The sequence below is a fragment of the Urocitellus parryii genome, chromosome 2 (genome assembly GCF_045843805.1).
Source record: "Urocitellus parryii isolate mUroPar1 chromosome 2, mUroPar1.hap1, whole genome shotgun sequence".
Lineage (NCBI taxonomy): Eukaryota > Metazoa > Chordata > Mammalia > Rodentia > Sciuridae > Urocitellus > Urocitellus parryii.
Window position 1 is genome coordinate 184,174,001 of NC_135532.1, and position 144,179 is coordinate 184,318,179.

The following is a 144,179-nucleotide window of genomic DNA, read 5'->3' on the forward strand; positions in this document are numbered from 1 at the left end:
GATCTTGGTTTCCTCACCTTTGAAGGCATGGTGATAACACTAGCTAGCTCAAAGGATTATACTTGGTAATATACAGAAAATGAATTAGTTTGATGTTTGACATAGAAGGAAGTCAATCCAGACAACAAAAATTTTGCAAGCTGGTCAAAAGTTTGTTTTGTGTCCATTTGCTTTTTGACAATCAAGAAAAGAAGGAAAAAACGGACAAAAATTGGAAGTATGTTTAATAAAGATAGAGATAAATGATAACTTTCCATATCTGAACACAGGCCAACCTGTAAGGCCTTGGTACAGAGGCCGATGGCCCTAGAGCCTCAACATGGGATCTGGGCTGTGTTGTTTAGCAGAACAGAAAGTGATGCTCCATTCAGTTGCTACCTGGGCTCCCAGGTCACAGCCTTATCTCACAGCTCCCTGGCCAGAGAACCTGTCTCCTGGGATCAGCATCAGTGCTAAGCATCTGCCCCTGGCCCTTCGTGGCTGATTCCAGCTGGTGGTGGTGACCATGGGGAGCCTAGAGAAAACCTGGATATTTGTCCCTCAATAATGAAACGTTTGAGAAGTTATTCAAGCCATAGGGCACAATTTGAAGAACTTAAGTTAAAAAAATAATAATAATGGCAAAGTAATGGGAAAGTCATCTTTTAATGATTTACAAAAAACATGAGGCCCTTTTGTATATGGTTTTCTGTCAGTTTTGTTTCAGTGCTCTAAAATTTAATGTTTAAACGTGATTTCAACATGTGGAGTTTTGTGACCTAGAGAGGCAACTGGACCCTAAAATTCTGGGATAGGTTAGAGGAGATATATCCTTGTATAGTTGGCTACTGAAAGCCATGTTCCTAGGAGTATATTCTTTAGAACACTTGTTATATCCTAGACACAAGTATTTATGTATACCACCAATGATATGCAGAAACATGAAAAAGTAGCTTTTAAGGATATTTTATTCAAATATTATCTGATGCTATTAACAGATTCTTATGCTATGTGCCATTTTTATGTAGAGCCAATTGACTTATTTTTGTAAGAGTTGAAAGCAGTTATTGATCTCACTTGCATACACCTTACCTGAGAAAGCATAGCATGACAACTGGAATTTTTGAAGTTTATATTCTACAAAATTGCTTTCTTTCTTTTTTTTGCAGTGCTAGGGATTGAACCCAGGACTTCATGCATGCTAGGCAAACCCTCTATCACAGAGCTATATCCTCAGCCCTCCTACTTATGTTTTGTAAAACAATGTCTTTGAAGATTTGCAGATTGCTTTTTTTCATGAACAGAAGTGCAACTGTATATGATTAAGATGAAAACAACAAAAACTGTCCGTGAGGTTTAGCCCTGAATTGCTAAAACTTTATATTGCGATAGATATTTTCTGGGAGAAGATGATAGTGGCTTCAAAGACCAACATCTGGCTTCTCTTAATCTCTTCATTCTCCCTTTCATGACCAAGATCTGCTTTTCCTTCAAAACCCAACTGAGATCACCACCTCCTTGAAGCCTCCCTTGATTATCCTAAGCTGTTTTGGATCATCTTTGTTGCTTTTGAATTTTTCACTTGCTCCTTAAGGAAGGAGCACTTCCTGCAGTGTTGATAATTATTACTGTTTACCTTTTATATTAGAGTATAAGCCCTTTGAGGGCAAGGTCTGAGACTATTTCATCTTTGTGGTCTAAATCCCAGTTTATCGCCTGGAAAATAATAGGCATTCAGTTAATGTCTACTCAAAGACAAAAGATTTTAACAACTACAAGGTGACACCAAAATAGGTATCAGGTGGGGACACTTTATATTGGGAGAAATAAATTTAATTTAGATTGTTTTCATGCTTTTTTTATGGTTTTGCAAAGCAGTCAAATAATAACCAATATTGAAAATTATGTGGTAAGAAGTGTTCCTATACATTGGTGATGAGGGTGTAAATTGGCATATCCTTTCTGGGAAATTATTTGGAAATGTGTGGCCTCAACTTGGGTACACCCTTTGACCTTGTGCTCGGTGATTTAGAATCTATTCCAAAGAAATAATAAGAAATCACTTCGTTGTTATAAAGCATAATATAAAAGGTGGCAGCAATAACTTTCTGATATTATATGATCTAAACTAAGTAAATAGTTCCTGAGAATTGAGGATGATAATTATAACTTCTTGAGGTCCTTGTTTTATGTTCTCCCACATTGTTCAGCTTGTCTGCACATAGTAGAGACTCAATAAATACTTTTAGTGAATGGGTAAATATGTCCTTAAAGTTGAAACAAAGAGCACTAAATCCATGAATAATGTAACCGTTATACCTAATGCTAGCACCAGATTTAACAACTGTTATTTGACCTACTTATTTCCAATCTTATTTTTTTATATTTTAAAAATTATGGAAATGTGGTATACACATATTTTTCAAGTATAGTAATTTATGATCTGCAAAGTGGTTTTATATTTTGTTCTCTTTTAATCAAATCAGGAAAGATATCATTCCCAGTTTTACAGATGGGTTAACTGAGGCTTGGGACAGATCCAGGACTAGAATGGCCACTTCTGACTTCTGGTCCAGTTTCTTTTCACTATTAGGACTTGTTGGAGAACTCTTAGGAAACAGGAGTACCTAGAATATTTATTAAGGGAGGGCGTGCATCAGTTGCAGAAAGATGTTGACAGATTGGAAGGAATTTAAAGAGGAGCCAGCCCTGCTGGAAGGAAGGACATGGGAGAGATGAAAGGAGCTAAATATGTATAGCTTGGCCAAAGGATGATTAAAGGGGTTATGATAACAGTTCCTAAGAATGTGAAGGATGTAAACATCATGGAAAGAGAAAACGTACTTAGAACCGATCAAAGCAGTATACAACAAGAAATAAAAATTAATGTTAAACATCAAGAAACGCTGTGTTTTTATGGCGAGACTTGTTAGCTTGTAAATTGGAGTTCCAGGAGAAGTATCAGAAGACCTGTATGAGAAACACTCAGGACAGAGCTCTCTGCCTAGGTTTGTGGAGGGCTTTTCCAGTTCTAATTTTGATGGCTGAGGTCATGCCCCTTCCTAGCATGGATTTGCCACCCAGTTCTGATTGCACAGTTTTGCATATCAGGGTCAAAAGAAAGAGTCTGATTACAATCTTGTGGAAGCCACACTCAGGCATGTCCCCGGCATTGTGCAGTCTGATTTTCAGACTAACTGTTAAGCCTAAATTGAAACTCTAAGAATTTAGGTGATTAACTCTGCCCTCAGATTCCTCTTTCCCTAGTGCCCCCTCCGATCTCAGGCTGTGAGCAAGAGGCAAAGGTGCCTCTTTACTGTCTATTCAACAGCCACATTTAGTAAGTGGGTGTGTTCTGAAGGAAGAGAATATTGTTTGCCAGCCCCTGAGTTGCCATTGTGTCAGCAGAGAGTGATCTAGCGCATATATATATATATATATATATATATATATATATATATATATATTGTGTGTGTGAAGCTACGTCCCAGGAGGGGCATTAGAGCCAATGGGACATCAAATAAAATCTTAGGTCAAAGCAGTAAAAAGTGTTCTTTCCCCCGGAAATTTCTCTGCTCCATAAAAGTCAGGCAAGAGAGAATGTGAAGGATGTCCTTCAAACTCAACAAGAATTTAGAAGGCAGTCTTAATGTTTGGAATGGAAGGAATCAGAGGTCTATTGGGACTCTTGGAAAGAGCTGGAGGGTGCGCAGATGCTGTACAAGAGTGGGCCCCCACTTTAGTCCTCATGCTAGATCCAGTGCCGTCTTAAACCTAGAGGTATCAAAGTGGCTTCAACCAGTGCAGGAGCAGCCAGCCTTAGCAGTCTAGTGAGTTTGATCCTACAAATTGAACAGAACTGAAAAAGGTGATCAGGGAGTCCCCAGGGAGCCTGTGACACTACAATTAAGAAAAAATCCTGCTGAGCATGGTGGCACATGCCTGTAATCCCAGCAGTTTGGGAGGCTGAGGCAGGAAGATTGTGAATTCAAAGCCAGCCTCAGCAATGGTGAGGTGTCAAGCAACTCGGTGAGACCCTAGCTCTAAATAAAATTCAAAGTAGGATGTGGCTCAGTGCCCCTGAATTCAATTCCCAGGAACACCCCCCACCCACCGCAAAAAAAAAACAAAAAAAGAAAGAAAAAAGAAAAAATTCTGAGAGGGAGGGTGCTTTCAGATGGACCTTACTGGAGTGGCCCATCATTCCACAGAGCTGAGTTAGAATGTTTGTTAACAAAATGTGTGCATACAGTTTGTAAAGTAAGCTTTCCCCTATTTTTTGTGGTCTTCTTTAATATTTCTATTCCTATTCCCACTTATTCACTCACTTCAGCAGACTTCATGAGCCTCACTTCTGTGGCCAGTTAGGAGTGCATGATGATGAGGATATGATTTAAGACAGTGATGGTGGGAATGGAGATGAAAAGGTGGGTTTTTAGAGAGACTTAGGAGCTATGAAGTGAGGTTGGGGGAAATGCTTGGGTTAGTAACTTCAGCATCTTCAGGTTTCTAGGCAGAGAGCCTTCCCCTCTGCTTCTTAACACTTATTATCGCCTCCTGGAAGAACTCTGTAACTTAGCCTTCTTTCCTGACCCAGGACTTGGCATCAAATACTTTAGGTATGATAAATAATGTTATAAAAGCAAAGATATGAAAACTACATACTCCTTAGCAGTTTATATTTGTGCTCTAAATCCTTTAGGATAGTTTTGGTTTTCTATGCACATAAAAGGATTAAAATATAATGCAGATCTGACATAAAGTACATAAAATTAATGCATTTTCTTTAATAATCCCTGGAATGAATGATTTTGTTTGCTCCTTTGAAGCGAGGACTGCCTTTTGTAGTATGAGCTCGTACCATGTGCTCTTTCATATGATAACTGCTATCCTAACTGTTGCTCCTGTCTCCATCTTGCATGGGGAAGCTGAGGCACATTGGAGCTGAGTAATTGGTTAAGGCCATGTGGTAAGTGGCAAACTTTGGATTTGAATTTAGGCAGTCCAGGTGCAAAGTCCTTGACCACCGAACAAGAAAACCCTTGGAGTTAGTTTTTAGCCTGAATCTCAGGGGATCTCGCCAAAGAAATTTAAGCCTAAAGTTAATTTTTCTGTTGTAAGCAACACTTAATATTATTCTAGTCCATGTTACTGCTACTTTAGAATGCTATAGGCAAATATCACCACGCTTCTTACTTCATTGGAAATCTATAAAAATAATTGCCAGGTGTTAACACACATTTTTTTAAAGAGCAGTTGTAACATTGCAAAGGCAAACCATCTCTGATCTGCCCAGTGTATGAGTCTTTGCTCAGAGACAGTAGAATGGATGGACGGAGGTGCTGCATGATTATGGTAGGGGTTTTGATTATGTTCTCATAGGGTACTGTATATAGGATTTGGGTCTCAGGAGACATTCGTTTGATTTGGGCTCTAACATTCTAATCTTTCTGATCTTCAGCAAGTCACTTCTCTGAGTGTTTCCTTCTTCAGATGGAGTTGATTTCCCCCTGTGCTGGGAATTGACTCCAGGGCCTGGCATATGCTAGGCTAGGCCTCTACCTGATCCACACCCCCCAGCTGTGTTGATACTTTTTGCTCCACTCACCCTCACAGAATATTGTTAAAATTAAATGAATAAAGTGTGTAAAATGGGTTTAACTTACAAAAATACTGTACTGTCATTACACTCCCAGGACAGGAAAAGGTGCCCTAGCAGAGGTGAGCGGCTGTCTGGAGGAACTTAAGTGTTTCCCTTGGTTGCTGTATTAATAAGGAAATGTGCACCCTCTTGTGGCGAAGCCAGGGCGTTAAGGGCATGTTTTGAAAAAATACTTAAATGTTGCCATTTGAGGGTTTTGGGTTTTTTTTTTGGGGGGGGGGGGGAGGGGTGACCAAGCATCATTTCCCAGTAAGTTTAAGAACTTAAATTGTAATGTGAATAAATTCTTTATTTCCCCCCATTTCTTTCTCATTCCAGTGAGAGGCAACCTTGCTAGGCTTTTTATTTTCCTAGACTACTGGATTTATTTGGGCTTTGGGTATGTGCATGGCACATACGTTCTTTGCATTTCCTTCATTTTCAAATCTGTTAATTTTAACATAGTCAGGGCTTTCTTGATCTGCCTGTTTTTTCAAATTTTAGTACTTATTTAATCAGAGGGGGAAAAACATTATAAACCTCTGGCACCCAGTATAAAATAGATATCTCAGTAAGGCATGGGTGTTAGTTTAGTTTTGATACCAACAATGTTTTTAACCATTCTTCAGTTTCTTTCCCCTTTTGACTTTAGGCACCCCCTTTATCTAGGTATCAGTTTTCTTGAACTAAAAGTATAGTCACTTACCGTTTCCTGTTTCTTCTCGAGTAAAATAAGGGTCAAGGTGAGCCTAGGTGATTTCCAAGGCTGTCACTCTGTAGGGATAAGCGAATAAGATCACACGCTGTGGGAGTGCCTAAGAAGGCTATGGAATGTCTTATGCCTATTAGCTTTATTTTCCTAGACTACTGGATTTATTTGGGCTTTGGGTATGTTGAAAAGAGAGAAAGCAGCAGAGTAAGGTACAGTGGAAGGAAGGGAAAAGGCAGGATGAACAACAGGATAAGAAGATATTGTGGTGAGGGAGCATTCCAGAAAGTAGCTGTAACATCCTGAGTGTTTTCCATAACTTACATATGTTGCATTATCTGTGATGTGCACAGGAATTATCTGACTCAACATCCTTTTTTCCCCCCATGTTGCTTACATTGAATTTGGGAAAAAAATGTTTTTCCCTTGTTGAATTATAAAGTTGTAGTACTTCAAGTGATAGTAATGATTTTGTTGTTGGCTTTATAAACTCTTTGTTTTAAGCATTTATTTTTCAAACCAGGCTGCTTAGAAGCATTTGGATAAATGTTGGTGAGGATGAGGGGGAAAGGTACACTCACACATTTGCTGGTGGGACTGCAAATTGGTGCAACCACTATGGAAAGCAGTATGGAGATTTCTCAGAAAACTTGGAATAGAACCACCATTCATCCTAGCTATCCCACTCCTAAGTTTATACCCAAAGGACTTAAAATCGCATACGACAGTGATGCAGCCACATCAATGTTTATACATTTAGTTCACAATAGCTAAGCTATAGAATCAACCTAGGTGCCCTTCAGCAGATGAATGGATAAAGAAAATGTGGTATATTATACCCATAAAGAAGAATGAAATTATGGCACTTGCCAGTAAATGGATGGAACTAGAGACTATCATGATAAGCAAAATAAGTCAATCCCCAAAACCCAAAGGTCGAATGTTCTCTCTGATATATGGATGCTAACACACAATAAGAGCAGGGTCAGGGGGTAGTGGAGAAGTTCATTGGATTAGACAAAGGGGAGGGGATGGGAATAGAAAAGACAGAGAATAAATCAGACATAACTTTCCTATTTTTTTTTTTTTGAAGTGCAGGCTCACTTTCTTCATTTTCAAGAAAATGTCTGTCAAGTAGCCAATCTGAACAGCCATGGCTGTCGGTCAGCAACATTGTTTTCCATAGTGAAAGTAGCCATTTCAGCTCAGTTCAATTATCCAGTTATCTTCTCTGGAAGACATCTACTTCATGTACAACAGAAGTGTTTTATGTTTAGTTTCCATTTGGTCACATGATATTTTAAAAGATCCAGACTCCAGAGTCAAGATATTTAGAAATTAATAATTTTTTAATACTTCATCAAGGACAATTTTAAATGAAAGTGGCTCCCCCCGCCCATTAAAATGCATAACAGGACTTTTAGTACAGTTTAATGCTAGTGCCTTGATTTGGGCACTAAAGGGTCAGCAGTTTGATCCCCCACTTCTTTTGCACCATCTGTGCAAATAGCAGCACTGTGACAAAAGGTGCTTAACATCCTGGTGTAATTAGAAAAACAGTTTGGGCCTCATGGACCCCCCCCCCCCCAAAGGGTCTTTGGGATTCTAAGGGTCTGTGCATCACACTTGAGAATTGCATTGGATTAGTGGCTAAAGGCATGACTCACCATCTGGATTATTTCTGGATTTGAATCCAGCTCCTGCTACTTGACAGTACAACTTTGAGAGGCTATTGAACCTATTTCCTCACTGCAAAATGGATGTGATAATAGAACCTACTTTAACTCTGTCAGTAACCCTACTTGTCAAATTTTGGTGTCGTATTAAAGAAGAATATCCATAATTATCCAAAAAGGCTGATGCTTTTTTTCCAACTGCATATCTGGTTGCGCTCAGCTTTTCTTCAGAATTTTCAACCAAAACAATAATCGTGTTTATATTTCAGATTGAATGCAGAAGCAGACATGCAAATCAATATTGTCTTCTCTTTAAAAGGTATGGGTAGGACTCAATTTCTAGTTTATTGATTGCGTGATTGATTGGTTGATTGGGCAAGTTCCTAAAGGCTGCTTGCCCTGAAGCTCTCTCCACTTTCAGTCTTCTAAGGTGCCTGAGACATCCACTGTTGTAATTACTTCTTATACTCGTGGTAGTAAAGTGCATGTTAACTGAGTTAAAAACCCATGTCTTAGAAAATATTATATATTACCTACCAACTTAGCAATTGGTTTGTCTAGTTAACTTAAAAATTCTTGCTATTTGAGCCAAGGCTGCAAAGGAATTGGGAAAAGGAGAATGCTTTGTGAAAGGATGGGCGAGGTGTTACCTAGGGCAGTGAGGATGTGTTGGTCAGCTGGTGTATTCCACAAGAGTGCTGAGCTAGGGCCCTCTGGAGACAGCAAAGGACACAGTAATTTTGCCCCTCACACAGTGGGGTTGGTTTTGATCACTTGTTCATCTTGTATGCATTGGATATATGGTAGACATGCATAATGGATATGTTCTTCTCTATACATCCTCTAGTTTAGGGGGCAGTCACATCTGGGGTATTATAATAAATTTCCTTAGTTCAAACCTGACTACTGGTGAACTTGTGACTGTTGAGAAGTAGGCAATGCAATGGCCAGAAAGACCATGGGCTCTGGGATCAGGCATGTCAGGATTCAAGTCATGCCTCAAGTCATGCCTCCATCATAGTCTAGCCGTAGGACCACAGATAGAGGAGCCATTCTAAGCCTTTGCCTAGTTTCTGTGGGTTGGGACTGCCAGTATCTCATGAGGGGATTATAAATATGAAGTGAGATGGCCTGTGGCAGGCCCTCATCAAGTGCCTGCTACCTCTCCTGTGCCCACTTCATTCATCTTAAACTCCATCTCTTAAATTTTTTTTTTTTTTTTTTTTTTACTTTTCATTAAGAAATTGAGTTTTTAGGGGGAAAAATGCCAGAAGAATTGATAATGCTATTATTTTTTCCATGGATTTCTAGTAAAATCATAAAGCTGTAACCTCTCCCTTTACTGTTTCTGGAAACCCCTGAGTTGCTCTGATCCATAGTTTTGTTCACAAACTCAGCCTGTGAGTAATCCAGTCACTGCTCTGTCTGTGGAGCCAAGAGTCCAGTACAACCCAGGCATGTCATGCTGGGTCTACCCAAAGTGAAGAGGCAGGAGAGGGCTGAGCCTGGAGCAGCTGGCACCCAGCCACCTCTCCAAGTGCCACCCCCCCCCAAAAAAAAAACCCACGCCTGCGCCTGCTCCCTCCTGGTTACCACTCTTCCCCAGCGCCAGATCCCCCTTGCTGTTTGTAGAATGCCCATTGTTCCTAGGATTTCTTTTATTATTTCTACAATCTGGGTGGCTGTGCTTCCCCTCCCCCATATCCTTTTCAGTGAGTTTCAGAGGACCTTATGGTCATTAATGAATCTATTTTCACAACCTCCCCAGAAACAAGACTCTTCCGTGTTACCGATCAAAGAACTCACTACTGACACAAAAGGAATCCAGCCAACTGGACTTCCCCACAGAAGCCAATCTTGCCTTGGCTTTTGACTTGCTGTGTGGCCTTTGTTTCCTCATCCAATGATAATATCTACCTCCCAGGAATGTTGTGCAGTTCAACAAATGCTAAGAAGTGTTCCCCTTAGAGGCTGAAAGATAGGAATCAGATCTACTGTGATGCCAGAGAATTCAAAGCACTTTATAGGAACCTAATCTGTGCTTTCTCTGTGTGAGATAGATAAGTGGCAGGTGTTCCTATCCCCACTTTACCCCTAGGCCTGTGCTTGTCATCATCTCAGACTCACAGGAAACTCCTGCCTGAAGGGAGACTGAAGACTTGCCCAGGCACAAAACAGTCTTTGTGTCACGTCATTCATTCATTCATTCATTCATTCAGTTTGTCTGATTCCACTGTAGGTCGAGGGTACAGGGGGCTTCCTCTGATCCTGGTCCCTTCCTGGTCTCCTTTTTGGCTTCAATGCCTTTTGTCAGTCTTTTGTCTCTTTACTAATGATGATCACACCCTCTCAGACATTGGTTGTGACATTATGTTCTCAAAATTCTGCCTTTGTAACTGACCAGCCCACCTTCATCTCACCTGTTATTCCTGTTGTTCCCCTAAATATATGCACTCACCAAGCTTAAGACCTTTTCCCAGCCTAGTCATCAGAGGCAGTCACATCCATTTTTAAAGTTTTAACCAAAAGCAGTCTTCAATTTCTAGTCCTGAATTTTAACTTCTTGCTAGACACTTCGTAGCTTATCCATACATCGTGCAGATTCAACATATTTAGAATGGAATTTACTTTCTTTGCTCTACCCTCTCTATCCCCTGTGGTGGATGGGACTCCCTTTCTAGATGAACCTAATTCTCTCAGGGATTCTACTATGAGTTCAGACCTCAAAGTCTGAACTTCTCTTTTTTTCCTCAACCCACACATCTAATCTGTGCCCTGTAAACTTCCACCCCCACGCCACACAAAGAGTGTCCGTGGTCTCCTGTGAGTCTCTCTGCCACCGGTCCTAGCTTACCACACTGAAGCTAACCTGATGGAAACTTCGTCTTTTTCAGCACTCCCAAATCTTTCCTCTGTTGCCTTGAAACAGTTGTATAAATTATCTATTGCTACCTAGAAAACTGAGACTACATGGCATTAAACAAACACCATTTTATTAGATTCATAGTTTCAGTGGGTCAGGAATTTGGAAATGGCACAGTAGGACAGTTTGTTTGTGCTCTATGATATCTGGGGCCTCTGCTGGGAAGATTCGAAGGCTGGGGTGATTTGGCATCTGAAGGCTCACTCACTCACATCTTTGGCAATTTGATGCTGGCTGTCAGCTGGCACCTCAGCTGGGGCTGTTGGCTGGAATGGTGGCCTCTCCATGTGGCTGCTTGTGCTTCCTCCCAGCATGGTGGCTAGGTTCCAAGAGCAAACATTCCTAAGAGAAGCAGGCTGTGATCTCTCTTCAGAAGTTGGAGACTCTTCATTTTTACTGTGGACATAAACCTGACTGGATTTCAGGGATGGGAACATAGAACCCTGTCTCTCAGTGGGAGAGATGTTAAAGTCATAAGAAGAGCTGTGGGGGAGAGATTTAGATGCAGTCATCTTTGGAAAATACAATCCACCACAAAACCCAAATCAACGTGAGAGTTCTATAAAACCTGGCCCAGCTCGACTTTTAAATAGAACACTGGAACACCTACTGCTCACAGAATACTATCTATGTGCTGTGCACCACGGTAGAAGTGTTTTCTCTTGTGTCTAATCTGACAGTTCCAACAGTTTAGATGAGGGAGTTGAATCAGGGGAATTAAAGCAACTCTGCCAAGGGTCACCCAGTTAGTGACCAACTGGATGGCTTTGAACTTGGAACTTTTTTTTTTTTTTAAAGAGAGAGAAAGAGAAGAGAGAGAGAATTTTTTTAATACTTATTCTTCAGTTTTCGGTGGACACAACATCTTTATTTTATTTTTATGTGATGCTGAGGATCGAACCCAGTGCCCGCGCATGCCAGGTGAGCGTGTTACCGCTTGAGCCACATCCCCAGCCCTGAACTTGGAACTTTTGACTCTAGTTTTAACCTCTAGGCTACACTGTCTACACTTGCATTAGGACAGAAAGCCCCAGTGTAGGTAGAGAGGAAAAAAGGGAATCACAGTTATAAAAACTTGTTAGGAATTCGCTTTAGTTCAGGCTTTGACCTGCCCAATGTCCATTTGCAGTCTCAGAAGGCTCACAACTCAAAGGAAACAGACTCTTGAAGACTTTTGTTGGCTGATGGCTCAGGCCAGCTTTATCTTTGGCCACATGTGACCTGGTGGACAAGAAAAGCCCGCTGGCTGGTGTCAGAGACTGTGTGTCTCCCTCTACAATCCTCAGCTTGGCTGTTTCACTCTTGAGCTCGCTGGGAGGCTCTCTTCCTCTTCCGGTTTTCTACTGATATGTTCGTTCCTGTGTTGATCCTGATGCTCACTTAGGACACCTTGACCCTAGCATGTGCTTGCTTTGACCCTGTGCCCATTACAGCCCGACTTAGGGTTACAGTGACTTCTTTGTAGTTTGGCTTCTCCCTGGATTTGCTCCTTTGGTTTTATTGAACCTGCTTACCCTCCTGAGGTTCCCTCCAGGCCTTGCTCATGCTGTTCTCTCTGCTGCATGAATGTCCTTTGCCACCTTTCCGACTGGCATATTGTCTACTCTTCATTCAGATCAGGTTCCTATTCATTGTCCCTCAAGGATGGCAATGGCTGTCCACTGACCTCCCATAGTGTCCTGTACATTTTTCTAGAGTGGTTTTCACCCTCTTCTGTACTTACCTGTGCAGTCCCCTTGGACTTTCACTGGAAGCTCCAACAGGGAAGACACTGCGCGTCACTCATCCTGGAGCCCTTGGTGCCTGTCCAGAGCGCCCATCCTCCTGGAGCTGACATAGTGCCTGGACACTGGTGCTCGTGTGTGTCTGTCAGTGGGTTCACTGGGTGGATACCGCCACAGAGACATCCGGGTGCAAAGGAGAGTTGAAGGTCTTGAGACTAGAAGATGTGGCTTCTCACCCTAAACATTATTGTATGCCTTAGGACAAATCCCTTCTCTGAGGGGCAGTCTCATTATATATGAAATGATGGGTTGCCCTAAGAGCCTTCCCAGTCCTGATGGGAAGGTGGCTTTATCTGATAAGCTTTGAACTATAGGCAGCCATTGAACTAAGCAGTGAATTCTGAGTATTGAAAATATGACCCGGTATACCGATTTTTCAAGGTATAGAAACTTTGTTGTTTGTATAATTTGGATTATGCCCCTGGTGTGAGGCTGTGGCTGACCACATTTGATGAAATCCACAGTTTACTAACTTTTCCCCCTTTCCTACCTAAATTCAATGGATCTTAACTCAGAAGACTTAAAAGCCTCCATGGAATTGTATTGCCCTCTCTCCACTTCAGTCAGTTAAAAACATTTCAACAATTTTCAACACTTATCAACAAGGGCAAGAAAAAATGATGCATCCCTTTGGGAATGAGGCAAAACGATGTTTTTATGGTTGACAGTTTCTCTGTTACACTGAAGTTTGGTCATGAGAACACCCTATTGTAGGGGGTTCTTACAACTCAATAGTTATATAACTATGTATAACTATTTGTGTACATATGTACAGCTGTATTCATATATTTGTACATGTTTGCATAATTACATAGCATCAGGCCAAAGTTCTCCACCCACCAGCCCTGAAGTGAAGAGGCCATTCTTACGTTTTTTGGATGAGCTGTGAGTGGAGTTTATGTATCACTTCCTGGTCTCTGTGTAGCCCTCACCAGTTTAATATTTCTTAGTTTGCTTATCCCAGGTAGGGTCTTAGAAGCCTCTTGCTTTACACTTCCCTGTCTCCACTTTCCTATCATATCACCTTTTTCCAAGCTCACTATACTCCCTCCACAAAGCACAAAATGGTGTAAAACTGAGAAGCCCACTGACATTTGCCCCTCCTTTCATTTCAGAGTTGGCTGGCGGAGGAAGAAAGCATGGCTTTGTCAAGGAGTGATTCAGATCTCTAATCACTTTCTTAGTCTTTGAAAATAACTGCCCAAATTGAGTGACACTAAACTTGGATCTCCTTCCTGTGGCGTGTCCTCATAGAGATTTCCTCTTCTGTCCCTCAGTTTCACTCCCTACAAAATGGGGATAAATAAGCACTTAATGACTGGCAAGTTTCTAAGGGCTGCCGAGGAGGGTGGTATAGGTGAGTGGTTGGTAAACAGAAGACCTGTCTGCCGTGCAGAAGTCAAGGGCCCCACAAGCAGGCCAACAGAGCTACTCTGACTTGCTACAGGGGGCTTCTTTGCAAGTGGAAAGAGCCATGAAGAAAGCCTGAGTGGCTGAGTTTCTCCCAGTGACTTTTGGCCCTGGTGACAGAAGGGATGCTCCAGGTGGGCGTTGATGACTTTTCAGATGAGAACAAGAGGGGCAGGGACAGAAAAGGATGAGGAAGATGGATGCAGGAGAGAATGATCTGAGGTTTAGATTGATAGACAGGATGTTATTAATCTGGAGGAAACCAGAGAGAGAGAGAGAGAGAGTACAGCTTTTAGAAAAAGAATTGATTTCCTATAAAATTCATCATATACTTGCTGAGGGGTGCAGGTAGGAAAATTAAAAGTTTTCACCATGAAAATAAAATTAATGGAGAGAAAAAGAAAAACAGAAGAAGAAGGTATGGGCTTCTCGTCTCACATGTGGTATTAGTTGGCTAAAATTCACAAACCAATTTTTTAATTTCAAATAAGATGCCTGGGGATTCTTTAATCACAGAACACAGGGAACAGCATTTGCGTGTTTCATGACATCTACCTACTCATGAGAGCACACGTTCATACACACTCATGCGTGTGCACACACCCCACAACTTCTAAGCATCACAGGGGTCCTTTCTGTTTCTCCTTCGACCAGGCTTCCCTGGAAGTACATTTACCAGTCCTGTATCAGCTGCACTCCATGTGACTTCACTGCTGGTGGACTGCCTGCTTTCTCTGCAGCTACTGTCTCTTTGGTTTCAGGATTTGTTTCTGATGATGCAAGGTATAATCATCCTAGTTCTTCCAGGTAGCCCAGGGTGAGCAGGTCTACTACGCAGTTCCCCGGTTACCTTATCTGCAAGTGGAGTTCCTAAGTCTGAATCAGTCTCTTCAAAAGCTGTTGAAGGTCAGCTGTAAGATCTGTTACTGAATGGCTGCAGGGTGGGGGTGGTTCAGCAGTGTGACTTCTGAGTGACCTGTCATGTCCTCTCACGTCACAGCAGATCAGCATCCAGTTAAGAACTGTTATGAGCCATAAGCCAGATTCCCAGTGGAGCGCTAGAGGCGGTTTGAGTGGCTCACCAGAGGCGACTGTGTGCATCTCTTCCCCGCTTCCCTTTGGTGATATCACATTAGTAGTTTTAAACAGGCTAGGGAGAGAGTTTGTACCACAGAAACTGGCAAAACTACAAATTGCTCTGAGGCCAGTGCTCTCACCTCCCATGTAGGTACCTCTTTCTTTTAGTCCCCAGCCAACGACAGAGGCTTGTGCCCACAAGCCCCTTCTCGATGCACAGTTACCCAAGGAACAATGTTATTCCAGTTTCCAGGGGGCTTCACTTTAGAAGGGATAGCTAGAAGGCCCACCTACAGGGTAAGGTGTCTGCCCTCACCCCCATCAAAGGATCAGGACTTTTTATTTTTGTTTTAAGCTGGATGTAGTGCAGGGCCATAGTTTGCTGACCATAGTGCATGTAGTGCAGGGGTCATAGTTTCCCTGTCCTCGTCAGATATTTGTCGTTCTCCACTCCTGACACCTGTTCATGTACCTGCCTACCAACCTGAACATGTGCTATGCATTAGTGCAGCCCTTGTAAGAGATCATGTCTAGGACATCCCCCGCTGGAAACCCTGCAGCCTCAGAGGTGAGGGTTCTGAAGAATATTACTTGTCACGTTTGCCCTACTGCAAAGGAGCATGGATTCAAAACTGGGCAGAAGCACTTGTGTTCTGAGGGACAGTATGACAAAGGTAACATTTCCCAAATGTCAGCCACCCGTGTGCTAGTTTCGTGTTTTTTGCTGTATCTCCACCACTATTAACTACTGCCATGTACCACGTAACAGTGTTTCAACCAATCATGCCCTACAGATGTGTTGGTGGTCCATTATATTACTATGATGCTTAGTAACATGGCCTAGTGATGTACACCTGTAATGCTAACTGCTTGAGAGGCTGAGGTAGGAAGATTGCGAGTTTGAGGCCAGCCTGGGTAATTTAGCAAGATCCTGTCTCAAAATAAAAAGATCTAGAGCTGTAGCTAAGTGGCAGAGCACTTGCCTAAAATGTGGGAGAACCTGGGTTTAATCCCAGCATCACGGGAGGTGGGGGTGGGGGATTATATCATCTAGTGACCTTATAGTCATTGTAATTTGTGTGAATACTCTTAATGTTGTTCACAAAATGGCAAAACTGCTGAACAATACATTTCTCAGGGTGTATCCCTGTTATTAAGCAACACATGACTGTACTTAATATTGTCTTTTAAAAATCCCCCTCATTTTTTTTAAAAGCCACATTTACTTTAGTAAGAAATGTTGTATCATTTATGTAAATGGAAAACCAGAGCTCTTTGCCATAAATTGCAAATAACCATAAAAATAAAATATACTGAAAATAAAATGTTATTAAATTCCACCTAGTGTTGCTTGCTGGAAGGTTTTGAGTCTAACACCTTCTCCTTTTTTTCTTTTTCTTTCTTTCCTTTCTTTTTCTTTTTTTTTCGGTGGTGTGTTGGGGGAGATCTAGCCAGGCCCTTGCATTTGATAGATAAGTGCTCTACCATTGAGCCACACCCCCAGCCCTCTTCTTTTTTAAGGAGGGCAGGGGAAGCTTGGTGCTTAGGCAAGTGATAGAGCTCATTTGAGGCCCTTGTTTGAGCCCCAGCACTAAGAAAGGAAGAAGAGATGTAGGAAGGAAAGAGGATTAGTATTAGATACTAAACTGACCAGTCCCAAACCGATACATTTCCTTGATAATAAAAAGAAATATTAGAAAATAAAACACAGTCCTTTTTTTTTTTTTTTTTTTAATTGCTGTGTTTGCACACCTCTTACAGTCATTGCCTGGAACACTGTGTCTCATGTACCACCTAAAACCATTACCAGATTGACAGGACTAGTGACTTTGGTGTCAAACAGACATCTATTCAGATTCTTGAATTCACTTTAGATTCTCCAACTGCAGAGCAGAAACTGTTAACATCCTACTTTTATTCATGGAGCAGCTAGGAAGGAGTCAGGTAGGTATCAACTCAGCCTGGGCCAGGCCCAGTGCCAGTGGGTGGCTCTTTCAGGTACTGCTACTGGTGTTCACAAGGCATTATGTACCACACCTGTCCCTAGCATGGGTACTCATTTGCATATAAGCTGTCTTTGTCCTTGGAATCCCTGCAAATTCCGACTGTCTCTTACTATTCTTACAGTAGTACATGTGAAATGTCTAATAGTAGCCCAGAGATCCTGGGCAAGTTACTTAAATTCTCTCTGGCCTTCGGACCATTGTGAGAATTAAATGAACTTCTGTGCATAAAATGCTTTGTAATGGGTAAAGTACACGGATTTTATCATTGACAGTACCTTGGGTGGTGGTTTTGGTGTCCTAAGTTCCTTGTCCCAAGGATGAGTTCCTAGAAAGGCAGACTGTGCTGATGGGTTTCCATCTGCATCGCTCCTGCGAGCTGGCTTAGCCCAGTGCAGGCTTTCAGTGAAGGAAGATACCATTCCTGTTCATTCTCACTTCCTTCCCCCCTCTACAGCCTAAGAGCATGGTTTGGGGCACAGTGAATCCTAATGAATTTTGGTGGTCCCTACTTCCTGTCCAGTATGGTAGGCTTTCCCCAAGCTGCGTCCTGGGATGAAGATGTGTCTGCTGCCCCCTGTGGACTCTGAGTGCATGTGTGTCACCTCCGTGTTGCATTCTATACCACTTGCCCCTTTGCCAGTTGACTCTGTGTGTTTCAGAGCTCACTTTCCACCGCCTGTGATCCTGCAATGACTCAGTTTTAGTCCCTGGGAACTTTTGGTTGTTATAGATGTTTTTACAAGTCTTCCCCTTTGGGTTCTTTTCTTCTAGCCTTTACAAACTATTTTTCTTGGCTCACAGAATGATGATTTCTAAGACTTCTTAGTCCTTTTCTTAGGATAAACCACCCAGTCACAGAAAGGTGTTTTTGCTTGAAAAACTCAGTTCTTGCACCAGCACTATGAGAGGAAGAGGCATCTGTTCTGTCCTTGGGGGAAGACAGCAGGCGGCACTGGAGAACTCTCGACACTGAGTTGGATCTTAGCAAGAAGCCATCTGGCCCCAGAGAAGTGGAATAATGTGCCAGAGTCACATGTCTGGGTGGTGGCCACATGCCCAGTAGTCCTGATGCCTAATCTAATTCTCTGCCCATGGCCTCCCAATAGCCTGGGTGTCCACCCCTCAGGGAATGAGCTCCTTCTCAGAGCTCCATGGCCATCAGAGGTCCCAGGGTTATGTCTGGTCAGGCATAAAGTGAGCCCTTTATGTTCAAGAGACCTGGACTCACCCAGTGTGGGTTGAGCTGACAGGATGAGCTGAGAAGACTTCTGATATCTCTTCATTTGTTTACAGTCACCCATTGAGCATGTAAAGAGCTAGATGGGATGAACAAATCCCAGGGGGCAGGATCTGGCAGGGTAACAGAGATGTACACAGAGGGTTACAGCAGGAGGACGTGATAAATGAGAAACACTGCGTCGATGGAGAGGTATGAGATCTTGCCAGACTGTAGCTCCCCTCAGTTAAGGTGAAGGGTTTTTTTGTTTGTTTGTTTTTTGATACTGAAGATGAACCCAAGGGTGCTTTACCACTGAGCCACATCCTCAGCCCTTTTTGTTTTTTATTTTGAGTCCTGGTCTTGCTAAATTACTGAGGGTGGCTTAAACTTGCAATCCTCCTGCCTCAGACTTCCAAATTGCTGGGATTATAGGTGTACACCACCATGCCCAGCTAAAGGTGGAGTTTAAAAAACTATTTTTTTTAGATATACATAACAGTAGAGTATATTCTAACATATTCCACATACATGAGTGTAACTTCCCATTCTTGTGGTTGTACTTGATGTGGGGTTACACTGGTCATGTATTTATCTTAGGGTGACGTTTTGGGGGGAAGGGGGTATACCAGGGATTGAATTCAGGGTCACTGGACCACTGAGCCACATCCCCAGCCCTATTCTGTATTTTATTTAGAGACACGGTCTCACTGAGTTGATTAGTGCCTCACTTTTGCTGAGGCTGGCTTTGAACTCACCATCTTCCTGCCTCAACCTCCTGAGCTGCTGGGATTACAGGCATGCACCACTGCTAAGATGAGATTTTGATCCTGGTACCTGACATTCAGATGTGGCCTGGAACCAGGGTGCCCTGTGTCCATTCTGATGATGCACCAACACTGACCCTTATTGCCGAGTAAATACTGTCTCCTTAACCAGACCAGGGAGCTCAAGACCACGAAGGGTGGGTGGTGTCTTTCCAGTGCTGCTTCTCCCACCAGGCCCTGAAAGAAAGTAGGAGGCAAATCCTTTGCTGAGAATAGGCAGATGGCATGGATATGGTCACCAGCCCTGCAGTCCTGCATCCAAGGAGGGCTGCAGAATAAGGCAGCCCACTCCTCAGAAAACTGTTCTCTTTGCTGTCAGAGGAAGTCTCTGAGTTTTGCTTTGTTTACACTGTCTATAGGAAGAGGGAAGGAAAGGGAGGGATATTGTCTCAACACAGAGCACACTTGTAAAACCACTATAGACCAAAGGCAAATCAGTGAAATTACTATTTATTGGGTAGATGCTGCAAGAAAAATATCCTTAAAAGAATTCCATAAATGTTAGAAGAATCATTATTTGAATAAGTAGTCTTCTGTAAGGGCATTACTTTGAAGACATTATCCCTGTGCACTTTAAAAATAAAAGGTCTGGTGGGTTCGTTTAAAAACAAAAAAAAACTCAATCGTGTGGGCTGGGGATATAGCTCAGTTGGTAGAGTGCTTGTCTAGCATGCACAAGGCCCTGGGTTCAATCCCCAGCACCACCAAAAAAAAAAAAAAAAAAAAAGTCAGTCATGTTATTTAATCATTCTACTAACCTAGGACACTCCTGATGTATTTAATGGAGTTATCTGTTGCACTCCCAAGAGGTGTGATAAATACCTGTTAACAACAGAAGGTTTTGATAATGTAGTTGGAGGGCTGCTTTTATTTCAAGGAGGCATTAGTTGATCAAGCATACCTAGCAACCGCACGTCAGAGAAACAAGGAATCATCCACAGACTGCTCCGATGGTCGGATGCACCCAGCCACAGAGAAGAGTAGAAGGATAGCTGCATCTGTACTTTCAGGGCTGCAGAGCTCTCTTTGAGGAAGGAAGAAAAATAGCCAGAGAACAGGCAGCTAGCTACACCGTGGGCTGTGTTGACTGTCAGTTTTACCTGGTGCCCACTGATTGTGCGGGATGTGGTGATTCAGGGCTGGGTCTTGAGAAGTACCTGCCGCCTTCATGGCTCACCTCAGAAAACAGGAGACTTCCACGATGTCCAGCCTGCTGTCTTGCCCTTCCCTGGGAGCATTTTCTCCTCCTCTCAGACCAGAGGACTTGAAATTCCTCAACCTCCTGGCGGCCACGCCTTTATCTGCCTCATTCCGTTGACTTGGCCTTTTCCTGACTCCCCTACTCTTGCTTTTCCTTTTGGCCCTCTCTATTTCCTACTCCTCAGGGCTCCTTGAGCTCAGGCTGACTTGGAGCAGTGCCACTTGCTGGCTGCACCGCCTGCTTAGCACCTTCCCCGCCAGACTGTGGCTGGGAATAGCTTGTCCACTTCTTTCTAGTATCTGATGTGCTACATGTTCGGTAAGGATTCGTGGAATAAACGAAGTGAATGGAGGTCACAAAGCCACTTGTCCCATGTCTGACATACTGAAAAAAAGTAGAGAAGTGTTCTGTGACGTCCCCCCTGAAACGATGGGGTAGATTCTTCAACATAGGAAGAATGATCAACCTCATTCTTTTAAAAAAAAAAAAAAAGAGAGAGAGAGAGAATTTTTTAATATTTATTTTTTCGTTTTTCGGCGGACACAACATCTTTGTTGGTATGTGGTGCTGAGGATCGAACCCGGGCCGCACGCATGCCAGGCGAGCGCGCTACCGCTTGAGCCACATCCCCAGCCCCCTCATTCTTGATTGAACTCATTAATTAAAATACAAGTAAAATAGCACGTTTCTCCTATAGATGGGCAGAAATCAAAAAAATTAATAATTGTATTTCCAGATGTGTGGGGAAATGACATTGCATTTGTGTGTTGACATTACATATGCATAGCTGTCTATTCCACTTCTGAAAGCTTATCTTCCAAGATACACTAAGTACATGCAAACTGAGATAGCTAGGTAGATAGGTGAGTATTCATTATAATGTTTATTTTTTGGAAATAGCAAAATATCAGAAATGTCATATCTATCAGGAGACCGTTTAATTATGTCTATTCAGAGAGTTGATTATTATGTAGCTAGCAAAAAAATGATATAGCTTTATGTATGTAGATATGAAACAATCTCCAAGATACACTGTTTAAAATAAACACATCTGTGGGGCTGGGGTTGTGGCTCAGAGCTAGAGCGTTCGCCTAGCATGCATGAGGCACTGAGTTCGATCTTTAGCACCACATAAAAATAAAAAATAAAGATATTGTGTCTACCTATAACTAAAAAAATAAATATTTTTTAAAACACACACATCCAGCAATCCCACTACTGAGTGTATATCCAAAGGAAATTATATCAATATGTTAAAAAGGCATTTGCAGGCAGCCCATGCTCACTGCAGCATGGTCACAATAGAAAAGGCATGGAATCAACCCAAGTGTTTCATCAGTGGGTAAAGAAAATGTTGTGCATATACATAATGGAATACTATTCAGTCATTAAAAAGAACAAAATTGTGTTGTAACAATGTGGATGAACCTAGAGGCATTATGTTAAGTGAAATAAACCAGGCACAAAAAGACAAGTACTGTATGATCACACTCATGTGGAATCTTGATCCTCATAAAAGTTGAGATTCGAATGGTGGTTACTAGAGGCTGGAGTGGTTGATGAGGAGGGTAGGAGAATGGGTTGGGGGGGGAGAAAAAAATTATGTACAGAGCACTAATATTTGTGTTTGGGAGGGAAAAAATACACACTATATGCCATGTATAGGCAACTTTGGAGGGTTTTTTGTTTTTTTGTTTTTTGTTTTTTGAAATGGTCATCAGGGCTCAGTGGTAGAGTGCTTGCTGGTGTTGGGACCTACAGGACTGACAGGTGCAGAAGGGAAAGTTTTTCTATTTAATTCTTTGGTAGCTTTTCAACTTTGTGAAAAGTATGTAATATTTGAAAGATCCTAGTTGAGTGGCAGATATAAGTGTCCAGCTTTGCTGAGATCTGTAGAATCACTGCACACAAATTATGAAGAAGAACTCCGTGTGCTATGAATACTTCTCATCCTAATGTCTCTACCACCCCTCCTCCCTCATCCCGGTGCTGTAGCCTCTCTCACCTGTTACCTGACTGTTGGAGCTGGAAAGGCCCACAGACAGTTATCTAATGGTGTTTCCATTAAATCAAACTGCTCGCTGCTGCTTCCAATAAATGGGCCATGCCTTAAGTTTCTCTTACCTGCTGCTTCAGCATGCTGCTTTAAAACTGTGAGTGTGGGCTTTACAGAGCTGTTGAGATCAAAGTTGCAATAACAAGGAGAGTATAAATACAATACTAATTAACCAACATCTGAATTATGGGCCAGGGTTCTGTTTCTGTGTAGTGGAAATGTAAGCTTTGATCTGGTGGTTTATGACTTCAGTGGAATCCCTTGGCAATTCCAGGCTTCTCATTCACTTGTATATTATCTATGGAAAATGGACAAGTTCTTACCCAGCTGTGAATACTCTTTATTTGTAGTAAATTTCATGAAATAGCACCACACCATCCAAGTCTAGACCATAGAGATCACACAAGCGTACCCCTGGCACTAGAAAGGTAAACTTAAAACTTTCTGGGGGGGGGGGGGGCGGGGATGGGATGTAGGAGTCAAATCAGGTCACAAACCCATTGTGCTTGGATTGTAAGCTATCGACCATAAAATACTGTGGACTTTGTTTAGTTAAAGGATCATTAAAAATCATGCCCCAAACTGTGCAAGATTTGTTGTTGTTGTTTTAAACTCAGTATCTGTAGATTAAGATCCACATGGGACACCTCTTCTTTCTCTTCCTAACCTTCTCTTGGAAACAGTTTTGTTGGAGCTGAGATCTGTAGAATCGCTGTACAAAAATTGTGAGGAAGAGCTCCGTGTGCTATGAATACTTTTCATCCTAGTGTCTCTACCACCCCTCCTCCCTCATCCCTGTGCTGTAGCCTCTCTTACCTGTCAAAATAAGTTTAAGTATTAGATTTGGAATGAATTCTGTCTACATATTGTGCTGTCTTCCTGCCTTACATCTGAGGCATTGGAAAGGTTAACTGACTAACCGAGCACTAACAACTTCTATGATAGTTGGGATTCAAACCTTGATCTGTGGTTTCCAGGTTGGCATGGATCCCACTCTGTTTCTCTGCTGAGTGGAAATAATAATGGTCTTTGGTAATAATAAAATGTTTTATCAGAAGGTGCAGAAGGGAAAATGTTTCTATTTAATTCTTTGGTAGCTTTTGAACTTTGTGAAAAGAATATGTAATATTTGTTTGAAAGATCCTAGTTGAGTGGCAGAAATAAGTGTTCAGCTTTGCTATCACTCGAAGGGGTAGGGAAAATTAGTTTAAAAATCCAGGGAATATTTACAATTATTATTTTTTTCTTAAATCATTTCCCCTGCAAAATCAAGGTCTTTTGCTTTGTTTATAAACATTAGTAAATAAAAATGTTTCATTTCCACAAATATCCAGAATTGAATATTTCAAATTTACATTTCACAGCAAGGAACAAAGTACTCTCTCATGTAATAAGTACAATAATCAAAGTGTTCTTAAATGAAAGAGAAATATAATCCATCAGTTTGATAGAATATACCCTATTGTGTATATTCATTTATGCATTGCCAAGAAACCCCGTGTTTAACTCCAATCCACAGGTCACAGTATAACTTTGGTAGCCTCTTTTTTTTTTTTTTTTTTTTTTTGGTGCTAGGAACTGGGCCTTGGTAAGTTGCCGAGACTGGCTTTGAACTTGCGATGGAGCCAGGAGGCCTACACCACCATGTCTGGCTACTTCAGTAGTTTTCTTTTCCTGGTTCAGTACTGGCTTCAGCCTCCTTACTCATTACCTGATTGGCACTCATTAGGTAAAGTCAGATATATTCACACTGCTAGGAAAACCAGGAAATGTTTTCCCTGACAAGTCAGGTCCAAAGCTGGGAATGAGAGGAGCCTGGGGAGTTTGGAGGTAGTATTGTGCCTCTGTCAAAATAACCCCGATAGGGATGGGATTGTGGCTCAGAGGCAGAGTGCTTGCCTCGAAAGGATTAAGAGGCACTGGGTTTGATCCTCAGCACCCATGTAAAAAGAAATAAATAAATGAAACAAAGGTATTGTGTCCATTTACAACTAAAAACGTAAATGAATAAAAAATCAAATAACCCTAATAGCCACATTTGTAGGACACAGCACAGTCTGTAGAGTGCTTCCACATAATTCCTAGAGGTTTGATGAAAATGAGATGAGAGGGCAGGAACTTATTACAATGCCAAGGAGACAGGGACCCTGTGAACAGTGCAGGGAGAGAGCACCTGCTGCCCTCCCTCAGTCATGCTGCCGAGGACCTGGCTCCGGGCAGGGAAAGGAGCGGAGTCCTGAAAGTAGCGGGGTAGTCCTGGTCTGCATCCAGGCAAGGAAAAAGAGGTAGGAAAAGAAACTCAAAGCTGCAGTAGCAGGGACCTCCCATGGCTGCCCAGGTAGCCAGGTAAGTTGTTCACTATTATTCAAGTCCGGTTTGGACTCCAGTGCTCCAATGTGCATCTTCTGTTGGTGGTTCGTGCTGGAGCCTGCCTAGCTAATGTTGATGGCTTGAGAGGAAGTGATGAAAACTCAGGAACCAACTGAGACAGATGCTATGTTTACTGTCTTTGTAAGACAAGGAACTCAGCAGACAGATAGTGTGAATCAGCAGCTGGAAGGAATTCTGTGTCTAAGTGCCAGAGCTGTTAACCCTGTCATGTATATTCATTCATGCATTAAATTTACTCAGCAACTGCTGTGTACACGTCATCAGCCCAGAAACCGTGAATGTGCAGGGATGGGAATTGGAGGTGCATTGTTCAGGAAGGATACAGGATTTAGGAACCTTGCATTTTTATTATCAGCGTCACTGGAAGAATTTCTCTGTGTACAAGTGTAATCTCCCAAAATTGATTTTAAGTCAAATTCATATGTTAAAAGTTATCTCCCCACTAATTTTCTTCATCTCATTTCAAAGGGATCTTAAGATACATTCTCAATGAGTTGATAAATCCTTTTTAAAACAAGAATAATTGTATGCCCTTTCTCCTTAATTCATCTTTTTTTATTAATGCCTGATAATTATACAGAGAGTGGGTTTTATTGTCACTCATCCATTATGCATATGACACGATTTGATCAGTTTTACTCTCATACTTCACTTTCCCCTTATTCATGTTTTTAAGGCTTTAAAACATGGATTTGGGGCTGGGAATATAGCTTAGTGACAGAGCACTTACCTGTGTGAGGCCCTGAGTTTGATCTGTAGCACTTCAAAAAAAAAATGAGTTTTATTGTATTCAAATCATGTAACATTAGTTCTAAGAGCGAATGATTTTCTTTTCATTAGCATGTTATGTATCAGTTTTTCACTGCTATGATGAAATACCTGAGGCTAGCTAGTTATAACTAACTTTATAATAAGAAAAGGTTTGTTTAGTTTTGGAAGTTCAAGGGCACATGGCACCAGCATCAGTTCAGTTATGGTGAGAGCTATGTCACGTCACCCAGGATAGCTGTGCATGACCAAGAAAGTGATTACATTTTGAACAGGAGCAAACGCGGAGCCAAGCTTACTCCTTTTCTAATAATCTTCTCATGAGACCTGCCAAAGGGGTCACACGGGAAATACCCGAGACCCCTAGTGACCTAAAGGCCTCCCACTAGGCCCCATCTCCCCAAGGTTTGGTGACCTCCCAGCAGTGCCACCCAGACCAAACCTGTCATCACAGAAGACCTGGTAAACACATAAACCTAGCATCTTCTAGGAGACACTAGAGGTGTTCATTGATATGTTTTTCTTTATATCCTGTGAAATGCTTTTTTTTTTTTTAATTTGGTTTTGTGTGAGAAATTATTTTTCTAGCTCCTCTCAAATTTTGATAAATAACTTCCTGTGGTATTTTTAAAAATTCCTTCCCTTTCTCTCTTCTGGAGCAAGTAAACAGAATCATCCTAGGTTTTCTTTCTCTTTTTTTTTTTTTTTTCTTCAGTGTCCCTTTGTGAAGCAGAGGAAACACAGGGACCTAAGTGCCCAAGGACGGATCCTGAGTGAAGGAAAGCGTCCCTGACAAGCCCCTGGGGCAGGGATGATGTCCACTGCTCTCACACCACAGCCCTCCCTGGGCTTTGGCTCCCACAGCCACCGTATCATGCTCTTTACTAGCCGCTATTGTGGGATTAGACTACTGTGCAGAAAGAGCTGTTTAAAGATATTTTTAAAAATCTAAAAATATGAGCTAGAAGAAGGCAGGGAATTGGATGACACAGCCAACTACAAAGTACATCATATGGCTTATTAAGTAGCAAGTTTTGAGGATTGCAGGGGTCAGTATTGTCCTGGTTTGTCTTCCCTAAAACATTCAGCTACTTGAGGGCTTTTTTGCTTTCGTCACTTTTGATCACCATTGAATAGCCTAATACCGATGGCCTATAATAGGTGTTTAGAGAGCATTTGTTAAATGAATTTGGAATAGCTTATGTTTAGCCTTAGAAATTATCCTAGACTTAGAAATCAAATAAAATGTCTATTAACTTCCAGTAAAAAAAATTGGGGTTATGGGTGGTTTTTGATGTTCGTGCCTCTGACCCTAAGCATAGGTGACATGATCATTTCTTGGTGAGATGGTGATACTATTTGATTTACCTGGCAAAAGGAAGGAGCTCCTTTGTGAGGGAGGAGCCCATGGTTTGGCTGATCTGCTCTGCCGTTCCTTGCTTTCCTGGGGTTCAGGGCTGTATTAGAGATGAATTTAACTTTCCTTAATCATCATAATGACTGTAAGGAAGAAGATCAAAGTCTTTTATAATTGGCAGGAATAATTTCTACTTTTCAGAGGTAAAATAGTGTTGGCTACCATTCACTCGTAAAGGAGAATAAAGTAAATTGATGTGTTTGAAGACCAGTCAGTGTCATTAGAGAGCGCAAGTTCCTCTCCTGCTGGGAAGGCAGAGAGTGGGAGGGAGTGGGCCAGGAAAGCAGGGACAGCTGTTGGCAGCATATGCTCCTGGATCGCTGGTTGCTGAGTATGGTGTGTTCTAGCTCCTGCTTGGGCTGAAGGGGAATTAAAATGAAAAAGACACAGGTAGTAGGGAGGGAAGGAAAGGGGAAGATTCAGGAGCTGTTCGGAGAACTACAGAGAAAAAAGTTCTTTGCAAACCAATGGATGAGACGCTGAAAGGTTGGCCCAGTTGTTAGTGATTGGCCATGTTTGTTCACCCTGTCACACAGGACATTTATGTATTTCTAATATGACTTGGGTTGTATTGTGTTTATATATGTTATTTTGTTTTTTCCCCCCTAGGCTTAATTACAGATAATGTGTAGAGGGGCTGTATAAATGTACTTCTCTAGAAGTACATTTTGGGTTAGGTTAACTGGAAACGTCACAGAGTGAAAGCATTAAAGGAAATAGTTTCATTTCTTACTCTTGTTTAGATCTTGAAAAAGTGGAAGCAGTCATTCAGATTTGTGGCTCACAAAGACCCAACCTTGCATCTTGAAAGCTCACCTTCCTGAATCCAAATGCATGTTTGTACTTAGGTACACACACATGTCCTAGCCCTTCTGAGGACCGGGTCTGGCTCTCTCTACCCTTCCCTGTACAGTAATACATATTTTGCGTAGGGTTCTCAAACTTATTCTTGCCCAGTGAGGCTTGGTCTCAGCCAGGGATTCGGGGGGCAGTGATAAACAGAATTGTGAGGTGGGTGATTTCTCACAAACTCACACCTTTGGTGAAGCTTTCAAAATAATGCTTCCTGGAGGATATATTTTTGGTCAGAGCCTGCATTTGAGGTTGAAGCTGAAAGGAATAACTGGACATCCATTCCTAAGATGCATTTTCCTAAGACTTGTCCAAGGGGACCCTATCTTGTCCAAAATTCATTGACAATGAAATACATACTTCAAATATTGATTTTTATTGGTGAATTGACAATTCTAGAGTGACCTTTTTAGAGCATCTATTGAAATATATAAAACACAAATAAAAAACATCACACCCCAGCTGCTAGAGTGAGATAAGGGACTCATCAGCTTCTCTGTTTATTTATCTGAGAAGTGTGGGTGGCAATGTGTCCATCCTAAGAGGTGGTAAGGCTTCAGGGAGAAGCGCAGCATTCATGAAGGCGGGTGTTGGTGAAATCTTCTTGCTAAAAGCACTGTGAAGAATGTTTGGGATGTACTTTTGAAACCTTTTTAGACTTCATTCAATAGAGTAACTTCAGGGATGGGGAACAGACAGTGTTCAGTGAGGACCGTGAGAAGTTCTGGTAAAACTGTTTCTTTATATTGTCACAAAATGAGTTGAGGAGAAGGTAGTGTATGCGAGAGATGATGTTATCTGTGGGGAATTATACACAGACCTACATAAGAGTGTCACAATTTTCCTGTGTCAGGGATTTTCCCCTTCAGTTTCCTAAAGAGGTCTTTAACAAAGAAAAATATTTGTCTTTCCTTAAATAATTATTTAGACTTTTAGTCTTGTTTCGGTTCAAATAGTTGTACTGTTTATCACTGTTCCAGTAAAAGAAGCCTGTTCACTAAAAAATTTTTAAAAGTCAGATATTAACTTTCTTTTTAAAGAGGTAAAATATTGAATCTCTGAGAAACCTGGTGATATATTTCACTAGGACAGTGTATGATGATTCTAGTCTGTAAACAAGCGTACTGGTTCCTTTTGATGGGAAATGGTTTTCACACCCCTTACCAAAAGATTTTAGAATCCTAGAGTTGGAATGAAGCTTGCTGGTTACTTAATGCAGATTGCACTCATCCTACCCAACTCACTAGGAAAATCCAATCTCTTCACTGTTCTGCCCAGGAGTAACCATCTGACCTGTCTTCTTAGCATCCCATTGACATTTCTTCTTTCCCTTTCTATTTCTCCCGACAGCAAACAATTAAGATTCTCTGAAGTTAATAAATAGCATTTATAATTAAATGGGGAAAAAAGGATTTCCAAAGTTTCCCTCAAAATGCAAACATGGTGTTGTTAGTGACCTCTTCAAGAGTCAAGATCTATTTATGAGCTGGTGGGCTCTTTTGGAGAGAATGAGAAAGTAAACAAATTACAAGGTCCTGGACTATTGCTTATTGCTATGAGCTGGAAGTTCGTTCCCCCCACCCTGCCCAATTCATACGTGAGGGCATTCAGAGGTAGCCCCTGTCTATCTCCCTGCCTCCCTCTCTCTCACACTCTTCCCTCCACCATGGGATGCTTCACCATGAAGGCCCTCACCAGATGCTGGGACCTTGATCTTGGCCTTCCCAGCCTCTAACACTATATGAGAAATAAGGTTGTTGTGTGTGTGTGTGTGTGTGTGTGTGTGTGTGTGTGTGTGTATAGATATATATATCACCCACTCTATAGAATTTTATTATAGTAGACCAAGAAGCTTATCATATTTACTGATTTCTGTTCCATTAAACAAGTGGACTTTTGTGAATTCTGGCCCTGATTCTCCGGAAGTTTGAGTTGTTAGGGCTGCTGGGGGTTTATGGTTTTATGGACATGAGTTTACAGAGAAAGGGAAGTTATGGGATTTGTAAGTACAATTTTCCTGGCTCAAACTCTTTGCAAGGGGTCACCATAATATTGGACTTAATTATTTTATGATTTGGCCCAGGACATTGCTGCTATTCGCAGTGTGTGTGTGTGTGTGTGTGTGTGTGTGTGTGTGTGTGAGTGTCAGGAGGGAGAACTTTAATAGACCATCAGGTAGAGGATTGGACTTGGCTATCATCAGCCATTTCTTTGCTTCTCTGAGCTGCCCTCAGTCCTAGTTCCGTTTAGCACAGTAGGCCCCTTATACAAAATGTCCAGAGTCTTAAGGGGAGCTTTTAATAGTAATTAGGACTGGGAAACAGTTAAAATGCTCCACACATCGTGAGTGCATGGTACGCAGTACAATTTGACCATAGCAGATTATGGCTGGGGCTAGGAGACTCTGGTAACCCCTTCTCTGTCACTGTCCGTGGACTCAGTCAGCACACCTGCCTCTCTGTACAGAGCACACTCTCTGAGGTGTTCAGATTTCCCTCCAAGATGAGGACTTTGTGGCATTTGATGGAGCTCAGAGCTGCTATGGAAACAGATGGGGCCTAGCTGGGTTGAATCCCTAACTGAACCCCAGAAGACTCTCACAGGCCCTCCTTGCTTCCTCTATGACCTCTCTTGCCCACAGTTTCCCTGAGGATCCCATGAGCCAGGTCCCCCAATTCATGTTCAGTTTGTTCTCTGCTCAAACACCCAGTGTGGTCAAGGCTTGACTGAAAACACCTACACTTAATAATACACCTGAAGATCAGAGGTTACCCTCACAAGCAGGCGCTTTACTTTCTTTTCCCCCTTGAGAACACAAATGAAAGGGTTCTTTTATTTCACAGAGATTCCTCAATGATTGTGATTTTTATCTCCCCAGCTGATTGTCCATTTATTTTAGCAACAAATCTTACCATGACAAAATAAGTTCTGGCAGGCCCTTGAAATTCATAATCATAGACATTTAGTTTATTTGAAATCCACTCAGTTGGAACCTTCTATTACCTCCTGACACCTACAGTGCAGAGATAGTAACACATTCAGAGAGAACACACGGAGGCACTTATATGTTGAAAAGCCTCGTAAACCATCAGCTGAATTTGTTAGATGAATTGGGATTAAGTATATTCTGTTTTGTAGTTCTTTACAGTTGACAGTCTACACTTGTTTAATCACCAACTAACCAGAACATAGAATCAAAGTAGCCAGCTCCCCAGTGAAGCCAGGGGATTATCAGGCTGCATTTCCCTTTTCCTGGTGCATGGAGGCTGGGCTTCTTGCCTTTGCCTACCCCACTTAGTTCCTTGAATATGAGAGCAGGAAGTTTTGAGTTCCTGAATTCCAAAGTCAAGGGAAAAAGCCTACGTATTTTTTTATATTAAAGAGCACCCTTGGGCTGGGGTTGTAGCTCAGTGGCAGAGCACTTGCCTAGCACGTGTGAGGCACCAGGGTTCCATCCTTAGCACCACATAAAAATAAATAAATTATAAAAAGGTACTGTGTTCATCTACAACTAATATATTATATATATATATATATATATATATATATATATTTTTTTTTTTTAAATCGCACCCTTTACCAGGCACAGTGACGTATGCCTGTAATCGTATCAGCTTGGGAGGCTGAGGCAGGATAGCAAGTTCAAAGCCAGCTTCAGCAACTTAGCAAGACACTAAGCAAATTAGTGAGGCTGAGACTGTGTCTCTAAATAAAGTATTAAAAAGAGCTGGGGATGTGGCTCTGTGGTAAAGTACCTCTGGGTTCAATCCCTGGTACCAAAAAAAAAAAAAAAAAAAAAGGCACCTTTTCATTTGGGTTCTGTGATGCATATCTGTAATTGCAGCTACTCAGAAGGATAAGGGAGGAGGTTTGTGAGTTCAAGACCAGGCTTTGCAATTAGCAAAACCCTGTCTCAAAATAAAAAGGGCTGGGACGTGCATGGCTCAGTGGTAGCATACCACTGAGTTTGATTCCTAGTACTACGGCGGGGGGTGGGGGGGGGAGCAGCCATACCCCTGCTGCCCTCTTTACTCTTGGTTTAAGGTGCACTGCCGGTATGAAAGCCCAGCCCTGGTGCCTGAAATACTACAGGTATACAGGAGTTTTTAAAGAGAGATGGGAAAGGAGACAGCCACAGGGTCAGGAAGGGGAATTTGGATTCAGGGATGGGGAACCATTCAAAGAAGGCAGAACCAGTGTGCCTGTGTTTTAGAAAGTCACTGGCAGCCAGATGAGGAATGGAGGAGAGAAGAGGGAGGCAGGCCCAAGACAGAAACAGAGACCAGCTAAGACCCTGCTGTCCTAATTCTGTGCCAGTGAACATGAGAAATTCCGTTTACATATGTTTAGAGAAGCTTGATTTATTTTTTAAAATATTTTTTTAGTTGTCAATGGACTTTTTAAAAAATTTTTTTCTTAGTTGTTGATAGATAGTTATTTTATTTATTTATACATGGTGCTGAGAATCAAACCCAGTGCCTCACACATGCCAGGCAAGTGTGCTACCGCTGAGCCACAGTCTCAGCCCTATTTATTTATTTATATGCAGTGCTGAGAGTTGAACCCAATGCCTCACACATGCTAGGCAAGTGTTCCACCACTGAGCCACAACCCCAGCCCCTTGATTTCTTTTTTAAGACAAAGGAATTGTGGAAAAAAAATTTTTTTTGTAAGGGACAAAGATTTGTTTTCTTGTACTTTTCTAAGTCATTGTATGAATTTGCCTTTTTAAAAGAAGACACACTTTAATGGATTTCAAAAGGAAAAAGACTCGCATTTCTTATTTAAGACCAAGCCAAATACTGGCTTACTTGTCCAAAGAGGGAAAAGAGCTTGCTCTTCTGTCCTGAGCAGGCTAAACCTTAACATAAACCAAGTATGTTTGTGTCTTCCCACATAACAATAAATTCACAAGCTACACTACCTTCATCAGTTGCTTTTCACCAAGTGCTAGTGGGTCAACTGGTTGTCAGGCTAACAATTACAAATTCAATTATTGCATTCCAATCTTAATTTCTAATATCTGTAATAAGTCACACATCGTATTTCATACAATGATATACATGTTTTACAGAAAGACTAAGGACTAAGGTGGCCACAGTGTTGTTACAGGATGCTGTGCCAAGAACAAAGGCAGAGAGCATATTTGAGGGCAAACAACAACTATAGGGACTCAGCTAAGGGTCCCGCCACCCCCCCTTTTGGTGGTGCTGGGGATTAGAACCCAGGACCTTGTGCATACAAAGCAAGCACTCTATCAACTGAGCTATATCCCCAACCCTCAGATAAGAGGTTTAATGAACCAGTTCTGCAGGTTCCTGATGGAGGGATGGAGTTCCCACATTTGGGTCCCAGCATTTGGGTGCTGGCTTAGAGTGGGCCATGTGTTATTCTTACAGGCAGAAGAAACTGCACTACACTGAAGCCCAGAAACAGAATGGAAGGTTGTTACCTGGGCAAGGTTGTAATGAGTAACCAGGTGACAGGGTCAGGATCCTGCTGTGTCCAATCTGGATGGTGTGGGGGGAATCTCCTTTAATGGATCTTAGATGAGGGGGTCATGTCATGTGGAGTTGATAAGCTCCTCTGTCTGGGTGTTTTTGATGTGATTTGGGATGCCCATGTATCCAGGTGCTCCTGATTTAGTTTGATCTGTTGGCACAAAAAAGGTGTTTATCAACTTGTGCCTTAGGGTTATGCTGGGCAGATGGTTGTGTACTTGTACAAACAAGGCATAGAGTCCTTCTACCTTGGCATTGGTACTCAAAATGGAGTAATCCACAGCAGACTACTTGTTTGTCTACATGATGTGGTAGGAGCCAGCAGATCAGAGACCCTGACCTGAATGACAGTCCCTCTGAAGAGTCACAGGTGACCAGATGGAGCCCCAGCTTATTGTTTATGCTGTGGTGATCTCCACTCCTCCTTTTTTTTTTAGTTCTCAGTTTTCTTTTTTTCTTTCTTTCTTTTCTTTCTCTGAGATTAGAGGTACAACAGACAACTTTTTAAAGATGATTGCTGCTAATGTCCTGCTTCACACTAGAACTTAATCAGTCTGGGTACTGAACTGATGGCCTGATGTGCAGTCTTTATGGGAAGCATAAATTGTTTCAATCTGGTTCAGTGAGGATGCAGGAGTATCTGCCCTGAGCAATTTCCCTACTTTTACACTTTGAACAAAGGTGTTGCCAAATCAATGAATACTCATGAAGTAAGATTGCAAGAATGTCTAATCTAATCATGGAAAAAGGAGGTATGTGTTTGCTGCTGCCATCTCCTCTTCTCCTTCTTCCTCCTTTGACTTAGCAGGCAAACTTAACATCAAAAAGCCAAATAACCCAATTAATAAATGGGCAAAGGAACTGAACAGGTACTTCATAGAAGAAGAAACATAATCAGTATATATATATATATATATATATATTTAAAGCCACTTTAGAAGTTTTAACAGTTTGTTTTTTAAAGCAAGGAAGATAAAACACAAATATATTCCTATTTTTTAAAATGAGAATTAAAAATACCTTTTTACTAATCAGATCTTCTTGTAGGTATTTTTTTTCAGGGCATTTACATATGTACCTATTTAATAGTATAGTTTTGGTTTGTGCTTTAAAAAAAAAAAAGCAGGATCAACTTAATCTGTAATAAACTCTCTTATATCAGCATGTCTTGGAAAGTTTTCTATGATAGTGCACCTATCTCTGTCTACTTCATTCTTAACAGCTATATGATGTTCCTTATTATAGCCATTTAATTATATATTGATTTGCAGTTCATAGACATTTAGCTTCCGATCTTCATTACAAATAATGCTACAGTAGCTCTCTTTGTTCAAATTTCATAGTGCTCATGTGTTTCTTATTATGGAATTTATACCAATAAATTTTGATTAAATTGAAGTCAATGTTTATATTTGGGAATAACAAAATATATTTTTCTTTGGAAGTACTCTGTTTCCTTAAATCCTGATGCCTTTTCTACAAATAGACTTGGTGAAATCTTTCATGGAAAAATTCCATGTAGCCACTGTATGGGATGCTGTTGGCAGTTTTATATGAACCATTGCCCTAAAAAGGCAGGGAAAGATCCAAATGTCCATGGGTAGGTGGTGGGCGAAATATTTGCAAGGACATCTCTGTCATATAAAATAGCCCGAGGAAGTTCTCTAACTACTGAGAGAGATCTCAGTAGTTAGAGAGAGATCTCCAGGATGTTACTGTTATCTGGAAAAAGCAAGATGCAGAGTGTGTGTAGAATATGCAGGTGTTTCTGTAAGAAGAAGATGAAGTAAGTTTGTACTTACACAAAGAAATTGAAGGTAACACAAAGGTGTAGTAAAAGCATTTCTGAATGGGGTGAAGGAAGACTTTCACAGCCTACGTTTTTACAATGTCTTAATTTTTGAACCATAATTATATTGCCAATTCAGAAATAATTGACTTCTGAAAATGAATTTTACTTCTTAAGGAGCCAATTAAATCTGACCTTTTTAATTTTTTTTGGTTTTGTTCAATTTTATCTTTTTTTATTTGTTCTTTTTAGTTATACATGTCTAGAATTTATTTTGACATATTATACATACATGGAATGTAACTTTTCATTCTTCTGGTTGTACATGATATAGAATTACATTAGTCCTGTATTCATATATGCACAAAGGAAAGTACTGTTTGATTCATTCTTCTGTCTCTCCTATTACCATTCTCCCCTCCCTTCCCTTCATTCCCTTTGTCTAATCCAGAGTACTTCTAGTCTTCTCTATTCCCCCAGCCCCATTGTGAGTTAGCATCCACATATCAGAGAGAACATTTGGCTTTTGGTTTTTCAGATTGGCTTGTTTCACTTAGTATGATAGTCTCCAGTTTCATTCATTTACTGGCAAATGCCATAATTTCATTTCTCTTTATAGCTGAGTAGTATTCCACTGTGTATATATACACCACATTTTCTTTATCCATTCATCTGTTGAAGGGCACCTAGGTTGGTTCCATAGTTTAGCTATTGTGAATTGAGCTGCTATAAACATTGATGTGGCCATGTCACTATAGTAAAGTTGATATTAAGTCCTTTGGGTATAAACCAAGGAGTGAGGTAACTGGGTCAAATGATGGTTCCATTCCAAGTTTTCTTAGGAATCTCCACACTGTTTTCCAGAGTAATTGCACCAATTTGCAGTCCCACCAGCAGTGTATGAATGTACCTTTTCCCCCACATCCTCGCCAACATTTATTGTTATTATACGCTTGACAATTGCCATTCTGACTGGAGTGAGATGAAATCTCAATGTAGTTTTAATTTGCATTTCTCTAATTGCTAGTGATATTGAACATTTTTTCATATATTTATTAACTGATCATATTTCTTCTTCTGTGCAGTGCCTGTTCAGTTTCTTTGCCCATTTATTAATTGGATTATTTGTTTTTTGAGTTCTTTATATATCTCGGAGATTAATGCCTATCTGAGGTACAGGTGGCAAAGATTTTCTCCCATTCTGTAGGCTCTCCATATTCCTGTTTCCTTTGCTGTAAAGAAACTTTTTAATTTGATTCCATCCCATTTATTGTAAATCTGACTTTTTTTAAAGCCCGTGATATGTGGAACTTTATGTAGCATGTTCAAACCTACGTAGTATTTGGGAGAGGTCAGTTATAGGACCTTGAATTTTGAAGGAAATTCTAGAAACAGAATCTATATGGCAATTTAAATTCTAACTACTTTGATAGGAAGTTGGAAGGGCAGATCTGTATTTAAATTGTTGTTTCTTTAGTTTGTTAGGATTTCTCAGATTTTTTTTCCCCAAAAGTAATTGAAAACTTTAAAACATGATGCTCATGATTCACAGTAGGAATCTTTTGTGGCTGCCTTGGTAAATACAGTGATAAAGTGAATTCAGTTATGGTCTTGAGCCTGTGTTTGTTATTTGCTGAAGTTGGTGTCCTACAGAAAGTGTTATAGACTGTGATTTTATCTTTACAGGAGCAGGAAAATTCAGATTCGAAACATCCCTCCTCACCTGCAATGGGAGGTAGGTCAATATTTCTTATCAATAAATTACCAAGACACTTTCTCCCTTTTTTAGTTTCCTTTCACATTCAGGAATTAGAGGTCCTGAGACTTCTCTGCAGAGTCTGGGGTCCTGTCTCTTCCTCTCTCAGTGCCCTGGTATGGCCATGGGTCTCGGGGTACATTTGGCCTTTTCACTATGTGGCATGTACTTTGATCTCTCATGCTGTCTTCTGAAGAGCCAGGCCACCAAGCACCAGCAACCAAGCTGTGAAACAAAACGCTTACCTGGTTTGTGGTTTTTAACCTCAAGATTTGGGTAAAAGATTTTATCTTTCCAAATTATGATTAGAAAAAAAAATCAATGGAAAACCAGCAAAAATAGAAAGCTGTTTGTTAGTTTGAGCAGGTTTTTTGTTTGTTTTGAATTAGTTACTATGAGTAACAGTTAAGATATATTTTCAGAGCTATAAAACTTCTTCTAAGATTGCTATCTTAAATTTAAATAAGATAAACTATTGGGAGTAGCTTTATTGCATTATTTAAAAACTGTCCCATGTTGTATTCCTCAACCCAAAGGAAATCAAAATAGCCTTAAAGGAAATAGAATTTTTTTCTAATGTTTTCATTACTTTAAAATAATGCTTTTTATTATGGAAAGTTTTAAACATACACATCCTGCTGCCTTAAAAAATAAGGAGATCCCTGGAGGAAAACTGAAGGAAGAATTGTTAAATCTTACAGGAGGGAGAAGTGAGCCCTGTACTTTATTCTGCTTCTCTTGAAAGAGCAGTGAGTGAATCCAGCCATCATAATGAGTGACTGTCAGCAGCTACCAAGGCTTTAAAATTCTGTGGTGTCACTTGAGTGAACTGATTACTTGGGAGACAATAAGCAAATCAAAGTCCCCGTAATATTTGTTCAGTTCTAACTGTATTTCTGGATGGCCTGAAAGCAATTTAATTAAACATTTATGTATCCATTCTTGTTTTGCTTTCATTTGCTTGCTGGGGGATATCTATATCTATCTATATCTATCTATATCTATCTATCTATCTATCTATCTATCTATATATCTATATATCTATATATATATATATATATATATATTTTTTTTTTTTTTTGGTGATTGTTTCTTCCCATTCTGACACTGCAGCTTCCTTTTACAGGTACTGGATGGACTTTTGGCTCAGTATGGGACGGTGGAGAATGTGGAACAAGGTAATAAGTAAGGAAATTAGCCTGAGTTTTAGAGAGGGATAATACCTGTTATTTCTTATAGGCAACTCCAGAGAAGAATAGTAAATTCATATTTGAAACACGCTTTCTAAGGTGTATGTTAAATAACTGTGTGTGTGAGAGAGATATCTGTATCTTTGTGTATGTCTATATAGTTTTGTTTTTCAACTAAATATGACTCTTAGCCTGTTTTCCTTATGCTGTGCAGTGTGCTCGGGCACTAGAGAAACACTTGTCAGGACCGAGTAAGCTAAATTCACTTAAGAGTAAATGGATTTACCCTGCTGCTATTTGTTTTCATCAGCTAAGAGGAACACATCCCTAATGTCCTGCATTGAATGTTTTCCAAAGAGTAGGGCTCCTGTCCCAAGAATCTCCAGCCGTGCTTATGAAAATGCAGACTCCTAGCTTTCCACTCTAAGGTTTCACTAATAAGATTCTTTGGAGAAAGAGCTCAGAAATCAAGTACCCTGAGTGATTTTTGTGTGCACTCAAGTCTTAATAACTACTGTCTTAAAAACAGTGCTGCAAAGGCCCAGAGAATACTAACTTTACTTCTGCCATCCTCATTTTTATCTTGTAAAGCATGAAATTCTATGATTAAAAAAAAAAAATTAAAAAGTGAGGGAGTAGCTGCTGAAGCTGATGTCTTATGTAACTCATTAGAACTCCCAGAAAAAAATGTTTTATAGCAGCACAGGTCACAATAGGTAAATTATGGAGCCAACCCTGATGCCTATCAGTAGATGAATGTATTAACATAATTTCTTACGTAAAAACATAAGAAATTGTGGTATATATACACAATAGAGTTTTACTTGGCCATAAAGAAAAGTTATGGCATTTGCTGGTAAATGAATAGAAATAGAGAACATCAAGCTAGGTGATATTAGCCAGTCTCAGAAAATCAAAGGTCGAAAGTTTTCTCTCATATATGGAAGCTAGAGCAAAATAAAGGAAAGAAGGAGGGAAGGATTAGATATCATAAAGACATAGGGAAGATCAGTAGAGTAGAAGAAGGAGATCGAGAGGGAGAGAGGAGGGACAGGAAAGGGGAGAAAATGTGGAATGAATTTTAAAAACTCATTCTATGAGCATATATAAATATACCAAAGGGAATTTCACCTTTGTGAGTAAAAAGAACCAATAAAATAAATAAATAATGAGTAAAAGGAAGATCAGTAGAGTAGAGGAAGGAGAATGGAGAGAGGGAGGAGGGAAGGAAAAAGTAGGGAAACATGGATTGAAATAGTTTTCCATGAATTTATGATTTTATCAGGATGCACCCAAATACTGCGTATAATTATAATGCTCTATTAAAAAAAAAAGAGTCCCAAAAAAGTACATGCCAAAAGTTGATTCCTGATATGAATGGTAGTAGCATAATAAAATTTTTTTACCTTGCCAAGAGAGCAGAATGTAATTTCAGTAACTTACTGACCACGAGCCTGGAAAAGTCACTCAACCAGACTCAGTTTCCGCATGTGTAAAATGGAGAGCATCATTTCTCTCCTGCCTTTATATCACTGATGGTTGTGCCACCTAAAGAGATTCTACAGAAAGTCCTTGTGAATAATGGAGTTTTATATAATCTTAAGGGATTATAAAGGTTTACTTAGGAAAAAATCATAGGAGACCCATGAAATCTCTTCTGTCTGCCAGTATAATTAATAGAATAGTTTTATAGCAGATGTTTCCCACTGGGCTGGGGTGGTGGCTCAGCGGTAGAGCACTCCACCTAGCATGTGCAAGGCACTGGGTTCAATCCTCAGCACCACGTAAAAATAAATAAATAAAATAAAGATATTGTGTCCAACTAAAAAATAAATATTTAAAAAAATATGTTCCCCACTCTATGAGTATTAAAAATATCATTATTCACATTTATGCTCCTACCCGTTCATGGCCAAAGGTGAATGGAAAGACCTCAGAAGAAGACATGATTTACAAGGATTTTATTTCTCAGTTCTTATTTCCTTCAGTATGGACAAGAAGACATTCTTATGATTGGATGTGGTTGGCTAGATAGCCTTACAGACATGAACATATAAGTTCCTAGCTAAGACCATGTTATAAATTCCATACAGTGCTACCTAAGGAAGAAATATCCCCTGTAATCCCAGCAGCATGGGAGGCTGAGGCAGGAGGATCACAAGTCCAAAGTCAGCCTCAGCAACTTAGTGAGACCCTAAGCAAATTATCTACACTGTCTCAAAATAAAAAATAATAATAAAAAATCAAAGGACTGGAGATGTGGCTCAGTAGTTATGCATCCCTGATATAAAAAAAAAAAAAAAGAAAAAAGAAAAGAAAGGAAATATCCCAGTTCCCTGGGGCAGCTTATAGCTCCTGATCATTTCCAGTGTCTTCACAACTACAGGACAAAACTGTTGAGCTCTTGATTAATCACTCTCTTTCTTGGGTGATTCCTAATTCAAAGGGAAAACATTTTTAGTTGAGTTTTAGAAAACATAATAGTTTTGAATCCAAAAAAAAATAAGTGATTTGAATGGATCTTCCAGCTCATTCCAGAATCAAAAAACTGCCTGATTTCCTGAAGAGGAACATTTTTGAACAGGGAATATGGCTAAGAAGTGGAAATAGAACCTGAGCATCTGAGTCTTAGTGGACAGCTGTATTCAGGAGGCTTCATGCACAGGGTTTTCTGGGAGGCTGTTTCTGCAGCCTCATCTGCAATCCTAGGAAGCAGCCAGTAGGAAACCCCTGCAGCTTTCTGTTCCATATTGAGAGACACTTTTGGGCACATGTTGAATTGTGAGGACACTTTTGGGCACATGTTGTTGTTCTGTCCTGGATACGTGTGAATTAGCAAGATGAACGTTTCCAGGCAAAGACTAGGGCTGGGCTTTGCATTTATGCCATGGACCTCAGGGACAGTTCTGGTTGATGATTAAACACCCCGACCCCCGTAAAGGCTGAAGCTACTTTCAAGTGATTGGACAAACGATGTTTTTTTTTTTTAACCTAAAAATCTTTAACCCCTTTGAGGTCCCAAATCCCGTTGAGAATCTTATAGAAATCATAAACCAGAAAAATTAGCCTTTCTGCAAACACTGGATCATGTGACAGGTAGAGGAGGTTACAGAATTCCTGAAGCTCAAGTGTGATGGATTTTATTATAGGATTTTATATAGGTTATAGGATTTTATTATTACTTTGTAAAACAGCTTTACAGTGGTTTTCTTAAATTAACTTAATCTGGCTGTTAACTCCTGCAACAGCTTTTTTTTTTCTTACCCCTGCGGTGCCAGGGGTGGAACCCGGGGCCTCGAGCATGTGAGGCAAGCAGCCTGGCACAGAGCTGCACTCCCAGCCCCTCCAGCAGTTTGTTTAAAGAGAGGATTCGATTTAGTCGTCTGTTTTGGAAGAATAAATATTTTTAGCTTAATTTTACTGGTTTACATGGAGAAAATTTTATCTGGAAACTTTTTTTATTTTTGAATCTCCAACTATGGAAAAAGAGATGCTGAGCAATTATAAACCAAGATAAGCCAGACTAGAGTGAGCCCTCCTTGGCCAGTCTCAGAGTTGATGTGTTCTCTCCTTTACTCAAGTTATGTAGAGTTGTCAATATTCTTTATTGTTCACAGTTAATAGATTTAACCCACGCAAGCAGTCAAGGAATATGGTCACAGGGAAACAAAAATAGTAATGGTTCAACTTCATTAATAAGTGAAGAATAAAAGCACTTTCATAAAATAATGGTAAGCAGAGGCTGAGGGTTACTGGGTAGAGGAGATATTGGCCAAAGGATACAAAATTTCATTTAGATGGGAAGAATAAATGCAAGAGAGTACATCATGGTGACTCTAGTTAATAACAATATATTATATGGTTGAAAATCGCTGAGAGTGGGTTTAGTGTTCTCACCACACAAAAACATAGTATGTGAGATAATGCATCTGTTAAGTAGCTTGATTAAGCCATTCCATAATATATGCATTTATCAAAACATCATGTTATATACTGTAAATATATAGTTTTACTTGTCAGTTAAATTTTAACAAAATTAAAACATTTTCTTACATACGTAATTATTTTAAACAATTGAAAATAATAATAATTAAAATGTATATCTTAGTAGTGGTACAGTAAAATTTATCCAGACTCCTAGGAGAGCAGTCTAAATATGTAGTAAAAAGCATCATGTTGAGGCCCAGAATGATGGTACACACCTGTCTGTAATCCCAGTGACTCTAAGGCTAAGGCAGGAGGATCTCAAGTCCAAGGCCAACCTGGGCAACCTAGTGAGACCCTGTCTCAAAAAATCTAAAGGGTTGGGAATTAGCTCAATGATAGAGCATCCCTGGTGCTAAAGAAAAAAAAAAAAAAAGCTTCATATTGGGGCTATGAATATAATAGTAGAGTACTTGCCTAGCATGAGTAAGGCCTATTTGATCCTCAGTACTGTAAAGAAAAACAATATCATGTTCTTTTACCCAATTGTTTTCTTCTTCGATTTATTTTAGCCTACAGAAGTAATTCAGAAGAATACAAAGTCAAATGATGTTTGCAACAAAGGTGATTTTTAGCAACACTATTTATAGTAGTAACTATTGGGAGCAGCAGATTTGCCTTATGGGTTATGGTTAGGCAAATCGTGGCACATTTGCTCACTGCAATTCCATGTCAACATTAACAATGAAAACTATATTTAAAAAGTACATATATTCATGCAAAAGTGTTTATAAAATAAGTGAAAATAAAACTGTTGTGTATACAATCTATTATAAATGTGTTATAAATGTGTTTCATAAGTTGAGGACAAGTTACTGCGAATGTATTGGAATAAATATAACAATGTAAATACCTACAGAGTTCAGTGACATATTTGGTACATTTTCTCTAAAGCTAGTCTGTCTACCTTGAGCCAGAGAGTGACTGACTTTTTAAAAATGATAATACAGTTTTTGTTTCTTCCATAGTCAACACAGACACAGAAACTGCTGTTGTCAACGTTACCTATGCAACAAGAGAAGAAGCAAAAATGTACGTGGACTCAGGTTTATTTCCTTTTGAATTTATTTTGATTTTGTCTTGGAATTCCATTGAGTCCTGTGTTTATAAACCCTTTCTAAGAAGATTGGTGGAGGTCAATCCATGCCCCCTTTGACACATCCCAGGAGCTCATGACACCTGAGCCACAGTTGGCATATTGGTATAGCTCCAACGTATTCCAGCCACTTTCAATATGCAGAGGAGCCCCAGGACATTCATTGACGATGTTTGGTGATTGTGCAGAAACTATCTTAAAAAATGTTGAACATTGGCATTAAAACAAAGGTGGATGCTGTGTCCTGACATGGTTGGGAATAGAGGGCCGTGTCTTTTGGACTCTGTTTTGACAACCACTTGGAGTTCCTTGTACTCAGAGCTTCCTTCGTGGGCCATGGGGAAAATACACAGCCTGTTTCTGTTCACACTCATTCGATGGGTACTGAAACATGACATTTTCCTCTATATATTATTAAAAAAAAGGATCTATCTCAGTGCCAGCAGCAGTGGGTGAATTATCTGGGAGTGGGACATGGCTTAGGTTCTTATCTCTACCCCCATTCTCCTCCTAGTCTCCATTATTACATTGCTTCTGTGATTGATAATTTAAGCTTAATTGTTGACGAACATGGGACTGAGTTCTTTAAAAAAAAAAAAAAAAAAAAAAAGTTCCTTTTTTAAAGGAGGTTCTTGAAGTGCTGGTCAGGTCATCATAGCTAGAACTCTGGCCACATGTGGTCTTACTTTATGCCTGTGGCCTAACTTTGGTTATATATCTGTTCCTGTTGGAGCGTCTAGTCCAAGTCTAGGTCCTAGGCATTCCGAATAAGGAATTGAGCGAAGACACACAGAAGTAGCAGATAGAGCACTGATATATTGAAGGTGAAGATAGCACTCTGTTACGTAGAACAGAGTGGGCTGAGCCAGAGAGAGAGGGTCAAGGCCCCCAGTGTCTGCACAATGTCTATGCAGCATTCTCTTCCCTATACGGACCTGATTGAAGGCCTTACCCCATTTTCTCCTGTTGGTTATCTTATGATACCTAATCAGAATGTTTTCCAATCCGTCCCTGCCATTAGTTACTTTAGAAAACCTAATTAGAATACTGTCCACTTTACTTCCATTGGTCATTTTAAAATTTGGTGAGAGTTGTCATGGTAATGGGATTTATTGTCTTTTCCTCCAGCAGCTTTTGATACCCTGTCTCCGCCATCTTGGTGTCCCTGAACTCCTACCTAATGTATCCATCCAGGATTATAATCTCAACTGCTTTTGCTAGTTTTTAACACACGTAAAGATATTTTAACACATTCTCATACCAACAGTTTTGAGAAAGTTAATTTTGCACTGAAAAAAAAGATTTATTTGCCATTAACTTTAGCACATGTGTCAACTGAAGATACTCTAAGAACCTACCATTCTAGCTTTTTTAAAAAATTTTTATTCTTTTTAGTTATACATGACAGTAGAATGTATTTTGACCTATCCTACATACATGGAGTGTAATTTCCCATTCTTGTGGTTGTACATGAGTTACACTGGTCCTGTATTCATGTAAGAACATAGGAAGGTTTTGCCCAATTCATTCTACTGTCTTTCCTATTCTGAACCCTTCTACCTTTCCTTCATTCCCCTTTGTCTAATCCAGTGAACTTCTATTCTTCCCTCTCCCAACCCTTATTGTGTGTTAGCATCCATATATTTGAGAGAACATTCGGTCTTTGGTTTCTAAGGATTGGCTTATTCCTCTTAGTATGATAGTCTCTAGTTTCATCCATTTGCTGGCAAATGCCCATAATTTCATTCTTCTTTATGGCTCAGTAATATCCATTGTGTATATATACCACATTTTCTTTATCCTTTCATCTATTGAAGGGTACCTAGGTTGTTTCTGTAGCTTAGCTATTGTGAATTGAGCTGCTATAAACATTGATGTGGCCGTGTCACTGTAGTATGCTGATTTTAAGTTCTTTGGGTATATGCCGAAGAGTGGGATAACTGGATCAAATGGTGGTTCCATTCCAGGTTTTCTGAGGGATCACCATATTGATTTCCAGAGTGGTTGCACCAATTTATAGTCCCACCAGCAACCACCATTCTATTTTCTATCCTGCTGCCACTTCGGTGAACACCCATACAGGTTACTCTCTTGCCTTTTTAAATTCAGACAGTGCTTATTTGTGATAAATTCACAAACCCTATTATACATTAACTTAGTAGAATTCGATTAATGCTGCTGCCAAAACCATGGGAAGAGCCCAGCACGGTTGTGCATGCCTATAAGTCCAGCAGCTCGGGAGGCTGAGGCAGGAGGATCATGAGTTTAAAGCCAGCCTCAGCAATTTAGCGAGGCCCTAAACAACTCAGTGAGATCCTGTCTCTATATAAAATACAAAAAAAAAAAAAAAAAAGGTCCAGGGATGTGGCTCTGTGGTTAAGTGCCCCTGAGTTCAATCCCTGGGACCCCCCCCCCCAGCAACAACAAAAAAAAAAAAAAAAGAAGGAATTGTTCTGCCTCATGTATAATTTTTAAAGTACAAAAGTGAGTTATTCTTTACCCCCTATCACAGTGATATCTATAATCCACATAATAGTGCTCTGTACTTTTGAGGATTGGGGACATAAGTACTCTCCTAAACTGCTGTGGGATAGGAAATGTTGAAACCTTTCCAGAGGGCCAGTGGGCAATACTTAAGATGTTAGGAATCTGTGGACTTAGAACCAGGTGTGGTGGTATACATTAGTAATTCCAGCGACCCAGGAGAATGGCAAGTTCAAGGCCAGCTTCAGCAAGTGAGGCCCTATCTTTAAAAATATATAAAAATAAAAAGGGCCAGGCATGGTGGTACACACCTGTAATCCTAGAGGCTCAGGAGGCTGAGGCAGGAGGATCACAGGTTCAAAGACAGCATCAGCAACAGCCAAGTACTAAGCAACTCAGTGACACCTTGTCTTAACATAAAAAGTACAAAATAGGGCTGAGGGTGTAGCTCAGTGGTAAAAGCACTTCTGTTTTCAATACTCAGTACCCCCTTCCACAAAAATGAAATTTAAAAAAAAGAAAAGAAAAAACGAAAGAAAGAAATCTGAGCTGGACATGGTGGTACATGCCTATAAATAGTGGCTGGGGAGACTGAGGCTGGAGGATCTTGATTTCAAAGCCAGCCTCAGCAACTTATCAAGGTTTTAAGCAACTCAGCAAGACCCTGTCTCTAAATAAAATATAAAAAAGGGCTGGAATGTTTGTCAGTGTTTAAGCACCCCTGGGTTCAATCCCTGGTACCAAAAAAGAAAAAGAAATCTGAAAACTTTATTTTAATAGTAGGAATTTGTCCTATGTGTGGAATTGTAGCTGCAAAGATGCTTGTGGTAATTCTATATGTAATTGTGAAAGATGGGACCTAATGTACATATCTACAATAAAGTCAATTTCAAAAACTTGGATAAATGATAGCCTGTTAAACAGCCACTAAAAATAATGTTAAAATATAATGACATGGAAAAATGTTGAGTATTAATATTTTAAAGATTAGAAAATTTTATGTACAATATCAATTCATTTTTATAATACATTTACACTTACTGAAGATAGGAAAAAATAGAATGGAATAGAATTCTTTACTTGTACTTTCGTATTTCTGAATTTTCAATAATAAATGTTATGTTGTGATTAAAAAGAAAAAAATGATGATTTTCTACTGATATCTACAAAGAGTTTTGAGTGAGGGGGATACAACCCAGGGTGGTGAAGAGCAGAAGGCAGGATTGTTCGTCCAGTGGGACGGACCAAGCCTATAGGTGATCACTTGTTTAATTGTGGGGAGCCACTCTGGCCAGGAGCTGTGTACACACCTTTAGGTCCTGAGTAAAGAGGTACTGACCATTGCAATGCAGTTGAACCTTACCTCTGCTTGGATAAGAGAGGTGTGGGTCCAGAAGTGGGCGTCACCGATGGGGTTGGATTACACCCACTTGTTTGTGGTAACCCTACCCCTTGCCTCATTTGAATGGCTTCTCCCCAATAAAGTCCGGGTTCCTGGCGCGCTCTCTCCTTGCCTGCCTTGGCCTCCTGTGGGAGCTGCAGCTGAGGAGCGGTCACTGAACCCAAAGACAAGGTGCTTTCTGGGTCTGGGTCTTTATTTAGTCCCCAAATTCACGTGGAGCGACCCTGACCGGTTTAGTTGTGTGTGGCGACATTTCACCGTTAGCTGTAAGCTCCGGGGGAGCAGAGCTTGCCCTCCACTGTATCCTCAGTGCAGTGCGCGGCACCCACACCCACATAAGCGCCTGGTAGAAGGGAGTGCACCCACCCGTCCCCTGGAGAGTCTTCCTCCATGTCGCTCTCTGACAAGGCTCTCCCCTCCCTGCTGCATTCCAGAGCCATCGAGAAGCTAAGTGGGCATCAGTTTGAGAACTACTCCTTCAAGATTTCCTACATCCCGGATGAAGAGGTGAGCTCCCCTTCGCCCCCTCAGCGAGCCCAGCGTGGGGACCACTCTTCCCGGGAGCAAGGCCACGCCCCCGGGGGCTCTTCTCAGGCCAGACAGATTGATTTCCCGCTGCGGATCCTGGTCCCCACCCAGTTTGTTGGTGCCATCATCGGAAAGGAGGGCTTGACCATAAAGAACATCACTAAGCAGACCCAGTCCCGGTACGTGCCTCCGGGGCTTCCTTTGCTTCCTTCCAAGGGGGTCCCCTGCCACCTTCAGGTCACTCTTGCTTATATCAGCAATGGGGTGGGGTGGGAGGGACATTGTATGGGATAGTAGCTTCTTTAAACAGGACTACTAACAGACTAACTTCGAGCTGGGGGCTATGATGAGCTTTAGTGCTAATTGCATAACAGACACAAGCCAAAGGTGTGTAAAGAGGGCACTGATGAACCTCATAGCCAAGGATTGTTCCCATAAGCTAACTAATGCCCTGAACGCATGTAGTTCTAAAACAGCCCAGGTGTGGGGTTCTGTGGGATTGTCAAGCCCTCTGTCTTAGCTCTACCTTCTGCCCTAAGTCGGAGCCCTGGAGGTAGACATTCTTTTAGAGACCACCTAGGTAGTCCCACGTGGACATGGTGAGTCATTGGTGCATCAAGCAAGAAAGAAAGTACACTGGCCTTATGTTTAGTTTTCTCTCTGTTTAAAGAGACTGAACTGTAAAATGAGTTGGATAAAATGACTTGTGCAGTTCTCGATTTTTTTTTAGGTTTGTAAGACCACAGCACAGGACTTGAAAAACAATGACTCATGTTCAAGTTTTACCACTTAATGACTATATGATCTTGGGGGAAAAAAATTTAACCTGAGTATCAATTGCTTCTTCTGTGAAAAGGAGATTACTGTTTTGCCAGGATTATTGTGAGAATTAGCAAAACCAGGCAGATTTAAAGAAATCACTTCAATTGCAAACATCAAAAGTACGACAAATGCTAGTTACATATATATGCTAGTGCATTTTAACCTGAAATGTTTGAGGTTTGTAAAGAGGCTTTGTAACCTGGAAAAAAAAGAAAAGCTAATTTCCTCAACATCTGAGTTAACCCTAAGTATAGACACTAAGATGGATAAGGCCTAGAGTGCATAATCTTAGGAGGAAAAGTGAAATAGAGAAATTACTATCTCATGTTCCTTTTATTTTAAAAATCAGCCCTTTGGGTTAGCACAATCCCATGCCTTAAGCGTACAGTAAAGTTTGTATATATTTTTTGCAAATAAACAAACAAAAAAAAAACACACAACCCTTTCTTTCCCATCAAGTTTGCCTCACTGAGAATGTGATTTTTATTTGTATCTCCTTTTATTCCAAAGGTTGTTGAAGGTAACTTAAAAAAAAACTGAATTTAATGTTAAAATTGTGTGCCTGTTTTAAAGAAGTAGGCCAAAGATTTGACTCTGGGCTTTATAACAGCCAGAGTATACAGGGATACAATAGATACATGATTTTGAAAGTTAACAAAATGAGTAGGGCCACAACTATCCAAGGAAGTCTGATAAAGTCATCAAGCTTTTGAGCCATTAGTTTTAAGAGCCGGAAGAAGGCAGGCTGCCAATGGAAAGGAAACCAAAAACTTAGAGAGGCAGAGAGAGGGCATGCCTCTGTGTTTTATCCACACTCAAACATATAAAGCTTGATCAAATTTGGTGTTTGGGTTTGGATTAACATATGGGTTTTAAAAGCTGCAATCAGTTCAGAGACGGCATGGTGCCAGTGTGCAGTATTATCCTTCTCACTTTACTCTTTGCTTCTGCAGTCATCTGAAAGTCTACAGAAAATACTTCATCTACCAAACTGGCTTCATTACCAAGCTGGCTTGGTGCCTCTGTCCCACAGCACTCCTATGAGAAACAGTCCCTTTCTGAATGGCAGTGCCAAGGATTAGAGCTTGGCACAGACCCCCTGCACTGCTTGCCACCTTCTTGGAGAATGGCATTGGTTGTGAACGTGCTGATGACGCTTTCCTGTCTGTGCCCTTGGTGTTGGCTGGTGCCAGGCTTTCTTGGGACGAGGGTCCTACCCCAGAGGATGTTGTACTTATTGTGCCTGATTCCTTTCTTACAGGGTAGACATCCATAGAAAAGAGAACTCAGGGGCAGCAGAAAAGCCTGTTACCATCCATGCCACCCCAGAGGGGACATCTGAAGCCTGCCGCATGATTCTTGAAATCATGCAGAAGGAAGCTGATGAGACCAAACTGTAAGTTTACATACATTACCCGGGTACAGGGTAAGAAATGTTAAAAGCTTTAAGTCTGTAACTCAGTAAAGGGAACAGGGGAGGGATTGTGTTTAAGAAATTTGATCCCAAGAAGAACACCATAGCGAACAGACCTTTTACATTTACAATATGTTTTTTTCTTCACTTGTGTTTTGGTGATCCCAATGTTACCATCACCCATTGGTAGTAATATTGGTAAGAACATGAATACTTATGCTGTCTAGTACAACTTGCAATGATGGAACTGTTGTATATCTGCACTGTTCAATAAAATAACCACTAGTCACAGACTGGTGTTGAGTAACTGAAATGTGAATAGTGCAGTGGAAGAGATGAAAACTTGGTTTCAACTAATTCAAATCTGAATAGCCATGGATATGGCTAATGGCTGTCATATTGGATAGCACATGTATAGGATGTTCATTGTCTCCTGAGTCATCCTTTACTATTTTGGAAAAGGTTTTTTCCAGCATGTTTCTATACCATTTGCACTCTTAAAATTGGATTATATTTCCTTGAGTAGTAGAAACTAGTTTCCGAGTGATTACTTTACTCTTCATCCTCCTTTTCTTCCATCTCCTCCTTCCCTCTATGAAATAGTTCTTAGGCTTCCACAGTATAATAGTGTATGTTGGTCAGCTTTGCGTAGCTGTGACAAAAATACCTGATGAACAATTTAGAGAAGATTTATTTTGGCTCACAGTTTTAGAGGTTCAGTTCATGGTGTGCCAACTTCTTGCTCTGGTCCCAAGGTGAGGCAGAACATCATGACGGAGGAAAGCATTTCATGGCATGATGGAGGAGAGCTCACCCTTCATGATAACCAGAAAACAGAGAGAGAAAGGGGAAGAGGCTGCAGGGAAGATGCACCCTTCCAGGGCATGTCCCCAATCATCTACCTCATCCCACCATCACCCACCTGCCTGAGTTCCCACTCAGACCATTCAGACTAGGATGGACTGATGAGGTTACAACTCTCGCAGTCCCATCATTTTACCTCTGAACATTCCTGCATTAACAGGAGCTTTAGGGGGACCCTTCATAGTCAAACCATAACAATGAGCATTGTATCAATTTGAATGGCAAGCACAATTTCTTACTAAATGAGTTGATTTTTGTATTATAAATTGATGAATGGTAATAAAATAGAAAATTTAATTTTTAAAAAGACAATGTCAGTTTGGCAAAATTTGTGGGCCATAGTGGCAGTTTTATAGAGGAGCAATGAAGCATGAATTGAATATAACATTAATTTGGCAAATAATGTCAAACATAACTGTCCCAAAACTGGGAAGATGAAAGTAGTTTTTAAAAGAGGAACATTGCAAGTCTATATTCAGATTTCATAAGAGACTCCAACCTTTCATTTATGAATTATTTGCTCTTTATGGCTCTTTAAATCCCCTAAATGCCACAGCTTAATTTGAGGAAAGCCTTCTTTCATCCTAATTATTTAGAATTTTATGAGTAACTCCCTCCTTGATCCTTTAACCTAGGTGCAACTTACAAAATTCTAAGTAGTCAGCAAGACTCATTTTTTATAAATTTGGTCTTTAAAGTTTTCATGTAGAGCCAAGAGAGAGCATTTGAATGTCTTTGAAATATTTTTTTTCTGAGTACCTGAACCATGCTAAGCACTGTGTGTGCCAAAGCTATAACCATGAGCAAGATCCAGTCCTTGCTTTGTGGAGCTTACCAGTCCAGTGGGAGAGAGACTCATTAAACAGTCACATCAGTAATTATGTGCAGCTATGAGAAGTGGAGAAATGCAAGACCGGGTGATTACATGTAATAGGAAGCCCCAGTCAAGGTTTTAGGGGGACAAGAAGGCCCTTGAGGGTTTCAGAAAAGGCCTCCCTTGTCAGTGACAGCCCTGAGGGGGCTAAGTAGAAGATAAAAGATGTCAGAGAATAAGGATGCTAAACTCTATTCTTTTGCCAACTCTTTATTGAGTACCAACTATGGGCCAGGCACTGTTCTGTGTGCCAGGAACTGAGCAGTGAGCAAAGCGGACAAAAGCCCTACTCTCTGAAAGTTACATTTGGGGGAGGTCTTCAAGTATTCTGTTTGTTTTGAGGCAATAATGCATCTGCTACATGTTTTTGGTCTCAGGTAATAGAAAATACAAGTGGCTTAAGCCAAGTGTGATGGCACATACCTGTACTGTAATCCTAGTGATTCAGGAGGCTGAGGCAGGAGGATTGTGAGTTTAAAGCCAGCCTCAGCAATTTAGTGAGGCACTAAACAACTCAGCAAGACTCTGTCTCTAAATAAAATATAAAAAATGGTTTGGGGTGTAGCTCAGTGATTAAGCATCCTTGGTTTCAATCCCCAGTACAAAAAAAAAGAAATGAAATGAACATAATATTTACCATATTAATAAGGCTTGGTGGCACCCACCTTGGGAAGCAGAGGCAAAGAAGTTTGAGTCCAGGAGTTTGAAACCAACCTAGGCAACATAGCACAAGATCCTATCTTAAATAATAATAATAAAATTTTTAAAATAAAATCTATCATAATTATTTTTAAATGAATAGTTCAATAATGTTAAAAATATTCATATTATTGTGAAATCAATATCTAGAATTTTTCCATCTTGCAAATCTGAAACTCTGAACCCTTTGAAGAATTTTCCCTTTTCCTCTTCCCCACCCCTGGTAACCACAATTCTACTTCATGTTTTATGAATTTGACAGCTTGAAATGACTCATATACGTGAAATCATAGAGTAGTTGGCTTATTTTACTTAGCGTAAATCTCTAAGGTTCGTTCATGTTATGGCATAGAGCAGACCCTGCTTTGATTTTTGGAGGGTATATGCCCAGAGATGGACTTGCTGGTTCATGTGGTAGGTATTTTTTCTTTTTTCTTTGGCAGTATTAGGGAATTGAATCCAGCTCTATTACTGAGCTATATTCCCAGTCTTTTTTTTTTTTTTTTTTTTTTTTTTTTTTTTTTTTGGTGGTACTCACTGCCTTGTGTATGCTAGGCAAGTGCTTTACCACCAAGCTACATCCCGATCCCTGGTAGGTCTGTTTTTAATTCATATCTCATTGGCTAGATCTGCCTTGTAGACCCACTTTTCCCTTCCAACCAGTTACCACAAGAGAGTAAAATGATCATGGTTTAGCTACATTAATTGAAATTCATGAGCCTGAGGTTGGCGAGGGGACCTGGCCTCCCCTAAAGCCCAAGGCCACTTGGTATCCAAACAAAATAGCTTCCATTATATAAGAAAATAGCAGGGTGATGTCTCTTGAGAGGCAGCCATTTTGTCCATCTTAAGTGTTAAATCATCATTTTTCTCTTTTAGAGCTGAAGAGATCCCTCTGAAAATCTTGGCCCACAATGGTTTGGTTGGAAGACTGATTGGCAAAGAAGGCAGAAATTTGAAGAAAATCGAACATGAAACAGGGACCAAGATAACAATCTCATCGTAAGTCACCCGTTCAGATTCATTGCGTCCAGTGATAAATCACTTGAGCATTTTGATATGCCCCACTCATCTGCTTTTCCCTAAAATTGAAATATAATCATGTGTGATATAATTATTTCCATCATCATCAAAAACAAATACATAGTTCCCAGTCTGACATTTTCCAGGGGATAAGATCTAAGTCACTAAGATTTGAGTATGTTGTGAGGGAATCCAGTTTTCTCTACCAAGACACGTTTGTGATTGTTCTGGAATGTTATTTTTGCTATCAGAAAAAGAAATGTCTCTCTTTTTCCCACTGGCCAGTTTGCAGGATTTGAGCATATACAACCCTGAACGAACCATCACTGTGAAGGGCACAGTGGAAGCCTGTGCCAACGCTGAGATAGAGATCATGAAGAAGCTACGTGAGGCCTTTGAAAACGATATGCTGGCCGTTAATGTAAGTGCCTAGCGCTTCCTTCTCCGCTAGTTTTCCTCTGTGCTTTCAGACAGGACCCAGGCCTTTCTAAGAACACTGTCATTCAGCTGATGAGAAAGTGCCTTATCTAGATGAGTATGTGGAGTGTTCCTGACTTCTCTGGGGTAAAGGCATTAAAACAGTCAGGAAACCAATTAGTAAAACGTGATAAACACAAAACTGGACAAAACAATGTGAAGCCATTAAAAAAAATGACCAATAATAAGATTGTAAAATCAGGAAATACTTATGATGTTTATTAAGGAAAGACATGTGAAAGTATTTATAACTAGGGTTCCAATTACATAAAATAATATGGATTGGAATTACTGGAAGGCTCCATACAAAACTAAAAATATATGGTATGTTAGGAAAGTGTTTTTTTTTAACTCCTAATTTCAGAGCTTTCTGTAACATTGTCCTTATTACTTTGGGTGTTTTAAAAATAAAAACTTCGAGCCGGGCCTGGTGGCGCATGCCTGTAATCCCATCAGCTCAGGAGGCTGAGGCAAGATTTCAAGTTCAAAGCTGGAATTAAATTAAATTAAATTCTCAGCAATTTAGCAAGGCCCTAAGCAACTTAGTAAGACACTGTCTCAAAAGCAAAAAGGCTGGGGATGTAGCTCAGTGGTCAAGTGTCTCTGGGTTTAATCCCTGAGACTCCCCCTGCCAAAAAAAAAAAAAATACTATGGCCAGGTTCAATTACGCATAACTGTAATCCCAGGAGCCTGAGGCAGGAGGATCACCAGTTTGAGGCCAGCCTCAGCAACCTAGTGAGACCATGTCTCAAAATAAAAAATAAAATAAAAGGCCTGAGCATGTTGCTCAGTAGTAAAGCATCCCTGGATTCAACCTCCAGTACAGAGGAGAGAAAGCACACTTTATAATTAACTTCCAGTTTTTATCTCGTGCTAGTGATCTGCACTTTTAAATTGCTTAATAATTGCTGACCTCCACCTGAGCTCTCATTAATACTGCTAGGAGACTGGTTTGAGTGTGTCCTTCCTGTTATTGCTACTAGTTCCCACTTGATAATGGGGAAACACAAGTCTGCACTCAGGAAAGTCCTAAAAATATTTGTCTATGAGCAAAGCCCAAGCTCAGCTCAGGGGAGTAACAACTTTTTATTATAATTTTCTAACATATACAGAAGGGTAGAAAGATCTCTGATAAGCCCTCATAGCTGATAATCCAGCTTCACTGGGTTGTGACCTCATGGCTTATTTTGTTTCATCTCAACTCTCATCCACTTCCCATCTGTGTCAGATGACCTTGAAGCAAGTTCAGACCTGATAACATTTCATAGAGGAATGAGTGTTGACCAAGAGTTCTGTGGACTAAACCCCAGCACCCTTGCTGCAGTACTTTCCACACTGGCCTTTACGCAGGTCCACACTCTGCCCCCACATCACCTGGGCCCCACCTGAGCAGGCCACAGCACATGGTGACTGTGAGGCAGGATGGGGAGAGGTGGAGGAAGAGACAGCCATGCAACCTCCTCCCTGTGTGTTTGTCTGTGGAAGGACCATCTGAATGGCTCATTTTCTTCTTGACATCTTTCTGTGAACACTTGGAAATGCTCAAAAGGGTCTGGTTGCTGCAAAGATTTGTCACCTGAGCATGAGAGTCATCATGTCTATTCAAAGCCACGGTCTGAGAGATGACTCACAAAATCACTAGGGTCTTACATATCAAATGAGATGAAGGTGAAGATCCCAGTTCTACTGTTCCAAACATTCTAAAGGAAGTCAAGTTATGGGGTGACTACATTCCTCTGTCTCTAAGAGGTTTAAAATCCACCTCCAGCCCATTTGAACATACTCAGGTTTAAAACATGGAGTAAGTGAGTGAGATGATCGTGAAGCTGGCAACTAAATGATGAAGAGACAGAAGTCACAGACCATCCCAAACTTGGATCATGGAATTTCCATATGTAGTGTCCTAGTGAAGGGTCTGATCTGTCCCTGGATAAAGTGAGAAAAACCTATTGACCCAATTTGTTTTCAGGGAAATCATTCAACAAATATTTATTGAGTACTTAACTATGTACCAGGCACTGTACACAACACTAAGTAAAAGAGTCTCTGTAAGAAATCATGGTCTAAAAGGGGAAAAGTTAATTGCACAGGTCATTCAAACACCATATGATGAGTGCTGTTTTAAGGAAACAGGAATGCCAGGAGAACCCAGATAGGGTGTTAGAGCTCAGACCTCTGGGGTCAGAGAAAGCTTCATGAATGAGGGGGACACTAAGCTGAGTGAGGGGAGACTCAGCCAGGTGAGGAAGGAGAGAAGCACTTTCTTCCAGGGGAGTCAAATGTGCAAGAGCCCAGAGGTGAGAGAGAACATGGGGGTATTGAAAGGAGCAAGATTGAGCAGGATGGAAATAACAGGTTGACAAGGTGGCCCGAGTCCCCAGATAGTCCTCAGTTGCCATGGAAAGATGTGTAGATGTTCCCAAGGGTGGCAGAAAAGCTTTGAAGGCATGCCACAGTCGGGTTGAGGATTGGCATCCACCCCCAATGCAAGGCAAAGAGGTCTTGTGAGCCAGGGCAGAGCTAATGGGAAATGCTGGTGCCTTTCAGACAAGAAATGGAGGTTGACCCAGGCAAGCTGGACCTCTCTGGTCTCCTCCCCTCATATTTTTTCTCCATTTCTGTTCCCAGCAACAAGCCAATCTGATCCCAGGGTTGAACCTCAGCGCACTTGGCATCTTTTCAACAGGACTGTCCGTGCTGCCACCACCAACAGGGCCCCGCGGAGCTCCCCCCGCTGCCCCCTACCACCCCTTCGCTGTAAGTAGCTCAGGATTCAGAGATTTGCTTATGCTCTGGGCACCGCCAGGCAGCAGCATTACTCTGCTATGTTGAGTCAGAGCTAAAGCTTTCATGTGGAGGCCATCCTCATGAGTGATTGGAGGAGGAATCCAGTATTTCTTAGTATTTCTTCCTCAGGGGAAATTGATATTAAACCATCTTCTAAACATGTGCTCTTAAATATCCTCTATTTAATCAATATGCTAGTATTTTGTCTTTCATAGAATACTAGCATATTGATTAAATAGAAGCCTATTTATTGTTAAAAAAAGATTTGTTAGCTCAAATAAGAACATTTGTATTATTTATTACAATGTGAGGATACCTGGGTGATTCATTATAGATAGATAGATAGATAGATAGATAGATAGATAGATAGATAGATAGTAGATAGATAGATAGATTTCCTATGTCTACAATTAAGATGCATTACATTTTAATAGTCAGTTTTTTAAAAAAAGTAGTGTTTGTGTCTAAGCAGAAAAATGCCTGGTATTTAGTATGTTCTCCATAAATATTTATTGTTTGAGTTATAATTTACAACAAAAGAAAAAAAATGTGAAAGGTATATTTCTACTTGTTGTTCTCCTTCACAAGCATTATTCAAGATCAATACACTACCAAATTGGGATTTCAGACACTTGACAGCTCTTCCTTTCATTTCTGATTCTTCTCTATACATATTGCTTATTTTTAAAAGCGAACTTTCTTTCGTCCAATGTTTATGCCGTTTAAGTGAAAAGAATCAGGTAGGTGAGTGAGCATTGCTTTCTTTTGAGAGGTGGCTTCTGGTGTGGGCATTGCCTTGTGTGAGTTCTCAGTGGCTGTTCTGCTCCCCTATGGAGATACAGGAGGAACCCTCCACGTTGCTGTGCCAACAAAATACAGATGTGAGCTTGCACCACATCCTCTCTCACGTACACGTCTCCTGCAGTCTTGTCATAGAAGCTCCTCTGGGGTTTTTCTGAATAAGTCTATATCATCTCTTTAGTTTCATTCATCTTCCCTGACACTAAAGGATGCAGCTCAATCAACACTAAGTTTTGTGTGTAGGTTTGATAAAAGCAGAGCCTATGGAGGGAAGGGCTGTGGCTGCTCACTTGGCAGCTCCAAGCAATGAGATAGCATAAGAGGTATGTGTCCCAGTACCTTTGCTGTCAGATTTGAGAATGACCCAGCTCAGTACAGGGAAAAGGCATGAAGACATATCTCATTTCTTGAGAGGGAGGCTGAACACAGGGCCCCATAAAAGATAACCTCAAGTCAGACCACTCTCACAACCTACCAAGGAGAGGCAGGGGAAGCATAATAAAATAGACCATTCTCAAGTTGGTAATCTAAAATGGGGGTCTCGGGGCTGGGGATGTGGCTCAAGCGGTAGCGCGCTCGATCCTCAGCACCACATACAAACGAAGATGTTGTGTCCACCGAAAACTAAGAAAAAATAAATAAATGTTAAAAATTCTCTCTCTCTCTCTGTCCCCCCCTTCTCTCACTCTCTCTTAAAAAAATTAAATAAATAAAATAAAATAAAATGGGGGTCTCCATTGTATAGCCTGAGGGGTAGATCTGGTCCATCATTTCCTTTTTTTTTAAGAATTCAATCTTTGTTTATTTTTAAAATATATATATTTTGGTTGTAGATGGACACAATTCCTTTGTTTCATTTATTATTTTGATGTGTGCTGAGGATAAAACACAGTGCCTCACACATGCTAGACATTCACTCTACCACTGAGCCACAACCCCACCCCCTATTATTTATTTTTATTGTTTATTTTTTATATGGTGCTGAGGATCGACCCCAGTGCCTCACCTGTGCTAGACAAGCACTCTACCACTAAGCTACAATCCCAGCCCCCATCATTTATATTGTAATCATTTTGTAAATTGCTTTTTATTGTTTGTTGTTTTGTTTTGTTTGGGGGCATGGTACTGGGAGTTGAACCCAGGGCCTCACACATGCTAGGCAAGTATTCCACCCTTGTATTACATCCCCATCCCTTTTAATTTTATCTTTGAGACAGGGTCCTACTAAGTTGCCCATTCTGGCCTTGAACTTGCAATCCTTCTGCCTCAGCCTCCTGAGTACCATCATTTATTTTTATAAATAAAAATTGGGGGGGGGGACACAGCCATGGGCACTTATTTTCATATTGTCTATTTACTATCAGGCAGAAATGAGTACATGCAATAGAGACCATATACTGCAAAGCCTAAAATTTTTATTATTTGGCTCTTAACAGAAAAAGTTTGTGGACCCCTGAACTAAAACAAGACAAGTTTTCATGTGATAGCAAAATGTTTTCTAAAATCGAAACTACATTTTTCCAGCTGAAGAGCTTCCTCCACATCTGAAATTTTTACTAAAATAGTAGAGTAACCATTTTGCTAATATATGCAGTTCCTGTTCTTCATAAGATGGTTTTAAATAAGATTTGCTTATTAAGCCAAAAGTCATGTAGTTCTGACCATGGTTCTGTGGATCAAGAAGATTCTAATGTAGAGTGCACAGTTGCCCCAACTTTGAGATATTCTGGCTTCTACGGACATCACCCTCAGACATCACCCTCGTGCAGCTGCAGATTGCAGAGCTAGGGTGTAAAAGCACCTCTGCAAAACCCCGTACAGGCCCCCAGAGCCACATCTGGAGAGTTCACCCTGCTGGCTTCTGAGCTTTCCTGTGGGCCTAGATCTCCTGAGAAGGACAGGGGAGGGGAGGGTGGTAAGAATACTTTATGTACTTACAATGTTGCTTTCCTGTCACATAGGCATTCAGATTTCAAAGAAAGATTCTTTTTGGTTGCTGTCATACAGCACAAATCCTGCACTTTTGCTCTTAACATCCAAAGGTCGGGAAATTTGTGTGCACCTCCTTATAGCCGAATCATACACACATGCATTTATCTCTAAACTCTGGAGTTTTTCATGAATTTGTGTATGTAATGACAACTATCATTTTTTACTGTTTTTTATAAAAGTGACCCATGCATAGTATTTAATAAGCAATACAGAAATACAGAAAGTACAAGTTTTTCTTAGTCTAAAGATACCCAGTATTTTCCATGTGTAATATGAATATATATATTAGTCATATTTCAAATTTTCTCTATTAGAAAACTTGCATATGCATATGCATCTTGGCTGTTTTCTTGATCTCAGGGATTGAACCCAGGGGTGCTTATCCACTGAGCCACATTCCCAGCCCTTTTTATTTTGAGACAGTGTCTCACTAAGTTGCTGAGGCTGACTTTCATTCTCCTGCATCAACCTCCTGAGTCCCTGGGATTACAGGCATGCATCACTGCAACTGGCATCTTTTTTTATCTTAATGATTTATAACAACTCATTATATATTAAAGCTGTTAAGCCACTGTCATAACTATTTTCCATCACCTTGTCATCTCTTATTATGTCTTGTACATATAATTTTTAAAAATTATATTGTAAACAAACTATTATATGAAGTAAAATAGTTTCCCTTTGGCCTTTTTTTTTTTTTTAAACTAGGGATTGAACCCAGGGGTGCTTTTACCACTCAGCTACATCCCCAGCCCTTTTTACTTTTTGTTTTGAGACAGGATCTTGCTAAGTTGCTGAAACTGGCCTCAAATTTGTGATCCTCCTCCCTTAACCTCTTGAGTTGCTGGGATTACAAGAGTACATCACCATACCCAGTGGCCTTCCTTCTTTTACCCAAATTTCATCTATACCTATTCCCCAGAAGTGTAATACTGTTATGTTTACACATTTTTTAAAAAATTTTTTTCTCAGCATATATATAGTCATATTTTAAAAATGCAAATGAAATCATGCCATACACCATGCACAACAAAGTTTTGTTTTTTACTTTGGGGCATCTTTTCACAGCTTTACCTAATTTTCTTTAGTAGCTGTGTAATATTCCATTGTATGAATTTACTATAACTTTTCTAAATAGTACACTGTTTTTAGATGTTTGAGCTGATTCCAGGTTTTTGCTATTGCTAGCAGTGTCCAAAGTAATATCGTGGGCTGGGCTTGTAGCTCAGTGGTAGCACTTGTCTAACATGTGTAAGGCACTGGGTTTGATACTGAGTACCACATAAAAATAAATAAATTATAAGATATAAAAAACTGACATTTCAAAAAAAGGAATATCTTTATACATGCATAAGTCTTTGCACAAGCGTGTGATTATATTCTGAAAGTAAAGTCTCTTAAGATTTTTCACCAACAGAATTCATGGAGAAATTTTTAAGTTAAGATGGCTAAATCTGTATTGTTTTTCTTTATGGGCTTCTGGCCTTTGATATCATGCAATGGAAGAAATATATCCAAGATTGTAAAAATATTGTGTCCTTATGGTAATTGTTAGTTGGGTTAGGAAGATGGTTGTTTGTATCTGTAATTCATGGGGAATTTATCTGGACTTATACTTTGAGATAGAGATCAAACTAATTTTTTTCCAGTTGGAGAGCTAATTTCCTCAAATCATTTATTGAGTAATCTACCATCTTATTATTCTAACTGAAGAGCCACACTCATGTTCTGGACCATATCCCACTTCATCCAATTCTTGGTCTACACAGCAGTTCCCATAGTTCTATCCCATCTTTGACAATCTTAACAGAGAGCTTGTTTTTTTTTTTTTTCTTTGCCTCAAAGAATGAATTTGAAAGATGGCCAACATTTACTATATGAACAAATGAAAGAATATGCAGGAATTTTCTACTCCTTGAAGGTTTGATAAATCCCATCCGTAAAATGTCTGGGCCTACCAACTTTTGTTTGGAGAAATATAATCTTTTTAGTTTCTTACAAGTGTTGGCTTGATTTTGTGGACTTTTATAAAAATATTCGTTTCGGGGTTCAGGGTGAGCTCAGGGGTAGAAGTGTGAAGCCAATTCTTAACACCACAGATTTGTATTTTTTCTCTTTTTTTCTTAAGATTTACAAGGGATTTTTTTTACTTTTTAAATTTATAAGTAATTAAGTATAACAGTTTCCTTTTTATTATCTTACAATCATTTCCTGTATTCTTTTTTAACGAATCTGCCATGCAATGGGTACCCAGCCTGTGAAAGCAGAACCACTAGATTGTCTGTCTCCAAAGCTGCAGTTCTGGTTCAGATCCCCCCAAACCCAAGCTCTGATACAGGCCTGAGGCCACATGTACAGATAAGAGAAACCAGGCCCACCTGGAGGGGCAGCTAGCCTCTCCCTGGTGGGCACTCAGCAAAGCACACCTTAAAAGGGAAGCATTACAAGAAAGTTGAAGAAAAACAGGACCTTAAGAGGGAACCATTATCAAGGGTAATGACCTTCACTAAAGTGTTACATATGCTTAAGATAAAATATTAAGTAAAAATATTGCCTATAAAAAAAAAAAAAACCTTTAAAAGTAGGCTGAGGTTGTAGCTCAGCAGCAGAGCACTCACCTGGCACTGGCAAGGCGCTGGGTTTGATCCTCAGCATCACGTAAAAATAAACAAATAAAATACAACTAAAAAATATATTTTTAAAAAAATGTAAAACCTTCAGATGTCTGCATTGTGGACCGTGGGGCTTTCCCCTTGGCCTGTAGTGCTTTGAGGGCCACATGCAGAGGGCTGGGTTCACTGCTGTGCCCAAAAGCCCTGCTGCCAGGCTGAGATTAACTGATGGCACAACCCTCTCGTGGGTTCACATGGGCAAGTGGCTGCCTTTGTGCCCCACCCCCTTCACAACCCTGGTCAGTGTTGCCCACAGGAGTAACCAGGGACAAAGACACCCCTTTCTTCTGGGGTCCCTGAACATCATGTAAGAGTGCTTGAGATACATGAGGAAGGCACAGACCAAGGGATCTGTCTGCACTACAGTGTCCCCAGGCTCCTGCTCACCTCCCCTGGACTCTAGGTAAAAGCAGCTCTTCTGGGGTCTGGCCTTCCACCCACCCACTGGGAACACTGGGTATCCTCCATCAGATGAAGGGAGCTGGTCATGGTGCATGAGCGGCTCCTCCCCACTGGCCTGGTCAGAGTAGGGGGATGGAGAGGGTGCTCCTCTCCTGGCTCATAGACTGGTTGGCTGCAGCTGTGCTTGGCCCTTTGGAGGTGCAGCTCCAGGAGGACCTTGTTCAGCTGCTTACCCACCCTCTCCCTGGGCACCCATGGTTGATCAGCCAGTCCATGGGGTACTTATGTGAAGGGTTGGGTCCCCGCAAGAGCTTGGCACTGTTTGGCCTGCTCTGGTGCCAGAGCAATTCCACATTGGTGATGGTCGAGATTTCTATCATGGCCCTTAGCACTGTCATGCCAGCAGTCTAACCAACGAGACCCACAGCTCAGAGGGTGCTGCTGTCAACAGGTTCAGGCGCTGGGTGCAGGGCATGTCCTCTGGTGCTGCTTACTAGGGCACAGGAGGGGAGGGTGGTGAGGGTGGCTTGCAGTAGATCCAATTGAGCATGCCAGCTCGTGCACCGTATGGATACCCTCCTCCATGTTGGTCCAGATACAGAAGAGCAGTTCAGTGGCCTCATAGGTCAGGAAGGATTCCCAGTGCTGGCACCAGGACTTCAGCAGCCAGGAGAGCAGCATCTTGCTGTGGTAGTTAAAGATTGTGTCATGGGTTAGGTCATTCTGCAGCACTAGTCCTCCAGAATTTAAGGACAGAGCAGGGGTCCAGTGGTCATAAACCTGCAGGATCCTGGCGATTATACGCTTGTTGGGGTTTTGCTTAAAGTGCTGAGAAACGACCAGAAGCTCAGTGTACATGTTGTAGCGATTTCCCTGGCCCATCTGGGTGAGCGCCTGCATTCTCTGAGCCATCACCCAAGATAGAGAAGAGCAAGAGGGTCAGGAGGTACCCCTCTGCAAAATAAGGAGGAAAAGTCGGGAAGTAAGGCAGCAGGACACCTGGAGAAACCACCAAGAGGGGTTGATGGTGGGTAGCCCCTCCACTAGAAGATGCACCCGGTCCTCCCGCTCCACAAGGCCTCCTATATTCTTTGGTACTCAAATAATGTAGCATTTTGATTTTTGTGGCCTTGCTCATGTGTAACCAATTTGGGGGGGTGGGGAATGATAGGCCTTTGGAAAGCATGCTCTGAAATGGACTCAAGGCTGTATTAACAGCTTGTAACAAGTGACTCATCTCTCCTATAATTTTTATCTATATGATATTAAACTTTGAGAGTAGTCCACAGTTCTTAAAATTTTAAAGTCAAATTCTTAATTTTTAACAGACTTTTAAATGTGTTTCAGTCATACTATTCTAGAAGCAATCTGTTATTTTAGTCCAGTTTATTAAGCTTGCTTTCTTAATATACACACAGTCTCATAATCCCCAGTTATTTAGAATTAACTAAACTTTTATTCATTTCTTTGGTCATCATGGACAATTTCCTATATCCTATATTCGTCCAGTTTTTGAGTAATTTATTTGAATTTTGTTGTTGTTTGGCTGGCACACTTCATCAAACAACTTTATTTTTAGGGAATAGTATTAAAGTAATAGAATTTCCAAGCCTTCCTATATCTGAAAATACCTTTCTTTTTCCTTCAACATGAATGAAAGTTCGGCTGAGTGTCTAGAAATGCTGGGGTGTTCATTCCTTTAGAACTCTGAAAACATTACTGTAGGCATTAAGTTGTTCAGATAAATGTGCTACAGCCTGATTCTTTTGTAGATAACTTTTTCCCTTGTAAGTTCTAACCTTTTATAGTATTTTGCTTTTCCCTCTGGAATTCAGAAATCCGAATATGAGCATTCTGATCTGAAGATTCAAGTTTTTCTTTGGCTCAGGAAAATCTTTTCCTTCTCTGCAGTAATTAACTTTAGTATCACTTTTTCTCCATCCCTCTGTTTTCTCCTCCTGGAGTTCCCACTTTATGTAAACCTCACTCTTCTTGTCATCCGATCCCCGCTCTCTGTTCTTGTTTTGTGCAGGTTAAGCTTCTGAGGTGTGCATGGGCTTTCAACAACATACACTTTCTATGTGTCTGTCCTCTCTTGAGTTTCTACTTAACCAACCATCACTGTAATTCTCCAACTGGTCTTTTCTCTCATGGCAGGGGGCTCATGATTTTCCAAAGTGCTAGCATCTTGAGTCTCACTAGGATCAAATCAAAAAGCTCTCCCTCTTCCCTGCATTAATTCACTGCTGTCTATATATGTCTAATGAATTAGAATTGTCCCTTCTTAGGTTTAAATAAACTCAACAGAGGGCATATTAATGAATACATAGGGGAGCTCTTTCATAACATGCTCCCCCAGCGCCACCTGATCCAGTGAGTTCAGAATGTTCTAGATGTGCACAGCGTCGGGTGTAATGCCTAAGATCTTGGACCACAGTCAGACTCAGAGATCCGTGTTCAAATCTTGCTTCTACTCTCTGGTTATCCCACCAGTTTCTGAGGTTGTCTTAAGAGAACACACAGTGGTGGATAAAAGCTACCATGAACAGCACTTTGACATTGGGGGATAGAAAGTTCACCCTCCCAATCTTGGAACGTCGTGTTCATGACATCTCCTCTAGCCAAGTCCTTCCCCAGGCCTCGGTCTCTCTTTCCCAGGTGGAACACCTCTCATCTTTGCAGAAGCCCTTGCCCTCTGCACTGTCCCTTCCCCAGCTCTTCACTTTTCCTGCCCCTCATTTCCTTTGCTTCAGAGTATCACCTGTATCATGTATCAGCTGGTCTAACCTGTACCTTAGACCCTGCAGTTCTGCCAGGAAACTAAGCCCAATAGGTGATAACTCCCTTGAATTTCATAAATTTGTTTGATACATACTTTACCCACCACCCCACTCCCCACCCCAACATAGTTAAAGTCAGAGGAAAAGCAGACAGAGCCTGAAATGAGCTTGATAATGACCCCCTGCCACTGTCCCTTGGTTGGCAGGTGTGGGGCACACCGGGGCCAGGCACCTTCTCCAGAACATCACCTTTCCCTGCTCTATACACACTCAAAAATATAGTTTCTCTCACATACAATTACTGAGACAGTCCAGCTGTACCACTGGGTCAGATTCCTGATCTACTGCCAAGTCCACGGAGGCCTTGGGCTAGATGTTGGATGACTGCAACCTGCTTTCTTCAAGTTGTTGACAGGTGACTTTCTGATCATCATAAGGAAGCATGTTTAAAACCCCCCTTTCACTTGAGGCTAGATTCTGCATAGGCTTGGGTAGATGGAAAATAGAAAGTGGGCTCTGAGAAGATGTGCATTTCATTATAGACAAATACACTTGTTAATGCAGCCCATGCATGTCTGGTAATAGATTCTTTCATTCCCATGGCCCCTTTGGAGGCCATGCAACACCCTTTGGGAGCATCCATTGTACTCGGGGTCAAATCCATATCCAGATGAGGTCCACAAGGCCCTGAGTGATCTCATGTTGCCTGCCTCCCCCTCACATCTTACTGAATTCTCCTGTTTTCACCTACTTCTTTCTGGTTTTCAAACAAGCTATTGCTCTCCTGGCTCTAGAACTCTAAGAATCCTGCTCAGTAAGTTCCTGCCCCAGGACTTTTTTATGTGTGTGTTGAGCATCAAATCCAGGACCTCAAGCTACTATGGAAGCAATTATCACTGAGCCACACCCCCAGCTCCCTCTCCAGGACTTTTCATAAGGCTCCATCTCATCTACAAAAAAGTTCCAAGAACTTTATTCACCAGACAGCTAGAGTCACCATTCCACCCTCAGCTCCCCAGCTGCCTGTTCTCATTTTGTTCTCTGTCTGAAGGTATCTTTTATGTCTGCCTCCCCAGTAGAACATAATTCACAGTTAAAATTGTGTTTTAACTGTGTCTCTAGCACCTAGAACTGTGCCTCCTACATTGTAGTTATTCCGTTTTTGAGTAAATGAATAAACAGTTGCATGAACCCCCACAATAATACAGAAATCTAAATATTATTTATTTTTTTGCGGGGGTTGGGGGTTACCAGGGATTGAACTTACTCAGGGGCACATGACCACTGAGCCACATCCCTAGCCCTATATTGTAATTTTTTTTAATTGTTATTTATTTATTTTTAGTCATACATGACAGTAGAATGCATTTTGATATATAATACATACATGGAATGTACATACATTAATCATATTGTCTATTCTATTTTGCTGATAGGGTCTCACTGAGTTGCTTAGTGCCTCACTAAATTCCTGAGGCTGGCTCTGAACCCACAATCCTCCTGCCTCTGCCTCCTGAGCCACTAGGATTACAGGAGTGTGCCACCGCGCCCGGTTCTAAATATTATTTGTAATTGGGCTGAAGATATAGCTCAGTGGTAAAGCACTTACTTAGCATATGCAAGACCCTGGTTCAGTCACCAGAACTAGAAAAAAATAAAATGTAATTGATTTACGGATGAGCTTCAGAAAAGTTTAATAAGTCATCCCAACTTGTAGAACTAGTGATTCAGACTCAGGACTTCTGACTCTAAAAACCATCTTGTGTACACAGGGGCCAATGTCAGCCTCAGCTAGAAATGAGCGCCTGATTGCTGAGCTCAGGATTCTTTCCTTATGACAGTCTTGCAGCTGTGACTCATAAATAAAAGGGAATTTGTCCTTCTTATCCTTTTACAGCTAATTAAAAAAACACCAAAACAAAACAAAAAAACTTTCCTTCCCCCAAGTGGTAGGTCTAAATTTGATAGTGTTTATGTTAGAGAAGCATTTGAACACAGAATAGGAGCTACTCTGTGGCTCATCTATTGGCCTCACACAGGTTTTGGGAGGAAAAAGCAGATTACAATTCAAAATAATTATTTCTGCTATGAAAGCTGAAGAAACAACACTGTAGATGAGAGAAGGACAGAAGCACCCTTTCCCCAGATAGAGCTTTGTTTGGGCAGAAAGCTGAAGGAACTCTTTCCCTGGACAAGAACCTACACAGAGAAGGGTCTGGAACTTGTGTGTTTCCCAGGGAATCCTCAAGAAAGCGGCAAACTTCTTCACCCATCTTCTTTCCGAGCACAAGGTTTCCTGGACTGCTGGTCTTGTAGCACTCTCTTGTGGCCAGGAGGCAGCACTGCAGCCTCTTTCAAGTCAAAGCAAGGCTTGCGTTAAGAGCCGTGATGTCGCAGGTGCCGCTGGCACCTTGGCACCTTGGAAGCAGCACCTCATGATGCCTGCATCTCTGCCTTCTCTCTCTGAGCTCCAAAGGAGGACACCTTTAATCATAGGTGGCACACACCTGTAACTCCAGATACTTGGAAGGCTGAGGCAGGAGGATCAGAAAAAAGTTTCATTTTGTCTTTAAGGAGTCATGAGGTGAAGTTGTAATTGGGAGCTGAGTCCAGATGGAAATTAAGGAGAGTAAGTACATGCACATCACCATGAGATTTGCTCAGGGACCCCCGAATGAAGCTAGGTTCCCTAATCCTAGCTCCCATCCATGTCTGACATTATGGGAACTTTCTTCCTGGGGGGCTGTTGTTCGGGGCAGCTGGGCCATGGTGCCCAGAGGTAGTCACCTCATTTATTGTATGGTAAAACCAGTGTTTACTTGGCCTTATATAGAGGATAGTTGACTAGACTTTGCTGACTTTGGTCAGCCCAAAGAATATGTAAAGTCAGACATGTAATTGTCTTACAGGACTTTTGTGGAGATTGAGGCCTCATAAGTAGATATAAAATATCTATCATGGTACTAGGTATATAGTAGGTTTTCAATTAAAAAGCAACTGTTTTTATTTTTTATTATTTTTTTTTGAATTTTTAATATTTATTTTTTTTATTTTTTTTTTTATTTATTTTTTTATTTTTTTTTTATTGGACGTTCATAACATTACATAGTTCTTAATACATCATATTACACGGTTGATTCACGTGGATTATGAACTCCCGCTTTTACCCCGTATACAAATTGCTGTATCACATCAGTTTCCCTTCCATTGATTGACATATTGCCTTTCTAGTTTCTGATGTATTCTGCTGTCTGTCCAATTCTCTACTATCCCCCCTCCCTTCCCCTCCCCTCCCCTCCCCTCCCCTTTTCTCTCTCTACCCCTTCTACTGTAAATCATTTCTTCCATTTGTATTATCTTGTCTTGCCCCTCCTTTCCTCTTATATGACATTTTGTATAACCCTGAGGATCGCCTTCCATTTCCATGCAATTTCCCTTCTCACTCCCTTTCCCTCCCACCTCTCATCCCTATTTAATGTAAATCTTATTCTCAAGCTCTTCGTCCCTGCCCTGTCCTTGTTTACTCCCCTTATATCAAAGGAGTCATTTGGTATTTGTTTTTTAAAGATTGACTAGCTTCACTTAGCATAATCTGCTCTAATGCCATCCATTTCCCTCCAAATTCTATGATTTTGTCGTTTCTTAATGCAGAGTAATACTCCATAGTATATAAATGCCACATTTTTTTTATCCATTCATCTATTGAAGGGCATCTAGGCTGGTTCCACAGTCTTGCTATCGTGAATTGAGCTGCTATGAACATCGATGTAGCAGTGTCCCTGTAGCATGCTCTTGTTAGGGCTTTAGGGAATAGACCGAGAAGGGGAATAGCTGGGTCAAATGGTGGTTCCATTCCCAGCTTTCCAAGAAATCTCCATACTGCTTTCCAAATTGGCTGCACCAATTTGCAGTCCCACCAGCAATGAACAAGAGTGCCCTTTTCCCCGCATCCTCTCCAGCACTTATTGTTGTTTGACTTCCTAATGGCTGCCAGTCTTACTGGAGTGAGATGGTATCTTAGGGTAGTTTTGATTTGCATTTCTCTGACTGCTAGCGATGGTGAGCATTTTTTCATGTACTTATTGATTGATTGTATGTCCTCCTCTGAGAAGTGTCTGTTCAGGTCCTTTGCCCATTTATTGATTGGGTTATTTGTTATCTTATTGTCTAATTTTTTGAGTTCTTTGTATATTCTGGTTATTAGGGCTCTATCTGAAGTGTGTGGAGTAAAGATTTGTTCCCAGGATGTAGGCTCCCTGTTTATCTCTCTTATTGTTTCTTTTGCTGAGAAAAAACTTTTTAGTTTGAGTAAGTCCCATTTGTTGATTCTATTTGTTAACTCTAGCGCTATGGGTGTCCTATTGAGGAATTTGGAGCCCGATCCCACAGCGTGTAGATCATAACCAACTTTTTCTTCTATCAGATGCCGTGTCTCTGATTTAATATCAAGCTCCTTGATCCATTTTGAGTTAACTTTTGTGCACGGCGAGAGATAGGGATTCAGATTCATTTTGGTGCAAATGGATTTCCAGTTTTCCCAGCACCATTTGTTGAAGATGCTATCCTTCCTCCATTGCATGCTTTTAGCCCCTTTATCAAAAATAAGATAGTTGTAGTTTTGTGGATTGGTTATTGTGTCCTCTATTCTGTACCATTGGTCCACCCGCCTGTTTTGGTACCAGTACCATGCTGTTTTTGTTACTATTGCTCTGTAGTATAGTTTGAAGTCTGGTATCTCTATACCGCCTGATTCACACTTCCTGCTTAGTATTGTTTTTGCTATTCTTATTTTTTAGTTCTCGGCGGACACAACATCTTTGTTGGTATGTGGTGCTGAGGATCGAACCCGGGCCGCACGCATGCCAGGCGAGCGCGCTACCGCTTGAGCCACATCTCCAGCCCAAGCAACTGTTTTTAAAACTTTGATTTTCCTAATAGCTCTATCTTCTTCTGTCCACATCTTCCTTCCTTTTCCCTGCGTCCCTCTTCCCATGTTCATGTACAACATATTTGTTCATTCACTTTCTTCTTCCCCTTTCACAGTCTCTCTGCTCTCAATCTCTCAGTTCCTTCTGAAATTCTCTGATGGGGCTAACTAGTCTGTCTTCCCAGGAACACATTTGCTCTGTTTGAATAACTCTTGGATATTGTCCCAGTACTCTCTGTTCCTTGTAATCCACAACTCATAATTCCCCAGAAAATAGAAGCCACTGGCCCTGTCTGTCTACCCAAAAGGCAGGTTGCATATGTGTGTGTGTGAGAGAGAGAGAGACAGAGACAGAGAGAGAATGGTCCCATGCTAAGTTCCTACCAAACCTAAAGCATGACTTGGCTTAAAAATGACAAACATTTAGGGCCTGGGATTGTGACTCAGTGGTAGAGCACTTGCCTCGCACATATGAGGCAACTGGATTCGATCCTCAGCATCACATAAAAATAAGTAAATAAAATAAAGGTATTGTGTCCATCTACAACTAAAAAAAATATCTAAAAGAAAAATGATAAATATTCAGCCCAGAGGGCCACTCTGACCGGACAATATCTTGCCAAAATATTAAGTGGTCCAAGGAGGGAAATTGGAGGAGAAATCCAAGATACAAATGGACAGGTGTGTGGACATGACCGTGAGGTTGGCTGATAATGTAGAGAGCCTGGGTTGCATGGGAGAAATCTTGCATGCATGAGTAACATGGCTGTCCCTTGGGGACCCTATCACCGAATGATTATTTCCTTCATGCTGCAGACACACTCCGGATACTTCTCCAGCCTGTACCCCCATCACCAGTTCAGCCCGTTCCCGCATCATCACTCTGTAAGTGCCCCTCAGTTCTGCCCAGCTGCCACCCTTTCTGTGCCTAGAGCTGACCCATATGGCCCCTGATTGACTGGCCAAGAGCTGTCTGCTGTGGTGCTGGGCCATCTGGGAGTGCCATGTGTCAGAGCATAAGCATACCAACCTGCCTGGCTCTGCTGGTGCCTCCACATACACCCTGCCACCAGTGAGCAGTCCAGAGGTCAATTAAGAGGCAGTGTTGTGCTAATGAAAGGCTTCAAAGATCTGTGACCAAAGTCTAGCAAATGGGGTTGTCATTCCTTCACATCCCTATATCAGGGACCCCTGGCAACCCTGTCCAAGAGCCTTCTCTCTACCTCAGGGTCCCGGGAGGGATGAGTTCCCTATTTTCCTGGGCAGTCACCAAGAAGCCTGGTCGGGGAAGGTTTAGTTGCCTTGTGAAATTGCTGCTCCTGGCTACATAACGGTCTGGGCAGCTTTCATTGCCCCCTAACAGAGTGCCTCAGGACCTTGTCCTTTAATAACTGTTCTGATTTCTTGGGTGAAGATAAAGAAGAAATACCTATCAGACTCACCCAGGTGAACAGACAGCCGTTCACAAACAACCAGTTCAGATGCTCGGGAGGAGCTTGCACATGGACTTCAGTGTCATCCTGCCTGGGTTCAGTCCTATTCTCAGCTGCAGAGCCACACAAGGATCCTAGTGTGTCCTTTTGGCCTTTTCTTTTGACCGCAGGGCCTTCCCACTTTGGGGCTCACAGAAGGTGCTTGGTAACTATTGAGTGCCTGAGGGAGTGTCCTGTTGGAATGTCTTCTGTCTTCTCTTGCCTTTCCAGTATCCAGAGCAGGAGATTGTGAATCTCTTCATCCCAACCCAGGCTGTGGGTGCTATCATTGGGAAGAAAGGGGCACACATCAAACAGCTGGCTCGATTTGCAGGAGCTTCCATCAAGGTAAGGCTGCTTATCCCCATGTCCCTCCCTCCTTGTGCTAGTTCCATGCAACTCTTACAGAATCCCACAGGATCTGGAAAATTTGCTTCAAAGACTGTTCCCATCTGCTCCCATCTTTCCTCTTAGTGGAATTAGAAAAAAAAAAAAAAGTACATGTCTTAATACAACCCAGCCCGATGCTTTTTGGATTTTCATTCTCCTCTCAAGAAGATCAAGAAAGGTTGAAGGTTGCTCCTAGGCTAAGGGAATAGACTCAAGGCAGCACACATAAGTGCTTAGCATCTATCAGTGCCTTGGTGCTTTTATTAGTCTGTACTTCAAGGACCTTTAAACTATGAGAAAATAATTAGAATGGAAAAAAAAAAAAACTTCTTAAAAAAGCAATGATAAAATCATAGATAAACAAAAGCTGATGACATGACCTGATATGAAGCTGGGACTGAGCAGAGAGCCCCTTAGCTTCTTAGTCCATGGAAACAGTTGTGAGCACAGCCATGGCTGCCGTTATAGACCCACATCCTGCCTGCCCGAGTGATCAGAGAAGCTGAAAGGGAAGGATTATTCGACCCTGGTCCTGCTCCAAGCCCAGCTATCAGCTCTGACTCACGGGCAGAATGCTGAGCGTGTCCCAAGCCTCATGAAAACACTTTGGGAAACAGAGTTTCCGTTGTTACGGAAAATAATTTGCTACCATGAGACAACCCGGAACTCCGAACAAGAAGTCTCATGACTTGGAGAGAAAGAATGCTTACACTTTCTCCCCAAGAAGAGCTGGATTTTCTCCCACAGCAAGTGTGCTGGAGAGAAAACAAAAACAAACGTTCTGGGCAGCGCAGGATAAGGATTGCAGTGAGACCAGGAAGGGATTTTATCTTAGTAAAGTGGTTCCCCTCTCAAGCCTCTTTTTTCTCACCTGTAGTTGTAGACCCATATCCAAACTAAATGAGACCCCTGAGGTGGGGTTCGCAGGAGCCTGTCTCCAGCAACTTGTCATATGAGATCCTGGCCCAGGTGCTGACAGGCAGGGGCTGGTTACCCCGTTGGGTAGGATGGGGAAAATATAGAGGAGCAATGAGTGGCCGGCTGCACCCTGAGGGCTTTTCCCAGTGTTCAGTGCTTGGTCTGAGGTGCCATGCAGAGGTTGGAATGAGAGTCTCAACTAAAGGGACTTGAGGGATCATCTCTTCAACTCCCTCCTTTATTCAGCTGAGAAGAGGGGCCAGTAGAGCAGCTTGTCAAGGCACCTAAGTGGCAGGACTGGAGCTTAGATACAAACCCCACTGACCTCTGGAATACGGAGTGCCCACTGGGGTCAGCCACAGAAGTACCTCTCCACTTACTGTTGTACATGAGGAATGAGGCCCAGAGATTTCTGCTGACTTGTCTAAGGCCACAGAGATGAAGGATGTGATTTGCTCAGGTTATCCTATACCTGGTCCAGTGCTTCCCCCGACAGCAACCTTACTGCTCTTTCAGAATCATTCCCAGCAGGACCTCTAGGATAATGAGAGAGAGTGTGTGTGTGTGTGTGGAGAGAGAGAGAGAGAGAGATATCAGTTCCTTGGACTTTACCTCACAGCATTTTTACAGTCCTATGTCCAAGCAGAGTTGAGTGGTGGTGTGTCACTTTGCTCATGGACTCAGTGCTAAAGACAGAAGGGCTGCACTAGGAAGAGGTCAGGATGGGCAACAGTATTTTTGGTTTAGGATTTTTTTTCGGGGGGGGGGGTGATATTATACTGGGGGTTGAACCCAGGGGTCCTGTACCACTGAGCTACATCTCCATCCCTTTTTATTTGAGACAGGGTCTCACTAAGTTGCTGACTCCCAATCTTTCTGCCTCAGGCTCCCTAGTTGTGGAGATTACAGACGTGCACAATAAACGCCTGGCTACTGGGTGACAGTTTTACATGCTGGGTCAAAACCTTCTCCTTCCCCCAGGCCTGCCTCTTTTCATAGCATAAAAAGAAGGAAAGAAAACCAGGAAAGCCAAGTATTTGTGAAGTTTAAAAATCTGATTTTTGCTAGTTTCCTTTATCTTAGAAGGTCTCTAAACACATCCAGCTCCAGAGTGAGATGAATGGTATCACTAGCTCCACAGATACCCTTCAGAGGCTGCAACAGGGGCCACTTTTGATGCTGCCGGGGCAGGGAGAGACCTCCACTCTCATCCATGAGAGCAGAATGCTGGGAGGGGAGTGGGCTGAGCTGAGATTTGGAGATGCCCTGGCTACAGGCAGGAGTTTAGCTCCTTTCACCCGCCTTACCTGCAGAGCATCCCATCAGCTTCTGAATGCCCCAGAAAATGTTGGTGACAGTGTTAGCCAAGGACACTGATTACTGATCCTCATTCCAACCCCTCAGTCATGTTGCATCTCTAGGTCTGTCTCCTTCAGCCATAAGATAGAGTCCTTCTTCCTGCCCCTCCAGAGGGAGTGAGCCTATGGAATGCCATTCTGACGCTGCTGAAGGACACATGCAGCTTCTAGATATCTGTTCTGGGCTGGTGAATGCTGGGAAGTTGTCAGGAGTTTCAGAACCTGAGCAAAGCAGCCACGAGTCACTAAGAAGCAAACTGCGACCCCATAACAGATGATCAGCATGAATCACTAATCAGCCTTTGGCCCTTCTCAGTTTGGGTGCTGTAGAAGCTGGGACTCACTGTGGCTGTGGTCTGGTCTCTCATTTACCCTTTGAGATAAAACCCCAATTTGATGCCAGCTGTGGATCTCAAAGTAGAGGCAGGGCTTCCTGCCTCGGGTCCCAGGGCCAGCCTGTGTGTGGCCTGCCCCTGGATCTGTCTGGTGTATGTGCCGAGGCCGCTGCCAAGAAAGAAAAGGCTGTCCACAGTTAAAGGCAGTCCCCGAGAAACTCAGTGTCGGTCACCTATGTGTCACATTCATTTTCATACAAAGTAATCAAGGCCAGAGATTCAAATGTGTCCCTCCTCCTAGAGCAGAGTGGGATCAGAGCATATTTGAATGTGGGTCTGTCCACAGGAGGAGCCTGGCTTGGAGTGTTTACTAAGAGAAACAAAATCAACTGTGGGGGTGGAGGCCTTCCTGGGGAGAGGCTGAGACAGATTCGGTGGCCCATGCAGAGCTGGTGCACGCAGAGCACAGCACTGATGGTGAACCCATCCCTTTCCAAACAGAGGCTCATCTTAGAAATTGTACCTCCCCTGAGCCGCTGGTTTTGCTTTACCTTAGGAATACCGAAACCCTGTAATGGACCATGCTTCCTTTCTAATTAATTTTACTATCATTTACTAATTTTTAATTTTTTACTTGGTTTGTTTGGGGTTGGAGACAGCATCTTGCCCCATGGCTCAGGTGGCTCTGAAACACCTGGGCTGGAGCGATCCTCCTACCTCAGCTTCCTGAGTAGCTGGGACCACAGGAGCTGCCCACTGAACCTGGCTGAATTTTTTATTTTTTAAAACTACTTTAAAGCTTTTTGGAAGAAGGCATAATGTGCGAGGGAAAGAATATACGCAATAAGGTCTTCTAACAAAAATGCTTGCTGGGTCCGTTATTCGTGTTATAGAAGAGCTCAGACCCACAAAGAACCTTGGGAGTCTGGAGGAGGTCTGAGCTTATATCCATCTTTCACAGGTGAGGGAGGGGAGGAGTTTGCAGAGCCAGGACTGGAACCCAGGTGTCCTGGTCCCTGATCTGGTGCTGTTGTATTTATGATTGATTTGCCAGAAGGAGACAGTACCAGCCACACCTGTTCTAACTCAATTGTCACAGCTAACTATATATGGAGCTGGGAGTTAGAACCAGGCTGACTATTCCTGCAAACTGGATTCCAATTTAACACCTCAGCAGACTAGCCGTTCCTTCCCTCTAAGCCCTGGGTGGGTTGGCAGGACTGTAAACCTCCCTATCCCTAGAGTTATTGACTTGGTTATTTCCTAGGATGTGGCTTGGTGAAAGGCGGCCAGTCACTGTTGGGGCACAGGGCAGAGACAGGCAGGAACTGTTCACCTGCTTCAGACTCTCCCTTGGTGACCACATACCCAAACTTGATAGTGAGCATTATGGCCTTAACTTCCTAAGACCCAGGGTGAGGCAGCATGGCGTCAAAGTAGCAGGTCCAGAGGCAGAAGCCCTGTCGAGCTACGTAATACTAGCGTGTAGGCCTTCCACCCAGACAGGCAGGAGGGGTTTGACATTAGCATTGTCTTCTTCCCTTGTGACCTGCAGATCGCCCCAGCAGAAGGCCCAGATGTCAGTGAAAGGATGGTCATCATCACCGGACCACCAGAAGCGCAGTTCAAGGTCAGTGTCCTGCAGACTGTGGGCACAGGGAAGCCACCTCAGAGGCATGGTCAGGTTCTTCTTTGGAGGCTCGCCATCTGTTTCACTCCCAGCTGCTACTCATGGGTTTCAGAATCATTCTTTGTCCCTTCCCAGCTGTCCCCTCTGCACATTTCCCTTTGCTAGAAAGCCCTCTTTCCCTTCTCTCCAAGGAAATAGAGGTCACCTGTTGAAGCCCCATCCAGGTGGTAACTCCTCCATCATGTCTGATTCCTCACCCATGGTTTTGAGGATGACTATCTCAGACTCATTTGGTCATCACCATTCTTCAAACTATGATCGTTAACATGGGCACAGGGGGAAAGGCATGGTATATTGAAAGTTCTCTGGTGAGGTGTGTGGTGGTGGTGGTGTGGTTTTGCCTCTTTTTTCTTTTTTTTCTAAAAAAAATGGGTTTTCTAAAAGCCAGAAACACATCTTAATTTATAAAAGTATAACCCTATTATAATTTTAAAATTCTTAAAATTTAACTGAGAGGATAAAGTTAACACATGTGAGAACCATTCAAAACCAATAACCCTTCAACTTGCAAGTAGACAAAATGTGTTATATCCATACAATAGAATATTATTCAGCCTTAAAAAGGAAGGACTAGTACCAAACATGCTGTGAATAGGGATGAACCTAGAAAAAAGCATGCCAAGTGAAAGAAGGCAGAAATGAGGGCACATGGGATATGGTTCCATTTATATGAAATGCAAAGAGTAAGCAAATTCAGAGACAAAGTAGATTAGTGGTTGTCAGCAAATGGGGATAGGGGTTTTAATTTAGGCAAATGGCTAGGTAGATAGTGGTGGTGGTCACACAACATAGTGACCACTGAAGTATACTTAAAAATGATAAATTTTAGATTATGTGAATTAGTCTTGTTTTTTTTTGTTGTTGTTGTTTGTTTGTTTTGTTTTGTTTAAGTTAAATAAAGCAAACTCTAGCTTCTTGGCTACCTTAACTTCGAAGTAAGACATCAAACAGCAACTCAAACCAAGTGTGGTAGCACATGCCTGCAACCCAGCTACTTGGGAGGCTGAGGCAGGGAATTGCAGCTTCAAGGCCAGCCTCAGCAACTTAGGAGAACCCTGACTCAATATTTAAAAAAAAAAAAATTATGGCTGGGGTTGTGGCTCAGTGGCAGAGTGCTTACCTCTCACATGTGAGGTACTAGGATAATCCTCAGCACCACATAAAATGTCTAACTAGAAAATATTTTAAAAGCATTTAAAGGTCTAGGGAATGCGGAATATGGTAGCTCAGTAGTAGAGCGCTTGCCTAACCTGCTTAGGTTCTATACCCAGCACCAAAAGAAAAAAAAGCTCACACTCATCAAATCCCATCACCACCACCTTCACCTTCATCCTTCTCCATTCTTTAATAATTGCACATAGCCTGGCAGGAAGGAGTTAAGAACACCCTGAATTATATGCTTCCCAGTCCAACAAAAAAAAAAGAAAAGAATGCCCTTACAGATTCAATCAACCAAATAATAATTAGGTGCTAGGAATATGGAAATAAGATACAGTTCTGGCCCTTCGCCAGTACCCCCAGTGACAACACAACACTTCTAGAGGAAGGGGTCACCTGCAACCCACAAAGACAGAGCATGCTGAGGCACAGGTTTCACAGCACAGTGGCCAATGTAGCAGGCACAAGGACCAGTTCTGTGAGGGCTGAGGCACGCATGTCTGGCCAGAGTGGGGGCAGGGACATAGCATGTCCCATCACTGGATTCTGTAGTTCCCACAGCAGCATGAATATCTGCTGACTCAGTCACCAGTCACATTTTTCTCAGGCCCAGGGACGAATCTTTGGGAAACTGAAAGAAGAAAACTTCTTTAACCCCAAAGAAGAGGTGAAGCTGGAAGCCCACATCAGAGTGCCCTCTTCTACAGCTGGCCGTGTGATTGGCAAAGGTGGCAAGACCGTAAGTCTGCTTTGGTTTACTCCATCACCTAGTTGACCTGTCCCTTAGATCCCTGTAGCCACTGTCCCTTGAAATATACAGGGTCCTAGGCTAACAGAGTTTCTCCTGGCATCTGAGCCATTTCACACATGGGAATCTCAGTATTACTCCAGAATTCAGGATCCAGTTCCACAGTGCTGAGCCTAACTCCAAAAACACCAGGTTCCTGTGCCCGGTACCACCGTCCCAGCTCCACTCCCCTAAGACAGGGAAGCTATCTTTTGCACCCTGCACATACAAGCGTAGCAGGCAATAAAAGGGTAGGGCTCCACCCTACCAGAGTATCTGCCAGCCTAGTTGGCAGAGAACCAGCTGGGACTCCAGGCCAGAGGCCTGTAGGGTCTGGTGTTCTGCACTCTCTTTCCCGTGGTTCCCATCTTCTGGCTAACTCCCAAACACAGCCATCTGGTACAGCAGAGCTAGCTCAGCAATAGGGTGGAGGACAAGAAGGAAATAATTTTTTTTAAAAATTATCTATATTTTCAGTCTGACGGTGGCAATAACAAAGTAATTTGAAAAGTACAAGAGCTGGGGACATAGCTCAGTGTGGTACACCATGTGCTTCTTATGTACAGGGCCCTGGGTTCCATCCCCAGTACCACAGAGAGGGGAAAGGAGGAGAGAAAAGGGGAGAGAAAGGAAAGAAGATGCCAAAGCATGAGCTCTGAAGCTTGTAGGAGTGAACAGAGTGGTTTGTTGGACACATGTATGTTCTGGAACATGTCATATTTGTCTAGTGTGGAGATGGCCCCTGAGAAGTTAACAGTAGAGTACATGCTGGCAGGAGGCTGTGTTGGGTGGTAGGACTTGGGGAGGAAGAGTCTACAGTCCTGTGTATGTTTGCTGTTTTTACGAAGTTCTTTCTGTGGAAATTCCTACAGAGGATTCCAAACCAAGTTCTAGTCACTTTTATGCAAAAGAATCCAGTTACATGGTATGCACGTCACTCCCTGTGTCCAGGAGTGCAGTCCACATCCCAGGGTGTACACTCTGAGCCTAGGCAGAGTTGGAATGTAAGAGACAGAAGAAAACAAATCCAGCAGGGAGTAGAATCCTAAGCCCTGGGATGTCCTATTTGGTTATTATAGAACCAATCACTGAATTTTTTGTGTCTCCAGACACTGTCCACTGTCCACTAAGACTTGCTGAACCTGCCTGAGTTCAGAATCATGCTAGAGGCCAGAGGAGGGAGAATGAGCCCTCAGGAAGTGACCAGTGTCTTTGGAAAGCAGCAGCAGGGAGGCACAAGGAGCAGCCACAGAATGCAGGAGATGGGTTGAGATAGGAATGTCACCATTGGCAAGGAGAGAGAATAGGAGCCCAAGGCCAGGAACAGCAAAAGCAAGACTTAATAGCTGGAGTGAAAATGGAAAGCAGGGTGCAGAGTGGGAGCTGATTAGAAGGAAGAGTTGACCGCAGTGAGTCAGACAAGAGGAGGGGTCACTGCTTGGTGGGCACCCAGGGAGGGCATTCCAGGAAGGGTGGCCTTCTTACTTGGTGAACTGGTTAGCCAGGGTCTCTGTGTGTGCAGAGCTGTATTGATGTAAATTCCAGAAACGGAGAACTCAGCCCCAGACGCAGTCCATGGCATGAGGGTTAGACTCCCTCTCCCTGTCACTGAGCCTCACAGGGCCCAAATCCACAGACCTCTGGTGGCCAGGCAGGGAAGCTGAGTATCCGAGACTGAAGGAAAGGAGAGGTGTCTCCTCCTTGCTCTGCCCCTTCCCTTTCCCTCCTGGCCTCAGTGTTGGCCTTGATGGGAGATGGAAGCCGCCTAGCCCACTGCCTCTTCTCCCTCCGCAGGTGAATGAACTGCAGAACTTAACCAGTGCAGAAGTCATTGTGCCTCGAGACCAAACACCAGATGAAAACCAGGAAGTGATCGTCAGAATTATCGGGCATTTCTTTGCTAGCCAGGTACCTGTGCTGCGAGGGCCCAGTCTCTTTCCTTTTTTCTGCCTAAGTAGTGGTCTGTCAGGTGGTTGGGATACCCCCCACTAGCACTCCCAGACACACACACACACACACACACACGAACCTCTTCCTGTTTCTCCTGGCTCTTCAGGGACTGCCATGCCTACAGGGCGGGGCAGGGGCAGCGCCTATACCTTCTTACTGCTGCTGTCCCCCAGGGATGCTAGGAGAGCCTGAGGAAAGTAGAAACTGTTGAGGCCAGTCCAAGAGGCTCAGGTTCGAGGTCTCGGCAACCTCACCTCCCCACCCAGGCCTCAGTCACAGCCTTGGTCTGCAAGGAGGTGCATACCAGGCAACCCCCTCCAGACCCAGGTGCTAGAGTCTCACTGCGAAAGGTTAAATGCTTACCATGCTAGGCTCTTGGATCTGTTTTGCTCTCTCCTTCCTCACCTCATCACTGCATGCTCTCCACATAGCTGCTTCCCTTTCATATGGAGAGGCCAGCACTGCAGCAAAATGTAGCCTAGTTCTCTTGGATGCCTTTGCTGGTTTGGTTTTGGGAGAGAGTAGTCCCTGTTCTTATCCTAAGCCAGCAAAGACGAGCAGTCTGTGCTCCCTGCGGCCTGCCTGGTGCACTCAGATTTCTGCCTGGGTCTCCTGGAATCAGAGCCCTGGCCATACCCACCTGGGCCCTCAGCACCCCAGGACACATCTGAACAGCCAGGCTGCTGCAGTGCATTCTTCAGGCATCTCCCTTGGTTGAGGGTCAGGCTGGGGCTCATGCTTAGTGCTCCAGCTTTTCAGGGTAGTATCTGGGAAAGGTAGATGGTCCTGAGTGCGGCTCAGGTGTATAGAGTAGGATCCAGATGCTGTCTGGCCTCTGCAAGACCCTATCATTGGCTGCCTGTTGCTGTGTCCTGGCCTCTGGTCATGAATGGGAAGCTCTTGGGGCTCTACCTGGTTATCTTTCATCCAGCAACCTGGAGTGGAAAAGGAGGGGACCTCTGCCACTTATTTCTAGGGAGAAAAAGCCCTGGAATAAGGGATCCAGGGGAGGTGACACGTGAACATCCCACCCTTCCCCAAGTCCCAGACCCTACCCCTCCTGTGCATCCTCAGAACTGGGTTCCTTTCTTCCCTTGTCGCCTCCTCTCCCTTGCTGCAGACTGCACAGCGCAAGATCAGGGAAATTGTACAACAGGTGAAGCAGCAGGAGCAGAAATACCCTCAGGGAGTCGCCTCACAGCGCAGCAAGTGAGGCTCCCGCAGGCACCAGCAAACAACGGATGAATGTAGCCCTCCCAACACCTGACAGATGAGACCAAACACAGCCAGCAGATCGGGAGCAAACCAAAGACCATCCTGAGGAATGAGAAGTCTGCGGAGGCAGCCAGGGCCTGCAGAGGCCCTGAGAACCTGGGGCTGAGGAGGGGCACAGGGAAGGCTGGGTTCCCCAGAACCACCAGCCCAGCCACCCACCTTCCTCCCCCAGCTTCTGCAGGCTTCCCAGCCATTCACCTCCCCTCACTCAGATCTCTCCCCCACTCCCATGACGCTATCCCTTTTAGTTGAACTAACATAGGTGAACGTGTTCAAAGCAAAGCAAAATTCACACCCTTTACTTTTTTGTGGAAAATCGTCTCTGTACATGTGTGTACATATTAGAAGGGGAAAGATGTTAAGATATGTGGCCTGTGGGTTGCACAGGGTGCCTGCAGCATTAATATATTTTAGAAATAATATATCAAATAACTCAACTAACTCCAATTTTTACTCAATGATTAATTTTGTTTTCTTTTTTTTTAAAAGAAAGCAGGCTTTTCTAGACTTTAAAGTCTTTGGGAGGTCTAACGGTGTAGAAAGGAACTTTTAGGCCACCCACACAAAATTCACCCAGAGAGAAATCCCGTCGAAGGACACTCATGGCAGTTCTGGATCACCTGTGTCTGTCAACAGAAGGGATACCGTCTTGAAGAGGGGACTCTGTCCCACTTCATCCCTGTCTAGCTCACACACCCATTTCTCTTTGCTTCACAGGTTTTAAACTGGTTTTTTGCATACTGCTATATAATTCTCTGTCTCTCTCTGTTTATCTCTCCCCTTCCTTCCCCTCCTCCCCTGCTCCATCCTGACTCTTTTGAATTCCCTCATCCCACTGTCTGATTCCCTGTATCTACGCACCCCCCAGGCAAAGCAGTGCTCTGAGTATCACATCACACAAAAGGAACAAACGTGAAACACACAAACCAGCCTCAACTTACACTTGGTTACTCAAAAGAACAAGAGTCAATGGTACTTGTCCTAGCATTTTGGAAGAGGAAAACAGGAACCCACCAAACCACCAGTCAACCAAACAAAAATTCCATAAAGAAAGAATGTATTTTGTCTTTTTACATTTTGGTGTATAAGCCATCAACATTCAGCGAAATGATTTCTTTCTTTAAAAAAAAAAAAAATTGTGGAGGAAAACAGCAATTTACACAAGGTTGTTGGCCCAGGGCGTTAAATTTACAGATTTTTTTAACAAGAAAAACACACAAAAAAAAAGCTACCTCAGGTGTTTTTTACCTCAGCACCTTGCTCTTGTGTTTCCCTTAGAGATTTTGTAAAACTGATAGTTGGAGCATTTTTTTATTTTTTTAATAAAAATGAGTTGGAAAAAAAATAAGATATCAACTGCCAGCCTGGAGAAGGTGACAGTCCAAGTGTGCAACAGCTGTTCTGAATTGTCTTCCGCTAGCCAAGAACCTATATGGCCTTCTTTTGGACAAACCTTGAAAGTGTTTATTTAGAGAAAAAAAAAAGATAACAAAGAAAAACAGAGAGAGAAAATATTGGAGATGTCCTGAATTTCAATAGGGTACGCGCCATTAGGGCTTTTTGCGCTAAAGGATGAACATGTACTGGTTTATGTGAACAAGCCATTATACCACCAGACTGCAATGCCAGTTTCCTCTACTGCAAACAGTGTTCTGTGACAAAAAAAGAAAAAAGAAAAAAAAAAGAAAAAAAGAAATATATCCAGCTAACAAGATTCTGGTGTCTTGGTGTTTTATTTTACTATATGTTGTCACAATCACAAAGTCAGCCAAGTCCCAACTCTGAAGGACTTGGGGAAACAAGGTAGTCTGTGCAGCCAGGCCTTGAGAAGCTACTCTGAGGAAGCTTTGTCCACAAGAGCCTTGGGGGAGAAGCTGAGCTAGATCAGTGGTCCATAGACCAGCAGCCTCAATATCACCTGGGAACTTGTTAGAAACAGACTCTCAGGGATGGGCATGTGGCTCAGGGGTGGAGCCCTTGCCTAGCACATTCGAAGACCTGGGTTCCATTCCCCACACTGCAAAAACGAAACAGATTCTGCAGGTCTGCCTTGAATCAAAACTTGTCAGGGTGAGACCTGGTGTCTGCCTCAGCAAGCCCTCCAGGTGATTTCCTGTGTGCTTTTAAGTTTGAGAGCCACAGAACTAGAGAGATGGATTGGCTGCATATTGAACTAGGCAAGACAGGTCTCTGTCATTATGTCCAACAATTCAAGGAAACAAGTACTTCACCCTTCATGGGCAGTGTTTGGGGAGGTCAGAGAAGGACAGGAGTCACCTTGGGCTGGAGGTGGGAGCTGTACCTGGCATGCCTACTGATATACCATGAAATGGTGGGAAACAATATCCTGCTCCATTTATAAGCTAGCTTGTTCATAGACCTATGAGGTCCACCACAGATAGCTGCTAAAAGTCTATGCAGTTTTGGGGACAAAGATCTAATACTTAGGTGCTGTGATATGCTCCTGGAGTACCAGCTACTCTGAAGGCAGAGGGTCTCTTGTGCCAGGGTTCAAAGCCAGCCTGGGCAACACAGCAAGACCCCATCTCAACAAAACAGACCTAGTTCTTGACTGTCAGAAATGGTCAATTAGGCTTTTGGGGGTGACATTCATAGTACAGCAGAGGAAGATGGTGAACTCATGGGATTCCAGAGTAGCCACGTGCCTCCTAAATCACTTAAAATGGGGCATCCTTAATGCCCCATGCCCACTCCTGAGTTTCTCATTATTTCCAATCTCGTTGATCCCGATTTCACTTTTTAAGTTTTACAGTGTGTAGATTCCAAGTTATTCCCCCCACTGTTTTTCTCACTGCTATGGCATGAACTTGGACAGGGCTAGATGGTCCCCTCATGTGGAAACCCCTGTACCTGTGGCTCCATGTTGCCCCTCCTCTATTTATCAAGTGAACAAAGAAAAACACATCTGTAAAGGAAGGACTTCAGGTACAGGCAAATGACCTTGGTAATGACTCTCAAGACTAGACATCAGGGAGGGGAAGAAGTGACACAGGAGCCTCAAAAAAAAAAAAGAACCCTCTTGTCTCTGTCCCTCTGGTTTCATTCCTTGGCCTTTATTCCAGATGGCAGAATTTCAAGTTTAGCTCCTCAAGTACCCATTTCCAAAATATTTGTCTATGAACCTGTGTGGGAAAGGGAGGGAGGTGCCAAGATAATGCTTGGCTCGCCCTGGTACAAAGCACTCAAATTGTCCTAGGGTTGCAGAAATGAAGGGGAGACCATGTAGAGAGACAGGAGACAGGAGGAACGAGACCAGCTGGCCTTGTTTGTCCCTTGGCAAAGACTTTCTTCTAACGACCCATTTTCAGAGAACACAAATGCTGGGTTATTTGGCACCTGGGCTAGGTGCCCTGGAGCTTCCCAAGGGCAGTGCCAGCATGAGGCCATCATCTACACAAGTGTATCCAGTCCCATCTCACTGTGAAAAAGAGCTGTTCACCCACATGAACTCAGATCATTACAGACTTAGTAGTAACTTCTTCAGCTATAAACCTCCAACTCTCTCTTTTTTTTTTATGAGAGAGAATTTTTAATATTTATTTTTTAGTTTTTGGCGGGCACAACATCTTTGTATATGGTGCTGAGGATCGAACCCAGGCCACACGCATGCCAGGCGAGCACGCTACCACTTGAGCCATGTCCCCAGCCCAACTCTCTGTCTTGACAAGACTTCCTAACATTTCAGAAAGTCCTAATTACACGTGATTTTACACTAAAGAAAAATAAAATGATAGCTTTGTTAAATGGAGACTAAGCTGATTAACCTACACTAATGAAAGCATTTAATCATTAGCCTATACCACTCGGTCCCTCCCCACTGTTGGATCAAACCCCTTGGATCTATGACCCACCGCAGTCTAACCTGCTAACATCTCACCAGACGAGGCAATCAGTCCTGACTTTTGTCCTGCCGGTTCCCCTCAGCTCCCACCCGTGCCGCTCTTGACTCTTTGAGCATGAACTTGGGAAGGAATGGTAGCAGAATTCGGGGACAAATCAGAAGATGATTTTAACACAGAGGGAGAACTATAAAAATATGAGAATTGATAGAACAGTTAAAAACATGGAGGGATTTCACCAAAGAATCGAAGGAAAGATTGAGCCCTAGACAGGAAAAGGGCAACGTGATAGGGACAGGAAGCAAGGGGGGAGAAACACTGGATTTCTCAGGGCAAGTGGAAAAATTGGCATCTGGATGATTCAATGAACAGCTCAAGAAGGAATAAGGACTTGGAGAGTGTGAAAGGATTTGGCCTACACTTATTCCTACAGGCTTAGGAAGGATGTGAGTCACAAGAGTTCTCCCCATGTGTCTTTTTATGAAAATATTTCCTAGTATTAGAAAGCCTACCCTTAAGTTTCTCTGGCCCACTACTGCTAAGGCTGAATAACAGTGCTAGCACATTCCCAGGATGCTGTCAATTGCCGCTGCCCTTTATTTCCTCTCCTCACTCCCCTAACGTGCTGATGAATAGAAATGTAAGATGTGTCCTATGCAGGTTAATTTTCTACTCTAGCTCACACCACCCACATAAGGTCCCTGTCTTTCTAGAAGTCATGATTGAGTTGTTCTTAACAGCTCTTGCTTCTTCAGAAAGAGCTGGTACCAGGGAAGAGCCTCAGACAAAATTATATTCTATTGACCTCAATGGTCCCAGTATTATGTTATAAAACAGCAATTAGGTCATGGATTGAAGGTGCTGGGTTTTTTCCCCACTAGTAAACTTTGGGACACTGCCTCAGTGCTCTCTCAGATGTGGCTGACAATAAACAATGAAGAATATTCCTGTTTGCATCAAATAACCTCTAGTGATCAAGGCAAACTCTGAGTGAAAAACTAAAATCAAACTCATCCTTACCTTAATTTATCTGTAATTTCAATGACTTCCAATATGAATTTTTTTTTTAAATATTTTTTTTTTTTTTTTTTTTAGTATTTGGTGGACACAACATCTTTGTTTGTATGTGGTGCTGAGGATCGAACCCGGGCCGCACGCATGCCAGGCGAGCGTGCTACCGCTTGAGCCACATCCCCAGCCCTCAATATGAATTTTAATAATCTCCACTACTAACTATGCGGTTCCAAGACTACTTACAGAACCCTCTGTGAACTCAGTAAATCCTGTTCTCGATTCTGGATTCCCCGAATAGCAGTACAAGAACCTTAGAGGCCATTCAGCCCATCTTCCTTATAGGGCATAAAGGCCTCTAAAATCTCTCCAACAACTGACCACCCTATCCAGAGAAAAGAGCACAGCTCCTAAGGTCAGCAGTTCTGTCTTGGCCCAGCCCATTCTCTTCTTTCCACTGACCTGAAATCCGCTGTTCTACAGTCACTATACACAACATCTGGAATACCATTCCTAGAAAGCTCTCCTCCAGTTTGAACACACCTGTGACCTCCTCCTTGCTCTCAGTTTCTCCATCCTCCCTTGGCTCTGGACTTGCTTCAGTTGTATAATAGGGACTCTGCCCCTGCATCCTAGGCCTTCAGAAACCACAGTTTAGAAAGGGGGCGTGCCTGGGAGACCTCACCCCAGAAACAGCCAGAGGCTGTGGAAGAAGATACCAGGCAGAGCTCTGGGCTTCAGGTGGACTTCAGGTGGGCATCTGGGCCTGACAAACCACCCTCGTAGCAGCTTCCCTGTCTCATCAGGAACACAACAGAAAGCCCAGGCGTGGAAGTTTTCTTCTTTCCTTGCCTTTAAACCAACTGTATAATCGTTTGTTTTTTTTTTTAAAGAAAGAGAAAGAGAGAGAATTTTTTTTAATATTTATTTTTTAGTTTTCGGTGGACACAACATATTTGTATGTGGTGCTGAGGATCGAACCCGGGCCGCACACATGCCAGGCGAGCGCGCTACCGCTTGAGCCACATCCCCAGCCCCCCAACTGTATAATCTTGTGCACAACACAGCCTCTTAGAGACCATTCTTCTTGTAAAATGTTGGAACATGATAGTCTTTGATTCTAGTATAGGGAACCTCCAAATCTTGTTAGCAATGTTCCTTTTCACATTTCTCACTGAATATCAAGAAAAAAAATGAAAGCTTCATAGCACCAAATACAGACTCGAAACACCAAACATCTGAACACCAAAAAGCAAGAGAAATTGGCAAAGATTAGAAATTAAGCAGAACAGGAAAAAGAAACCTTCAGTGCCACCAGGTCTGAAACCACTGTGAAAAAACAGAAATGTACCTTTTCCAACTCAACGGTGAAGGGAAGGGAGGTGCTTACACTTTCTCACTTCCTGCTGGAAGGGATGTGGACCTGGAGTTGGGAGCCTTGGAGAAGCTAGAACAGCCATTGCAATCCACAAAACAGAAGCCAAGTGTCCAGGATGGCTCCTGACACTGAGAAGCTGCCACGTCATTGCTGCACTGCCCAGACTCAAATTGGTAGTCTAGAGAGAAATTTTTATCTTGTTGAAGTCACCATTATTAGGGTTTTTGTTATAGCAACAAACCAGCATCAAAATGCAGCCCAACAAAAATGATAAGACCTAAACAGATTCTGGCATAGTTTTTGGATAGAATACAAATTCTAATAGGCTTACAGAAGAAAAAAAAAGTTTTTCAAAATAAAAAAGCAAAAAGCAAGCTAGTTGCAGATCTCTCTGTTCTACTGTAAGTGCCAGAAAACAAGTTTTAGAAGACTGTGATTCAAGAATTTGAATTGTCCTTCGTGGGTAAAAGCTACAGAAAAATTCTCATTTGCAAGGATCCAGATAATTTAAATGCCTTTCTTAAATAAAATTATATGAAAATAATTTCTACGAACTGAAAAATAAAGCCGAAGGAGATTCATATTTTTAAAGAAGACTTAAAGCATTAAAACTACTTTAATTAAACTAGAAATGTTCAAGTTATTGCAAATCTAAATTTAGAGCTGATTATAATGACTAAATTTACAACTTAATTTAACTATCAAAAACCTTTTGAGAGGAAGTAAAATATATTAGTAATAATAAATCTCAAAAATAATGTGTAAATAAGGACCAAAAGACATACAAAATGTACAGGGAACAGCAAGGGTTGAAGGGGGGGTGGCCGGGGTGGTGGCATAGGCCTGTAATCATAGGAACTTGGGATGCTGAGGCAGGAGGATCACAAGATTGAGGCCAGCCTCAGCAATTTAGTGAGACCCTACCTCAAAAAAAAAAAAAAAAAAAAAAAACTGGGGATATAGCTCAGCTCCCCTTCGTTCAATCCCCATTACTACAAAAACAATTAAATAAAACTATTCTCACTGCAAATCTTTAGAGATAGTTTAAAAATAAAAAGCACTGTAAAAAATCTTAAATTCCATTTAGTGGCCGTGTTAAGAGTTATGCTGGTATTGATATTTTTTGAAACTAAAATAGGTGTACCTTAGGGAAAATAATTACATTGATGTAGTTAGTGACCAAGATTTTCAGTATTACAGTATAAGATCAAGAAAAACCTTGGGTCAGGCTTGGTGGTGCATGCCTATAATCCCAGTGGCTCTGGAGGTTGGGTCAGGAGGATTGCAGGTTCAAAGCTAGCCTCAGCAAACGTGAGGTGCTAAGCAACTTTGTGAGACACTGTCTCTAAATAAAGTACAAAATAGGGCTGCGGTTGTGGCTGTAGTTGAGTGTCCCTGAGTTCAATCTTGGAAGGGAGGAAGGGAGGGAGGAAGGGAAAGTCCTTGGAAGCCAAGTGTGGTGGCACATGCATATAATCCCAACAATTTGGGAGGTAAGGCAGGAGAATGGCAAGTTTGAAACCAGCCTGAGCAATTTAGCAAGATCCTGTCATAAAATGAAAAATAGAAAAGGCTAGAGATGTGGTTACCCCTGGGTTTAAGCCCCAGTACAAAAAAAAAAAAAAAAAAAAGAGGAGAAAAAGGAAAGAACTTTGTCTTATATTTGAAATGGAAGACATTAAAACAATTTTTTTTAATTCAAAGAAAATCATTTCCTAGTCTGTTGCAAAGACTTGGGAGAACAAATAATCTGGTAGAAATTAACATTAGTAATGTGCCTTAATTCTAGAATTTCTCACTAAAAGAAATCAGGACACCAACAAGAAATGGCCAGGAAATGTGTAAGGTAAGCTTTAACTGTGCTAATAAACAATTAAAAAGGGCTGGGGTTGTGGCTCAGCGGTACAATGCTCGCCTAGCATGTGTGAGGCCCTGGGTTTGATCCTCAGCACCACATAAAGAGAAATAAATAAAGGCATTGTGTTCATCTACAACTGAAAAAAAATTTTTTTTAATAATAAAAAAGAATAATTACAGGCTGGGAATAGAGCTCAGTGGTAGAATACTTGCATGGCAGGTAAAGAAGCCCTGGGTTAATACCCAGCACCATAAGAAAATTACATTGATTCAAAACAACATGTATCCCTCCCTATATAAATTACATTTCAAGGTAACCAGATAACCAGTTTTTCTTTATAAGCTGGGTGTGGTGGTCCATACCAATAATCCTAGCTATTTGGGAGGCTGAGACAGGAGGATTGTAAGTTCAGAGCTGCCTCAGCAATTTAGCAACACCCTGAGCAACTCAGTGAGACTCTGTCTTTAAATAAAATATAAAAAGGGCTGGGGATGTGGCTCAGGGGTTACGCACCCTTGGGTTCAATCCCCAGTACTAAAAAAAAAAAGAAGAAGAAAAGAAAAACAATTTCTTTAGAGAACAGTTCAGGCTACTGAACACAGAAGGGATGTGTTTTCATCAGCTTTTTGTTGCTGTGACCAAAAGACCTGACAAAAATAATTTTAGAGGAGAAAAAGTTTATTTGGGGTTCATGATTTCAGGTCTCAGTCCATAGGTGACTGACTCCATAGCTCTGGGTCCCAGTGAGGCAGAACATCATGGTAGAAGCGTGTGGCAGAAGAAAGCAGCTCAGGATGTTCTAATCAGGAAGCAGAGAGAGCTTGGAAAACAAAATATATACCCTAGAGGCACAGCCCCAGTGATCTACCTCCTCCAACCACACCCTACTTGCCTGCAGTTACCACCCAGTTAATCTAATCCATCTATGTGGATTAACACATTGATTTAGGTTAAGACTCTCATTACCCAACCATTTTACCATTAAACTTTCTTGCATTGTCTCACATATGAACTTTCAGGGGACACCTCCTAACAGGATGATAGAATTTGGCAATCACCATTTTATACTTCTTAATGAAATAAAAGATCATCAAATAAATTTAAAACCATATGGATTTACAGGAAACAAGTTGGAGAGTTTAGGCCAACACTGATCAGTCTTAAGCACCAATAAATGGAACAACCTGAGGTGGGCTCATGACGCAGTAAAACAAGATCACTAATTATCCTTGCTGAATAATTAAACCTGTGTGTTAGTCAGCTTTCTGCTTCTAAGACAAAACACCTGAGAAAATCAATTTAAAAGGTATATTTTGGCTCATGGTTTCAGAGGTTTCTGTCCATGATCAGTTCATTCCATTGTCTTGGATCTGCAGTGAGGCAGAACATGATAGGGAATGTGTGGTTCCACACACGCCAAAGAGGAAGGGGCGGGACCCAAATATCCCCTTCAAGTGACCTAACTTCCTTTCCCTAGACCCATTTCCTAAATATTGCACCACCTCATCAACTGGGGACAAAGCCTTTAGCTTACGGGACATTTAAGATCCAAATCATGACCACCTGAATCTCAAGCCTTTAAATGAGAACTTATCCGTTTACATGAAATTCAAGGGACAAAGGAATCAATCACTGCCAAAGAGCTGTAAGTCAAACCTATTATGTAGGATGTTCTACAGGAAAGCAGTTTCTGAAAAAATAGTATAAAGAAGGAAACTGTTATTGAATAAAAGAGATTAAAGAGACAAAAATCTGGGTGGTGGCCCACTGCTGTAGTCCCAGTTACTGAGACCAGGCTGGCAACAGAGTGAGACCCCTGTCTCAAAAAAAGAGGTGGGGGGACATAGTTGCCATAGGCAATGCACAGATTTGACGCCTGTACTATCTTCCTGAGACTGCTGTTAACAAATTAGTACAAATTTGCTGGGTTGCACGTGACTAAGATACTCAGAGGTCACTCCAGGGGAACTGGGCTGCGCAAAATAACCACACAAGAGAGAGAAATACCTTCTCCTTTGGGGGTGCTGTGATGGCTCCTCTGACCTTAAGTGTCTGCAGAAAGAGAGAGAGCAGGCGCTGACCCCTTTTATTGAGGAGAAGCTATTCAAATGAGGCAAGGGTCAAGTTTCAAGGTGCTGAGTCTAGCTTCATGGTGTCTGCTGTCAGCAGGTTGACTGACATCTAGGAAGGCCACACCCAAGGGCAGAGTAAAAGAAGAAGACACACAAAGGGTGTTTCCATGGAACATTTTATCCCAAACAGGGCAAGGGGTTAATATCACAAAGGAACAGGTGAGCATAGCTCCACCCATGGGGATTTAGGAAGGCACGCCCAGGCACGAAGACACAGTCGCTCGCACCCTAAAGATCGGGGCAATCCAGATCCCAGCGTGACCGCCGATGCCGCACTGGTCAGCAGGGGAGTCAGACACAATCATGTGCTAGTTTGGCCTCCCACACAAATTTATGGGGCTGAGGTTGTGGGTCAGTGGTAGAGCATTTGCCTAGCATGGGTGAGGCACTGGGTTCAGCACCACATATAAATAAAAGTCCATTAACAACTAAAAAATATTTAAAAAAAAAATTAGTAACAAATTTAATGGCTTAAAACACTTCATTCTCTCCCAATTCTAGCAGCAGAAATCTGAAATCAAGGTGTTGATAGGGCCTTGTTCCCTTTTAAGGCTCTGAGGAGGATTTATTTCTTGCTCCTTCCAGCTCTGGTGTCTCCAGGCTTCTTTGGCTTGTGAGTAATGTCTCTCCAATATCTGGCTCTTCCTCTTCTGCAGGAGCAGGGCTGTAGCTCAGTGGCAGGTATTTACCTAGCATTGCACCAGGGCCTAGGTTTGAGCCTAGCACCGCAACAACAGAAGCCTGCTTTCTTATAAAACCTGTGATTATGTGTAGGTCTCTCTCAAGTAATCCAAGAAAAATGCTTTTCTCAGGATCTCAAATTATATCTTTTATCATACAAGGTAATACTTAATATTCCCTCTGCCACATAATGTAATATCCACAGGTTCTAGGGATTAGAATGTTGACTTGTTTTTTGGTGGCCACCTTCCAGCCCACTACCTGTCCTAATTATAAAAACAAAACATTCTTTTCCAGTGCTGTGATCCAACCCAGGGCCTGGCACATGCTAGGCAAGCGCTCTACCACTGAACTATTCCTCGGCCCCTAAAATACTTTTTAAACAAACAGGGAGATGAGAATATGAACCGAGCATCAGATGATTTTAGCAAATTCTTATTTTGTTACATGTGAAATGACAGGGGTTTCTTTTCTTCTCTCTCTTCTTTTTTAGTTATAGTGAAGGAGACATTCTGAAGTATTTGGTTAGAATAACATGATGTTTGTTATATTAGAATTTCGTTTTAAATTATTGCAAATGAGGGCTGGGAGTGTGGCTCAGTAGAGTGCATGCTTTCCATGTGCAAGGCCCTTGGATTGATCCCCATCATCACCAAAAAGAAACAAAACCCCAAATCCTCCAGATCTGACTACTTCCCATGGAAAACATAAATAGGTGAACCAAGATTTAGCCACATTTTCATAACTGAAAGGGCTGGAGTACATAAATGTTCATTATGCTTTCTCTACCTTTTTGTGTCTTGAGATTCCCATAAAAGTCTTTTTTTTATAGTAGCTGAAAAAGATACAATTATCTACTAAGGGAGGATCCAAGATGGTGGGCTAGAGAGAGGCTGCATTCTGTGCTGCTCCATGACCTGGGATCAAGTAGGAGTTATTAGAGGACCCCTGACAGCTGTTCCCACACAGGAATCATGGCCTCTGTGCCCACGCAGGGTCTCCGGGCCTCAGCTTTAGCGCAGGACTCCTGGGCACTCGCCCATGCAGATCCTCCAGGTGCCCGAGCAGGACCTCCGGCCACCACTCCTGTGTGGACCCCCATCTACCAACGTGGGGCTGTACCAGTCACCTCCATCTTGAGACACTGCAACCACTGCCATAGTCCTCTACGCACAGTAGCCTGCACCTAGGGACAGTGGCAAGGCACAACACTGCACGCCCCAGAGCTGCATCTCTGAACACGCCGCCCAACACCACCACCTGGCCCAACAGGACCTGACACCACATCGCTGAAACCAGCCACCTCTATCTTGGGACACCTTTGTCACCATCTTTAGTTAGGCAACTCCCAGCTTGGAACAGGGGCTAGGGCCTAGAAGCAATATCAAGGTACCTACCATCCCCAACTGCCTCCTCTCCCCGGCAGCTGCTAACTGGGCACAGTGCATGCGGCTTCACGGCTATGCCATAGCATGCAAAACCTGGTCGTGAACTGCCCACTACAAAACAGCTCTCCGCAGCAGGTACGCAGCCCCCAGAGCGCAGCCCTCAAGACCCCTGGAGAGAAAGGTTCCTGATTGGGAATTAGAAAGGGAGGGGGTGAGTGAGATACAGTTAAGAGACTAGAGACAGGAATTGTGACGTCTACAAGTGATGCCCACATCACACCTGTGGACCCCAAAGGAGATCCTTGGGGTACAGTTTCCAACTGGGGACTGGCAAGTGCGATACCCACCCACCTCCAGGATCTCTGCCCCCAAAATCAACCCTCCCATCCTAATAACCTTCACCATCCTGAGGGTGGAGATACCAACAAACAACAGGCAATCCCACCTATTGGATGAAAAGGGAAGCAGGAAAGATACTGATCTCCAACAGAAACAATCTTTATAGCTTCCCTCAAGATTTGTTTTTCCTCTCTTCTCCTGCCCTCACATCCCCAACATTCGTAAAACCAAGTACTTTTCATGAATTAGGCTACAGAGGACTGGGATTGTTGAGAGCCACCGCAGAAGGGGCCCCAGCAAACTTCCAGCTGCCGGCTGATGATTGGCTCACAGCGGCCCCAGCAACATCTAGTTGATTGGCTCCTCTGCGGTGATACTCATTGGGCTGTTTCCTTGCCCTTTCAGACCACGGAGCTGCTCATTGGGGGACTTCTTTGGCTCCGCCCACACGACCCAGCCAATTGGCCTCAAGAGCAGGAGGATTGTGGGAGTGGGAGAGGCTTGTGTGTGTGTGTGTGTGTGTGTGTGTGTGTGTGAGAGAGAGAGGCTTGTGGGAAGCTGGTGGTGGCAGTTGGGCTCTGAGGAGGAGCTGTTTTGTTTGGCGTGTGTGGTTCTAAAAATAAAGTTAGTTTCTTTTGACAAGTGGCTCCTGAATTGTGCCCAGCCAGACTGCGGCAGGGATGTCTGAATAGTATATTATAGTTGTGTATATTCTTTTATCTCCCATTTTTACATTTTTAATTTTCTTAATATTTGTTTGGTTTTTTACTCCCTCTATTGTCTTCCCACTTACTTGTCTCCCCCAAATAACTTTTTCTTTCTTCTCCTGCTACTTCTTTTTTTTTATTGGTTGTTCAAAACATTACAAAGCTCTTGACATATTTCATACACTAGATTCAAGTGGGTTATGAACTCCCATTTTCACATCGGTTACACATCCACATTTTTACATAATGCCCTATTAGTAACTGTTGTATTCTGCTACCTTTCCTATCCTCTACTATCCCCCCTCCCCTCCCCTCCCATCTTCTCTCTCTACCCCATCTACTGTAATTCATTTCTCTCCTTGTTTATTTTCCCATTCCCCTCACAAACTCCTATATGTAATTTTGTATAACAATGAGGGTCTCCCTCCATTTCCATGCAATTTCCCTTTTCTCTCCCTTTCCCTCCCACCTCATGTCTCTGTTTAATGTTAATCTTTTCTTCCTGCTCTTCCTCCCTGCTCTTTTCTTAGTTGCTCTCATTATATCAAAGAAGACATTTGGCATTTGTTTTTTAGGGATTGGCTAGCTTCACTAAGCATAATCTGCTCTAGTGCCATCCATTTCCCTGCAAATTCCATGATTTTGTCATTTTTTAATGCTGCGTAATACTCCATGGTGTATAAATGCCACATTTTTTTTATCCATTCATCTATTGAAGGGCATCTGGGTTGGTTCCACAGTTTCCATATGAATTTCATGATTGCTTTATCTATTTCTACAAGAAATGCCATTGGGATTTTCATTGGCATTGCATTAAACCTATAGAGAACTTTTGGTAATATCGCCATTTTGATGATGTTAGTTCTGCCTACCCATGAACAGGGTATATTTTTCCATCTTCTAAGATCTTCTACTTCTCTCTTTAGGGTTCTGTAGTTTTCATTGTATAAATCTTTCACCTCTTTTGTTAGGTTGATTCCCAAGTATTTTATTTTCTTTGAGGATATTGTGAATGGAGTGTTTTTCCTCATTTCCGTTTCAGAAGTTTTGTCGCTGATATACAGAAATGCCTTTGATTTATGTGTGTTGATTTTATATCCTGCCACTTTGCTGAATTCATTTATTAGTTCTAGTAGTTTTTTTGTAGACCCTTTTGGATCTTCTAGGTATAGAATCATGTCGTTCGCAAATAGTGATAATTTAAGTTCTTCTTTTCCTATTTGTATGCCTTTAATTTCTTCCGTCTGTCTAATTGCTCTGGCCAGTGTTTCGAGAACTATATTGAATAGAAGTGGTGATAGAGGGCATCCCTGTCTTGTTCCAGATTTTAGAGGGAATGCCTTTAAAAAAATCTTTATTTTATTTACTTATTTTTATGTGGTACTGAGGATCGAACCCTGCGCCTCACGCATGTGAGGCAAACACTCTACCACTGAGCAACAACCCCAGTCCCAACTTCTTTTTTTAATATTTATTTTTTAGTTGCAGTTGACACAATACCTTTATTTCACTTATTTATTTTTATGAGGTGCTGAGGATCGAACCCAGGGTCTCGCACATGCAAAGCGAGCGCTCTACTGCTGAGCCACAACCCCAGCCCACTCCTACTGCTACTTCTTTAGATTCCTCTTTCATGCTTCCTAAGATCTAATAGCTTTATATCCTCACTCTTACCCCCTCAACATCTCATCTTATACCTCACCCCCAGTTCTTTATCCTTCATCAGAAACTGTAGCCCCTTTTGCAAACCTACTATTTATATGATAGATAGTAATCGAACTCTCCATTTCTGTGTATTTTGATAAAACTGTAAAAATCTTAATAGCAGTTATTTGGTTTAAGGCTGTATATTATTTGTATTGGGATCTGTTAATACCTTAAAGGAGAAATATTGGAATTCTGCAGGGAAACCATAAGCCTATAGGGTAAAAACTGTAACACCTCAGATCTGCAGTGCTAGAAGGGAAGATACATGAACAATATGAAAAATCAAGGGAAGAATGTGCCCAAACAAACGAAGATACTATATTATTAGAATCCATGGCCAGCACAACAGAAGAAATGACATGGAGTTCAGGATGTAAAATGTTTTGTGAATTAAAGGATGATATAAGAGCAAATATAGGCAGCAAAATATCATTTTGATAAAGAGCTACATAAGCAAATACAGAAACCAAAAGATTACTTCAGTAGGGAGACAGAGGTTGTAAAAAAAAAAAAAAAAGAAATCCTTGAAATGAAAGAAAAAATAAACCAAATTAAAAACTCAATAGAAAGCACCACCAACAGATTAGATTACTTGGAAGATAGGACCTCAGACATTGAAGACAAAATATATAATAATCTTGAAAAGAATACTGAACTCTGGTGAATATGGTAAGAAACCATGAGCAGAACATTTAAAAATTATGGGATAACATAAAAAGACCAATTTAAGAATTACTGGGATAAAGGAACGCATAGAATTACAAACCAAAGGAATGGACAATCTATTCAATAAAGTAATAGCAGAAAAATTTCCAAACATGAAGAATGAATTGGAAAATCAAATATAAGAGGCTTACAGGACATCAAATGTACAAAATCACAACAGATCCACGCCACAAGAGAAAGGAATCAGATTACATATAGGGGGAAAACAGTTAGGATATCTGCAGATTTTTCAACCCAGATCTTGAAAGCTAGAAGATCCTGGAAAAATATATACCAAGAAGATTACCACTAAATAGGGAAGAGAGGTGGGAGGGAAAAAGAGGGAGAAGGGGAGTTGCAAGGAAAATGGAAGGAGACCCTTATCATTATACAGAATACATGTATGATGTTGTGAGGAGAAAAAGAAAAAAAAAGTGTGTCAAATTATATTGGATAGAGAGAAATGATGGGGGGGAGAGGGGAAGGGGAATAGGAAGGGCAGCAGAATAGAATAGACATTATGATTGCTGTATGTATGTAGTGACTCTGTGACCAGTGTGATTCTACAATCTGTACAATCTGAAAAATGAGAAATTATACCCCAATTGATTCAAATGTATGAATTGTCAAGATCATTGTAATGTCATGTGTAGCTAATAAAAAAATAAAAATAAAACTGTGGAAAAAAAACATATACCAAGCTCTGAAAGAAAATGGGTGCCAGCCAAGAGTCTTATATCCAGCAAAATTAAGCTTTAGATTTGATGATGAAATAAAAACCGTCCATGATGAATAAAGTTAAAAAGAATTTACAACTAAAAGCCTACACTACAGAACATCCCCAGCAAAATATTCCAAGAGGAGGAAATGGGAAAAAAAAACAGGGCTGGGGATGTGGCTCAAAGGTGGAGCATTCACCTAGCATGCATGAGGCACTGAGTTTGATCCTCAGCACCACATAAACGTAAAATAAAGATATTGTGTTCACCTATAGCTAAAAAATAAATATTAAAAATAACAATGAAAATCAGCAAAGGGAGGTATTACACTAAAGGAAAAACCAATCAAAGGAGAAACCAAGTCATGTTAAATACCAAAAATAAGCAAACATGACTGGGAATACAAATCATGTCTCAATAATATCCCTGAATGTTACTGGCCTAAACTCACTAATCAAAAGACACAGACTAGCAGACTGGATTTAAAAAAAAGAAAGAAATAAAGAAAAAAGAAAGACCCAACAATATGCTGCCTTCAAGAGACTCATCTCATAGGAAAAGACATCCACAGACTGAAGGTAAAAGGTTGGGAAAAAAACATATAACTCACATGGACTGCAGAAACAAGCAAGGGTTTCCATCCTCATATCAAAAAAAGGAGACTTTAAGCCAAAGTTAATCAAAAGGGATAAAGAAAGACATTTCATACTGCTCAAAGGAACCATACATCAATAAGACATAATGATTATAAACATATATGCCCCAAACAATGGAGCATCTACGTTATCGAACAAACTCTCCTCAAGTTCAAGAGTCAAATAGACCACAACATAATAATTCTGGGTGACTTTAACACATCTCTTTCACTGCTGGATAGATCTTCCAAACAAAAGCTAAACAAAGAAACTATAGAACTCAATAATACAATCAATGATTTAGACTTAACCATCATATATAGAATATTTCATTCATCAATGAGTAAATACACATTCTTCTCAGCAGCACATGGATCCTCCTCTAAAACAGACCATATATTATGCCACAAAGCAACACTTAGGGGGCTGGGGATGTGGCTCAAGCGGTAGCGCGCTCGCCTGGCATGCGTGCCGCCCGGGTTCGATCCTCAGTACCACATACCAACAAAGATGTTGTGTCCGCCGAGAACTAAGAAATAAATATTAAAAATTCTCTCTCTCTCTCTCTCTCTCTCTCTCTCTCTCTCTCTCTCTCTCTCTCCTCTCTCACTCTCTCTTAAAAAAAAGCAACACTTAGCAAATACAAAAAGGTAGAGATACTACCCTGCATTCTATCAGATCATATGGAATGAAATTAGAAATCAATGATAAAATAAAAAATAGAAGCTACTCCAACACCTGGATACTAAATAATATGCTACTGAATGAACAATGGGTTGCAAAAGACATCAAAGAGGAGATTAAAAAATTCTTAGGGGTAAATGAGAACATTGATACAATATATCAAAATCTCTGGGACACTGTGAAGGCAGTACTAAGAGGAAAGTTCATTGCATGGAATTCATTCCTTAAAAGAAGGAAAAGTCAATAAATACATGACCTAATATTACATCTCAAAGCACTAGAAAAAGAAGAACAAATCAACACCAAAAGCAGTAGAATACAGGAAATAATTAAAATCAGAGCTGAAATCAATAAAATTGAAACAAAAGAAACAATTTAAAAAATTGACAAAATAAAAAGTTGGTTCTTTGAAAAAATAAATAAAATTGATAAACCCTTAGCCATGCTAACGAAGAGAAGGAGAGAGAAAACTCAAATTAAACATCCATGATGAAAAAGGAAGTATCACGACAGACACTACAGAAATACAGAAGATAATTAGAAATTATTTTGAAAATTTGTACTCCAATAAAATAGTAAATACAAAATGCATTGACAAATTTCTAGAATCATATGATTTGCCCAAACTGAATCAGGATGATATACACAAGTTAAGCAGATCAGTTTCAAGCAATGAAATAGAAGACTCCATCAGAAGCCTCCCAGCCAAGAAAAGCTCATGACCAGATGGATACACAGCTGAATTCTACAAGACCTTCAAAGAAGAACTAATACCAATACTCCTCAAATTATTTCATGAAATAGAAAAAGAAGGAACACTTCCAAACACATTCTGTGAGACCAATATCACCCTGATTCCAAAACCAAAGACATGTTAAAGAAAACTTCAGACCAGTATCTCTAATGAACATAGATGCAAAAATTCTCAATAAAATATGGGCAAATTGAATACAAAAACACATCTAAAATATAGTGCACACCACAATCAAGTGGGGTTCATCCCAGGGATGCAAAGTTGGTTAAACATACAGAAATGAATAAATGTAATTCATCATATCAACAGACTTAAAGATAAGAATCATAGGATCATCTCAATAGATGCAGAAAAAGCATTTAACAAAATACAGCACCCCTTTCATGTTCAAAACACTAGAAAAACTAGGGATAACAGGAACATATATCAACATCGTAAAAGCTATCTATGCTAAGCCCCAGGCCAACATCATTCTAAATGGAGAAAAATTGAAACCATTCCCTCTAAAAACTGGAACAAGACAGGGATGCCCTCTTTCACCACTTCTATAATATAGTTCTTGAAACACTAGCCAGAGCAATTAGACAGATGAAAAAAAAAATTAGAGATATGGATAGGAAAAGAACTCAAACTATCACTATTTGCCGACCTAGAGGATCCAAAAAATTGTACCAGAGGCCAGGCGTGGTGGCACACGCCTGTAATCCCAGTGGCTCAGAAGGCTGAGACAGAAGGATCACGAGTTCAAAGACAGCCTCAGCAAAGTGAGGTGCTAAGCAACTCAGTGAGACCCTTTCTCTAAATAAAATACAAAATAGGGGATGTGGCTCAGTGGTCAAGTGTCCCTGAGTTCAATACCTGGTACTCACCCCTCCAAAAAAATTCCACCAGAAAACTAGAACTAATAAATGAATTCCACAAATTAGCAGGATATAAAATCAACACACATATATCAAAGGCATTTCTGTATATCAGTGACAAATCCTCTGAAAGAGAAACTAGTAAAACTACCCCATTTATAATAGCCCCCCCCCCCAAACAATACTTGGGAATCAACTTAATGAAAAAGGTGAAAGATCTACTTAATGAAAACTACAGAACCCTAAAAAAAAAAAAAAAAAAACAAAGAAGACCTTAGAAGATGGAAAAATCTCCCTTGTTCTTGGATAGACAGAATTAATATTGTCAAAATGACAACACTACCAAAAGCATCATACAGATTTAATGCAATTCCAATCAAAATCCCAATGACATTTCTCTTAGAAATAGAAAAAGCAATCATGAAATTCATCTGGAAAAATAGGAGATCCAGAATAGCCAAAGCAATCTTAGCAAGAAGTGTGAAACAGGTGGCATCACTATACCAGACCTCAAACAACAGCATGGTATTGGCACCAAAATAGACTGGGAGACCAATGGTACAGAATAGAGGACACAGAAACAAACCCACAAAATAAAGTTATCTCATATTAGACTGTGGTGAGCCGTGTCAGCGGACCGTGGTCGCCATTACAAGATGGCGCTGATAAGCGCCATGGCCTGTGATAAACAACTCCTTATTTTGGGAGAGTTGGCACGTAGCTGTAAAACACCCTATGAGAAAAGTCCACGTGGCAGTTGTGCATTGGGGCTTTATCTGCTTTATTAAGGCTGGGGCAAGTAGTAGTAGTAGTAGGAGTAGTGGCAGTAGGAGGAGTAGTAGTAGTGGCAGTAGGAGTAGTGGCAGTAGGAGTAGTAGTAGAGAGAGAAACAAGCTAAAAGACATGTCAAAAAAAAGGCCTGAATAAACTGCTGAAAGAAGATTCCTGAGTTGTGTCTTCCTTGCGGGCAAGGGGTCGCGACATTAGACAAAGGCATCAAAAACATATTGGAGAAAAGATAGCCTTTTCAACAAATGTTGCTGGGAAAATTGGAAATCCATATGCAGCAAAATGAAATTAAGACCCTATCTCTCACCATGCACAAAACTCAACTCAAAGTGGATTAAAGACCTAGGAATTAAATCAGGAACCCTGCACCTAATAGAAGAAAAAGTAGGCCCAAATCAAAGTTGAATTAGGCCCGACTTCCTTAATAAGAATCCTAAAGCACAAGATTTTTATAAAATCAAGAATCAATAAATGAAATGGATTCAAACTAAAAAGTTTCTTCTCAGCAAAAGAAACAATCAGTGAGTTGAATAGAGAGCATACAGAATGGGAGCAAATTTTTACCACACGCACATCAGATAGAGCGCTAATCTCTAGGATATATAAAGAACTCAAAAATCTTAACACCAAACAACAATGACAACAACAACAACAAAAAACAAACAAATAACCCAATCAATAAGTGGGCCAAGGAACTGTAGACATATCATCAGAAGATGATATACAATCAATAAATATATGAAAAAATGTTCAACGTTTCTAGCAATTAGAGAAATGCAAATCAAAACTACTCTAAGATTTCATCTCACTCCAGTCAGAATGGAAGCTATTAAGAATACATAAAACAATAAGTGTTGGTAAGAATGTGGGGGAAAAGGCACACTTATACATTGCTGGTGGAACTGCAAATTGGTGCAACCAATATGGAAAACAGTTTGGAGATTCCTTGGAATCAGCGATCCCACTCCTTGGTTTATACCCAAGGACTTAAAACTAGCAGCTACAGTGACACAGCCACATCAATGTTTATAGCAGCATAATTCACAATAGCTAAATTCTGGAACCAACCTAGATGTCCTTCAGTAGATGAATGGATAAAGAAAATGTGGTATATATACACAATGGAATATTACCCAACATTAAAAGAGAATAAAATCATGGCATTTGCAGGTAAATGAATGGAGTTGGAGAATATTATGCTAAGTAAGCCAATCCCCCAAAACCAAATGCTTTCTCTAATATGTGGATACTGATCCATAATGGGGATGGAGGGAGGGGAGCATAGTAGGAATGGAGGAAGAAGGATAGGGAGAAGGGGAGGGAGGGGAAGAGAGGGGTCATGAGGGTAGAAAATGGTGGAATGAGATGGACATTATTACCTTAAGTACATGTATGAAGACACGAATGGTGTGACTACTTTGTATACAACCAGAGACATGAAAAAATGTGCTCTATATGTGTACTAAGAATTTAAATGCATTCTGTCATGTCTAACAAATTTTAAAAAATTATCCACTAAAATGAGATATTAAATCCATTACAGTGAACTGAAGACCTACTCATGAAAAATACTATAAAACTAGGTCCATCGAGATACAAACTATTGAAGTTGGGCACAGTGGTACACATCTGTAATCCCAGGGACTTAGGCAAGAGGATGGCAAGTTTGAGGCCAGCCTCAGAAACTTGGTAAGACCCTACCATGCTCCAAATATATTCACTGATGGGTCAAATAATGGTACAGCAGCAGTAGTTACCCCTGATCAAACTTTTACATTTTTAGTACCCAAACAATCAGCTCAAAAGGTAGAGCTTAATGCAGTATTACAAGCTTTTATGATGTTTAAAGATTCTGTATTTAATTTATTTTCTGATAGTCAGTATGTAGTTAATGCTAGAGTATCCCTTGAAGATGCTGGTAGGATTTCCCCTTCCTCTACTGTTTTCTCTTTGTTTTCCACTATACAAAGTCTAATCTGCGACAGAAAAGATCCATTCTTTATAGGACATATCAGGGCACATACAGGATTGCCTGGAGCCCTTAGTTTGGGCAATGAATTAGCAGACAAATCTACACATGACATACATATTTTCTCCACAATAGAAGAAGCTATAAATTTTCATAAAATGTTCCATGTCAATGCTAATACTTTACAAAAGCGTTTTAAAATAACTAAAGAACAAGCCAGACATATAATAAAACAATGTCAAAATTGTGTGACATTTTTACCACAAGTTAATCTTGGAGTCAATCCTAGAGGACTGATACCTAACCATATTTGGCAGATGGACGTCACACACTTGCCAGAATTTGGAAAATTAAAATATTTGCATGTTACAGTTGATACTTCTTCCGGATTTTTGATGGGCTCCCTTCATGCTGGAGAAAAAACTAAAGATGTTATAGCTCATTGCTTAAAAAATTTTGCCACTGTGGGCATTCCAAAACAGTTAAAAACAGATAATGGTCCTGGTTATGCTTCTACCTCTTTTAAACAATTTTGCTCATCATTTGGCATTACTCACATAACAGGAATTCCATACAATCCACAAGGACAAGGCATAGTTGAAAGAGCTCATCAAACTATTAAAATGTACTTATTAAAGCAAAAAGGAGGGAATTGGAAAGGGGTATATATCCCCCAACGATAAACTTAAAATAACCCTTTTTACTCTAAACTTTTTAAATTTGGATTCATCAGGGCTTAGTGCTGCGGAAAGACATTTGTATCCATAAAATGTACATAAGCCCAAGGTACTTTGGAAGGATATTCTAACAGGACAATGGAAAGGTCCTGACCCAGTGATTATCTGGAGTCGGGGCTCTGTTTGTGTTTTTCCACAGGGAGAACAGCAGCCGATTTGGATTCCAGAGAGGTTAACCAAAACAATTTCTACAGACCAAAAAGAAGATGATTTGACTCAAATCCGTAACAGCTGATATCCAGAACTCCAGCTTGGCTATTCTTACATCTGTGACAGTGATTAACCAGGATGCTTTTTTCAATATCTATTTTATTATTGCTTTTTCCCACATCATAAAGTTCTATTTTATTTTTGAGCTCATACAGACCTAGGTTAATGTTTTTCTGATCAGTTTTATTTTTTGACTGTGGAGTTTTTAAACATTGCAATGGAGATTTCACCTAGGTAAAGCTACAAGGCCTTTACTGTTGTCTTATGTGTTGTATGTTACATGTGCACACTTCTGTTTTGTGTTGTATGTCTGTATGTGTATATGTCCATATATCATATATGAGGAGCGCTCATGAATAAATGGATCCGAATTTTTTTTATTATTCACGTTATTTTAATGGTTTAATTTAAATTGGGTAAACAGCTGTTGAGGATTGTTTTAATATGTGTACAAATAAGCAGGTTAACAGATGTTTGTTTACTTTCACCTTTCCTTTTCATTATATTTAATAATTCTGTTCAGGATAATGTAAATCGTTCAAAAAATTGTTTTCTTAGTACCTGTTGGAATGTGACATAATTTTTTTTTTTTTTAGCATCGTTGTCAGAATTCCTATCTTCATCCCAGTGCTGGTGAAGACAAGATGAAACCAAACTACAGTTTCTTCGATAGTTATCACAACAAACTGTATAAACTGATGCATCAATGAATAATAACTCAACAAGTAATGCTCAATCACTGAGTCGATTTATTTTGGGAGGAAATGGACATATTGTTAGATTCCTCCGATTTGAACTGCTTACAAAACTTGCCTGGACTATGTATCACTTGTATGCATTGTGCTCTATCTGTTGATACAGTGAATTATGGTAGTGCTGGCGTATCTTTGCTGATGTGTCACCAGTGTTGCAATTTTTCCTAAAGAGCCGTCAATTGACTTGGTGTCGTGGCATTTCTGTATCCTCCTCCCTTCTACTAGTGATGGTCTAATTTGGGGGGCCAACAAAGGTGAGGCAAAGAACCTCACCCCCCCCACCAGCACCAAGGCCAAATTTGGGGGCCAACAGAGGTGAGGCAAAGAACCTCACCCCCCCCACTGGTGCATAGGCCTATCCACAGGTATGGCTATATGCTGGACCGGTAGTCAGTGATGGGTATGATCCAATTGCAGTGGTATCAACCTAAGACAAGAGGCTGATGCCTAGAGGTCAGTTTTCCGATGACGGGTAAGAACCATATGTTGAATTGGACAAACCTAACAGGCACAGTCCCTAGCCACATTGCTTGTTGCTTAATTAAACAGAAGCGGGGAGATGCTAAGAGCCACAGCCAAGTAATATGATGCATGGCACTTTTGGTTGAAAGGTGACGCCAGCTAGCCATTGAGATGATATGATTATGTTAAGATTTGCATTCATATGGATATTGGACTCCTGCTGTTCACCTCGGCCTGCTACAGGACTCCTGGAGAATTCCCATTGGTTGGGGAAGTACAGTAGGAGGGAATTCCGGGGGAGGACCTTCCTCTGGGATTCCGGGAGAAGGCCGCGTGGGTCAATGGGGATTCTTCCCGGGGCATTGGCGGCAGTTTCAAAAAATAAAGTTTGTTCCTGCTTGAGTGGCTCGTGATTTTGTGCCTAGCCAGACTACGGCACCTACCTAAAAAAAAAAAAAAGATTGGGGATGTAGCTCAGTGGTAGAGCACCCTTAGGTTCAATCTCTAGTCTCTCTGCCCTACAAAAAAAAAAAAAAAAAAAGACACAAATTATTACCTGATGGGTGGCCAGGCACGATGACATATATCTGTAATCCCATTTACTTCAGAAGTTTAAGGTCAGCCTGGCCAATTTAGCGAGATCCTGTCTCAAAATAATAAAAGGGCTGGGGGGGTAGCTTACTGGTAGAGTGCCCCCGGGTTTAATCCCCAGTATTGTACAAAGAAAAAAACATAAAGAAAGGGTAGAGGATGGGTAATTTTTTTCTGATTTCTTAATATAAATTTTTAAAATTTTTTTTGGCTGTACACAATATCTTTATGTGGTGCTGAGGATTGAACCTAGGGCCTCACACATGCTAGGCGAGCGCTCTACCACTGAGCCACAACCCCAGCCCTTAACATAATTTTTAACCCAGAAATTTCAATTCTAGGAATTTGTCCTAAAAGAATAAGACAAACATCGTATAATATACTGTGTCCAATGATGCTGGAGTATATGTTTATGGCCATACACAGGAATACTATGCAGCAGTTAAAATTATATATTCATTGACATGAAAATATATTCAAGCACTGGGAATGTAGTTCAGTGGTAGAGTTCAATCCCTAGTACTCATCACCCTAAAAAAGTTCAAGTGAAAAGGAGTTTGTAACTATAAACACATGCATGTGCACATACTTCTGTATTCATTAACAAAAAGAAAAACATACATCCGAGCATGCACAGGGTGCAGGAAGGGAGTAAGATATATGAAATATTGACTTAACTCTGGGTAGTGAATTTTTAGAATTATTATTCCTTACCTTCTACCAATATTTCACTTTTCTACTATGGATTCCTAATATTGAAGAAAATTACTTGGGGGCAGAGTGGCACCTTGGGACCAAAGACTTTATCACCATGCCCTTAAGGAAGGCAGTATGTGTGTTTGGGGATGGTAGTGGCAGAGCTTCCGGGAGTGTGTTTGAAAGCACATCCTTTCAAGAACTATGTATTGGGGCTGGGGATGTGGCTCAAGCGGTCTGGCATGCGTGCGGCCCAGGTTCGGTCCTCAGCACCACATACAAAGATGTTGTGTCCGCTGAAAACTAAAAAATATTGAAATTCCCCCTCTCTCTCTCTTTAAAAAAAAAAAATGGTTGATACTACCACCACCCCACACCCCAGCCAACCTATAGGACAGTGTCCGCCATCATTTAAAAAAAAAAAAAAGAACTATGTATTGCTGCTTCTGGCACTTTCCTAAGTGTGTTCTGTTCTGTCAACAGTATCACAAATGTCACAGAAAAGGGTTCACTGTCCTTGTTTTGAGAAATGCTAGGTTAAGACATAAGTAGTATAAAACTTAGAATGTTTGTTATGCAGTCCCAGGAGGAAAGGACATGGGACACACACTATTCAAGCCACAGACCCTTTGTTTGCAACCCATTAAAAAGTAACAAGACTGCTGGGTGAGGTGGTGCTCACCTATAATCCCAGCAGTTTGGGAGGTTGAGGCAGGAAGATTGTGAGTTCAAAGCCAGCCTCAGCAATAGCAAGGCACTAAGCAACTTAGTGAGACCCTGTGTCTAAATAAAATACAAAATAGGGCTGGGGATGTGGCACAGTGATAGAATCCCTCCGAGTTCAATCCCCACTACCAAAAAAAAAGGTAACAGGCTTTCTACTTAACACACTTGAGGAATGCTAATGTTTACCCAAAGAATGAAGATTATTATGCCACATATTTCTATCCAGGATCTGAGGGCTTCTGGCCGTCTTCCTTGCATGCAAACCCCAATACTGCAAAAAGGGAAAACAAAACAAAAACCCAAATCATCACCATCATCACCATATAAACCTGTTTCTCCATCCATCAGTGGGCACAGAAATCAGCATGATGTTCACGATCCTCCCCCTTTTTCTAGTGTAACTCTCAAATCACATAGTAAGGCTAAGAACTGCTTGTGAAATTTTTGTATGTGCACTTATAATTTCATAATATGTGGGTGTTTGCATTGGTCACAACATAAAATATATTTATTACTATGAGTTGCAATAAAAAATTTGAAAGCCACTGAATTAAAGAGATGAAATTTATTGGTAAATAAAGAGAATCAACACCTATACCAACACACCCCAAAATCTACCTTTTAATTAAGTAAATTAAAAGAAGAAAATCATCAAAGCAATATAGTTAGCTAGATCTCCAACTCACAAGTGAGTTAAGTACCAAAAGTTTGAAAAAAAAAAGTCAGAGAAACTGTTAATAAAGAGAATGGGACCCAATTAGTTCACAAAAGCCAATTTAAACAGTGGGACTTATTAGCTACAGTACTGTTATTACAAACAACTTTCTCCATTTTGCTTGTTTGTGTTGGAGGTTCACTGTATCTTGAAAGAAACATTCTCCCCACACCCACGCCTAGGTCTCATCACTAAGCACATCCTCCCAGCACAAACAACCATCATTCCACTTGGCAGTCCCCAAGTTGTGCTTAGGACTTCAGAGAAGGAAAAGATCAGAGATTCCATAGCTGTAACTGAGGTAGAATATGGGGCTCCCAAGAACACCTTCCAGATGACCCAGGTCTATTTCTCTTCCACCCCAACCCCAGCTCTGGCACAAGGTCAAGCATGAGAAAGATACTTACTCACAAATTGTATATGATTTTTATCTTTATTGATTTTTAAAAATATCTTTGTTTTATTTATTTATTTATGTATGTGGTACTGAGGATTGAACCTAGTGCCTCACACATGTGAGGCAAGCACTCAACAACTGAGCTGCAACCCCAGCCCATCAGTGGTAGAGTGCTTGCCTAGCATGCGAGAGGCCCTACATTCAGTCCCCAGTACGAAACAAAAAGGGGAAACGTGGTGTGTGTGTGTGAGAGAGAGAGAGAGAGAGAGAGAGAGAGAAAGAACAAAAAGAACCATGGTTTATTGCACCTTTTATTGGGTCCCAAACTACTACAATTTAAAAAAGAAAAATCACTAGTTTTAATGCTGCTAACTTGCTACTGATATAATCAACAGCTACTTTTATCACCTGACCATTTTTTTCATAAACTGTTTAGACATAAAGGTTCTATCACCAACATGCGGCTTTGCATCAAGGAAGACATGTCAGTGCCTAGGGAACGCTGGCCTGCTGTATTTCTCCTTAAATACAGAAACTTATGGTAAAAAAAAATGCTACTCTCTAGCTTAATACTCTGATCTTACCAATTTCATTATGTCCTGGAAGATTATTTAGAGTTTTTCTGAAGAGTAAACATCATGGAAAGGTCAGTGAAAGCTGCTCTTAAAAGGCCCCTAAAATACTCCATCAGCTTCCAGCGTCATTCATCTGGGCAGAATACAAACTTCCATTCCAAACCAGACTAACCCATCGTGGCACAAATTTAAACCAAGGTTCTAAATTCTCAAGTGAAATAGGATGATGCCCAGTGGAAACCAGGTGCCAGTAGAGTGCAGACCCAGTAAACCCCCTGGGCTTTTTTGGCTGTGGCAGCTGCTTGATCTCAATACTCACTGGCCCAGCCCTACAAGCCCCGGGGAGAGGGTCATGGCTTCAGGAAGGGTGCTCTGTGCAACCCCAGCCTGAGGGAGAGTTGGTACAATCACCTAGCCCTTTAGTTCTCACCTGACCACACAGCCTCTGATCTGGTCACCTAGTAGGCATAGCAGCATCAGTTCACATGGCAGGCACCACGTCCCATTCCAGGACTTTTAAAGTCACAGGAAAACTGGTTGTGATAGTTATATTGCATCCCAGGCCCTCCAAGTGGTAGACATTTAGATTAATAGCTGACAGACACCCAATTTTTCCAGTTTTACCGCTCACTTTTATGTACCAGAACAAGTTTGGAAGGTTAAAGCAAGGAAAGGGTGAGAAATCATTTCAGCATATACTTTTCAGGTTCTGCCAGACAACCTTTTATTACATCATAAAAGCAACACTAGGCACTAGATCTTGCAAAATATGTTCTGACCAACTCTAAACTTTCTGAAATTAAAACTGCATAACCACATCTGTAATATTTTTAATGAACAAAAAGTTAAATACAAACTTTCATATGCAAAATAGATTATTATATAACCCAGAGCCAAGTGCTACGTCTTCTTCCACAGATCTGAATGGGGTGGAGTGGGGGATGTTAATTTTAATGAGTAAAAAACTGCATTTTAGCTTTAAAAAAAAAAAACTTTGAGGAAAAACAGAGCTTTAAACTGAATACTGTCCTGTGACATGGAGAGCTCTGGCCAACCCTTACTGAGGTTTATATTCAAACACATATAGGATGAAAATGAAGATTTAGGGTCTATAGTTACTTTGAATCCAGTTTCAAGAGTCAACCAAGTCACCTCAATTCCAGAAAGGGAAGTGTCTCTAAGATGACCATGACACTCTTCTGAAGATACATGGATGGCCAGACCTCCTCGGCCACACTGCTACTTCTCCACAACACTGTGCCGACGCTGGAGTGTCATATTTCCTCTGAAAGCCATCGGCCCCGACAACACAGCATTTTTGTTTATCCTGGCATTTTCCAGCCTCAAAAATGGGGAGACCCCTTACTTCAAGTTGGCAGTTACTGCTCCAGCAATAGAAAAGTTAATTAACACTTCCTTCCTCTCCCCACTGATGTCCCTCCTGATCTTCAGCAGGGAGTGGCAGTTTGATTAACATTCCTTTCAGAAATAAATAGTTCAAACAAGTAATTTAGAGTTAACTGTAAAAGAGCAGTGGAAAACGGCCACTGCCCAATATTTGCAAATGAGTGAGCAAATGAATGCACGTGAACAAACACACAGAAAAGAAAAAAAAAATTCATAGAATAAATCCTGCATTTCCCACATTCATAGGGAAAGAACTCTTTAAAACAAAAAACATAATAGTTAGCGTTTGTTCTTGTGTGGGTTGAACAGTCCAGGGCTCTGAGCAGGCACAGCCTTACAGACAGGGTTGCAAGCAGCCCCTCCACACCCCAAGTCAGGACTGTAGTGCAGCGAGGGGCCTCCATGCACTTTTGACAGCTCAGTACCTGTGAGAGAACAGAAATGATGCAGGGACTTTTTAACCCACAATGCATGAGGTATATGGAAACGTCCGTGAAAGAACCACCAGCAGCTAGAGGGAGCAGGCGGGGCTTTCTCACAGCAACTGCTGATGAAGGATTTCCCACACCATCTTCTTCCGGAAGAGAGGCATCTGGTGCTGCAAAAAATCCCACAAACAATGCACTCAGTTACACACTGATGAGAGCAGCATCACAACCTGTAGGTGTCATCATGTAAACGAAGTGGGCTGTCCATGTCCTTATGTCAGCCTTGACATTTTTACGTCATAGCATAAACCTTACAAAGCATAATGTTCATAATTATGGGTTTGGACCTCAGCATTGGGGGAAAAAAATTCATGTGTATCAAAACCAGAAATGTCCAAGAGACAACAAGCAACTTTTCTATTTAAATGTACTTTTTTTTTTTTAAATGTACTTTTGAAACGTTCTATGGTGAACATTATTTGCTTTTATATGAAAAAAGTGGCCTTTATTTATGTAAGGAAAATTTTGATCTACAAATTCCTGTTTTATACACCGCCAATTCTGTTAAAAAAAAAAAAGTTTCTTCCCTTGAAATCTCAAGTTCAGAGAATAATCAACTCCTTGCTAAATTTAGCAGCATCAAAAAATGAAATGTAGCTGGGTACAGTGGGGCACACCTATAATCCCAGCCATTAGGGAGGCTGACGTAGGGAGATCACCAAGTTGGAGGCCAGTCTCAGCAACTTACTGGGACCCTATCTCAAAATAAGAAGTAGTAGAGCGCCCCTGGGTTCAATCCCTAGTACTAAACCAAAAAAAAAAAAAAAAAAAAAACAAAAACAGAGGATGTTTTGCTTAATGATACTGCTTTAACTGACAATAACTGCATAGGCTATTTTTTAAAAATATTTATTTATTTTTTTAGTTTTCTGCAGACACAACATCTTTATTTGTATGTGGTGCTGAGGATTGAACTGGGGCCACAGGCATGCCAGGCGAGCGTGCTACCACTTGAGCCACATCCCCAGCCCCTGCATAGGCCAATTTTTGAAGCAGCAAAACAAAAGACAACACCAAAATAACCTGTAACTCAACTGCCTACCCCCTACCTTCTGATGAATTAGAAGTTTACACCCTTAATGTACTATTATAAATAGTTGGGTACATAACTTTATTATAAATTACTAGTGACTTCCTGATATGGGGTGGGAAGTCTTAATTTTTTTTTTTTTTTGGTACTAGGAATCAAACCTAGAAACCTGGAGGCACTTAACCACTGAGCCACATCCCCCGCCCTTTTTTTGTGTTTTTTTTTTTTCAAACAGGGTCTTACTAAGTTGCTTAAGGCCTTACCTAGTTGCTGAGGCTGACTTTGAACTTGTGATTCCCCTGCCTTAGCCTCCTGAGCTGCTGGGATATGCCACTTCACCTGGCTATTAATTTTTTTGAATAGTCAAAACATAGAATAAAAAACTGTACATTCATTCTTAGTCAAACTGTGCCTTTCCTTTAGACTGCAATTGTATGAATTCAGCAATTGTATGAACCCTGGTTACTTCATGATGTGCCAAAGTTTTGTTTGGCAAACATCAAATTGAGGTCTGCTGAAGAGAAATATATTTTAAAGCAGGTAATACTTGTTTGTAAAAAGGTCCAGCATCCACCATTAGAAACAGAAATTCTCAAGAGTTCCCAATATACTTGAATTTTCACTCAAATGTAGAAGCATGGGGAACCCAAACTAACCAGAACAGAAAGAACAGCAGTATTCATGGTATGTCTTAGACCTCAGGCTTATATTTTCACAAGGCCTAATTTTTCCTTTTTATTACATATTCTCACATGCCTCCCTCTTTAGCTAAAAATACATATGAACCAGTGAACAATGAAGTTCAGAAACATGAAAATTATCCCATTCTTCACCAGAGACTAGGATAAACCTGAGAACAGATGCTAGGACAAACTCTGATTCTGGCAAGAGCAGAACTATGCCCAAGGGTTACTGCAATAACACTATAGCAGAGCAACTACTATAATTGAGGGCTTAATGTGTGCCAGGCACTGATTAGCAAAGTGCTCTACCTTGTACAGTAACAAGGAAGTGGATAAGGAAGGATCTTTACTCACCTGAGTAAATGTGATAGGTTTGTCCCTAGAAATATAATCTGCATATTTACAAGTAAACATTCCACAATCACTCCCATTCAACTGTTGAGGAATCTCCTAAAATTACAAAAACAAAGAGAGGAAGTGGTAAAGTATCGCCAAATACAACAACTTCCTTAGGTTTTTTTCTAAATATCTAAATATTGTGGAAAACAGTATTATAAAGGTAAATGTTAAATCTAATATTGCACAAACACACAGACACACACACACTAACACCATTAGCTTTACTCATAAAAATCCTAATCATGACATAAGAGCATGGGACCCCATGGAAAATGTTTTTTAGGAGAAAGGAGAAAAGCAAAGTAAGAGTTCCATCTCTTAGCTCTCATTCAAAGAAACTAAACTGAGGGCTGAGGGTACAGCTGAGTGATATGACAGAGCACTTGCCTAGTTACTTAAGGTCCTGATTCCATCCCCAGCACTTAGAAAAATAAAAGAAATGAAACCAAACTGGAAGGTGTATTACTAGGAACAGGAATACTAGTCAGAATTATTTCAGAAAGTTATAACTTTAAAAAAGGTTATGTGTAGGTTAATCAAAGAGACACTTAAAATGTAACTAACCTACTTGGAAATTGCAGTTTATCTTCTCATCCTAGCCAGGAAAACAGGCCTACTGCTTTGGACCCCTATCAAGAGGAACAGACACAAAGCACCAATAAAAAATAAGGGGTTGAGGGTGGGGAGAAAGAGGGACAAGTAAAAAAGCCTCTGATAAGCTTTAACCCATTGCAATCTGTCCCTTAAGCAGAAACAGAACTTGCTGCAAGCATCACAATGCCTGACAGAGTAGTGCACACCAGTAATCTCAGTCACTTGGGAGGCTAAGACAGGAGGACTGAGCCAAGTTCAAGCCAGCCTTGGCAACTTAGTAAGATCCTGTCTCAAAAAAACAACAATTCCCCCCCCCCCCAAAAAAAAAAAAAACAAAACAGGGAGAGGGGTTGATTGAGTGAGGATACAGGAATATTGCTCAATGATAAAGTGCCCCTGGGTGCAATCTCCAGTACCTGGGGGGATGGGGGAGGAAGGGGAAAAGAGCATCATAAGCCAAAGGTGGCAGATTTCAAACCCACAGGAGGTAAGTTTACATATCCCCAGGGCCTATTTTATCCTAATCTTGACCAACTCTTTATACACTTGGGCTGTTAGTCATAGAGTACACGATAGTAAGACACTGATTCCACTGCTAGAAAACAAACACACTCAATGACAAAAGCGCCATTTTTTATTCACAGAAATACAGTTGATTGCTGTAAAAAGAAAAGACAGAACATGCACACATCCCATACATATGCTAGGTGCCTCATACTTTTCTCCCTGGGCTGGCATCTCTCAGAGGACACAGAACTACAGACTCCAATCTACAAAGGAAGAGTATTTGTTTTTTTAAATTACATTTTCCACACCAGAACACATTATTGATCCTATTTGACTCATACCTGTCCTCTCCTCAGGAAATTTCAAGGCTCAACTTCCAAATGATTTAATTTGGAAATGGGAATGCTTTTGTATGAAAATAGTGGAGTCATCATATACAGGTTAGGACTAAAATGGAATTCATGTGGCTAACTTTAAAGCATAGTTATTAGGATTCAAAGAGGGACACATTTTCAAATCTTGAATTGGAAGGAGATTCAGCATGCTTGACTCTTGAAAATCCATGGCATGAGACCCTAAACCCAAATAAACAAATCCCCAGATAAATTTTGGACAACAACTTTAAACTTTCATTAGTACTGACTAAGAAAAGTAACTGACTTAGATTTATTTATTTTTTTGTTTTTCTATTTTTTTTTTTTTTACTGGGGATTGAACTCAGGGGCACTCAATCACTGAGCCACATCTCCAGCTCTATTTTGTATTTTATTTAGAGACAGGGTCTCACTGATTGTTTAGCACCTCGCTTTTGCTGAGGCTGGCTTTGAACTCACAATCTTCCTGCCTCAACCTCCCAAACTGCTGGGATTATAGGTGTGTGCCACCGCACCCAGCTTGTTTTTCTAATCTGAGATGTGCTTGTGTGTGTGTGTGTGTGTGTGTGTGTGTGTGCGCGCGCGCGCGTGCACGCACACACACTATCTATATTTCAATTTGACATGACTACAGCCATCTTGAGTCATAACTGCCCCTGAGTAACTCTCAGTTTTCCTCACTTGTCTCCCAGCATACTTCAAATAGACCAAACAGTAGAGTAATACGTGGAGTTTTACAGCCAGACTCTGGCAGAGTAAGTGAAAGCAATGCATCTAAAGTCTTTCATAGTCACTTGAGATAAACATGATTATCTTGGCTTGAATGAAGTCATCCACTTCCCAACTACTTTATAAATTATTCTGACCCAAATCGTGGATATCTACTGGTCTTGCTGACACCTAGGACCATGCTTCTGTCAGTAAGTATCCAATTACTAGCACTCTGCAATCCTGGATATATCTACCTCTTTCTTGGATCTCATGGTACCTTGGGACTGGTTCTCATATAGTGGAACTGGGTTTTTCCAAAAACCAGTTTTAATAGATTTAATAGATTTGGAGCAAGATAGTCTTAGATAAAGACTAAGAAGGAACTATTTTGGTTAAATAAATGGCTGAAGATTTGGAACTAGGTCATTCTTAAGATCTATACTTTAGGACTGGGGGTGTAGCTCAGTGGTGGAGTGTGTGCTTAGCACTCATGAGACCCTGAGTTCAATTCCCAGTACCACACACACACACACACACACACACACACACACACAAAGATATATATTTAGGCGGCTGGGGTATGGCTCGGCTATAGAGCACTTGCCTCCCACGTAAGAGGCACTGGGTTTGATCCTCAGCACCACATAAAAGTAAATAAACAAAATAAAGATACTGTGTCCATATGTAACTAAAAAATATTTTTTTAAAAAAAGATGTATATTTAGGGGCTGGGGATGTGGCTCAAGCGGTAGCGCGCTCGCCTGGCATGCGTGCGGCCCGGGTTCGATCCTCAGCACCACATACCAACAAAGATGTTGTGTCTGCCGAGAACTAAAAAATAAATATTAAAAATTCTCTCTCTCTCTCCTCTCTCACTCTCTCTTTAAAAAAAAAAAAAAATGTATATTTAGGAGAATGCATGTTATGCATGCTTAAAGCAGTGAGTGAAGTGAGGGTAAGAAAGAAGCCAAGACTGAATAAAATGATACTGTCAGTAAATGAAACAAAGTAGGCCAAATATAGATAAATATCACTTACATGTGGCTTCATGCTGTAGTGGGTCCACTCTAAAAGATTTAGATCAATATTTCTTTTGGTCTTACTTTCATCCTGTAAATACTGACTAAAGAAAACAAAAACAGCAAAGAATGAATATATCAATGAATCCCTAGGAAAATGACCATTGTGACAAAGGATTTTGTGATGTTTAACAGATATGCCATTCTCAATCCCAGTTACATTAGATTTTTAAAAATGTGACTGCTTTTGTGTCTTTAATTTTCTAACAAAAATTGTACATGAAAAGACCATATAATAACCACTCCAGAAATAATTACTATTACCAAATTGTTGTAATGTACCTGCATACACACATTTTTGTTTGCTTGTTTATTTATCTGGGTACTGGGGATTGACCTAGGGGTGTTCTACTAACAAGCTACATCCCTGGCCCTTTATATTTTTTAAACAGTGTCTTACTCTAAGTTGCCCAAGGTAAACTTGAATTTGCGATCCTTTTGCTTCAGCTTCCCAAATCACTGAGATTATAGGCATGCTCTACTGCACCTGGCTATAGACACAATTTTAAAACACACATTTTATTCTCAGTGGTGCACACCTATAATCCCAGCAACTTGGGAGTTGAGGCAGGAGGATCAAAAGTTGGAGGCCAGCTCAGCAACTTAGCAAATCTCTCTTCAATTTAGCAAGACCCTGTCTTAAAATATAAGAAGGATTGGGGATGGGATGTAGCTCAGTGTAAAGCACCTCTGGGGTTCAATCCCAGGTACCATTAAAGAAAAAAAAAAAAAAAGCCCTCATTTAACAACTTGCTTTTTCTCAGTTCAAAATCAATATGACATAAGATACATGTCCTGAACTCTTGAGAAATTAAAAGGCAAGAAGACTGTTCTGAATTAACGGAGAGACTAAAAAAGACATTAAAAACATGTCTGAACCCTGATTGGCTCTTGGACTGATGGGAGGACACAAAGGATACCTGGCTCAGTGGTAGATCACTTGCTTAGCATGTGTGAGGCACTGGGTTTGATACTCAGCACTGCATATAAATAAATGAATCAAATAAAGGTCCGTCAACATTTTTAAAAAAAATTAAAAAAAAAAAGATACCTGGAGGTATCAGAATATGGACCATATATTACATATTAATGATTGTTATAAGTGTGATAGTAACATTGTGATTATATAGGAGAATTTCATTATTCTTAGGAGAATATATATTTACCTACTAGGAATGATTAATTTTATCCACATCTTTAGGTTATTAAATTCAGCAACCTAAACATCAGTCCTAATCCTAAGGTGCATAGAAGGTAAGCCTGCATTAGACCAGGACATACAGTTTCAATGGGTGCAGTACTGTTCCAAACAGGGTAAAACATAGTTCCTAAGGGATAAAAATTAAAGATATTTCAGTGGGTTGTAGCCTTCCAAAACTCAACTCACTCAGACTTAATCATTAGTATAATTTTTTCTTATTATGGAAAAATTAAATTAAAATTTTCTCCTGGTGGGTAAGATAATGAAAAAAAGATTGAGAAAAATTGGACTAGGTGCATCAGGAAACAAAAACTATATGACTATAGTATGACTATAAAAAAGTATGGACTTTTTTTTTTTCTTTTTGGTATCCTGTTATAAGCAGAAAACAAAACTGTACTGTGTGATTTCAGTAAGCAGTAATAAGCAGTTCCTATGTATGCAATAATATATTAGTACATGTGTTTATGCACTCACAAATACATATGCACATTCTATATTTTACATAGGAAAGACTAGAAGGATTATATATAATTTGGTGTATCTTCTGATTTTTAAAAATTTCTTTTTTGTTCAAGATAAACAATCATAAATATAAAGATCATTTTTTTTTTTAAACTGGGAATTGAATTCAGGGCCTCATGTGTGCTAAGCAAGTGCTCTACCACTGAGCTATAGCCTCAGTGCTTTCTTATTTTTAAATGGGGTGTTGCTGTGGCTGTCCTCAAACTTGTGATCCTCCTACCTCAATCTTGGGCCACTGGGATTACAGGCGTGCAACACCATTCCCAGTTGAAAAGATCTTGCACAATAAAACAAATTGCAGTGGGGAGATAAATGAACTAATTATGGTTAAGAACAACTTTTCTTTGTAAGATTCATTTAAAAAGTTAATTCATTCTTACCAAGGTAAAAGAAGGGAGCCTGCAGGCTGGGGTTTTGGCTCAGTGGTAGAGTGCTTGCCTAGCATGTGTGAGACACTGGGTTTGATCCTCAGTACCACATAAAAATAAATAAACAAAGGTACTGTGTTCATCTACAACTAAAAAAAAAAAAAAAAAAAAAAGGAGCTTGCATTTGTTTCCAGCAAGCAGAGGAAGTTCAAAAGGGTCTTATCTGGCTAGGTACCTAGCATGGGTGAACCCCTGGTTTTTTCCTCCACTACCACACACACACACACAAAAAAAAAGTATGGTGGGGTGTGGGGCTTCTCTTCCTGATGTGCTACTTCACTTTCAAATTCATGTCACCAATTTACACAGCTAATAATTATGCTTTAAAGGCAGGTTTCTAACAATTGCTACAGGAGTACCTTCTTATCTGTGATTTTACTTTCTGTAGTTCTAGTTACCCATTATTCAAAGACATTAAATAGAAAATTTGAAAAATAAACAATCCATAAATTTAAATTGCATACTGTTCTAAGTAGCATGAAGAAATCTTACATCATCTGCTCTAGACCATCTGGCACATGAATCTTCCCTTTGCCTAGCATATTCACATTGCATATACTACCCACCTGCATTTAATAGCAGTTTTGGTTATGAGACTGGCTATCCTGGCATTTCAGGGCTTGTAGTCAAGTAACACTATTTTACTTAATAATGGTTACAAAGAGTAAGAATAATGATACACAGGAAGCTCCAGGGCAAAAAATATGGAAGGACAGATTAACTCTGATACTATGTGGCAATGCTATAGGCACATAGGAAAAAACATAGTATATGTAGGGTTCAATACTGTCTGTGGTTTCAGGCATCCACTTAGAGTTTATACCAACAGATACAGGGAGAACTACTTTCTGTATTTGAAATAGCTGCCTACAAACCACACATTATAATTTAAAAACTGCCCTTGGGTTCTATGAGATGAATCCAACTACCATGGAAAGCATAGAGACATGAGTGGATTTCATAATTTATAGAATACTCCCCAACTAATAATTCTTTGAATATCCAGAAGAATGTATCAATCCCAAAGAAATCTAATTTAAATCACAGGACTATATTAAGATATATTTTACATTATAAACACAAGATAAACTTTTTTTCAATGATGCTATTAAATACGGCTTCTCAGGTTCGATCAGCCACTGGGAAGACAGCTTTAACTGCATATTAAGGTTGCCATCCAGGCCTGGTGAGGTGGTGCATGCCTATAATCCCAGAGGTTCGACAGGTTGAGGCAGAAGGATTTCAAGTTCAAAGCCAGCCTCAGCAACTCAAGTGAGGCCCTAAGCAATTTAGTGAGACCCTGTCTCTAAAATATTTAAAAGGGGTGGCGAGGGGGGGGGGTGAGTACTTGGGATTTGGCTTAGTGGTTAAACACCTCTGGGTTCAATCCCTGATACCAAAAAAAGAAAGAGACTGCCATTCAGGGCTTACTAAAATTAAATAAAAGAGATATCAACAAAAAGGGCACAATGAGACAACAGTGAAGTTTTCTAGCCTTACTTACAGGAGAATCTCACAGATCCTGTGGCCCTTTTGTCCCATAGAATCCAGGTATTTAAGACACTTTTTTCTTAGGTCCATCACCTATAATGGAAAGATGGCAACAGGGAGAAGCTGAAATATCTTAAACATTAACAGAAACACAAAGTTTAATTCCAAACAAAAAGCATCTTTAAAAAAATAAACACATGTACAAACATGGATTAATTTAGAAACATGTTGAGTTTTTAAAAGTTATAAAATATCACAGAGATATGAGTTTAATATTATATATTTCTATTTCTAGATAAAGACCTAGAAGCTTTTTTGTTTCTTCTTCACCTTCACCTTTCTTCAACAAACCTATACCACCTTACCCATCTTATAAATGAAACTAAATATACAAATAAAATTACAAAACTTATCTCTTAGAAATGAAAGCTCCACAAGTATAAGAATCATTCTTCTAGCTTTCTAAGTTGTCCAACTTAAGAACTGATTAGGAAACTGGTGCAGTGGTACATGACTACTATTTTGAGCAACTCAGGAGGCTGAGGCAAGAAATCCAAGTTCAAGGCCAGCCTTTACCTGGGAAAGACTCTATCTCAAAATAAAAAATAAAAAGGGCTGGGGATGTGGCTCAGTGGTGGACAGCCTCTGGGCTCACCCCTCAGTATAATAAGTGAAGGATGAAATACGTAGGGAGCTGGGCACAGTGGTACATGCCTATGAACCAAGGAAGGGGGGTTGCAAGTTGGGGCCAGCCTCAGCAACTTAGTGTAACCCTGTCTCAAAATAAAAATAAGAAATAGAAAAAGGCTGGAAATGTGACTTGGTGATAGAGTGCATGCCTATCAGGTGCAAGGACCTGGGTTCAATGCCCAGTAATGCCAGGGGAAAAAAAAAAAGAATTAAGAAAAGACTCTTTAGAGTATGACTTTCATACATATTATCGGCCTTTCACTGGACAAAGAATGACTTTCATCATTTAAGGAAACAGTTTGCATCCAAACTCCAACAATTAACCCTCTGAACTCACCACAAGGCTCCAATGTACCTTCCGATGAATAGGCACCAGAACAAGTTCTTGTTCAAAGAGATTAACCCCTTTGGTCCACCTTTTCACTGCTTGGTAACCCCCAGACTTTAATTTAGGATAGAAGAAAGTGCTGAATACATGAAGTGCTGGATAGCCTTGCTTTTTATTTCTTTCCACTAGAAGATTCATGTAAAAATTAATAACCTATAAAATACCAAAAGAATAAAAGTTGGAACATGGCAAGTATATTACTGAAACTAAGTTTCTACTTGAATTAATATGAATTAGAAAGTGAGGTGCTTGTTGGCTGGGGCTGTAGCTCAGTGGCAGAGATCTGAGGCAATGGGTTCAATCCCTAGCACCATATAAAAATAAATAAATAAAGGCATGTTGTACATCTATAACAAGAAGGAGAAAAGGAAGGAAGGAAGATGAGGTGTTTAGGAAAGGTACTAAGGGGAAGTCTATGGAAGAGGACAGAAAGAAACTGATTGGTGTAAAATGGGAAAGATTAAGAAAGAATGAAGGGCTAGAATGTATCTCAATAATAGAGCACTTGCCTAACATGCACAAGGTCCTGGGTTCAATTCCCAGAATGCAAAAAAAAAAAAAAAAAAAAATTGATTCAATTGATTCTCAGATGCACAAGAGAAAAATTACAAAGATAGCAGAAGTAGCTACCTTTGTAAGATTCAGGATGTTTTTGTTTGAAAAACAAGCAAAAAAACCCCTAAACCTTGTTTTACCAGCCTCTTATAATTGGGCACAAAACACTCATAAGAACCAAGAAGTCTGTGCAATAATGAAAAGGTGAGTATAACTCTATCACATAAGATTTTCAGAAAAATTAACTATAAGCAAATTTTACAGTACAGAAATTATACCGCAATTTAAAAAATATTAACTGGAAAGAGTTGCCAAAATATTTATAGTGTATTTGAAAAATAATTTATTTTTCCTATATTTTCCAAAACAAACACATTAAATTTATAATGTAAAATAAAACATTCTAGCTTTACCAGAATGTTTACCAAGGCAGGAGGATGCCACGTTCCAGGACAGCCTTGGCAATTTAGAGATAGTCTGTCTCAAAATAAAATTAATAAAAGGACTGGGAATGAAACTCAGATGTAGAATGTTCCTGAAGAGAAGAGAGAGGAGGAGAATGTGTTTATAGATAACTAAGCACGGGGGAGTGAAAACAAAGGCAAAGGGAAACAATGCAAGAACTAAACAGTAGAGGAAAGGAACAACTAGAAATTTGCCAAGAACAAAGAGCTATCTGTTGCTAAACATGTACGTGTTCAAGACGACAATTAGGCAACTCTTTGAAGTTATCACTTGTAATGGTTTGTATCTGTGTATCCCTCCAAAATTCATACCAAATGGGATAAGAGGTTGGACTTTAGGGGAAGTGATTAAGGTATAACAGCTCTAATCTTATGGGTAGGATTAGTGCTTTTATAAAAAAGGTTGAATGCAGACTGCCTAGTTCCTTTTGCCCTCGGCCATATGTGAGGATTCTGTGTTCCTTCCTCCCACCATCTTATAAGCAAGGGATGGGGCCCTTACCAGAAATGAATCAGAGGTGCCCTGATCTGGGACTTTCCATCTTAAAGAGCTAAAAACAATAAATTTCTACTGTTGACAGATTATCTCTGTAGTCTGTGGTGTTTTGTTGTAGCAAGATATCATTCAAGCAAGTACCTTCCATTTATTAGGGATAACCAGGATTCATAAAAATGTCATTAAAGACTTATAAATGAAGTGGTAGATAAGGACAGATGCACAAGAGAAAAATTACAAAGATAGCAGAAGTAGCTACCTTTGTAAGATTCAGGATGTTTTTGTTTAAAAAACAAGCAAAAAAACCCTAAACCTTGTTTTACCAACCTCTTATAATTGGGCACAAATCACTTTGATTATAGATAATAGTTAACCATGATAATAGTCAAAATGGGAAGAAAAAAAGAAAGAGCTTACCTCATCATTGAGCCAGTGATAGTTCTTTAAGGTCTGGATATCTCCTCGAGTAATTCGCAATTTGAAAGCACTACTTAGGATCTCATCCGATGGGCCATGGCCTAGGGCATTACTGATTTCTTTTTCCATATCCTGAATTAGAAAGTACAAAGGTTGCTATTTTAACAGAGAACCATTAACAAATATTGAAAGTCAGACTAAAAAAAGTTTTCATCTCAGCAACATATGACACTTGAGAAAAAATATCATCAAAGACTTAGAAAATTCAAACTTAGAAAATATTCCAACTGAGCTGGGGGCATAGCTCAGTGGTAGAGTGCTTGCCTAGCAAGCTTGAAGCCCTGAATTCAATTTGCAGTACACTAAAAATAAATTTTTTAAAAATTCAGACTTAGAACTACAAAGCAATCTTTATTAAAATTATATGCTTGTTGACTAGATGCCTTCATTATTTTAAAGAACCGTGTAGGCCAGGTGCAGTAATCCCAGCAACTTGGGAGGCTGAGAGAGAGTTCAAAGCCAGCCTCAGCAATGGTGAGATGCTTAGCAACTCAGTGAGACCATGTCTCTCTACAAATTAGGGATGGGAATGTGGCCTAGTGGTTGAGTGCCTCTGTATAGATAAATGCACATTTAAGCTACAAAATAGAATTTGTAAATACATTCAAAGTTATTTTCATCCTAATGATTTTTCTTTTTTTTAAAATTTTTTTAGTTGAACATGGGCACAGTACCTTTATTTTACTTAATTTATTTATTTTATGTGGTGCTGAGGATCAAACCCAGTACCTCTCATGTGCAAAGCAAGTGCTCTACCACTGAGCCACAACCTCAGCCCCCCAAATGATTTTTCTACTGATTCTCTCCACTACACACAATTTGGTTACTTTATTTAGCTCTCTTTCCACCTCCATGTCCAATATATAGTTAATGCTTGAGAAATATACACTGAATAGGACCACCAATAACAAGACATCATTGGGGGGTGGGATTATGGGCTCACCTTTAAAATAAGAATTTTAACTATTTTCATTCCCTCATTTTCTGTTAAGTCTTTACTATTTTCAAATATAATAATCAATGAAAGAGATGTTTCAGTAAGCCATGATCATTACTTAAAAAAACAGAAATACATTAATTATTTTTTCTTTTCTTTTGTCATACTGGGGATTAAACCTAGAGGCACTTTAACACTGAGCCGTATCTTCAGCTCTTTTTGTTTCTTATTTTGAGACAGGGTCTTACTAAGTTGCTGAGGCTGGCTTTTAGCTTGGGATCCTCCTGCTTCAGCTTCTCAAGTTTCTGGGATTAGAGGAATGTGCCACTGCATCCAGCCCTAGATTTTTTTGTTTGTTTAATTTTGTTTTAGACAGTCTTGCGAAATTGCCCAGGCTGACCTGAAACTTGCAATTCTCCTGTCTCAGACTCCTGAGAAGTTGGGATAATAGGCATATGCCACCAAGCCCAGCAAAGCATTCACTCTTTTTTTTTTTAGTTGTAGTTGGACACAATACCTTTATTTTTATGTGGTGCTGAGGATGGAACCCAGGGCCTCACACGCGCTATGCAAGCACTCTACTGCTGAGCCACAACCCCAGCCCCAAAGCATTCATTCTTAATGCCAATTCCATATCATATAATTCAATTTATGTTTGAAGAGTACAAAAAGAATCTGCAAAGAATCCATTATATTTGATTCATTAGGCCACCTTCCGAGAGCATCAATGACCAAGGTAGTCAAAGTGTGAAACAATCTCAACTCTATAATTTTTTTCAAACATTCATTCCTTGCCTGTAGAAACTCCTTAAAATAAAACATAACAAGTTACGAGTAACTGAGGTTATTTTAAAAACTTGTGTCTTATTCTAATCAGCACAATATATAATACCTCTGAAAGTTCAAGGAGATCATCTGTTCTTCTATCCCTTTCTTTGCCTGAGAAATTCTTTTCCTTTGCCTCAAGTATTGACATTTTCCTCCTGAGTAATCCATTGCTTCCACTGCCCAGGCGGAGTCGAGCTGACACTTCTTCGGATAGGTCAGGCTCCATTCGGTGTCCCCTCCTCTGATCAAAAGTTTCTATATTTTATTGATATGCTTGATACTTGAACACATTACATATTTTCCACAGGAAATAATATATAAAACAGTGTCATTATCTTAAAAGAAAAGAGAACTAGCAGATCCTCCAAGTGAATAAAGTAGATTTAGCAGAGCTGTCGTTCTGGCGAGATAGAACAAAGAAGCTCTATAGTTAAGGCTCAGAGACACTTCAATTACAAACCATAGAAAAGAATGCTCACCACTTTCCCTTAAAGTAGCAAGATAAGTAATTTCAGTTTTTCTATCCCAATTGAAATTAACGTGGGCTGGGGATGTGGCTCAAGCGGTAGCGCGCTCGCCTGGCATGCGTGCGGCCCGGGTTTGATCCTCAGCACCACATACCAACAAAGATGTTGTGTCCACCGAGAACTAAAAAAATAAATATTAAAAAATTCTCTCTCGGGGGCTGGGGATGTGGCTCAAGCGGTAGCGCGCTCGCCTGGCATGCGTGCGGCCCGGGTTCGATCCTCAGCACCACATACCAACAAAGATGTTGTGTCCGCCGAGAACTAAAGAATAAATATTAAAAAATTCTCTCTCTCTCTCTCTCTCTCTCTCTCTCTCTCTCTCTCTCTCTCTCTCCTCTCTCTTTAAAAAAAAAATAAAAATAAAAAAATAAAAATAAAAAATTCTCTCTCAAAAAGAAAAAAAGAAATTAATGTGTTAATTTTTTTTAAGTTTTAAAGAGTGACCTAAAAATCCCATCAGTGAGAACAAACTACAGCTACCCTTATGCTATTTCATCAAGTAATTATAGGGGCTGGAGTTGCAGTTCAATGGTAGAGCACTTGCCTATCATGTGTGAGGCACTGGGTTCAATTCTTAGCACCACATATAAATAAATAAACAGATAGATAGATAGATAGATAGATAGATAGATAAAATAAAGGTACTGTGTTCAACTACAACTAAAAATATCTTTTTTTAAAAAGTAATTACAGGACTGGGGTTGTGGCTCAGTTGGTAAAGCGCTTGCCTAGCACATGTGAGGCACTAAATTTGATCCTCAGCACCACATAAAAATAAAGGCATTGTATCTGTCTACAACTAAAAATAATTTTTAAAAGTAATTATATATTACATAAAAATGAATAAAATAGGAAGGTTAAGCTGACCACCAATAACCAATAATATAACCAACCATGCCTACATAAGGAGCCTCCATCAAAGCCCAAAGATTGGGTTCAGGCAGCTTCTGTATGGCTGACCACATGCAAAAATTTGGAGTGGCATGACCACAAAGAGCATGGAAGTTCTACACCTATGCATCTCTTTCATCTGGTAGTTTATCCTTTGTAATACTGTTTATTGAAAAATGAGTAAACATGGGGGAAAATAAAAATGTACAAGTCAGTAATGCACCTCTTTAATTAATAACTACATTCAATTCAACAAAAAGAATTCTGCCAGCACCCCAGAAACTATGACAAGCTTTTTCCCTATTATAACTCTATGTAAACCTTAATATTAGATTTAAGTCATCTAGTAGGAGAAGTATTTTTAAAATAGAAAATTTATTTAGAAATAGAGTTTTGGATTAAAACCACCAGTCCTAAAACCCCTAGCCAGTATTCTTCATTCCAGCCAACTGTCAGGTATATTAATCCTTCCCTCTGGTTCAGCAAAGATGGAAGAAGGATATTATTTCCTAGGCAAGTTCCAAATACCTCCACTTTGTCCTCTCATGTTTAGTTCCCTTCTTCTTTCAGATTTTGCTCCACAGATAAAAACTGACAAACACAAAAGACTCTACTCTGAATCACTGAAAATGGAGAACTTAGAAAAAGGAAAGTTCTAAGATTTATGATGTAAGACCATGACTTAGCCTTTTAATTACTGGGGAAACCAAACTTGACTACAACTGATTAACACAAAGCAGTCACCTATGCTTTTATAATTTTATGTATCTAAATTGTGAAATAACCTAAAACTTCAAGTTTGGATCTAATTTAGAAACACATCTCTTTTGGACATTGAATGTTTATCAAAATAGTGTGCCATTATTAAAAATGTTATTACTGCTATGGAGATCACTGAAACACTTTTTATTCCTAAACTTATGTAGAAATATAAAATCGGATTAAGCATTAGACTGCTAATATTTTCAAGTAAATCTGAAACCTTGACTCTGAAAACAAACTTCTGAAATATCTTTCCTAGAGACTTGTATGTTTTTTAAAGTTCTCCAAAAGATGGAATACAATACAGATAAGGGTTGGTATGAAGTCAGGCTGGTCTCTCATAAAGAAAGGTGACTGCTGAAAATATAAAAATCAGCAAGATATATACAAAAAGTTGTATATCTTCAAAGCTTCTTGCTTTTTGAAAGAAAGTAACAGAACAGAAATCAAAGTAATATATGCCTTCTATCTTATTTTACAAAGGTATCAAAACATAAATCCAGTGAATTGAAGAACATATATAAAACTTACACCTTCATTTTCAAGTCTGATTCCCACCATCTTTTCTGTATCAGAAATTTTCCCTTTTGAACACCTGAGGGGGGAAAAAAAATTAAGAGACTACAGACTTCTGCTAGATAATTTTAACTTGGTCCATATTAGACTACTTTTAGAAATGATTAATTTATAAACAAAAAATCATCTGGATACACAATCCTCTATACCAGTGGTCAGTAATCTTTCTAAAAAGGACCAGATAGTAAACACTTCAGGCTTGGTAGATTTTATAGCTTCCATCACATCTTCTCAACTCTACCACGATAGTTTAAAAGCAGGAACAGAAAGGATGTAAATGAACGAGCATTAACATGTTCCAATAAAACTTTACCTGTTAAAAAAAAGCAGGGCTGGCTTGTGGCTCAGTGGTAGAGCACCTGCCTAGCATGTGTGGGGCCCTGGATTCGATCCTCAGCACCACATAAAAATAAATAAAAATAAAGGTATTGTATCTAATTACAACTAAAAAAATTTTTTTTTAAATAATAAAAAAAATAAAAAATTAAAAAAAAGCAGGTGGGCCAGAACTGGCCTGGTCCCTAGGCCATAGTCCACAAACTCAGATACAAAGAAACTATATCTAAAATCCTAAGACATACAGAATTACCTTCACTGGTCTGAGAGATGCTCATTACTAAATATGCCGCCTTGTCCACAATCCTAAGCAGCAGCTACCTTTCCAAGTCCTAATGCCTAGGAGATTAAGGGCACACTCCAAAATCAGGCTATTGCATGATTCAAGAGCTACTTATGGAAATGGACATGGTGGTGCTTACCTATAATCACCGTTACTTGGGAGGGTGAGGCAAGAGGATTGCATGTTTGGAGCCAGACTTGATAATTTATCAAGACCCTGTCTCAAAATACAATTTAAAACGGGGCTGGGTGCCGCAGTCTGGCTGGGCACAAAATAACCAAGCCACCATGAGGCACTTGTAGATTCAAACAGGAACTCCTTTATTGCCCGAACTCCACCGGAACTCCACCAGCACACCACGTGCACTCCCCAGGAACTCTCCCAGCTCTGGGCTCCGCAGAACTCAACGGGAACTCAATAGGAACTCCAACTCCTCGAGAACTCAAAAGTAGTGGGCGCCCGAGGCAGCAGGAGCCGCCCTATTGCTGGACAGCAGGGGTCTATATACAACTGAATACACAGCCTGTTTCAACTCAGCATCATCCAGTCACAGCAATTATACACAGCTTAACTTAATTATCATCATCTTAATGGCTCGATGATGTCACCTCTCAACCACTCCTTCTGGCAAAAAGCTAGTTGCCATCCTGACTAGGCTGTGGCTCTCAACAGCTGGGTGAGTTAGCTCAGTGGTCAAGCATTTGCCTAGCATTCACAAGGTCCTGGGTTTAATCTCCAATACTCACCCCCACCACATACAGCTATTTATATACATGTACATATATGCCTGACCAGCTACCAGAGTTGAAGACAATTAACAATTTCCTCAAACCTAGCTGCTCATAACCTTATAAAGTGAGAAAATACACAAGAAAACAGAATTAAATGAACAATGTACCTCTTTTCACTTCTCATTGGACATAGAGGTCCTCTGGTTTCAGCAACTCTATCTGTGGGGATGGTAAAGAAAAGATTAAATGTTTCCTTTACTTCAATCACAGGCTAGAATTTCAATTTCCAGTTTTAAAGTATCAGAACATTCATTTACTCTGAAACACTGAAGTGAACTCTAAAGATACCAGCCTCCTCACAAACTAAGTAGTCTAAAATTGCATCAAACTAATCTTTAGCATAGGCTGACTGATAATAGTTCATTTGATAAATTATAATTTAGTATCATTCAGTAGACAGTTGATGTGAAATATAGGCAGTTAACATAAAGAGTATAAGTAAATTAATTTTATATTCATAAAATATATTCATAAAAAAGCCTCGTATTCTATGAATCAAATTCATCTTGAAACAGCTTTTTAAAAAATGAAACTCCTGGTACTAATAAGTATCAGTCAATGTCTTGAGGTTTAACAATATTTAAAGGCTTGGGACATCATCTGCCACTTGTATGCCAATTTTCAACCTCATAGGCACACTCTAACATGAACTAAGGTCCATACATTAAGACAGAGCTAGATCTGGGAACTCACATTGTTTTGGAAAAAACTGAGTTGCTCTGACTCCGTGATTCTGCTCCTCCCCCCAGGCTTTGGTCTTTAATGTGTCCATCTGACTTCTTTGAGAACTTAAAAACACAAAAAGCAAGGAAGATCAGATACAAAAGGAAAGGCTACCTTAAATATTCATTACCTCTGTCTGACAAGATTCTCCAAAGGGACTACCTTTTAACATCTCACAACAACAAAGATGCAGCAACACAGTAGCATCTGGGACTTGGATAAAAGCAATCTAATCTTGATTCCAGTGTTTCAGCCAAACTCTCTAACCTCCATTTTCTGTATTTGTAGACTAGATGTTCTCTGCTGGGCACACTGGTGCACACCTTATAATCCCAGCCACTTTGAAGGCTAAAGTAGAAAGATTGAAAGTTCCAGGCCAGCTTTAGCAATTCAGTAAGATTCTGTTTCAAAAGAAAAAAATAAAAAGGGTTGGGGATTGCCAGGTGCAGTGGTGCACACCTGTAATCCTAGCAGCTTGGGAGGCTGAGGCAGGAGGGTTTCGAGTTCAAAGCCAGCCCTCAGCAAAATCGAGGCACCAAGCAACTCAGTGAAACTCTGTCTCTAAATAAAATACAAAATAAAGCTGAGGATGTGGCTCAGTGGTTGACTGCCCCTGAGTTCAATCCTTAGTACCAAAAAAGAAAAAAAAAAAAAAAAGATTGGGGGTTGTCAATGGTAGGTATTACCCCTGGATTCAATACCAACACACACACACACACACACAAAAAAAAAAACCTAGATGTTCTCTATTCCTAGTGCCACCTTGACTAAAAGAAAATTCTATCTGCTTACTCAGATTAAAAGATAAAAAAGGGCTGGAGGCTATAGCATGGTGGTAGAGCACAGCATGCATGAGGCTTCAGGTTCAATTCCCAGAACCACAAAATAAATAATAAATAAATAAAAGATGAAACAATTTCAACTATATATTAAAACAAAACAAAACAAAAAACTCTAAAGCAATACATTAAAAGCAGGAACCTAAAAAAACAAAACAGTTTTGAGAATTTTGCCAAAATGACAAAGCCAGTAGTTGTTATCAAGCCTATTGCTGTTTTTTTTCAGTGGCTAGTCAAAACGGAGAACATACTAACATTCTTAAGAGAATTAAAACACAAGAAAACAAAACATGTTCACAATCAAAGTTAAAATTCTTAATGAATTTATTATTTCTGGCTTTATTTTTTTTTTTTAATATTTATTTTTTAGTTCTCGGCGGACACAACATCTTTGTTGGTATGTGGTGCTGAGGATCGAACCCGGGCCACACGCATGCCAGGCAAGCGCGCTACCGCTTGAGCCACATCCCCAGCCCCTATTTCTGGCTTTAACAAGCTAATTAGTCCTATGACTCTTTCTCCTTCAATTTGCTGCCACATGTAATTTGTGGAATCTGTGTTTTCATACAACCTGTTAGATTTACCAAGTGAATCTCAATCCTGAGCTCACACATTTTTGTCCTCTTATCACAAGCCAGACATCTCCTTCTGCCACTCTAGTTTATTTAATTAACAAGCAATCTTATAAGGAAAATCCTTATGACTTTGGTGACTTTAATCTTATCTCTAAAGTAGAGGGTTTCCAAGAATGCTAAAATACAATCCATGAGATGCTTCAGGGAGTATGTATGTGTGTCTTGCAGAAGGGGGTAAGGCTCGGGGCAGAAGGAAAGAAAAAAACAAGACTTGAGGAAGTGAAGGAGAGAAAAAGGAAGAAGAAAATAGAAATGGGTGAGCAGAAGAGAAGAAGCAGGGGAAAAAAAAGGCAGAAAGAGAGAGAGATTATGGAAAAAATGTATGTGTTGGGAAGGCTGGAAAACTGCCCTTGGAAACTGACTTCAACCAGTAATCCACTTTTCTAGATTAGAAGTTCAAGTAAGAGTTCACTTGGACAAAAGATTCTACAGCTAACAGAAGACTCAAAAAACACTGTTCTATATAATGCCTTATTAGATATAATGTCCAGGCAAATTGCAGTGTTAAACTTTTTTTGTTCTGAGGAGGAACCTGTCCCATCAATCTCTCTCCAAAAACAAAGAAAAAAAATGTCTAACAAAGAAAGCATTTGTCTTTTAATTTTTACCTGTGATGATGTGAAATCACAGGTGAGATAGAGTTTCCATGACCACCTTCTTTAAGTCGCTCCAATAATCTTCGGTACTTCTCTCTTTCCTCTTTTTGAACACCCTGAATAAACAAAAGCAGGGTAGATAAATACTAACACATTAAACGTAAAAGCAAATCATAATCAGAGGTCAAATGCAGCCCTAAGGATGCATTTTATTTGCCATCACAATGTTTTTAAAGTTTCTTGAATTAGCCATAAACTTTATTAATTTTTCAAAAAGTCCAAAAACCCGGCCTCTTTTGAAAAATTAGATCATCAGCCTAGAGCTATATAGCACTATTCCCTTTAGATGGGCCATTTGCTCTCCATCTCATTTCACTCATTTAGCCATTTGCTAAATCTTAATGGCATCTGAGTTTTTGAATGAATTAGATTGAACAAAATTGGGTTAACTGAAAAAAAAGATTAGCAGAAATAATTCACTTGCAAAATCAGAATCTGTAGCTTCCAAAATGGAACTGGTTTCTGTAAAATCACAAATGGCCTTTTACTGGCCACATCCAATGTATTTTTTCAGCCTTTATATTATAAAGATCTCCCTTCAGCATTTCACCACCAGCTGACCTCGCCTTGCCTTCCTAGACAATAAACTCCTCTGATTCTTCTTTTCTTTTCAGTTTCCTCTGAAGGTTATTCCTTTTCTGCCTGCCATAAATGCCGATGGTTTTGCCCATATTGTTTCTCACGCTACGTTCTTTCTTTGAATAATCTCATCAGCTCCCCTGATTTGAAAAAACATCAATTGCAGAAAATTCAAAAATGTGTCTCTAACCCTGCCTTCTTCTCAAAACTCCCATCACCTATATCCAAGTGTCTACAGGAGAGGTCTTCTTGCATGTTGCACAGGCACTTTAAACAATGTCCAAAACTGAAGTCATCATCTTCCCCCTAAACACATAGGGTATCTTGGTCAGTGACACGAATTTATCCAAGACTGAAATCTGGGACTTAGGCTCTTCCCTCTATGTTATATAACACTTAATCAATTAAAAAAAAAAGTCCTTGTTAATGTTACCTATCACTATTTCTAGAATATATCTTCTCTGTCTATCCCACAGACATTTACTTATTAATTCTCTCTCTAGTTTCTCTAAGAGACTGAAGTCTTTAACATTTCTTCTTAAAGTTCCCTCAGAGACTGTGGTCCACTCTTCTCTCTGCCTAAAAGTTTGCTGAAATACAATTTATCTAAAAACTCCTAGAGGGCAAAGACCACATTTTACTCAAGTTTGAATATCTCACAACTATCATATCATAATATCTCAGACCCAAATAAATCCCTTTTGATGAACTAAACAATTCACTCAGAAAACTATCTAGCAAATTGAAATAGCTAATGGTCCTGGAATGCCAAATACAGAAATAATTCTAAATTTTCCTACACCCAGTAAAGACCTCAAGAGAGAAATGAAGAGAAAAATGTCTCTTCATCATGCTAAATGCTCTGAAAGAGGAAGGAAAAAGCTGAGAAGCACACCATTTACTCTCTTACTAAGTCTCAGTTCTCAGCAAATAAAAGAAACAGAATAATTCAGGCACTCAAAAAAAATCTATGATTTTATCTCTTCCTAATATGATTCCTTTTCCTTCTTTGTAGGGAAAAAACTATATCTGAAAATTGACTCAATTATTTACTCCAAATTATCTCTAGAAGAACGTATACAGTAACAGTCATTGCTTGCTAAGAGTTAAACAGGGTGGTAGAAGCCAGGTATGGAAGGCATGCTGGGAAATGTATAGCCATTGTACCCACTTTCGTACCTTTAGTATTCTGCACCATAGTACACATATCATTCATCACCCAAAATATTATTTATTTATTTATTTTTAAAAGAATCCAGGCTAAAAGGGCTTACCTCCTCCACGGTACAATGGGGACGTCTCAGACCCTTGCCACCCTCTTCAGAAATCATTTCTGTTACAGCCTGTTCCTGAGGTTTCCACAATAAGGAACTCTCTGGATTGGTCTTGCTATGGCGACGGCCGCCTGGTCTTCTATTATAGCCTTCTGAGTTTAGAGTAAAGCTGGCAGAGAAAAGAAGAAAAAGAATGTATCACAAAACTGCCTAGAGTGGTAGAACTCAAGCTCCTATACCAGCCTGTGATTATGCTTAAGCTTGCTACTTGACAGAAAATTACCATTTGTAAAAGTTAGATCTATCTAGATACAGTTACCCGAGCATTCCACTAGAGAATGTGTATTTCCAGTCACAAGGGCTGTCACATGAAAGCTTTCTTCCTCATGACCAATCATCCAACCCCAAACCCAGGTTTAGGTCCTACTGCATGCAACCCCATAACACCCATATTATACTTTTCCTTTAGTCACTGGGCACCACAAAAATTAATTATTGGTTTGACTATTTAATGTCTCCATACCACATTACGTCTTAACCACACTATGTCATAAAGCCTACGGAGAGATTATATCCTTTTATCATTATATCCAAGTACAGGATCTAAGCCAAGAGCCACTCAAATAATCTGAATGATAAATTAATAAATATTAGGCTAGGCACAGATGCTGTGCACCTAGAGTCCCAGTCACTTGGGAGGCTAAGGGAGGAGGACTACTTCAGCCCAGGAGTCCAAGGCCAACCCAGGCAACATAGCAAGACCCTTTCTCAAAAAAAAAAAAAAAAGTAAATTAATAAATGCTAAAGAAATTGAAGGCATGGAAAACTTCTTGAGTCATTGTGCTAGTAAAAGTTATCTGCTTCTCCTACCATTACCAATAATGAAACTGATTTAACTTGCCCCCCATTTTGAAAAGAATACAATGTCACTTATATAACACTACTACAAAAACACTACACAATCTGAAGTAAATCTTGAGTAAACATCAGACAAAATTAAAACACTAGGTAGACGCAATGGCACATGCTTATAATCCAAGCAACTGAAGAGGCTGAGGCAGGAGGATTGCAAGACCCTCAGCAATTTATTGAAACCTGTTTAAAAAAAAAAAAAAAAGAACCAGGGATGTAGCTCAGTGGTATAAACCACCCCTGAGTTCAATTCCCAGTACTTTAAAATTAAAATTAAAATGCCACTAAAGACAAAGACACTCTAAAAGGAGGTGTTCCAAATTAAAGTACATCAAAGAGACATGAAAAACAAATGCAATACATAATCTAGCACTGGATCTCGGTTCAGGTAGGGAAAAAAAAGCTATAGATCATATGATAAAATTATAGCAATGTTAAATTTTCTGATTTCATAACCTGTTTATGTAAATCAAAGTTCTCATACTTAAGAAACAACTCAAGAACTTTGGATTCAGGGGCAAGGTTATTTACCTAATAGAGTTTCAAAATACATGGAACAAAAATTGACATACATGGAAGGAAAAATAGAAAAATACAAATTACAATAGAAAACTTAAAGAGTCACTCTTCACTCATCAATCAGTAAAGTAGAAAAATCAGTAAAGTCAAATGTATGATATGTCAAGATCATTATACTGTCATGTGTAACTAATTAAAGCAAATAAAAAAAATCAGTAAAGTCTATAAATCCTATCAGTTGACTTGACCTAATTGACATTTACAGAACACCCTATCCAACAAGAGCAGAATATAATACATTCTTTTCAAGTGTACAAGGAATATCATCCAAATAGACCTTATTCTACACCAAAAACACAAACACCAAATTTAAAAGAACTAAAATTATACAAAAATAGTCTCTGACAATAAAAGAATTAAACTAGAAATCAGTAACATGACAATATCTGAAGTGTCCCAAATATTTGGAAATTAAACAACATACTTCTAAATAAAACAGATTAGAAAATATTTTAAATCAAATAAAAATGAAAACCTACATTTCAAAATTTGGGAGATGCAGCTAAAGCAGTGTTTGTAAGGAAACTGATAACATTAAAATGCTTAGAGAAATAAATTCACTTTTAAATATTTATCGCCCAAGAACAAGAACATCTCTTACCTAATAATACAATCATCAAATTTAAATTTCTCTGAAGCTATTAAAAATACCCATCACAGGGCTGGGGCTGTAGTTCAGTGGCAAAGCGCTTGCCTAGCATGCCTGGGGCACTGGGTTCGATCCTTCCTCAGCACCACATAAAAATTAACAAATAAAATAAAGGAATTCTTTCTATTTACAGCTACAAAACAAAAATTTTAAAAAATATATATCCTTCACAGAATTCTAGGATCTAATTCAAGATCTTGTGTTGCATTTTGTTGTCATACATCTTTGTTCTCCACTAATCTGAAAAGTCTTCATCTTTTTAATAGAGTATACAGATCTATTATTGATAGAATGAACTTTAATTTCAGTCTGACTCATTTTCTCACAGGTAGATTCAAATTATTGGTTTTTGCAGAAATAATACATTAAATGATGGCTTTCTCACTGCAGTATATCTGGGGGCCATGTCAGTTGGTCTCACTTTTGGTGATTTAACTTTGATCCTTTTTGTTAAGGATGTGTCAGACAGGTTTCTCTAATATTTTTCCCTTTAAAATTAGTAAATAATCTGTTGTGAGATATTTTGAGTTTATATAAATATCCCATACCTCATCAAACTTTTACTAACTAGTTTTAGCTTGAGATTCCCATTCACATCAATTATTACTGATAATCACAAAATGGTGAATTCTCTAATTTTATCATTCTTTCTGTGCTTATAGTAGGCATTCTATTACAAAGATGATCCTCTCTACATAATATAGATTTACTTACTTATATCTATATTCCTGTCTTCATTCATTTTGATACTTAAACTGTCCCCAGTTTGGCCAGTGAAGTTTCCTCTTTGGTTGGCATTTCAACAGTCTTTGAGCCCTCCTTTCTTTCTGGCACAAGATAATCCAGTCTCACTGTGTATTTTCCTCCTAGCCCTAGTCATTCATCCAACCCCAGAGGGCCACAGGTTTTAGTTAGTGTCTCACTCTTAAATAAGTGGACAGTCAAGGATTATCAGGTATTTGAATAAAGACTCTTCTTAACTTCAAAGGTAAGGTCAAAATAAACCAAAAAGACCACTCAAAGGAAACAGATAAAGCAGGCACAAGAAATTTCAAAACAATATTGAGATAAGATATTTTGCATCTTTATAATAAGAACAAGATATCTGGCAAAGGAAACAAACTTGAAATGGGTAGGAAGAGGAGGACTCTTTCAACTTAAAATCTGTGACAGCTTAGAAAAAAATCAGTAAAAAATGGTTTTGAAAAGAGAAAATAGCCAAGTACAGTGGTGCATGCCTGTAATCCCAGCAGCTAAGGAGGCTGGATCATGAGTTGGATCATGAGTTCAAAGCCAGCCTCAGCAACTTGAGGCTCTAAGCAACTTAGCAAGATGCTGTCTCCAAATAAAAAATTAAAAAGGGCTGAGGATGTGGCTCAGTGGTTAAGTGTCCCTGTGTTCAATCCCAGATCCCCCCCTCACCAAGAAAAAAGTAAAAAAAAAAAAAAAAAGAGAGAGAAAGTGAAGTCAAGCTTGGTGGCATATGTCTGTTAATCCAGCCTCTTGGGTGGCTGAAGAAGGAGATCAGTAAATTCAAGGACATCCTGGGCAACTTAAGAGAGACCCTTTCTCAAAATAAAAAATAAAAGCCAGGTATAGTGGAGTACACCTGAAATTCCAGTGACTCAGGAGGCTGAGGCAGGAGGATTGTAGGTTCAATACTAGCCCCAGCAATTCAGCAAGGTCCTAAGTAACTTAGTGAGTATCTGTCTCAAAATAAAAAATAAAAGGGCTGGGTAAAAATGGGAAAGCCCCCCATCGATCCCTAAAATAAATAAATAGATAGATAGATAGATAAATAAAAATAAAAATAAAAAATAAAAATAAATAAGAAGGGCTGTAATATGTCTCAGCGATAGACACTTATCTAACCTGTGGTGTAAGTCCCCAGTATACCCTCTGACCCGACCCCGCCACACACACACACACACACACACACACACACACACACACACACACACTCTCTCTCTCTCTAAAAATCAGATCAGATCACGATATGGGCATATATAACTCAAACTCAGTTCAAGTCTCTTAATTAGCTATATAATATTCAGCAACTTACTAACCTAAGAGTACTTCCTTAGCTATGTCCCATAGTATAAGAGTGAAAATGCGTAGTAAAAGAAAAGACTTAATAATTGCTAGGTCTCCCCCCACAGAAAGGCAGAATTTAACACTTACCCAAAGGAAGGCAGGACTCTACGTGGTTGATCTCGGGTTACTGTCACTCTGATCTTTGGATAGTCACTTATTCCATTAGGAGATTTATTACCTATTTGAAGAATGTATTTGTATTATGAAAGAAAAAGAAAACTTGTGAACACATTGAACTATGACAGGAATTTGTGAGCAATTTACATTTAACTGAATAACTTGTTTTTTCAAATTCTATTAATAGACGGCACAGAAAACCAGAATAAACATTGTAAAATGTTAAAGCAAAGTAATAGGAGAGGCTGGGGATGAAGCTCAATGGCAGAGCACTTTGGCTAGCAGTGCATGTGGCCTTAGATTTGGTCCCCCAGCATCACAAAAGAAATAATAACAAATTATTTAATACTCAAACATTATGAACAGATTAAATTGAATTTAAATTAACTTTTTAAAATGATATATATGACTTCAAAGAATTAACAACTTGGGCTAGAGATGTAGTTCAGTGGTAGACTGCTTGCCTAGCATACCTGAGGCCCTAAATTCACTCTCTAGCACCTCAAAAAACGAAAAAAAGGGGGGGAGAAAGAAAGAAAAGAAACATCTTTGTTCCAAGTCCTCTAGAACTAGATTCTCGGCTGCCACAGCAGTATCCATTTACCTTTGCTCTTCTTTGCCACCAAAGGCACTTTACCATAAAATTTTGAGCCACGTAACTCTAATGTATTCATCATTTCCTTAGCTTCTTCCACTTTTGACTTTTGAACACACAGCTTCTCTACTGCTCATTTTCCCTAACTTCCTTCCACTGTTCTCAAACTTCACAACTCTACCAACATAGCAGACATCACAACTATTTCTTAGAACTATGGATTCCTCCCACTATTCCCCATCATATTGTTTTGCATAGTATGGAAATAACTATAATTATATTTTTAGGGTTTAATGATGATATGAAAGCCTCCAATCCATAAAACTTCAAATTGCTCTCCAAATAGATGATGAATTTCTCAATGGCAAGAACAAGGTTTTATTATTCTATTATTTGTGATAATAACTTAGCACAGTGCTTGGCAAAGAGTAAGCTCTCAGGAATTTTTTATTAAATACACACACACACACACACTTATATATATACCCACATATGTATTATTATTTTTAGTTGTAGATGGACTCAACACCTTTATTTTGCTTATTTAGTTTTTGGGGGGTTTTTTGGTTTTTTTTTTTTTTTTTAGAGAGAGTGAGAGAGAGGGAGAGGGGGAGAGAGAGAGAGAGAGAATTTTTAATATTTATTTTTTAGTTCTCAGCGGACACAACTTCTTTGTTTGTATGTGGTGCTGAGGATCGAACCCGGGCCGCACGCATGCCAGGCGAGCGCGCTACCACTTGAGCCACATCCCCAGCCCCGGTTTTTTGGTTTTTTGAATGTGGTGCTGGGGATAGAGCCCAGTGCCTCATGCATGCTAGGCATGCGCTCTACCACTGAGCCACAACCCCAGCCCCAGGAAATTTTTATTCTAACAAACAACTCTTAATCTAAGTCACATTAAGGAGACTGATAATATAAGTAGAAAACACAACAGTAATTTCAACAACAATTCCAAAGGAAAGCTACAGGTAGAACATTCCTTATCCAAAAACCTGAATGCTGATGCTCAAAAAATTTATAGCTTCAGATTTTGGATTTTTGGCTCAGGGATGCTCAACTGGTTAAGTCCATGCAAATACTTTAAAATCTGAAAAACTCCAAAACCTGATAAATGTCTGGTCCCAAGTATTCCACATAAAAAATACTTACTCAACCTGTATTTGCTTTTTAGAATGGTAGAGAGAATATGTCTTTATTCTCATCCCAATCCAAATCAGTGTTTTCCTTTCATATTCTCAAAACTTAGGGAAAAATGGGCAGAAGGAAGTACAGGGAAGCAAAAATATTTTTGAGCACCTCACCCAGTTTCAGCATGGTGTTCCAGGATCCAGAACCTGTCAGTTCACAAGATGAAGAGTTCGAAAATACCTTAAAACCAAACAGAATCATCTCTGTAGCATCTAAATTTTGCAAATAAGTTTCTAATATGAAAAGATCACACTATTTGTAATTATTTTCTTAGCTGGCTCAAAGAATCAATGTCATCAAGATTAAAGGTTTAATTTGTCAAGATATACAAAATGATGTAAAAAATGACAATAGCAGGTTCTTCACACAAAAGCAATTATATTATTAATACTTTTTAAATGTTTTTAAATTATTAAATTTTTAATCTTTAATTTATTGATCTTTATCAAGAAACTTCTTGATCTTTATCACAGCTAATAAAGACACAAACATTTCTGGGAAGAAGTCATTTACATTAATTCTAAAAGCAAAAAAAATATTTTTTTCCTAAAATTTAACTTTACTGATTAAATACAAAGATCAGCAGCTGTTGGGGCTATGGGTGTAATTCAGTGGTAGAGCACATACTTAGCATGGATAAGGACATGGGTTCAATCTCAGCACCAAAAATACAAAACAGAACAAAAAAGATCAGTATCCCCACTGACCTCTTCTGAAGGGGCCACATTCCGTGTTCCATTACAAGCAGAAGTCACCATAGGCTTTGTGGTCAGCTGGAATGGGAATCCAAATAAGCTGGCAGCATTGTAGAGACTGTTTTTCACTTGGTGAATAAAGCAATCTAGAAGATGTCAACAAACTTTAAATACAGAGTAATAAACTTCTAGGAAAAAAAGTTATATCTTGGAAAGAACCTCTCGCAATTTTTATTAAAAGTCCAACTTCCAAGCACTAAAATAAAAAGGTATATATAAAAATATTTTTTCTAAATGAATAACTGGAATTCAAGTATTGTGATTTTTAAACAAAATATCCAAGATGCTAGCAAAACATGGAACCATCATTTTAGCAAATCAGATTCACAAAGAAATGTGCTGAAATGGCAACTTTTAAAAGTGACTTCTCCAGAATACATAAAATGAATTTTTACCAGAGAGGTGAGAGCACTATTAAACAAGGATCATATGCCACTAGTTATGACAGAATCCTACAAGAAGCAGTCTCATTTCTCCCCTGATTTGTCTTTATTTCCCAGGCAGGTAACATTTGCTCTCAACAACTACTTACTAAGCCCTCATTCTATCTTGGCTAGGTGAAGAATAAAATATGAAACTCTTAAGCATCTATGGTGAAATAAGGCCATCCCTCTCTCTGCTGGATTAGATGTGTTCAAAGATCTGTTTTATCTCTTCCTGCCACCAAAAATAAAGACCACAAAATTAAGAAGAAAATAAATAAGGAGGAGGGGTAGATTTCAGTACTTTCCCACTTCCTCCTTTTATAATACTACCTTTTTCTCAATTCCTACACACGTATGTTTTCCACAGTTTTCTTTATATATCCTAATTAAGGGTACTTAAGGCAACAGTTTCTGCTTCAAAGCCCGCAATGGTGGCTTTAACCAATAAAAGCTCCAAAATATATAACTATAAAATAATTTTCAGAAAGATAGGGGAACAACTAAGCAAATGGGAGGATGTGATAGCCAGGTAAAGTAGAATCCAACTTGAAGTAATTTATTATACGATAATAGTTAAAAATATCAAAGTTTGCAAATGAGTTTTTTCTTATTTTACAATTCCAGGTTATTCCTACATTGCTGAAGGGTGCAATTTTTATTCTGCTATGAATATAAGTAAGAGAAAAATCATGTTAGGGATTGATGCTTAACCCATACTGTCATCTAGATACCAGAAAACAAGAGGTACCCCTTAATAACATAGTAAATAGTAGTCACTAAAAAGTACACATTTTGTCCGAAATTGGGGGTATGACCTGAGATTAAGTCAAAAGATTGTACTGATGGTTTTAAAAAAGGAATGAAGGCAGTCCTGCCTCAACTGTAACATGGGAATAAGACTACCATATTTTCCTGAGATTAGGCTAAATTTATCTCTTATAATCCCTTTTAACTATAAAGTCATGTGTCTGTGATTCTGAGATCCTTTCTTTTACCCTTGTTTCTTGCTTCATCTCAAAAGCAACCAAGAATTGTATTGTTCAACATACTAACAGGTAGGCAGGCAGATGTGGTTACCTAGTAATTTAATTAAAGTTAAATATTCAGTTAGTAGCCAGATATGGTAGCACACATATGTAGTTTCAGCTACTTGGGAGGCTAAGGCAGGAGGATCATAAGTTCAAGGCCAGTCCAGGTAACCTAGCAAGACTCTGTCTCAAAATAAAGTTTAAAAATGGCTGGGGTATAGCTCATAGGTAGAGAGCATGTGCCTAGTAAGTGCAAGGCTCTGGATTCAATCCTCAGCACTGGGGGGGGGGGGGATTCAGTTTCTGAGTCAAATTAGCCATTTCAAGTGCTCAAGAACCATAATCATAGGAAGTTCTAGCATTTTATAGACCTTTAATAACTCCCTAACAAGTACTGCCTCTGCTACCCACCGAAACTTCCTCTTTGGTTTATTCCCTTCTATAGTAGTCTGCCACTCAAAAAATCATAGTACAAGCCAGGCATGGTGGCCCACACCTGAAATCCCAGTGACGTGGGAAACTGAGGCAGAAGGATCACAAGTTCAAGACCAGCCTGAGCAATTTAGTGAGATCCTGTCTCAAAATAAAATTTAAAAAGAACTGGGGATGTAGGAGCTTAGTGGTAAACACCCTTAGACTGAATCCCCAGTATAAAAACAAAAAGAAAGTCCTAATGCATATTTAATAAAAATGACAAGAATGGGTGATCCTTAACATAGAAGGCCATAAAATAAGTAATTACCACAAATAGTTCAGGAACCTTCTGTAATACCACCAACAAAGGTTTTTTTAAACTACATTCAAATACAAGCTAATATTTATTTATGCTTTTCTTTAAAGTTGACTCACTTTTTTTGCTTAAGTAAATGTACGTATGATAATTTTAAACTACCACTATAAATATAAAACCAACATCATATGACTTATAAAGACTATAACTTTCTTATTATATAATCATGATTCAAAGGTAACATGTTACAAATGTTATGTTCTTTAAAATCATTAACTAAATTGGTATCTATCCCATGCTTTGGGACATAATGTAATGAATACAGTAAAAATTCCTTTATTAAAAATCTCGTGATTTGCAGGGCGCAGTGGCACACACTTGTAATCCCAGAGGCTTGGGAGGTTGACACAGAAGGATTGCAAATTCAAAACCAGCCTCAGCAATGGCACGGCCCTAAGCAACTCAGTGAGACCCTATCTCCAAATAAAATATAAAAAAAGGGCTGGGGATATGGTTCAGTGGTTGAGTGCCCCTGAGTTCAATACCTAGTAATCCTCCCTCCTCCCAAAAACAAATCTCCTGTCATTTGACTTGTTTTCAGTCCATTTTTCCCCCCAGCTTTAATAACTATTGCCTAAATCTGCACAATTTGCCCATGCCTAGGTTGCTTTTCCTTCCTATTGATCTCTTTTGATATCCTACCTATCCATCTTATATTCTACATCCTTCCTCAAAAATTATGAGACTCAACCAGTTGAAAATTGGATACGATTTTGAAACTGCCTTTCTTATGTCATTTACCATGTCCTCATTGATATTAGTATTAATTATGTATTTTATTTTATACCCCTTGCCATGTAATCACATAGGCCCTTAAAAAAATAGAGAAGTTGTTTTACTAAATTTTTGTAT

General features: G+C 40.3%; 2 protein-coding genes and 1 pseudogene across 6 annotated transcripts in view; 1 reads left to right on the forward strand and 2 right to left on the reverse strand.

Annotated features, from left to right (window-relative positions):
- The first annotated feature begins 36,920 nt into the window (after nt 1-36,920).
- Igf2bp2 (insulin like growth factor 2 mRNA binding protein 2) lies at nt 36,921-83,123 on the forward strand. Its single transcript, XM_077795019.1, has 15 exons — nt 36,921-36,958; nt 38,106-38,157; nt 42,666-42,717; nt 43,122-43,185; nt 47,570-47,842; nt 49,747-49,881; nt 53,216-53,338; nt 53,645-53,780; nt 56,466-56,594; nt 71,015-71,083; nt 71,902-72,018; nt 76,227-76,301; nt 78,127-78,258; nt 80,101-80,214; nt 81,377-83,123. Exons 2-15 carry the CDS (start codon nt 38,113-38,115, stop codon nt 81,467-81,469), a joined length of 1,557 nt encoding a protein of 518 aa, XP_077651145.1. The 5' UTR covers nt 36,921-36,958; nt 38,106-38,112; the 3' UTR covers nt 81,470-83,123.
- Nucleotides 62,280-63,403, reverse strand: LOC113183082 (uncharacterized; annotated as a pseudogene).
- Nucleotides 83,124-108,497: 25,374 nt separating the features above from the next.
- The window catches only part of Senp2 (SUMO specific peptidase 2), a 38,683-nt gene continuing 3,001 nt past the window's right edge, over nt 108,498-144,179 (reverse strand). Inside the window, exons 3-18 of one of the 5 annotated variants that reach the window (XM_026389368.2) lie at nt 141,037-141,170; nt 140,443-140,509; nt 138,517-138,607; nt 134,196-134,364; nt 132,295-132,398; nt 130,183-130,277; nt 129,597-129,648; nt 128,035-128,098; nt 125,388-125,564; nt 123,499-123,630; nt 121,516-121,719; nt 120,502-120,581; nt 116,803-116,887; nt 114,871-114,942; nt 113,534-113,629; nt 108,498-111,576 (exon numbers count right to left, since the gene is read on the reverse strand). In XM_026389368.2, the coding sequence (XP_026245153.1) occupies nt 111,514-111,576; nt 113,534-113,629; nt 114,871-114,942; nt 116,803-116,887; nt 120,502-120,581; nt 121,516-121,719; nt 123,499-123,630; nt 125,388-125,564; nt 128,035-128,098; nt 129,597-129,648; nt 130,183-130,277; nt 132,295-132,398; nt 134,196-134,364; nt 138,517-138,607; nt 140,443-140,509; nt 141,037-141,170 (1,685 nt within the window). In that variant the 3' untranslated portion in view covers nt 108,498-111,513. Of the gene's footprint in view, nt 111,577-113,533; nt 113,630-114,142; nt 114,208-114,870; nt 114,943-116,802; nt 116,888-120,501; nt 120,582-121,515; nt 121,720-123,498; nt 123,631-125,387; nt 125,565-128,034; nt 128,099-129,596; nt 129,649-130,182; nt 130,278-132,294; nt 132,399-134,195; nt 134,365-138,516; nt 138,608-140,442; nt 140,510-141,036; nt 141,171-144,179 lie in introns of those variants that run through there. The other 4 variants (XR_003300830.2, XM_026389369.2, XM_026389367.2 and 1 more) reach the window with 4 other exon arrangements.

Excerpts from the sequence above, each read along its gene's own strand:
- Igf2bp2 (XM_077795019.1), top strand. The coding sequence starts at position 38,113 with ATGGACTTTTGGCTCAGTATGGGACGGTGGAGAATGTGGAACAAG. Across the intron at positions 53,339-53,644 it reads ACCAAGATAACAATCTCATC|TTTGCAGGATTTGAGCATAT; the intron begins GTAAGTCACCCG and ends CCCACTGGCCAG. Across the intron at positions 56,595-71,014 it reads CCCCCTACCACCCCTTCGCT|ACACACTCCGGATACTTCTC; the intron begins GTAAGTAGCTCA and ends TTCATGCTGCAG.